General features: G+C 40.7%; 1 protein-coding gene across 3 annotated transcripts; it reads left to right on the top strand.

Annotated features, from left to right (window-relative positions):
• The first annotated feature begins 27118 nt into the window (after window positions 1-27118).
• LOC131223868 (phospholipid-transporting ATPase 1-like) lies at window positions 27119-102331 on the top strand. 3 transcript variants are annotated; one of them, XM_058219397.1, is made up of 12 exons: window positions 27119-27273; window positions 27475-27718; window positions 27828-27906; window positions 28005-30448; window positions 43516-43852; window positions 44085-44958; window positions 47757-47880; window positions 48291-48510; window positions 60295-60753; window positions 61304-61612; window positions 73707-73990; window positions 102061-102331. In XM_058219397.1, exons 4-10 carry the CDS (start codon window positions 28684-28686, stop codon window positions 61503-61505), a joined length of 3981 nt encoding a protein of 1326 aa, XP_058075380.1. In that variant the 5' UTR covers window positions 27119-27273; window positions 27475-27718; window positions 27828-27906; window positions 28005-28683; the 3' UTR covers window positions 61506-61612; window positions 73707-73990; window positions 102061-102331. The 3 variants fall into 3 exon arrangements, with proteins under 3 accessions (XP_058075380.1, XP_058075381.1, XP_058075382.1); XM_058219398.1 differs by having other exon boundaries at window positions 27200-27722; window positions 27832-27906; XM_058219399.1 differs by lacking the exon at window positions 73707-73990 and having other exon boundaries at window positions 27200-27718.
• Window positions 102332-144179: the final 41848 nt, after the last annotated feature.

Here is a 144179-nt window from a genome sequence, read left to right as displayed (position 1 = left end):
TTTTGCCTAATATTCACCAGATATCTGATTGACAACTAGCTGCGAGTCGCTGTAAACTTTGAGATGTTGGGCTCCCATGGCTGCCGCCAACCTAAGCCCGGCTAACGGCGATTCATATTCTGTGACGTTGTTAGAGGCTTGAAATCCAAATCTTAAGGCATACTGTGCACACATGTGATCTGGAGCTTTTAGGACAAAACCGGCCCCGGTGGCTTTAGAATTGGATCAACCATCGACATACGACATCCACATTGATTGGCCGGACTTGGACAAATTGCTCGGACTGGATACCAACTCGGACTGAATGCTAGGATCAAGCTAAATGCTCAGATCAAATTTCAGCTTGAACTGGTTGCTCGGATCTTGTCCTTGATCATTTTCAGGAATAAGTTCAGCAATAAAGTTGGCCACTACTTGGCTTTTGATTGTCGTACAAGGTTGACACTTGATGTCAAACTCACTGAGCTCGATCGTCCATTTGGTCAGCCTTCCTGATGCTTCAGCCTTTTGTAACACGTGGCAGAGAGGTTGATTAGTCGAGACGATGATGGTGGGAGCTTGAAAGTATGGCCGTAACCGTCGAGATGAAATGACCAATGCCAGTGCCAGTTTTTCCATATCTGGGTACCTGATTTCGGCAGAGATAAAGGCCTTGCTATCATAATACACTGGGAGTTATCTCCCTTCATGCTCTCTAATTAAGGCCAAACTAACCGCTACGGCCGAGACTTCCAAGTACAGTTGTAGATGTTCTCCTTGCTTAGGCTTGAAAAGCAACGACGGTGACCCCGGGTATTACTTGAGTTGCTGAAAATCAAGCTCACATTCTTCTGACCATTCCACTATCTGTTTCCCTTTTAATTGCTTGAAAAAGGGAAGGCACTTATTCGTAGCTCGAGACACAAAGTAGTTCAGTGCAGCAATTCTCCCTGTAAGGCGTTGGACTTCCTTAGTCGTCTTTGGTGATCTCATATTGAGTAAAGCCAGAGTTTTATCAGGATTTGCTTCGATGCCTCTTTGAATGATGAAGAATCCGAAGAATTTTCCACAACTAAATCCGAAAGCGCACTTACTTGGATTCAGTTTCATCTGGTATTCTCAAAGAATTAGGAACATTTCTTTGAGATCAAATACATGATCCACAGCTTTAATGCTTTTGACGAGCATGCAATCTATATAGACTTTCATTGATCGCCCGATCTGGAGAGCGAACATCTTGGTTACGAGCCTTTGATATGTGGCTCCGGTGTTTTTGTAAGTGCTATAGTTTATATCCCTGTAAGTTGTCAAATTTGTGGTGACAAAATCTCTGTTATGTTTTATATAACCTGCTTAAGTGAAGCTCTCTCAAGGATCAACATTCATGACTTCATGAACAAACCAAGCTCACATCAAGCAAAGCTCTCAAGTACAAGACTCAGGATCTTGAATGAAAGAACTGATCACAAGACAAGACTCTTGAATGCAAGAACTGCTCACAAGACTCAAGCTGAAAAGAAAAAGAAAGTACAAGGCAAGACTCAAGCTGAACTCAAGACTCAAGTTGAAACTCAAGCCACTTTCATGATTGAGCTACTTCAAGGTTTAGTCTACATCAAGACTTCAAGGCTCATTCTTCATGGTCTCTTGTTTCAATGTCCATACTTCATGATTGAGGTTTGTTTGACCATAGGATGACCTTAGAAGTAGGTCATTTCGGATACATAAACCGAATGTTATTTTACATGTGATTGGTCTGTTCTTCGACTAGTCTTAGGTCTGCTTCGACTAGTCCTAGACTTGCTTCGACCCGTCTAAGAAAATCCTCGACCAGTCGTAAGTTTGTTACAAATTCCGGATAAAATCTGTTAGCCTTCGACTAGTCCTGGAATCTGTTCGACCAGTCGTAGGAACAGTGTTTCTGCATCTTCGACCAGTCGTAGAATCTACGACTCGAAGTCCAGCGAAGATATTCAGGACCTACGACCAGTCGAAGGAAACCTACGACCAGTCGTAGGTGACCTACGACCAGTCGTAGAACGGTCTGCGCTTATCCCGCCTAATCTTTCAAATATCTGTTATAGCTTCGACTAGTCGAAGAGCACTCTAGACCAGTCGAAGACCTGATCTTTTCACCTATAAATAGTGCACGAATCTCAGAAGAAATCATCGATTTAATTAAAGTATTCAAGCCAATCTTCGTCGAACTTCTGAGAGATAATTTTGTGCTCCATCCAAGCTAAGTGTGCTTATTTAATATCTTCTTTCCTTAGCTTTATTTTAATTGATTTTGTTTCTTATATTCCAATCTGATTTGATAAAGAGGAATTGTTATTCCCTTTCTTTGGAATCAAAATCAATTAAGGCAAGCCCTATTTGGTTTAATTTAAAATCTATTAGAACTAGAACCATTGTAATCAAGTACTGGACATTGAACTTGGACATTCAATCATCTACTTTGATTTGGTTCTACCGGGCTGCTACAACGAAGGAGATATTCAGGTATTTTACATATTGTAAATTCCTTTCTATTATTTTGGTTTCTTTCAAGATTTGCCAGAAAAATCTTGTTATATTGGTTATCTGAGGAGAGCCAGGAAAACTCAGAAGTGGGGGTTTTTTAATTGTGTAAGCCCACATACAAAGACACAATTGTAAGGGTTTTGGGTGAACCTGGGAAAACCTATTCGTTAGTGAACGCTAATATCCCCTGTGTGAGGATATTAGGAGTGGAGTAGCTTTTTGTGTGGCTGTTGGATAACAGTTGGTGAACACACAAGCGAACCACTATAAATCCTTTGAGTTGTGGTTGATTGATTTATTCTTTTAATTGTTTTTATTCTTTTTGTGGGATGTATGTATGATGGTGAATGTTGTAATTATTTCAAGCTTTGTGAGAATGTTGTAATAGCTTAGAATTTACTTTCTGTTATTCTTTTATAAGCTTGTTTTTCAATTTCATTTGAAAGTTGTTCCAGCAAGGTTGCCCTGCCATTTTTATGGTGTATGGCTGTCCCTAGAACAATACATCTTTAATTACAAGTTATTTCATTTCAGTTTATATTTAATTCTGTATTCCTCTTCGATTTGAGACTTGATACAAAGACCTTTCTAGAAATAAGGTTGTCCTACCATAAACTCTGTTTTTGGTGTAAGGTTGTCCTTAGAATAACGTTTGTATCAACCTCTCAAGATCTGAATTTTGAGGTTGTTTTTCTTTCCTACATTGTTATTTAATTTGGCTATCATTTTCTTTATTATTCATGTTATAAGTTTTTATTTGGCATTGTCCTATTCACCCCCTCTAGGACATATAGCTTGGCCTTTTCAAGTGGTATCAAAGCCTAATAGCTCCTTTTTAATTCTTGGATTTAATTCTGAGCTAACGATTTAAGCTATTCAGATGTCAAATTTTGATAGCCTTTCATCACTAGGCCTCCACCCTTTGATGGCTCCAACTATGCTTATTGGAAAGCCGAATGAGGATCTTCCTCAAATCAATGGATGAAAATGTGTGGCAAGCCACGGTGATCGAATGGAATCCTCCTATCATGGAAGTTCTGGGGTTGATGGTTCAAAGTCTATGAAAACCACACCATATTACCAATGGACCACCCTTCAGAAAAGTGAGAGTAGTGCAAATGCTAAAGCACTAAATGCAATTACTTGCGCACTATCACCGGATGAGTTCAAAAGAATCATCTCTTGTGATACTGCAAAGCAAGCTTGGGATATATTAGAAATGACACACGAGGGTACTACAATTGTCAAAAAATCTAAAGTCCAACTCCTCACAACCAGATTTGAAGAAATTCATATGGAGGAAAATGAGATGTTTATGGACTTTTACACTAGATTGAATGACATTGTAAACTCAATGTGGGGTCTTGGCGATAAAATCCCAGAAAGTAAAGTGTGTGCAAAAATATTACGCTCACTTGAACGGTTCAATTCTAAAGTAACCGCAATCCAAGAACTTCGAGATACGGATAATAAGATGGTTGAATAACTATTTGGTTCTATAAAAACCTAAGAGTTAAACTTTAAAGCTCTTAAAGGTAAATCTATCGTACTAAAATCTTCTAAATGTAATTCAGAAGAAAATTCTGATTCAGAAGATGATATGGCTCTTTTGGCTAAAAAATTTTATAAGATTTTCAAAAGCAAGAAAAGAGTTGATTTTCAAAAATCAAATGACAAAAAGAAGTTTAGACCCAAATCTCGAAAATCTTTGAAAGATAGTCAATGTTACAACGCCAGAATATGGGCACTTAGCAAATAGATGTCCTAAAAGGGACAAACCCAAGAAGAAGGGTATGTTGGCTACATGGGATGAATCATCCGATTCTGAAGGTTCTCCTGAATCAGAAGATTATGAAACTGAGTCGGGCAATGAGGTTAAAGCTCTTATGACTCTAGCCAAATTCACATTTTCAAATAATGACTCTACAAGTGAAGAAAATCTCAATAGTGAATGTGAAAATGAAGATGATCTTCAAGATGCTTACAATGCCCTATATAAGGAAAGTTGTAAAATTGTGACAAACTTAAACTTCAAAAAGAAAAGTTTTCTAAACTCAAAAATTGTTTTGAATCGCTTGTCTTAGAAAAATCACAAATTTCAGATAATTTTGAAAAATCAAAATGCGATTTGGAATTTAAAAACTCTCAAATTATTGATTTAAAATCTGAAATTGAGAAACTTAAAACTGAAGTTTCCTCTCTTCTGAGTTTAAAGGACACATGGAAATATGCCCAAGGTGATCCAAAGTTAGAAAAATTGTTATCCGGATCAAGAAAATGTGGCGATCGATCCGGGTTGGGCTATGATAAAAATCAACCTCCTAAACAAAAGTGTACTACTCCTATGTTTGTTAAAGGAGAGTCCTCAAACTCAAAAGGGAAAAATACTTATCAAGATTTTTCTAAAAATTCAAAAACTTTTCAAAAACCTAGAAACAGCCATGTCAACTTTAATCAGAATCGAAATCCACTAGCTGAAAAGATAGTTGATTTACTCAAGGAGCTATTAAAATCTAACTCTATAGGTCATTCCTACAAGTATACACAAAAGAAGACCAACTATGTTCCTAAACCCAAAACAGTTATGAAATGGGTTCCTAAAGTCACCTGCTTGGTTGCTCACACCGCTTTCAAAGCAACAAGTCATTCAAAGTGGTACCTAGACAGTGGATGCTCCAGGCATATGACTAGTAATAAAGGTTTATTCACCGATCTAAAAGATATGACTGATGGGTCAGTCACATTTGGTGATGGAAGCAACTGCAAGATTTTAGGCCAAGGTACGGTTCAACTTTTTAATCTTCCAGTGTTTAAAAATGTTTTATATGTTGAAGGTCTAAAGCACAACTCGCTTAGTATATCACAAATATGTGATAATAACCATAATGTTCGGTTTTCTAATCAAAGCTGTGAAATACTAAATAATAAGGATTCTGTAATATTAACTGGACGTAGAACGTCTGAAAATTGCTATATTATTAGTGAATCCAGCTCATCTAATCAAACATGTTACATGGTCCATACAGACGAGACTGATTTATGGCACAAACGTCTTGGACATGTACATTATCAAAATTTATATCGATTGAGCAAACGAGAACTTGTAAGAGGTTTACCCAAACTTCAGAAATTAGATAAAATATGTGGTGCGTGCCAGATAGGCAAACAAATAAAGAACTCACACAAAAAGGTGAATTCAAATACCACATCAAGACCACTCGAACTTCTCCACATGGATCTAATAGGACCTACCAGAACAGAAAGTCGAGGTGGGAAAAAGTACATCTTGGTAATAGTTGATGACTTTACCAGATTCACTTGGGTAGTCTTCTTAAGGGATAAATCTAAAACCCTTGAAGAAGTAAGAAAAGTTCTCAAAAGGATTCAAACTGAAAAATCCTCTCAAATCAGTAAAATTCGTAGTGATCATGGATCTGAATTTGAGAATAGCAATTTTGAGAAGTTCTGTACCGACCAAGGAATATTACATGAATTCTCTGCTCCCAAAACTCCACAACAAAATGGAATTGTAGAAAGGAAGAATAGGGTGCTTCAAGAAATGACTAATGTCATGTTGAATAGCATGAAGCTCTCTAAAAATCTTTAGGCTGAAGCAGTCAACACAGCTTGCTATATTATTAACCGAGTCTACACTAAAAAAGATAATAATAAAACGGCTTACGAATTGTGGTTCAATAAAAAGCCTACTGTTAAATACTTTCGAGTTTTTGGCAGCAAGTGCTATATTTTACGTGATCGTGAAAATTTGGGAAAGTTCGATACGAAGAGTGATGAAGGTATTTTTCTAGGATACTCTTTAAATAGTCGAGCTTATAGGGTCCTGAACAAAAGGACTGGTGTGATTCAAGAATCCATTAATGTTGTCATTGATGATCATTTAAACACACCAATTTCTAATTCAGATAATGATGAAGTACTAATCATTGATAAACCCGATACTTCATCGAATCAGACTGATTCTGAGTTAAGGACTGTTAAAGATCATCCAACCACACAAATTCTTGGAAACCCTCTCACCGGTGTTCGCACCGTAGACAACTTGAGGATATATGTAATTATGTATGTTTTACATCCCAAATTGAACCATCTAACGTAAAAGAAGCTCTGGCTAATGAAAACTGGATTGTTGCGATGCAAGATGAACTCAACCAATTCGTAAGAAATGATGTTTGGTATCTCGTACCAAGACCTAAAGATAAACACATCATTGGAACAAAATGGATTTTCAAAAATAAGTCTGACGAATGTGGAAATATAATTAGAAACAAGGCTAGACTGGTGGTACAAGGTTATACTCAAATTGAAGGGATTGATTTCGATGAAACCTTTGCACCAGTAGCACGTCTTGAATCTATCAGACTATTTATATCCATTGCATGTTTTAAAAAGATAAAGATCTATCAGATGGATGTGAAAAGTGCTTTTCTAAATGGCGATTTACATGAAGAAGTCTATGTTGAATAGCCAATGGGATTTGAAGATTCTAAAAATACTGATCATGTATATCGGCTTAAAAAGGCACTTTATGGATTAAAACAAGTACCTAGGGCATGGTATGAGACACTAACAAAATGTCTTTTAAGTCATAATTTTCAAATGGGATCTGTTGAAGAAACTCTTTGTTAAGAAACATAATGATCATATCTTAATGGTACGATTTATGTTGATGATATCATTTATGGATCAACTTGAACTGACATGACTATCGAGTTTGCAGATTTGATGAAATCACGCTTTGAAATGAGCATGGTTGGGGAATTGACTTATTTCCTTGGATTGCAAGTAAAGCAACAATCAAGGAATATTCATTTCTCAATCTAAGTATGCCTTGAATCTAATCAAGAGATTTGGATTTGAGAATGGCAAGAATTTCGATACTCCTATGAGTACTACCCTGAAACTATCAAAAGACTCTAATGGTAAAAATGTTGACTCAAAACTTTATCGGAGTATGATTGGTAGTTTGTTATATCTAACTGCTAGTAGACCTGATATTTCTTTAAGTGTTGGTATTTGCGCAAGATATCAATCTGATCCAAAAGAATCTCACTTGATTGCTGTCAAGCGAATTATTAGATATGTCGCAAGTACTGTAAATCTTGGTCTCTGGTATCCTCATGAAACCAATGTTCAATTAGTTGGGTACTCGGATGCTGACTGGGCTGGTAATCTAGATGATAGAAAATCAACCAGTGGTGGTTGTTTTTTCATTGAAAATTGTCTAGTTTCCTGGTTTAGTAAGAAACAAAATTCTATATCACTTTCAACAGCTGAAGCTGAGTATATCGCAGCTGGTAATGCATGTACACAGCTTGTTTGGATGCAACGAATGCTAAGTGATTATGGAATTAAACAGGATTCTATGTTATTACATTGTGATAATTCCAGTGCGATAAATATTTCAAAAAATCCTATTCAGCATTCTCGTACTAAGCATATTGACATTAGATTTCATTATATAAGGGAATTAGTAGAAGAAAAAGTTATATCTCTAGAATATATTCCTACTGAAGATCAACGTGCTGATATTTTCACAAAACCTCTTGATAAAAGCAGGTTCAAAAATATGAAATTTGATCTTGGCATGTGCATTTTGAATTGATAATTTATGCCTTCTTGTATATTATTGTATATATTTGCTAGATTGAATTTCAATTTTTGTTTAAATTGCAAGAAAATTGAATTTTTGGGGTTTGTACGACCAGTCGTGAGTATACACGACCAGTCGTACTACGACCGGTCGTAGATACCCACGACCAGTCGTGGAGCACGGATTTCACTTCATATTGGGGAATTTTTACTTTCTTCCTCATTTCTTCTTTCTTCTCCTTGGAGCCGAACTTCGACTCGTCGAACCCATCCTTCAAGTTCTTCAAGGTTAGTGTTCCAAATCCGTTTTTCTTGCATATTTGTGTCAAGATTGCTTCCTTTTCTCTCTTGAAGCTTTCTATCTTGAAAATCATTGAGATTTGGGGTTGAGATTTTGAAAAATCTGTTTTGAGCAAACCCTCTTATCAATCCTTTGCAACTTCTTTATTTCTTTAAATCCTTGTTGCAAATGGCTTCTAGAGGAAGAAAAACTACTTCACGTGGTCCTTCTTCTTCCTCCAGATCTAACCCTTTATCTAAACGTCATCTTCTTGTTCCCAATGATGATCCATCATTTGTTAAGGACATTAGATCTCGTAAGGTTATCATTGAACATCCTGTTGATGTCAATCACATTGCTCCATTTGACATCCTTCCTATGCTTGAAGCTGTAGGTTGGACTAACTTATTGCATTGGGGTGGGCCTGCATACCGGTCCATTGCCCAATCCATGTTTTCATGTATTAGTGCATTTTCACAGGATAATTTAACTTTTCAAATTTCTACTAGAGAAGGGCCATTTGACGTTGATCGTCATTTAATTTCAGCCCTTATGGAAATTCTTGTGAATGATGAGGGTATTCCAATTCATAATTTAACTGATAAACCCTCAATGGCTGAAAAATGCATGCTCACTAGAGACTTGTGTAATATGGATGTTCAATGGACTCAAAAAGGGAATGCGCTCCCCGCAAGGTATTTGTTACCCAAATACAGAATTCTTCACAGAATCTTTGTGTCTAATCTGTATCCTCGATCGGGTAATAAATCAACTGACTTCTTTTATGGTTCGTGTTATCCATGCTATCTCAAATGGTACTCGATTTGTTTGCCTTCCTTAATCTGTCATTTCATTCTTCGATTTCGCCTCCATCCTGGTCATAGTGACATTCCATTTGCATACTTTATGATCGTATTGGCTACTCATATGTTAGTCGATATGCTGTTGATGAAGCACCAATCCATCATCCGATCTTCAACAATACAAATATTAATAAGATGAAGTTAGATCTGCTTCCTGAACAAGGTGGTGGTGTTGGTGGTGGTTTGCAAGATATATGAATTAGTGTATATACATTTTTGAGGAACTGGATTCTGACTCAGCTAATGATCCAGATTTTGTACCATCTGATGTTAATGCACGTCTGAGTGCATTAGAAGGTAGAGTTGAGAATATTAATGTTAAGTTGGAGAACATGTCTGTTGCTCATGATTTGCAATTCAAGTATATGCGCAAATATCTAAGGCGCTTGAACAAAGGCATGCACCAACTTGATCCTTCTATTCCTGCTCCATCTTCAAGTTCTAATTCTGACTAGTTTTATGAGACTTTTTGGTCTGTAATAACTTTCTTACTTAGCACTTATTTGCTTGGGTATGAGTTAGATTCTATTGATGTAATGCTGAATATATGTGATGCTATCTTGAGTATCTCTATGTCACTCTGAATATTTCTTTTGCTATACTCTCTTACTTCCTCATGTTTCCTCTCATGACTTCCTTTATTTAGTTCTCCTTTGTCATATTGTGACAAAAAGGGGGAGAATGGTTTGTTCTTAATGTGATTGTGTGAGGGGAATAGCAGTGGTTATGTTACCCAGGGGGAGTTAGGGGGAGTATATGTTTGATCTTGTTGAATGTTGAAACTGGTTGAATGTAAAATGTTGAATATTGATTTGCATGTATTAACCAGTTGATTTAGTTGATTTACTTTTGTTTGGTTATGTGTTTTGTCACTAATTTGACAAAGGGGGAGATTGTAAGTGCTATAGTTTATATCCCTGTAAGTTGTCAAATTTGTGGTGACAAAATCTCTGTTATGTTTTATATAACCTGCTTAAGTGAAGCTCTCTCAAGGATCAACATTCATGACTTCATGAACAAACCAAGCTCACATCAAGCAAAGCTCTCAAGTACAAGACTCAGGATCTTGAATGAAAGAACTGATCACAAGACAAGACTCTTGAATGCAAGAACTGCTCACAAGACTCAAGCTGAAAAGAAAAAGAAAGTACAAGGCAAGACTCAAGCTGAACTCAAGACTCAAGTTGAAACTCAAGCCACTTTCATGATTGAGCTACTTCAAGGTTTAGTCTACATCAAGACTTCAAGGCTCATTCTTCATGGTCTCTTGTTTCAATGTCCATACTTCATGATTGAGGTTTGTTTGACCATAGGATGACCTTAGAAGTAGGTCATTTCGGATACATAAACCGAATGTTATTTTACATGTGATTGGTCTGTTCTTCGACTAGTCTTAGGTCTGCTTCGACTAGTCCTAGACTTGCTTCGACCAGTCTAAGAAAATCCTCGACCGATCGTAAGTTTGTTACAAATTAGGATAAAATCATTAGCCTTCGACTAGTCACGGAATGCATTCGACTCGTAGGAAGCAGTGTTTCGCATCTTCGACGATCGTAGAATCTACGACTCGAAGTCCAGAAGATATTCAGGACCTACGACCTGTCGAAGGAAACCTACGACCAGTCGTAGGTGACCTACGACCAGTCGTAGAACGGTCTGCGCTTATCCCGCCTAATCTTTCAAATATTTATTATAGCTTCGACTAGTCGAAGAGCACTCTAGACGATCGAAGACCCGATCTTTTCACCTATAAATAGTGCACGAATCTCGAAGAAATCATCGATTTAATTAAAGTATTCAAGCCAATCTTCGTCGAACTTCGAGAGATAATTTTGTGCTCCATCCAAGCTAAGTGTGCTTATTTAATATCTTCTTTCCTTAGCTTTATTTTAATTGATTTTGTTTCTTATATTCCAATCGATTTGATAAAGAGGAATTGTTATTCCCTTTCTTTGGAATCAAAATCAATTAAGGCAAGCCCTATTTGGTTTAATTTAAAATCTATTAGAACTAGAACCATTGTAATCAAGTCTTGGACATTGAACTTGGACATTCAATCATCTACTTTGATTTGGTTCTACCGGGCTACAACGAAGGAGATATTCGTATTTTACATATTGTAAATTCCTTTCTATTATTTTGGTTTCTTTCAAGATTTGCCGTAAAAATCTTGTTATATTGGTTATCCGAGGAGAGCCAGAAAACTCGAAGTGGGGGTTTTTAATTGTGTAAGCCCACATACAAAGACACAATTGTAAGGGTTTTGGGTGAACTGGGAAAACCTATTTTTAGTGAACGCTAATATCCCTGTGTGAGGATATTAGGAGTGGAGTAGCTTTTTGTGTGGCTGTTGGATAACAGTTGGTGAACACACAAGCGAACCACTATAAATCCTTTGAGTTGTGGTTGATTGATTTATTCTTTTAATTGTTTTTATTCTTTTTGTGGGATGTATGTATGATGGTGAATGTTGTAATTATTTCAAGCTTTGTGAGAATGTTGTAATAGCTTAGAATTTACTTTCTGTTATTCCTTTATAAGCTTGTTTTTCAATTTCATTTGAAAGTTGTTCCAGCAAGGTTGCCCTGCCATTTTTATGGTGTATGGCTGTCCCTAGAACAATACATCTTTAATTACAAGTTATTTCATTTCAGTTTATATTTAATTCTGTATTCCTCTTCGATTTGAGACTTGATACAAAGACCTTTCTAGAAATAAGGTTGTCCTACCATAAACTCTGTTTTTGGTGTAAGGTTGTCCTTAGAATAACGTTTGTATCAACCTCTCAAGATCTGAATTTTGAGGTTGTTTTTCTTTCCTGCATTGTTATTTAATTTGGCTATCATTTTCTTTATTATTCCGCTGTTATAAGTTTTTATTTGGCATTGTCCTATTCACCCCCCCTCTAGGACATATAGCTTGGCCTTTTCAGTTTTTCAGTCTGAAAGGCATGACCAGAGACCTTTATCGGCTATGAAGGTCTTTTTTGGTTTGTCGTACGGGTGCATCGTGATTTAGTTATAGCCTGAATAGCCATCTATAAAGCTTAACAATTCATGCCCTGCAATACTATCGACGAGTTGATAAATTCTAGTAAGAGGGAAACTATCTTTTGGGTAGGCTTTGTAAGGCTTGTAACCTAGTCTGTACTATTCCTTAGACTTCCACGATCCTCCCTGTCTAATTCTGGTGACCCACGACCCATAGATAGTATTTGCGCGTTGCCCTGAGTTACACCCTGTCAACCCGAATCGACTTGACTTGAGACTTGTACCCTTGCGACCACGCCGTCGTCGCGGTTCCAACGCCGCGTCTCGCGCACCAATGCGATACCCTGGCCAAGAGTTATGTGTCCACATTCATCTTGAGGAAAATGCCGCGTGTTGCGAATTCTGAGAGAATCTCTACTAAACATCACATCAATCAATCAAAGTACAACCCATCACTCACCCATACCTCTCCTACCAACTAGTCAAAGCAACCCATGCTTAGCCCATTCCTCTCATCCTAAAAGTCAATGAGACCCATGCTTTCCATGTCATATCTCCATCACACCACTCCTCTCTCTCTCATTTCTCACTCCATTCCAAGCAATTCCCAAGGCGAGGATGTCCAAGCTCTTCCAAGAGAGCCAAGTGTGGCCCACTTCCTACCCCTCTCATCTCTCATCCTAGCCCTTCAATCATCATTATCTTCCATCAAAGAGAGAGCCAAGGAGTTTGGCATTCCATGGAACCAAGAAGATCCAACAGTGGGTGTTTTATAGGCTTAGATTTGGGTTTTGATGATGGGCCAAGTGGGGCCTACCGATTGAAGGTATGAATCCTATTTGAGACCCATTTTGATGTACGTATTGTAATCCTAGGAGGGCTCATAGTGGCGGAGCCCTCCATCACATGATTCTCTCTCTCTCTCTCTCTCTCTCTCTCTCTCTCTCTCTTTTGTGATAGTGTGTGGCCCACCTGTTCTAGACCACCCGATCGTGAGGCCCACCTTGCTGCCTGCCCGTTGGGACAAGCCCTGGATGAAGGAAATATATATATATATATATATATATATATATATATATATATCAGCTTGATCCAAACGTGTGGCCCAGTGGACGTGGGACCACCGTGATTCATGAGTTTTATCCACACCGCCCATTGTCTGGGACGGTGGGACCCACCCTGCACGTTTTGCATGTGTGGGGTGTGGGGCCTACCATGATGGATGTGTTGTATCCTCACTGTCCAGGGATTGGACGGTGGGAAGCAGATTGGCTGGAGTACCTCACTACAACTATATAGTTGATGTATAATGTCAACAAGTTCTGTGGACCACCATGTCGTACTTGTTTCTCCAGCCATCCATCTGTTTGGACGTGGGGCCCACCCCACATGTGTGACATGTGTGTGCAGGTGGGACCCACCTTAATGTATATGTTCTATATCCACACCGTCCATTTGGACGGGTGGTGTAGGACGCACCAGGATGTATGTGTTTCTCCAATTGTCCACCTGTTTTGAGGCGTGGGCCCACCCCACACGTGTGACACGTGTGGGCAGGTGGGACCCACCTTGATTTGTGTATTTTGTATCCACATCGTCCATCTGGATGGTGTGCTGTGTGGTGCGCACCATGATGTATGTATTTCTCCACGCTGTCCATCTTCTTTGGACATGGGACCCGCCCCACACGTGCTGCACGTGTGGGGGTGGGGCCCACCTTGATATATGTATTTGATGCCACGCCATCCATCTATTGGTTGGACGTGTGGGGCCCACCTTGAGGTATGCATTGTATCCATACCATCCAGCCATTTGCAAAGATCGTTTTATGACATTGCAACAAGAATGACGTGGGGCCACCGTTAGTGTTGTATATTCAGGCCGTCCGTCCACAAGGGACGTGTGGACCCCACCATGATGTATGGGCCTTGTCCTCACCGTCCAAATTGCTGGACGGTGGGAATCCACCCTTATGTATGTGTTTCTCTACGTTGTCCACCTATTTTGGGTTGGATGTGGGTCCCACCACATGATGTATGTGTTTTCAACCATGCTGTCCATCTAATTTCTGGAAGGGTGGGGCCCACCTAAACGTATGTATTTTGATATTCACACTGTCCATTCACGTGGGCCCACTATGCTATGCGTGTTTCATCTATGCCATCCATTATGCGGCCCACCGTGATGTATGATGTACCCCCGCCCCCAATACTATATGCATTGTACATCCTAGTTGTCCATCTAGTGTGGCCCAATAGGATGTTTGTGTGGCCCATATGTGTGGCCCATTTGATGAGGCCCGATGTGATGTATTTGTGGCCCATTTGGAATGGGCAGGGCCCACCTTAATGTGATGTATTTATGGCCCATTGTGATGAATATTTGGCTCATGTGATGAGGCCCATTATGATGTATATATGGCCCATGAGTGAGGCCCGACGTGTTGTATATGAAGCCCATGTGATGCGGCCCATTATGATGTATATGAAGCCATGCGATGTGGCTCACTTGATGTATATGAGGCTCATGTGATGCGGCCCACTTGATGCATATGAGGCCCATGTGATGCGGCCCACTTGATGTATATGAGGCCCATGTGATGCAGCCCATTGTGATATGTGAGGCCCATATGATGAGGCCTAGTGTGATGTATGTGAGGTCCATTGTGATATATATTTGGCCCAAGTGATGAGGCCCATTGTGATGCATTTGGGGGCCAGGAGATGGGGCCCATTGTGATGTATATTAGGCCCGTGTGAGCAGCCCATTGTGATGTATATTAGGCCCGTGTATTGTGGTCCACTAGATGTATATGAGGCCCATGTGATGCAACCCATTGTGATATGTGAGGCCCATATGATGAGGCCCAGTGTGATGTATATGAGGCCTATGTGGTGAGACCCATTGTGATGTATGTGAGGCTATGGGCCCCACTATATGTTTAGCCCTATGAGGGTCACTCCTTGGGAGCAATATTGGTTGAATGTCCATATTGATGGGTAATGATGATTAAATGTCCACATTGTGACATTCTCTTAGGCCTTGTTTGACTTATTCTCATCCTTCTTTAAGTGGGTTAACCCTAATTAGTAGGCCCTATAGGGAAGTGCAGTTTATTGCACAGTAGAGAGGGTAAGGAAGCCCATTTATTGTACTTAGACTCGGCTCTGCCCTAGGTGGGGGATATTGTGACGCTCCGTCACTGTTGCACACATGGGCGGGCACACATGAGCAGACACTAATGTGGGCGGGGCCTAAGGGCCTGGGCAAGCTACCAGTGATTAACAGGCTACTGTACACATAGTGAAGACGGAACTTTGTCGCACATCGGAAGCATCGTCCGATGTTGTGGTGGCTATAAGTTGGATTCATTCCTTAATTGTAGTGACACATTTTAAATCAGTGAGCTTCGGCAAAGTAGTCTATATCACTCCTTACCGTAGACAGAAGGATATGTAGTATCAGGTTTGGTGTATCCACTGTTTAAACCTATCTTGATATTTGGACTAGATCCGCCGTCCTTCTGTGGACCCCCATCATTTGTATGCATGTTGTGAGGGATGATTGATTAAAGCATATGTCATTGGGCTGAGATGTTTATAGGACTCCTTATAAGACGAAGTTACCCCCACATGATCATGCGATTCACGTAGGTTTGATGCATGGCTTAGATACGGCTGATGGTATTCATTAATTTGTCTGGATTTGCATATTGCATTGCATCCTCAGTATATGATATTTGACTTACTATATCTCTGCATTGCATAGATGATCTACATTGCTTCCTCAGTATATGATATTGGCTTATTATGTTTTTGTTTCACATAGTCTGGATAAGGCTGATGGTATTTATGGACTTACTAGCATATTTCATTATTGTTCTGATATTTCATACTTGACACTTATCTTACGCACACACTTACACCACCCTCTAAGCTTTCTATAAGCTTATACACGATAGATGCGTGCAGGTAGCGTTAAGTCGCAGTAACGATGAGCTTGGAGTGTGCAGCTGTCTTCTGGAGCTTTGATTTTTCATATATGTATTTCCCTTTCAGCACTGTATTTAATTGTTTATATTAGTGGATATGTGATGATGATGTTACCTTTGTGATTTGGGTAAACTTGTGGTTATGCTTCTTACGAGATAAATGTACGTTAGAAAATCCTCCTTGTAAGATCTCAGGATCGAAATCTGGCGTATGGGCACTTGGAGCCAAGAATAGGGTACTACGGAGGCTGTCGGCACAGGATTCGGTGATCGAGAATTCTGTGAGCCTGATTTCCGAGTTTGGGGCGTGACAAGCTTTGTTTGGGTCGGTGTAATCAACACAGACCCGCCACTTCCCATTAGACTTTTTAACTAGGACTATGTTGGCTCTCCTGTTCGGATAGTACATCTCCTCTATGAACTTAGCTTTAAGGATCTTTTCAACTTCTTCACCCGATTATGACATATCGTTGAGGACCAAGTGGTATGCGCTTCTGTCGAATTGATCAGTGATCGAGATCGATGTTGAGCCGGTGAACCATAACCTTCGAGTCAATGCGGGGCATATCTTGATGGAACCATGCGAAAACATCAGCATATTGCCGAAGGAGGGTCACAATCTCATCCCATAATGGAGGCACCAGGGATGACTCGATCTAGACTATTCGGGTAGGATCAGAGTTGTCAAGTAGAATGGGAACAAGGTCTTTCATGGGACATCCCCTCCCACTTGAATCTTCTCGGGGGTCCAGAGAGGTGATGGTCATCGTTTATGCTGAGCTCTCAACACCATCGTGTAACATTGCCGAGCTTCATGTTGGTCTTCTTTGACCGGTCTAGCATCATGCTCGGTCGAAAACTTCATCGTGAGGTGATAAGTTGAGACTACAACTTACGGGGCGTTGAGAGAAGGTAGGTCGAGAATTGAGTTGTGGACAGATGGGTAGTCCACCACTAAGAAGTCGATCATTGTAGTTATTTGGTTATACCCATCTACAGTGGTGAGTGGGAGCTGTATTGATCCTTTCGGCACGACTTTGCCTCCCGAGAATCCGAGCAATGGGGTTTTAATGGCTTGGAGTTGAGACCGTCCAACTCCCATTTTGTCGAATGCATAAGCAAAGAGGATGTCGGTTGAACTTCTGGTATCCACGAGGATTCAGAACACCTTGGGTTGGCTATGGTCATCGTAACTACAAGTGCATCGTTGTGAGGATGGTGGATTCCTCTGGCATCCTCTTCGGTAAAGGTAAGGTCACAGGACCCTATTTTTTGCTCTTTTGAGGGTCTGCTGGTAGTGAGGATCTGATGTTTCGAGCTGGAATGACTAATGCTTCCCGTGTGAGCTCTTCAAGCTCGATTCGAGTCTCCTCCCCCAGTCGGTCCTTCGAAGATAGTACGAATTTCTTCTATCGGTTCGTTGTTAATGGGATGTTCATTCTTTGAATCAGTCCGATTTTCTCTTCTACTGACGTACTCCCAGAGATACCCGTTGATGATGAATGCTTTGATTTCTTCCTTGAGGTCGAAACAATCACTTGTCGAGTGGCCATGATCTCGGTGAAAATGGTAATACTTTCACTTATGTCAACTGTCGAGACCAGACTTCATCTTGCTCGACCATTTGAGGATGCGCTTGTCTTGGATTTCCATAAGGACCTACTCGGGTGTGTTATTGAGGGGAATATACATATTGAACTTACTATCGGGCCGCTTATTTGGACATTGACTCCCTTGCGATTAGTCGTCCTTCCTCTTCTTGCTACCGTTGGTCGAACCGAGCTCTTCATTCGGTTGTCGTTCCTTAGTCGTTGTTCCTTTACTCTGGGCGACCTTTCATAGACTGGAAGCTTCCTTGGCATTAAAATACTTCTATGATCTGTTCAGAAGGTCATCCATTGACGTCGGGGGATTTTTGTCAAGCGAGAAGAGGAACTTGGCGTCTCTTAAGCCCCCCATTATTGCAGTCAGAGCAATCTCTTCAGAGTGCGCCATACTTACATCGCTTCGAGATTAAAGCGCTTAATATAGTCTTTTAGCATTTCTCCTTCCTTTTGAATGATATGGAGAAGGTGAGAGGCCAGTTTAAGTCTTTCCTTCCCTCTGATAAAGTTACTAACGAAGACTTTGCTGAGCTGAGAGAAGGAGCTAATCGGCTGTGGTTTCAACTATCTGAACCACTTTCGAGCTGCTCCTATCAGGGTTAGTGGAAATGTACGACACATGACCGCAATAGATGCGTTGTGGAGCTCCATCCAGACCCTAAAAGATTCCAAATGCTCGGATGGGTTGGTGGTTCTGAAAAATTGAGCAATTTGTGGCATGCAAAATCTATCTGGCAACTGTGCTTGCATAATGTTGGCAGTAAATGGAGGCTTGGTTTCCTCCAGTATTGCCTCCACTGGGGTCAAAACATTTGCATTGTAGGCTTGTCGTATATCGCTGATTTGGCCATGTAAGTATTTTAATTCGGCTTCCCATGGCTTGCCGCTCTCGGCCATAGCTTCAACGACCACCTCAAGAGCCTTTTCGCGCTTCTTCATATCTATGTTCATGACGAAGGTTGGAAGCGGGTAGAACTGCAGTACCAGAGATATGAGAAGGTGTCGGCCTTAATGACACAAGTTGTTGGCTCCTCTGGGAGGTAGCAGGCATATTAAAGGGCTGAGGGGGATCCTGGACCAGTTGCTCAGCTTCCTACCTAGTCTCTTGTGTGTGCCGGGGCTGTAGCTGCTCCAGCAATTGTCTCATAGAGTTCATATTGTTTCACGCTTTAACCTGTTGTTTAAGGGAATTCAACCATCCTCCTTTAGTACATGATCGTTGGGCTTGCCTCGTAGGGGCAGAGTCAGCCTACAGTTGGGAAGTGGAGTCCCGATGGCTGCCAAGTTGTTCTAGCGGTGCAAGATCGAGCGCAACGGATGAGGCCTGGGCTTTTTTTTCTTCCCTTTTGCCATTGTTGAACTTATGAAGTGGTGAAGATAACTTTCGATGTCGTTCTCACAGATGGCACCAAATTGTTGATGCAGTTTTTTGGTTGACCCTTCCTGGACCCTTGAGTACTTGTACAAAAAATAAAATAAGGAAGACCCTGGCTAGTGCAGGGGACCCTCCGATGCCAAAGTCAGGAATCTGGGCCTAGTAGAGATAGTTTTAAGGTAGAGATAGTATATGTATGTGTACCTTTTACCATTAGAGATCCCCCTATTTATAGTTGAGGAGGAGTAGCGATGTAGAGGGATCTTCCCAGTTTAATATGTGCGTGTTGTAGATAGATTAGGATTGGGGAGTCTCCCGAGATCCTCGGCAGAGATCTCGGGATCTCGAGTTTATCATGGATTAGCTTCCGTAATCTTTGCAGAAGATTTCAGGCCGCTCCCTTGAATTAGGTCGAACTGCGGGCTCCCTTAGATAAGCTTAGACTACAAACGCGGATAAGGTCGGATGAGTTCCCCCCGGCTGTCAACCTATCCTTTCAATTAGGAAGAACATCTTTACATAAGGTCTTTGTGATGTCTAATTTCTGTAGCCTTTAACTTCTTCATGAGTCCTGATAACCTCTCAAGGTCATTCCTCAGAGAATTCATTCAAGGTCGTGCTACCTCCAGGCCAACCTTGGTCGTGCCGACCTTAGTCGTTCTGACCTTGGTCATGTCGACCTATGTTGTGCCGATCTATGTTGAACTGAACTTTCTCCTTAACCAAGCGGTAGGATTCCTTATCCTCTATTGTGCATTAGGCTGTGTCAGATCTCGACTTGAGCTGCCTATCTAGGTCGATCCATTCTTCCCTATAATAGTAATTTATGCATTTTATATATTTTATTGTTTTGTTCAACTTCAAACTCGAATTTGAAATCAAATTCAAACTAAAATCAAACTCAATATATCTAACTCGAACTCGGCTCGAAAACTCGAACTCGAACTTGGCTCGTATTGGCTCGAGTTGCTAAACGAACCAAGTCGAGATGCCAATCTAGGCTCGAGGACCGAGCTAAGCCGATTTCGAGTTAAGGTATCTTGCTGGCTGAGTCGAGCTGAGCTAGGCTAAGCTCCACTCAGATCAAGTCATGTACACCTCTAGTTGTGCTTCTAGGAAACAATTTGTACGCTCATGTCCTCATCATTTAAATTCTTTAGTTCTGTGTGGCTGGCCGATAACCTCTCAACACTATCACTGGTTGTAGCTACTTGGGATTATATTATTACGTGCTTAGCCTCAAAGCGCTCGATCATGGTACAGAGCTCATACTTTTCTCTAATGTATTCCAAGAAATCCTTAAGTGATGGTAGCTTGGTTGAGAGGTTCTCATCCAAGCGAGAGAAAATTTGATATTGATCGATCATCTCAGTGAGCTTATCAATCGTCTCGATCGATATAGTCCCCGATACCACTGAATGCACAAGGGTTTGAATATCTTCCTTGAGATGTTGTAACTCAGCGGGAGTGGTAGGAGACTCGACCATAGTGACATCACTGATAAAAGCTTGTCAGAGGAAAGAAATGATGTCTTCAACTGGGAGTGAGTCTTCAGTTGTCGCGGTAAGAGTCGAGGCATCATTAGTTGGCATTGGTGTCGATGCTGGAATTGGTGTCGAGCCAGGAAGAGAGATATCGGTCATGAGGACCTCCTCCATTACCTGGTCAGAGATGACTACCTCGTGTGTTGTACTTGGTTGAAGAGGCTCTTCAGTTTTTGTAGGAAGAGAGTCCACAATCCAAGTTGCTGAATAGACGATGGAATGGGTCGAGGGGATGATCCTCTTATGGAGCTCTAAGAAGTAGCTGTTAAGGGATGCTCATATTTTTCCTCATCCTCTTGGTTGACAGCAATGGTTGGTATCTGAGGGATGTCACGCATGTATTCAGACTTTGTGATAACTTTTATAGCCTCGAGAGAAGGATGAGAAGGAGGAGCTTCGTTGATGATGGTCCATTCAGAGTCGATTGTTTGCACTTCAGCTATCCCAGGGATATCGGTCAATGGTTGAATTTGTTGTAGCGGTTGCGCTACAATGACTTGCTTTTCTATTGCCGATACTCCTTAAGTAACTACAAAAAGGTTAGAATTAGTAAAAAGATGAGGTGAAGGACTTGGAGTAGTTATATAAGTGAAAATGATATCCACCTAAATCAGAACGGGCGACAAGGGTGATGAATCATCTGTCCACAGCTTAATGATTTTTTATAACCATCACTATCGCTTGAGTAGAAGTTGGAAATGGTGGTGGATTGGGGTGATAAGGAGTAATGTATTTATCATTAACCGGAATGTCAGGATTATTCAACCTTTCCCTATCCTACTACCATTTATTCCAACATTTATTATAATGAGCTTCTTGGTGACGTTTTAGACCTTGTTCATTTTTATTTTTTTGGAATAGTTTTTAACGGAGAGCCCTGGCCAATATTTGGTTTTGAAGTATTTTTCAAATGAAGACATAGCCTCAACTAATGAAGTACCTGATTATTGTCGTCCTTTAGTTGAAATCGGCAGAGGTCGATTTGTCGTTATTAAATGAGAAGGTAGATTAGCACGTGTGAAGACTAGAGTAGGAGGTTACGGGGTTGGGCCAAGAGGAGCTCCTAAGTCAAGGATCCTCTTTGGGGTCGATGGAGATGGTCAATGCGGTGGAGATTTTGGAGGAGCAGGTCTTATCACAATAGCTTTTTGGCACTTTGGTTGAGTAGTTGCCTCGGTTAACCTATTTGGTCTTCGGCTTATTCAATTTTTGGCTAGGAGTTGTGGGTGATTGAGACACTGCTCTTTTCTTTCCTCACAGCTCCATAGAGGAGAAGAGTTGAGTTATAATAACTTGAGGAGATTTATTAACTAGCCTTTTGTAGTGACTCTCCTACCAATTAGAGAATGTGTTATCATCTGAGGTTAATTTGGGTAGATGGGAAGATTGAGAGTCAGACTGGTCGTTTAGAAAGTAGAATGAAGAGAATGATAGAGGTCATTTCGATTGATAATCGGCCAATCGAAAGGAGGTTGGTTGCAAGTTTTCTGAATGAATGGATAAGGAATGCACTGGACAAGGCTGAACTAATGGGCGAGCATGTTTGGATAGTACTGCTCGTTCTTGCCAGTATCTATTGTGTCCCCATAGGGGAGATCCTTGCAAATGAGGTAGCTTTCCCAAGTGAGGTGCATCTAAGATGGTTCCTGGCTATCTTCATCCTCTCATTGATCGGTAAACTAGACTGGACTGAACTCTCTATCATGAAAGGGGGTGAACGACCTACAACGTTTACTTTTATTAAAAGAAAATAATGAGTCCATATACATGGAAAATGTATGGATCTTCTGAGGATAATGAATGATGCGGTGACCATAAGAATAATAAATGATATCGGAATGAATGGGGGTATGTACATGGGAGGGACAAAAATACTCATAAATCCACATATGGAGAAGATATAGAGGTCTTCATCCAAGATACAGACCTTTAGTGGTAATTTCAAAAATACATCTGTACAGGTGACCGAGTACAAAGGTGCCATAGCAAGTTTTCAACCTTGCATAAGCACCTCGGCTAATTGAACATTCTTATTTATGATTTGGATATCATTCACGCAAAGTAAATGTCAGCAGATCTAGAGCAGTAGGAAGGTTGTGTGTTCTTCATAATTGACTAGTCCTTCACGTTTGCGAAACACTTATATGGAGTGTGAATAGGCCTTGTAGGCCTTATTAGCAAATTATCTTGGTTCCTTCCGAGCGAAGCTTAGGAAGATTCCCTTGCCGAAGGGAAGGAGTTAGGTCAAACCTACAATGTCAAAAATTGTTAGATTCATAGAGTTGCATCTGAAAAAGAACATGTTAGTGGATGGGTTCTAGAATGTCGATGCCACTGTTAGAAGAGCAGGGTCCGACGGATATTCGTATGTAGAGAGTTTGATGTACTCATAGATGTCAGAGCTCCTCCAAGTCGTCTCATATTGGAAAGAAACACAATTGAACCAAACGTCCCATTCTAGTAGTGGTTTTGACCAAGATCGAGGGTTTTTTAAAGTGTTGGATGGCTCCGGGATGGATTCAGATTGAATTAGTAAGGTTTTACTTGAGTAGTTGGGAAACAGATGGTCCATCATACTAACTTCATCAATATCAATCCTAGGAAAGAACACTGATCCTACACAATATAGCAGTCTCCAATTAGTGATTTGAATAGTATTTTATTAGAGAACTTAGAAAGAGTGTCTATTACAGGGACCAGGTTGTCTTGATGGAAAGATGGGCCAGAGGACGATGAGACAACCATTGTTATGGTAGGAAAGAAAATGAAAGAGTTATGATTCGGGGTAGGAATGATGAAGAAGGAAGCATGGATTTAAAAAATTGTTTGAAACGTGCTTATATCGGTCAAGGAGATAGAGCATTTATTAGGGCATCATTATTTTTTATTTTGTATGATACAAGTACATGCAGCGCAATGGGGTTAGCCCTTATTTCTTAAAAGGTGGTTAGAGCTAATGTGTAGGGCTACATCGATTAGAGATAGTTGTTATGGCATCGTCATGTATGCCGAAGGACTGTTGCATTAATGAGGGGTCACATATCGCTTTCACATTGTTCCAAAGATGAAGCGACTTGGGGTGGGTTGCATTAATGAGGGGTCAAATATCGCTTTCACATTATTCCAAATATGAAGCGACTTGGGGGGGGGGGCAATGTTCATCTCCATTGTCACCAATTCCTGCGAAAAGCTAATAAAATGAATTACGTGTGATCTTGGTGGATTTGCGGGGTGTACTTGGAGATCTTTGGGGATATACAAAGATGATTCTATGTTAATACAGCTGGAGCACATCGAACGACACCATGTCATCCATTAAGCGGTTGATCGAAGAGTGATAGTGTAGAAGCAGTTTCAGGACAGATCATAGGAGTAGAAACAAAGAAGGTTAAGACGTGTTAAACGGTTATGACAATCATCTGAACATGGGGAGTATTTGGATCTCACACCAACCCAATCAAACCCAATATATCTTTCAATTACCCGTTAATTTAATCAAGTAGCTGATAATATTAGCTGTAATTTGGATCTACGCTCATATCTTGGATTCAATTCTCCATTTAGGAAGGTGTTTTGTAGCTGCTCTTCGTGACCTATTGGAAAGTTTCTTTTCCATTTTTTTCTCTTATCTATATTGAAAAGTCCTTTTATACAAAAGGCAAAAGTGTAACCCATTATTTGAGGACGAACCGTACCCTATGAATATCACATGATCCTTTTTACATATATTTTGAGTGGCTGAACAGTGACCGATCTCAATTGATCTCGGTCATATATTAACATATTTGCGTATCTTGGTGACTAAGGTCATAGTTGTTCGGTTTGAATTGAGCTATATATTCAATTTTAGCATGCATGCACTTGTCACGTGATAGAAACTGCAAATCAAGCATTAACAATGCATACTATCGAGTTGTTATTGCGACCTGCGTTGATGTTTATATATGCCATCCAATCGTTCAAAGGGTCATTCTCACAGTGATAAAGGGAAGGCAGCCTGACCCAAAACTGATGTGGGTCTCAAGCTTAAGGGCATGTATGGTAACATTGAAAATTTTGACTTAATGTGGAATTCGGAAAGCACTCCGCATTTAATTTTGTTTGTTGACACGAAATGTGGAAAGCGCTCTATATGTTTTGGCTGAATTTTTTTTTTCCAGCAATGAAGGTCTAACTTAATGGTGAATGGAGAATGCGCTCCGTGTATTCTTTTTAAAAATTCTAAAATTTCCCTAGACTTTCTCTTTTGCGTAAAATATAACCCAACTTTGAACGTGTGGCACTTTCTTTGGGCCCACTATGATTTATGTGTTAGATCCACATTGCCCATTAACTTTTCTATATTGTCCTAGATCATGATCCTAAAAAATGAGGCACATTCAAACCTCAAGTCGACCACACCATAGAAAGCAGTGGGAATGAAATGACTACCGTTAAAACCTTCTTAGGGTCCACTATGAAGTTTATTTGGCATCTAACCTTTTCATAAGGTCACACAAACCTGGATGAAAGGAAGACACAAAAATCAGCTTGATCAGAGGCTTAGGTGGCCCTAAGAATTTTTTATGGTAGGCACCAACTCCCACTGTTTCTTGTAGTGTGGCCCACTTAAGCCTTGTATCTGACTTTTTTTTTTGTCCTTTTCCCTAAAATGATATGGAAAAATGAATGGATGGTGTGGATAAAACATACGCATCACGGTATGCCCCATAGAGCCCTTTGACAGGACCGTCCATCTCTAGCTAGAATGAGTAGGGGTAGTACGCAATCCCACTTGGATTTGGGGGGAGCAGATCGGGTGAGACCCTGATCCACCGAGGTGGTGGGACCCTTGACTATGGGCCCACTGTGATGTATATGACTACATCCACACCATCCATCCATATTGAAAGCTCATTTTAGGGCATTATCTTAAAAAAAAATAAAAATGAAGCAGCTCCAAATCCCATATGGACTATGGTACAGGAAACATTAGATTGACCAGTAAAAACTTCTTGTGGGCCACAAAAGTCTTGGATCAAGATGATATTTGTGTAGTCTCTTCATCTAGGTGTTTGTGTCCTTATAAATAGGTTGGATGAAAACTAAGCATTTTGATGGAATCAATGAAGTTTTTAATGGTGAGGATTAAATCATGACTGTTTCTTATGGTGTGGTCCGCATCAAATTTGCGTCAGCTTCATTTTTGGGATAATGCTCTAAAATGAACTTTCAAAATGGCTAGATGGTGTGGATTTAAGGTATACACATCATTGTGAGCCCCATAGTCAGGGGTCCCACCCACGGTGGTGGATCCGGGATCTCACCTAATCTGCTCCCAGAATATGGGGGTTTAGCGGATTGTGGTGTGCCACATGCCACCGACCTTGGCCCTAATTGTGGGGCACACCTTGGTGTATGTATCCTATATCCACTCTGTTCATCCGTTTTTTCAAATCATTCTGGAGCATCATACAAAAAATGAAGCAAATCCAATTATCAAGTGGGCCATACCGTAGGAAATAGTGGTGAGTGACCATTAATGGGCCAAAAAAGTTCTAGGCCACATGAGATTTGGATCATCCTCATTTTTGGGATCAATCCCTAAAATGATTTGGAAACAATGGATGGACGGCATGGATAAAACACAAACATTATGATTGGGGCCACACAATACCATCTAATAGCTAAGGGCTACTGAGGTCATTAGTATGCAATCTGGATCCACTGAGGTTGGTGGGACCCTGACTGTGAGGCCCATCATGATGTACGTGACTACATTCATGTTATCCATTCATATTGAAAGCTCATTTTTTAGCATGATCCAAAAAATGAAGTAGATCCAAATCTCATATGGGCCATAGTAAAAGAAAAAGTGGTAAATGAATATTAAAAATTTATTGCGAGCTACAAAACCTTTAGATTAAGATGATATTTGTGTGGTCTCTTTACCTTAACAACAAGTTGTAAATAAACATTTTGATTGAATTCATGAAGATTTTAATAATAGGGATTCAATCATGATTGTTTCATGAGTGCAAATGTGTCAAATTAATATATTCTAGATATTTCAAACATTAGTTAACAAAAAGGTTGCTCCAGATTTAATACTAGGTTTTCGGATTCGGACTTTAGATTCAGATTTAACAAACAGGCACTAAGCCAATCATATTTCTGGTCTTTTTCTTTTTCTTTTATTATTATTATTTTATTAATTTTTATTTTGGGTATGGCCTCAGCGAGTTTTGGATCTGGCTTTTTTTTTTTTTTTTTGGATGAAATCTTAGCTGAAGAAACTGGTGGACGGAGTAGATGTCACACTCGTGCAGTGTAACTTGTGGTTAAACGCAACCGGTTTTCATTTCTCCTATGCCACGCTGGGTCGAACTTTTAAACTCTCCTCGCGCGACTCGCCGAGGCAACTCCGACGATCTAAATGATACTCGTGTAGATGCTATAAAAAGTGGAATGCAGAAACCAAACTCACCGGCCAACGCCAAAACAAGGCAGCAAGATTCGTGCTCCTCCACTCATCGTAGCCTCTCTCTTTCTCTCTGCGATCTTCTCGCTTTTCGAGCCTCCGATCCGAACCCTAGCGCGTGCGCTTTCTCTCTCTGCTTCAGGATCCTGTAATTGCAGAAAAGCCGACCATCTTCATCAGATCTCTCTGAAGAAAACTGATAAAAGACCATCAGATCTCTGCCTCTTTTTGATTTTTTTTTTTTTTCGGTTTCAGTGCAGTAAAACACACCGCGCAATTGAGTTCCTCTCGCGATTCTCGAGAATGCACGGCTTGAAACGGCGAGGCTTCCTAGATTGGCATTCTCGGGTTTTTTTTTGAGCGTCGAATCAGCAGATCGGCTCGAATTTCTGGCTTTTGTTACGTTTTCTCGGGCGGATTGGTGAAGAAGGAGATTGAAATGGCTGGGTTTTTATGAAATTTGGCGATCTCAAGGCTTTTGAGCAACAGATCGGCAGAGGTAGGTTTTCCAGCTCCAATTTTAGAGCTTTTCTGGTCTTTCGAGCGAATCCTGTTTTCGATCCTTGAATTCGAGTAGATCAGACCTCAAAACGGTTGTATTTTCACAGAAAGCAGGGAACTTTTGTGCTTGAATTGGCAGAGTTGCAAGAAATTTAGGGCTTTTGAGCTTTGGATTGGCAGAATCAGGTTTTCTCTGCTTATATTTTTGAACTTTTTGTTTTTTTTTTTTTTTTTTTTGGTTTTATGGCATGATCGCGAGTTTGATCATTGAACTCTGTGAACAGGGCGATTTTGATGATATTAGTGCCAGGAACGATGAGTAACTGGTGATTCCCACCGATTTCTTGTGTTTCTGGTGTGATCTGGTTGCTCTTCCTCTGATTTCGGTGGGCATTGGCGGAATTTGGATTGTTTCGGTTCAAAATGGTGGGGAGGGGCTGCTTCAACTTGGATTGCTTGCTTTATAATATTAGATGTTGATTGCTGGTCCTTTGAGTGGTCAGCTGGTTGATGTGGGAAAAGGCTGAGATCCAGTAAATTTCAGGGATTCTAGTTTTGCATTGTTTCGTGGAGGCAGGTTTGGAGTGGTGTTTGCACATACCATCTTGAGATCTTCGAAGTGGTGTTTGTGCATTCATTGTTCTTGGATGAAGTAAAGCCAGACTTGCTTGTTGTTACTATCAAACAATACACTGCAAGTTCATAACTTCGATAAAATGTTCTAAAGAACGGGAAGATGATAGCAGTCCAGCTAGTGTGAATCGATGAACTGAAATGGGGTGTCTAGATGGGACGGGTTGTCCTTTCCAGCAAAATAAAGTTCAAATTCCTCCTGCTGATTTGTTTTGGCCGAGGACAGAAGGGAAAGAGATTTGCTGCTGATCACCGATTTTTGTCTGTGATCATTGGAATTTTCAGAGTTCCCTTTTCCCTTTCTCAAATGTGTTCATTGAGAGGTTCTTTATGACTTCCGGCCAGCCTTTGCTATCATCGTCTTTTCATGCTTCAGATCCTTCATCCGGGTTTCCAACACCACCTTCAAATATCAGCTCTTTTAGCTGCCTCTGCCACACTGCTTCCTCTGCCTCTTCCAATTTTGAGGATGCTCTTAGTCATTCCATAGATATAAAGGATGGTGACCCTGTCGCTATTGAAGATAAGGTTTGTAGTCAGACAATTGCAGTAGAGTCGGATTCTGCTGTGACAACAGATCAATTCCAGCCAGTCGACTCCCAGCTCTTTCAGCAGTTTCTGCTGGAATGCCCGCGGCAAGAAGTCAAAAGGGTGTTATCTTGGGGTACAATGGAGGTGCATAACAATTCCACGTCATTTGAAATTTCTGGTACTTCTTTGGGGCAGGAGAAGTTGAATAAATCCCAGCGGATACACCACAAGAGCATGCAATTTGAAGATGCATTTTCTTCTGAAGAAAATCCAAGACTAATTTATATTAATGACCCTAGGAGGACAAATGACAAATACGAGTTCACAGGGAATGAGATCCGAACCAGCAAATATACTATAATCACTTTCCTGCCAAAAAATCTGTTCATCCAATTTCATCGGGTTGCTTATTTGTATTTCTTAGCAATTGCTGCTCTGAACCAGCTACCACCTCTTGCCGTCTTTGGAAGGACTGTGTCTCTTTTCCCACTCCTCTTCGTGCTTGTTGTCACGGCCATTAAAGATGGCTATGAAGATTGGAGAAGGCACAGATCGGACCGGAAAGAGAACAATAGAGAGGCCCGAGTTCTTCAATCTGGTCGGTTTGTGATGAAGAAATGGAAAAAGATAAGAGCCGGTGAGGTCGTGAAAATATGTGTGGACGAAACGATTCCATGTGACATGGTTTTGCTGGGCACGAGTGATCCAAATGGCATCGCATATATTCAGACAATGAACTTGGACGGTGAGTCAAACCTAAAGACAAGGTACGCCAGGCAAGAAACGACTTCTACAGATTTCGAAGGGGGTACCATTTCAGGGCTTATAAGATGCGAGCAGCCAAACAGAAATATTTATGAATTTACTGCCAACATGGAATTCAATGGCCATAGAGTTCCTCTCAGCCAATCAAACATCATTTTGCGTGGTTGCCAGTTGAAGAACACGGATTGGGCTGTTGGAGTTGTTGTATATGCCGGGCAGGAAACAAAGGCGATGTTGAACAGCACGGCGTCCCCTTCTAAAAGAAGCAAATTGGAAAATTATATGAACCGGGAAACCATGTGGTTGTCGGTTTTTCTCTTTGTCATGTGTGCTGTAGTGGCACTTGGTATGGGGTTGTGGCTTGAGCGCCACAAGGATCAGCTTGATACTTTGCCTTACTATAGGAGGATCTACTTCAAAAATGGGCTAGACAATCGGAAGACATACAAATATTATGGGCTTGTAATGGAGATATTTTTCTCGTTTTTGAGTTCTATTATTGTGTTTCAGATCATGATACCAATATCTCTGTATATTACAATGGAGTTGGTCCGGCTGGGGCAGTCGTATTTCATGATCGAAGATGCGCAAATGTATGACAGTAGCTCTGACTCAAGGTTCCAGTGCAGATCATTGAATATTAACGAGGACCTCGGTCAAATACGTTATGTATTTTCTGATAAGACGGGGACGCTGACTGAAAACAAGATGGAGTTCCGGAAAGCCAGTATCAATGGAAAGAATTATGCAAGCCCCTCACACACGACTGATCATCCGTTGCAGGAGATAACAAGTGCTGGTATGTCCTCTATTTTTTTTCCCGTGCAGTTTCTCCAGGAGTCCTTTCCTGGCATGATCTTGTTAATTTGGTTGGAACACCAAATTTCAGGCTTTTAAACACATGATAGGTGAGATATGCTAAATGTTAATTCTAGTACCAGTGTGTAGTGTGTACTTGCTTCGGTACTTTTGGGTTGGGGATTTTTTTTTTCACTTGGACCATTTTATACTAAATCACAATAATTAAAGCAGACAATTAAATAATTGATCAATTGCTTGATTTGCTTAAGCAACTCATTTGCTCCCTAAAACCATTCCCCCCGGCCCCCTCTTGAAAAAAATTGCTTTACTTAATGCAATCACCGTTAGCCTTATCATGCTGGAAATGATCATTTCTGAAAACCTAACTTATTTGTGTCTGCTTACATTACATCTACATGCTCCAGACTTTGGTGTAGGTATCAGTGCTAACCACTGGTATAATATATCTAAAACTTGTATCAACAAGGATGGGGTACTTGGTGAGCACTTTTTTTTTTTGACTCAATAACCAATGTGTTGGGTGTTATTGTGTCAGTGTTTGTATCATAGCCACAACGATGATTCAGAATTTGTGCTAACAAATATGGAAAACTAATAAAACGGTTAAATACAAAAAAAATTATATACAGATTTTTCCATTTAATTGCCTGCCCTTTGGGCTATGGACTGAAAGCTGCCTGCCTTTAAAATATTTAAAGTTTACTGCCCACTATTTTCACCATCAGTCCAAAAACCTTCTGCCGTAAGTGTCGTGTAGATTTTGAACATTGTGTTTTCATATTGACAATAATATCCCTTCCCAACTAATGTAGACACCTCTCGTAATGTCCTTGCATGCAATTGACCAATCTAGGTGGGGCCACCTTCATGATGTTTGTGACCAATGTGTTCTGTATCTGTTACGATACGCCTGTAAAGGCTGATATGTATAGGTAACGGCCATGACCGTTATGCGATACGGAGGTGAAACGGGGCAGTTGGTTTTTTGGGACCGTATTAGCTATTACGGGGCATAATGACTGTTACCCCTGTAACGGTTGAAAAACGGCCACATTTAAAAAAAATAAAAATAAAAATTTATATCCGCCTCATTTTTTCACTTTTCTCATTCTAAAAACTCTCCTAGATTATTTTACAATAGATTTCGACCACTCTTGCTATAGTTTTTAATATTAAAATCATAGATCGAAATGATTTGAGTGAATAGAAGTTCTGAAGGCCTTTTAAAAAAAAAAAAATTGAAAAATTAATATTTATGCCCCTTTTTTCTATGCTTGATTGTGATTTGTAAGCATTAGAGACATATGATCATGTTCACAAATTCACTAGAAAGCCCAATACAACACCCTCACCAAAAAGTGGACTGTTACACTACCGTAGACATGTTCTAAACAAAAAATGAATACATATTTGGAATATTTACATTATTTTGGATTTTCTAGATATTTTTTCAGATTTTTTCCGGCAAAAGAAAATTCTCAACCATTACAGGGGTCGTAATGGTTGTTACACCCTTTTATCGGCCAGTACGACCAATACCTGTATCGGTAGTAGTGGTGATCGTTATGACCACCGATACAGAATACCTTGTTTGTGACAAATCCACCCCCATCCTCCAGTTTTACCAAGTCATTTTATGGCCTGGGCAAAAAATGAAGTCAGATGCAAAGCTCAAGTGGGGCCCATTGTAGGAAAAAGCGGGATGACAAATGCCTACTGTTGAAACCTTCCAAGGTCCAAAATGATGTTTATATGCCATCCAAATCGTTCGTAAGGTTTATCAAACTGTTCATATGGTCATTCCCACCTGTATGAACTTAAAACACAAAACTAGTAGCCTAATTCAGAACTTTAATGTCCCCACTAATGTCGCAATGGTGGGCTTTCAATAGCCAGTGTTTCCAGCCATGTGGCCCACCTGAGTTTTGGATATGCATAATTTTTGGGCCTATGCCCTAAAATCATTTGAAGAAACTAGTGGACGGATTGGATTTTTCTCAAACATCATGGTGGGCCACAACATCTTGGATGCATGGCTTTTGATACTAGCACAAAGATAGATAGATAGCCAGAGACCTCTCATAATGTCATTTCATGCAATTGACAAATCTAGGTGGGGCCACCTTCGTGATGTTTACGACAAATCCACCCCGTCACTAGTTTCATTAGGTCATTTTATGGCCTTGTGCCAAAATTTGAGGCAAATCCAAAGCTCAAGTGGGTCCCATGACATGAAAAAGGTGGGACGGCAAATGCCTACTGTTGAAATCTTTTGGGGTCCAACGTGATGTTTATATGCCATCAACATCGTTGATGAGGTTTACCAAACCATTCATAAGGTCATTACCACCAGTATGAACTTAAAACACAAAGAGTAACCTGATCCAAAACCTTTGTTGCCCCCACCCAATGTCTTAATGGTTAGTGATCAATACCCACTGTTTCTAGCCATATAGCCCATGTGAGTTTTGGATCTACATCATTTTTGGGCCCACACCCTAAAATCATCTGAAGAAACTGGTGCACGAACTGGATTTTTCTCAAACATCAGTGGACCATCTTGGCGTGCCCAAAAATGAAGCTGATCTGAAATGCAGGTGAACCACACTGCAGGAAACAATGTTCATTGAACGCCCACCATAAAAAAATTCCTAGGGCCCGCCGTAATGTTTACTTGCCATCTAACTTGTTGATAAGGTCACATGAGACCTGGATGAAGGGAAAAACACAAATATCAGCTCGATCCAAAACTTCTGTGGCCCCCAAGAAGTTTTCAATGATAAAAATCATAGTTGTTTCCAGTGGTGTGGTCCACCTACATTTCAGACCTGTTTCATTTTTGGGCTCATGGCCTAAAATGAGCTGGCAAAATGGATGGGCGGCGTGGATCAAACACATACATCATGGTGGGCCCCATTGAAACTTTTGCACGCTCAATGTCGCGTCACCCATTGAAATGAGGTATATGAAAATAGGAGGTCATGATGGGCAAATCTGATTTTTTTTTTTTTTCACATGTTAATAGCGCTTTTCCATCATGTGTTGTTAGTAAAAGGTAAAGTAGCATTTTTTTCATCGTATTTGCAAAATGTAGGTGGTTTACTTTAAATATTTTAAAAGCAACCGGTCTTCGGTCCATAGCCCAGAGGGCAGGCAGTTAAATGGAAAAATCCCTTGTATATAAAAATAATATTGACTATCATGCTATTTAACGTGTTTCTGTTTGGTGATTAAAGTCTGATAGTGTGATATTATGATTTTTATTTATTTATTTTTTGTGGAATCTAACTCTTAGCTGTTTGTGTATTTATCTATTTGCGAATTACAAGATCTATGTTGTATGTGGCTGCATTGGTAGAGAAATAACCCTATACTGATAAATTGACAATTGGGGCTGGGTGGTATCCTCATTCCTTTTGGAAGACTGGAACACACATTTTCATACTTTGTTTCTTTTGCTCCCAAGTTTTCTTTAGCCAATGTTAAACGCCTGTGATGTAGGCCATGACCCACCTAGGCCCGCCCAACAATGATGTAGGCCCATAGCCCACTGTAGGGCCAACATGTGCTATTTTTAGATTGTTTATTTATAGATTTGGGAGCTTAAATCAAGGATTGCAATTTACTAATTTTGGAAGTACACGGGTTGTTTTGAAGATATGATTGAAGATATAAGGGGAATGTCATTGAAGGTATGGGGCTTGATTTGAAATAAATAATGATTAATTTGAAATCAATTTTTTAGCTGGGGAGGATTTTCATTAAAGATTCATTTAGGGCCTGTTTGGATTCGTGGTAAGTATGGGAAATAAAATAGGAAATTGTTTCTTGTGAAACTCACTTTGCATTGTTTGGTGAGTCTTTTTTTTTTTTGGTGGGAAATTGTGGTAAATGGTCCTGTTTCTTGTGAAACTCACTTTGCATTGTTTGGTTAGTCTTTTTTTTTTTTTTTTTTGGTGGGAAATTGTGGAAAATACCATTTCCCACTTTCTTTGTAGGAAAATAAATGCACTTATTTTCCCATCTCCACCCCTAAGAAATGCATTTTCCCACGGTGGAAGGAAAATGGATTTTTCAATGGTTAAAGCCTAAATGCATTACTATCCGTGTTCAATCGCCTCACATGTGCCACATGTGCCAAATGAGACATTGTCCATCTTCAATCATGCCCCACACGTGCCACTATGCTACATGTGCGACTATCCATCTTATCTTATTCCCCACATGTGTAAAGAGCCCCCAATGTGCTAATGTACCACATATGTCACCATCCATCTTCTCTTGCACCACACATGTGCTATTGTACCATATGTACCACCATTCATCTTACTTGTGACCCACATGCGCAATGCACCCTACATGCACCAGTGTGCCACACATGCAATTTTCCATCTTCAATTCTCCAAATATGCCTGTGCTAATGGTGCCAATTTGCATAAGTGTTATCATCTAGCGTTATTGCCTACATGTCAAATGTGCCAATGTATGTCTTGTGCCACCGTACAACTTCAAACACCTCACATGTGCCACACGTGGCACAATTTAGCTTCAAGTGCCCACATATTTTGTGTATGCCGCATGTGCTACAATGCATCTCTAAGCATCCCACATGCGCCACATGTGCTAATCTCTATAGCATCCCACATGTGCCACATGTGCTAATCTAGCACATGTTAGTGACTACCTAAATTTTTTTCAAGAAAAGTTTTTTGTTTTGCCAAACAACAAAATTGAAAATAGATTCTAAATTCTACGAAAATCTTGTTAAAAAACAACCAAGGGAAACAATATTTAATTTCCCCCAGTTTCTTGGAAATAAGGTTTCCGAAGAAACACTCCTTTCTCATGCTTTTCAAGAATCCAAACAGGCCCTTAAGGTCTATAAAAGGGATGGTGGTGTAGGAGTTAGTCATTCTATTTATTATTATTATTATTATTTTAAAACGTGAGTTCTTTTCTTAAGCATTGTAAGTAGATGTTTTGAAATCAATGAGGTTATTTCTTCCTCTCTGCTCATATTATTGTTAGTGTAATTCTTATCCATTGCTTTGTGATTCGGTGTCAATATCTCATTGACTTGATAACCGGGTTACACCATTTTGGTATCGAAGTGTGTCGATTTTAGGGATTTTTTGACCCTACGTCATTCCCAATGGCACTGGAAGGGGTGGCATAAGAAGAGTCACAAGTCGCTCAATTGATCCATGCACCCACAATGCGGGTAGATTAACTCATGTATGCAGTAGGCAACCTTACCAAATGTAGGAGCTTTGGTATGGAGGGAATTCAGAGACCGAAGTTGGAGCATGTGGACACGTAGGGGAAGGTCCCCACCAAAGTCTTAACTAATAGCAGGCGACCTTGGCTTATGAAGACATCAATGATCGAATCCTTCGATTATTGGAACGTGGCAGACAGCTTGGAATTCAAGTAGAAATTCCAGAAACGACGAAGAGATCCTTGGAGTCAAAGGAAAAGTTAACATATGAAGTGATCGTTGCATTAATATTGGACCTACACTTGAATTCACTAATAGATCAATTGATAGATTCACAGATAGTAGTAGTCACATCAATAGACATGCCAATAGGTCTCAACCCTCAAATTGAAGAACCTTTGCGAAAGATGACAGTGGCATGAAAAATGGGGCAAATGTCGCAAGATCCATAAAGAACTTTAAAGTTACAACAAACTAGTTGGTACCCACAAAAGCGTAAGTGAAAGAGACATCATCTACAGTGGGCTCTAATAAAAGTTGTGCTAAGCCGACGCTTAGGGTTGCATCACTAGCTTCCACCAAAGAAGAAGATTCATCGTAGAGGTGGTACAAGTCCAAACGTTTATATTGGTTTCCAATTTGATGATGAGTTCTTTTAAATCCGTGGAGAATTGATCTAGGTCATGTCCCACTTGGGCAACGACCCACTTAGGCCCACCATAGGGCCAAGCCTAACAATGATGTAGGCCCACAACCCACTGTAAGGCCCAACATGTGCTATTTTTGGACTGTTTATTTATGGATTTGGAGGCTTAAAAAGTCAAGGATTTCAATTTACTAATTTCGGAAGTATGGGGGCTGATTTAAAGATGTGATCGAAGATATGAGGAGGATGTGATTGAAGATATGAGGCTGATTAAAGATGTAATTAGGATTATTTTCTATATTTGCTATTAGGCTTTTACCATCTTTAGTAGATTAGATTGATTTAAAATCAATCTCTTAGTTGGGGGGATCTTCATTAACGATTCATTGAGGGTCTATAAAAGGGGTGGTGGTGTAGGAGTCAGACATTCAAAATTTTTTACAAGTGTGAGTTCTTTTCTTAAGCAGTGTAAGAAGTAGTTTGATATCTACAAGGTTATTTCTCCCTCCGTACTCCAATATTCTTGTGAGTGTAATTCTTGTTTGCTTCTTTGCGATTCGGTGTCAATTTCTTATTGATTCGATGATTGGCTTGCACTATTTTGCTATCAGAGCAGGTCGTCTTTAGGGATTTTTTGATTCTATGCCATCTCCTAATGGCATTGGAAGGGGTGACACAGGAAAAGTTCGCGCAAGTAGCTCAATTGATCCATGCACTCACAGAGCAGGTAGATCAATTCACACATGCGGTAGGCAACCTCACTAATCGAGTGGGGGAGCTCTAGCATGGAGGCAATCCAGAGACTCTAGTTGGAGCATGTGGATACGTAGTGGAAGGTTTCCACCAAAGTCCTAACCAACAACAATCTACCTCGGATTATGAAGACACCAATGATCGAATCCTTCGATTGTTGGAATGTGACAGAGAGTCCGGAATTGAAGTAAAAATTCCGAAAATGATGAAGAGACCCATGGTTTCAAAGGAAAAGTTGGCATACGAAGTGATCGATGCAGTAGAATTCACCAATTGGTCAATTGATGGATCCACTGATAGTGGCAGTCACACACATTAATAAACATATTAATAGGTACCAACCCTTAAATTGAAGCACCTTTGCAAAAGATGACGGTTGTATAAAAATGGCGAAATGTTGTAGGATTCATTAAGAACTTTAAAATTACAACAAACAAGTTGTCACCTAAAAGCGCAAGCAAAAAAGACATCATCTACGGTGGGCTCCAACAAAGGTTGTGCCTAGCTGACGCTTGGGGTTACACTCCTAGCTTCCACCAAAGAAGAAGATATCCTGTAGAGGTATTACAAATCCAAATGTTAAAATTGGTTGCCAATTCGATGACGAGTTCTTTCAAAGCTGGGGATAATTGATGAAGTTCATAGCCTACCTAGGCCCACCATAAGGCCTAACAATGATGTAGGTCCACACCCACCGTTGGGCTTAGCATATGTTATTTTTGGACTGTTTATTTATAGATTTGGTGGCTTAAATTAGGGATTGAAATTTGCTATTTTTGGAACTATGGGGGCTGATTTGAAGATGTGATTGAAGATAGGGGACTGATTTAGAGATGTAATTAAGATTATTTTTTATATTTGCTATTACTATTATTAGGCTTTATCCATCTTAGGTAACTTAGATTGATTTGACATCAATTGAGCTGCTTGCGTGAACTCTTCCATGTCAACCCTTTCGATGCCATTAGGAGATGATGTAGAGTCGAAAAATCCCCAGCTCTGATACCAAAATGGTGCATATCTTTCCACCTGAAGTACAAGTGGTGCGGAAGACATTTTCTCACAACCATCACCCCTCATCACTTTGGCCATTAGTCTATTAGTTATGACTGCACGATTTTAGTCATCTAGAGGGCATGGGCTATAACCTTACCTTCAGAACCCAAATTCACTACTTGTTGTGATTTCCTATAGCATCTTACATGTTGTGGCTTTAGGATGATTCTGGTCTTTTTCATTGTTATTATTATTATTATTATTATTTTGAATTGTCAGAGATGTGTCCCAGATGGCTTTATCCCTTTGCATGCAGAAGGATATTAAATGGTGTGTGATCATTGATGCATGCGTGTATCAGCAGTCCAATGGTATAATCAGGAGGAAATTTTATACATGCCCTATATCTTTTGATATGTTCATCCCTTTTTCTGCTTTTGGGATAGTGATGAGGACATCGTGCACACGCGCGCCCGCACAACACCACCCCTATGCACGTACGTACGCAAAAGGAGGACCCCACCATCGATCTGGCTCGATGACGACGTCTAGAGAGGGTCTCCTGGATAGAAAAGTTTTGGTTCAAAAAAAGTGGGCCCGATAGTCAAGAAAAGCCCATCATGGGATCTCATGATCGTGGCCCACTCGTCGGATTGATTTTCTATTTTAGGTTTTGCTTATTGTTATTATTTAGAACATCGTGAACGCTTTAGATTTCTCTGTTTGGTTTTTATTTTAGTTTATTTCATCGCCAAGTAATAGGTTGCGCACATGTGCGAGTTTTTGGGGTATAGGGTTTTCCCCTATAAATAGGCACCCCTTGTAGTTCGCCTAAAAGAAGTGAAGGAGTCGAAGTCTAAGTCCAAACCGCTCCATATTTTGAATGCCAAAGACTTTGAGCGAGAGACGGAGGTGGACTCGATGATATATGCCCTTGTGGCTAGGGAGAGTGTACCAGAGACTAAAGTAGAGTTACCCACTGAGGCCATTCAGGTAGTACATGAGTTTCGTGATGTCTTTCCTGATGATTTACCGAATGAGCTTCCCCCTATGAGGGATATACAACATGCCATTGATTTAATCCCTGGGGCAACTCTACCAAACCTCCCGCATTACAGAATGAACCCAAAGGAGCATGCTGAGTTGAAGAGGTAGATTGATGAACTCCTAGAGAAGGGTTTCATTCGAGAGAGCATGAGTCCGTGTGCCGTGCCCGCCCTTCTTACACCTAAGAAGGATGACACATGGAGAATGTGTGTTGATAGTAGGGCCATCAACAAAATCACAGTCAAGTATCGGTTTCCCATACCGCGTTTTGATGACATGCTAGATATGATGGCCAATGCTACTATCTTCTCAAAAATTGACCTCAAAAGTGCGTATCACCAAATCCGTATACGCCCTGGTGATGAGTGGAAGATGGCCTTCAAGATGAAGGATGGGCTATATGAGTGGCTAGTTATGCCTTTTGGGTTAACTAATGCCCCAAGCACTTTTATGCGTGTGATGACCCAAGTGTTGAGACCCTTCATGGGGAAGTTCCTTGTCGTATACTTTGATGATATCTTGATTTTTAGCATGACTAAGGAGCAACACCTCAACCATTTGAGGCAGGTTTGTGGGATCCTTAGGGTCGAGAAGTTGTACGCTAACCTAAAAAAGTGCGCGTTCTTGTCTAGTTGTGTGATCTTCTTAGGTTTTATTGTGTCAGCTGAGAGCGTATCGGCGGATCTTGAGAAGGTCCAGGCCATCGTTAATTGGCCTGAACCCCGTAATATTCATGAGATGCGCAACTTTCATGGCTTAACCTTTTTTTATAAGCGGTTCATTCGAAGCTTTAGTTCCATTGTGGCTCCCATCACGGAATGCATAAAAAAAATGAGAGTTTCAATGGACAAAGGCCGCCTCAAAGGCCTTCAAGGAGATAAAGGTCAAGATGACCGAAGCTCTAGTCATGCGACTTCCAGATTTTTCAAAAGCTTTTGAAGTCGCATGTGACGCGTCAGGAGTGGGTATAGGAGGAGTACTTAGCCAGGCAGGGCACCCTGTCGCCTTTTTTAGTGAGAAATTGAATGAGGCGAAGCAAAGATATTCCACCTATGACAAGGAATTCTACCCGGTAGTGCAATCATTACGCCATTGGCGACATTACCTATTACCGCAAGAATTTGTTTTGTTCTCAGATCACGAGGCCTTGAGATACTTGAACTCTAAGAAGAAATTAAGCCCCGGGCACGCTAAGTGGGTTCAATTCCTTCAAGAGTACACTTTTGTGCTTAAGCACAAGGCCGGTGTAGAGAATAAGCCTGCCGACGCGTTGAGTCGTCGAGTCGCATTACTCAACTCCATGAGCGTTGAAGTTACGGGCCTTGAGTACGTCAAAGAAGAGTATTCTGAGTGTCCAGATTTTGGAGTTGTGTATACGTCTTTATTAGAAAGTCCGTCAGGAGCTAACAATGAGTATATGATTTTGGACGGATATTTGTTTAGGAGTGAGGCTTGTGCATACCACGCACCTCCCTTCGCGATTTTCTTGTCTGGGAGTTACATTCAGGGGGGGTCGCGGGTCATTTCGGTCGTGACAAGACCATTGCCCTAGTGGAGGAGAGGTTTCATTGGCCAAGCCTCAAGCGGAAAGTAGCCAAAATTATAGAGCAATGCCGTGCTTGTCAACTAGCAAAGCAGTGGAAAAAGAATACAAGATTATATACACCTTTGCCAGTCTCATTCATCCCTTGGCAGGACATCAGTATGGACTTCGTGCTTGGACTTCCCAAGATTATTCGAAAGCATGACTCCATATTTGTTTTCATGGACCGTTTCTTTAAAATGGCCCACTTCATTCCTTGTTCTAAGACCTTCGACGCATCTCATGTTGCCAAGCTGTTCTTTAGTGAGGTCGTCAAACTGCATGGGTTACCAAAAATCATAGTGTCTGACCGTGACGTGAGATTCATGAGTTACTTTTGGAAGACACTATGACACATGATGAATACTAGGCTCCAATTTTCTTCTGCCTACCACCCTCTGACCGATGGCCAGACTAAGGTGGTTAATAGGAGCCTAGGGAGTTTACTTCGATGTTTAGTGGGGGAGCATACCAGGACATAGGACGCCGTACTACCCATAGCCGAGTTTGCATACAATAGTTCTGTCAATAGGTCCACAGGTATAAGTCCTTTTGAAGTCGTTACTGGTTACAGGCCTAAGAAGCCTATTGATCTTATCCCCATGTCATTGTCTCATAGGCCATCAGAGTCTGCAGAGTCTTTTGCACATCACATATATTCATTGCATCAAGAAATCAGGCGAAAGATCACTACTAGTAATGAACATTACAAATTTTCTGCAGACCAACATAGACGTTTCAAAGAGTTCAATATTGGGGACTTTGTGATGGTCCGCATCAGGCCCGAGCGGTACCCTCCAGGAGTTGTTCGTAAGTTACACGCGCGTAGCGCTGGGCCCTTCAAAATTATAAAGCGAAACAATCTCAATGTGTATGAGGTAGATCTTTCACTTTCCATGGGAATTAGTTCCACATTCAATGTGGAGGATCTAGTTGCTTTTCAGGGACCTACCGATACTTTGTTCGGCCCTTCGCCCACCCATCCTGATTCTCCAGACTTACCCTTTGATCTATAGCCTCTTCCCGACTTTTCATCCAGCCTCTGCCTCCCATACCTAGCCTTCACACACCCAGAGAGGAAATAGAGGATATCCTGGACCATGCGATAATTTTCACGTCGGATGGCGGGTTTCAGAAATACCTAGTTAAATGGAAGTCACGTCCAGCTTCAGACAGCACGTGGCTCACTGAGGAGCTTCAGAGACTTGATCCCGATATCCTATAGCGGTTCAGGAGTTTTATTTCGCCAGTGGCGAAATCTTCGCAGCCAGGGAGAGTTAATGAGGACATCGTGCACACGCACGCCTGCACACCACCACCCCTACGCACGTACGTACGCAGAAGGACCCCACCATCGATCTGGCTTGATGACGACGTCCAGGGAGGGCTTCTTAGATAGAAAAGTTTTGGTTCAAAAAAAGTGGGCCCGATAGTCAAGAAAAGCCCATCATGGGATTTTATGATCGTGGCCCACTCGTTAGATTGATTTCATATTTTAGGTTTTGCTTATTGTTATTATTTAGAACATCGTGGACGCTTTAGATTTCTCTGTTTGGTTTTTATTTTAGTTTACTTCATTGCCGAGTAATAGGTTGCGCACATGGTGCGAGTTTTTGGGATATAGGGTTTTCCCTATAAATAGGCACCCCTTGTAGTTTTTTTGATTCATTCAAGTTTAATAAAAATTCCTGCTTTATTTTTCTGCTCTCTTCGTGAGTTGTGGAAGAATTCAAAAGTGGGTGCGAAGCCCTCCCTTCTTCGAAGGGCTAACTACCGTGGTGCGAAGCCACATCTATCTCCATCCGCCCCTATCCTCATCCATCCATCTCTCATCTTCTATCATCATTATTGCTTTGAATTTTTCAGCTTTTACAGCTATTCATCTCCCTATAGCCAGTTTTCAAAATCTGGACCTGTAGGATGACTGAAACTTCGGCGGAGCACTACACCTCGACCTTATGTCGGATCGTCATCAAACTTGGAGGGATTGGAGGTCTCCCCTAGCCGACCAAGGCCTAGGTGTCACTTTGGGGAGGCGGGCTTCCATCACACGTGCGACTAGCCCACCCGCACACGCCCTAATTTATTTGCCCTTTTTTTCACCCTAGGGTTCCTTGAATTGCAATTGGGGAATCTCTTGGATTAGGGACTGATTTTTATGCATGTGTGGTTGATTTCTATTTCCCTTTGACATCGTTTGGTTTATAATTTTTATTGGTCCAATTCTAGCTTGTGTCGGCCTGGACTTGCATAGATTCCCCTTTTTAATTGAATGATTTGGATTGTCATGTGGGATGTGGAATTTGTGTAACTGTTTCTGAATTGGTATGATCTAAGCCTGAATTCTTGCATCTCATACTTAAATTTCATGTCCTGCATTAGGTAGTACCAAAAGGTTTGGGCTTGTATCTGAATGGTAGCCAAGGTGCATTTCAACATTGAGGTGTGTGGGTTTGGACCTAGCTTACCTCTTAAAAAATGAAGAAGAGTACCAAATTGCTCTTAAAGAAAGAGTGTATGTGTTAAAAAGAGACGCTACTAGAAAGCAATGCAACGATTTCTGTTGTGTATTTAATTGATTTATTTGAGATGCATAAGCTAGAGTGCCATCACATGCACTTGCACATTGCTCTCTGTCTGTGAACATTCATTTTCTTGGGCATATGCAGATTGATCTGTATATTGGGCATTTGAAAGAGGACAATTTACACGTAGATCATGCTTATCAAGTTCCAGATAATTCTGATTCTGTGCTATCTGCATCTTGTCTCATTTATTTATTGTTTATTTATTTTTCTGCAGAACGAACTGAAAGACAGAGATGGAAACTTAAGTCAGAAATCAATGTTGATTCTGAACTTGTGGCCTTGCTGACTAAAGACTTAGCTGGAGTTGAAAGAAATGCAGCACATGAATTTTTCCTTACTTTGGCAGCTTGTAATACTGTGATTCCAATGGTCACTCAGCGTTTGTCATCTAGTTGTGTGGACAGTGGATTACATGAGGTTGAAGCCATTGATTATCAAGGCGAATCACCTGATGAACAAGCTTTAGTTGCTGCAGCTTCTGCATATGGCTACACTCTCATCGAGCGTACAACTGGGCATATTGTGGTTGATGTCAATGGTGAGAGACTAAGGTAGACTGCTCTCTTATCTTCAAATTTATGGTTACTTATTACCTACCTGCTTATTCTGCTTATGTTTATCCTGATGATTTTTTATTAGCTGAAGTTGAAACCATGTAAACTGTCACACATGGTTGTGAAATTGATTTAGCCAATGCTGTCTAGTGTCTTCTTTTTGTTTGGAGATCATTTTTTTCTCTAGAAACAGAATGCGCATTGATGTTTCTGGTCCATTTTGATACAGGTTGGAGCTACTGGGTTTGCACGAATTTGATAGTGTGCGAAAAAGAATGTCAGTGGTTATTAGATTTCCCAACAATGCGGTGAAGGTCCTGGTAAAAGGTGCTGATAGTTCCATGTTCAATATCCTTGCCGAAGTGGCTGCAAATGCTGACCCCAGAGATGCTGTATCTGTTAATATAAGACATGCCACGCAGAATCATTTGTTTGAATATTCATCACAGGGTTTGCGCACCCTTGTTGTTGCAGCGAAGGATCTTACAGATGAGGAACTTGAGGAGTGGCAGTGTAGGTATGAAGAAGCAAGCACTTCATTAACTGAGAGATCAACAAAGCTCCGCCAGACAGCAGCTCTTATTGAGTGTGATTTAAACCTCCTTGGGGCTACAGCAATTGAAGATAAATTACAAGATGGTGTGCCGGAAGCCATAGAATCCCTCCGGCAAGCGGGAATCAAGGTCTGGGTTCTTACTGGAGATAAGCAAGAGACCGCAATTTCTATTGGTCTCTCATGCAAACTCCTGACTCAGAATATGCAGCACATTATTATCAATGGTACCTCAGAGGAAGAGTGCAGAAATCTTTTGGCTGATGCTAAAGCTAAATATGGAATAAAACCAGCAAAATGCAGGAATAAAAATCTGAAACGAAAAAAGAACGTTGACAGTGAGTATGTTGAAATTCCTGATGACACAAGGACATCTAATGTGTCAGAACCTGCAAATGGATTACAAGGAGTCAGACAAGTTAGAGGTGCCAGCAATGTGTCACAACAACGTCATGCGGGGAAAGCGGCAGGCATGACAAACACTCCACTAGCACTCATAATTGACGGAAACAGTCTCGTGTACATCTTGGAGAAAGACCTAGAACCTGAGGCATGGCTCTTACTATCTTAGTACATTTATTTATAACATAAGAGTGTGTGAGCACACGCACGCAAGATGGAAGGCTGCACTACAAGAATTTGTGGTGAGGGGACCCACTATAGGTTTGTGTGTGTGATGCAGGACAATTAACCACTTGCTCTAAAAGCTCGAACTGTTAGAGTATGACGAATTAATCCCTTTATCTCATAGCCCAGGTCTCACATCTCATGGGTTAGGACCTTGGCCAAACCCCCCCTCGTGGGCCTCAAATCACATGGGTACCGCCTCACACGGGCTGCCCACCCCAAGTATGTCCCCGCATCCCACAGGCTACCTCACTCGAGCCCGGTGTGAAACGCGCATTAATCACCCACGGTGAGGAGTCTCGAACACGAGACCTCCCCCGTGGGCCCTACCCACCCCGAGTGTGCCCCTGCATCCCACAGGCGACCCCACTCGAGCCTAGTGTGAAAATGCCCCTGCATTAGTGTGTGTGTGTGTGTGTGTGTGTGTGTGTGTGTGTGTCATCATCATCACCATCATCTAAGCTTTTATCCCAACTAATTGTGGCTTTTCACATGAATCTTGTTCACGATTCCACTCTATCAAGGGCCATAACTTCAGTTAGACATTGGTCATCAAGTCTTTTCTTACTACCTCCACCCATGTCCTTTTGGGCCTTACCCTTGCCCTTTTAGAGCCTTCAACAATTCAACTTGCACCAACTCACTCCTAACTGGAGTAGTTCTAGGTCTCTATTGTACATGGCCAAACCATCTAAGTCTACTTTCCCTCATCTTATTACCAATTGGTGTTACTCATATGTTCCCTCGAATACATTCATTTCCAAATCTATCACTGTCTTGTCACTCATCCATTTCAACATCCACATTTTAGCTACACAATCTATGACCACGTCGTTCCTTCACTGCCCAACATTCTGTCCGATAAAGCATGCTTGGTCTTATAACTATCCTATAAAATTTCCCTTTTAGTCTTGAGTGTTACACAATGATTGCATAAAACTCTAAAGGCACATCTCCATTTCTTCTGCCCATCTTGAATTTTATGGTCAACATTTTTCTCAATCTTTCCACTCTCATGAATGATTGACCCAAGATATTGGAAGTGGTCAATTTGTGAAACTTCTTGGTTAGCAATCTTAACTAATTCCTCGTTTCCCCTCCTGTTTTTACTTAATTGCACTCCACAGATTTTGTTTTTTCTATGATTTTAAATCCTATAAATTCTAAAGCACCTATCCATAAATCTAGCTTTATGTTTATGCCTTCTCTCGTCTTTTCAATCAAAATTATGTCATATACCAAAAACATACACCATGGGATCTCTTCTTGCAAATGCCTTGTTAACTCGTCCATAACCAATGCAAAAAGGTAAGGGCTCAACGCCAATCCCTAGTACAAGCTCACATTAATTGGGACCCACTTGCCTCTCCACCAGTGGTCCTCACATGTTTTTAGAACTCCATACATATCCTTAATCATGTCAATATATCCCCTCGAGACTCCTTTCTCTCCCAACACCCCACTAGATTAACTCTCCAGGGACCCTTTGCTTTCTGTAACTCTCCTCTCCTCGAATTTCGCTACTCTGTCTATATTTCTCCCTATATGTATATATAGGTCTCAAGTCTAACTAGTTGGACCACAAATTATGGTCCACCCAACGGATAACTTCTAATGTATGTTAACTGAATGTGACATCCAACCTTTCCAATATGTTAGCCCCGCCATGAGGACCACCTATTGCAAATATTAGTCCCATCTACTGATTAGGTGGGCCACTCAATAGGAAACAATCTATAACCATTGAGAAATAGAAAATACAAGTATGGTCCACACCATAAGGAGCAATTGGGAGGGGATATGCAACCAATAAAAAAGTTGGACAGATTGTGGGGCACACCATGGTGTCTATATTACATTTGATCCAGTCATCAAACACATCCCAACAGGATGAAGGTACGGAAAAAGGCCATTCTAGAATCCTAGTGGCTCACAACGTGAATTTAGTGGCTTTAGGCATGATTTTACATCGTCCCCGTGTGTGCCACACCTAATTTTTGGATCAGCTCGAATTTTGGTTTCTACAGTGGGCATGAGGGGGAAAGCATGACGGATGGGGTGGATCTGACACAAACATCACGTGGGACCCATGACAACCCTGTACCAGTGCCATCTGAGGCATCCCATATATATGTATATACATATATCTTGCACCATTATAATCCGTGAAAAGTATGGAGGGAGGGATTGGGGGGACACCCACCCTTGATTTTATACAAGCTCACTGTGCTGTGTGTGGGGAATCTGGACGATTCAGCCCATTCATCTGCCTTGGATGAAGGGGCATGCAAAAAACAGGACACTTTGCGTAGCAGGTGAACCTCGTGCAAAAACAAGGGTGGGCATTCCCCTGTTTAGTGTTCCTTGTTATGTGGCCACCTAAGTGCTGGATCCGCATGTCTTTTGGGCTTTGGGCCTAAAATGAGGTGACACATCCAATTGTTTGAGTGGATGTTGTCAAAACATCACAGTGGGGCCCACCCGATTTTGCTTGCATGAGACTCTCTTTTGCTCAAGTTCGCAGGAGAGCATGTGTGTGTGCGCGTGCCATTCTAGTCCATGGAAAGGTCTTATTTGTCTTTCAGCATATCCTGGTTCCCATTGTAGTATTTTTGTGGATGCGTACATGTTGGAACAGGATCAACTTAATCTTAGAAGCTTTTACTACGGTGTATGGATGCATGTTTAAAGTAATCACCTATTATTCTTTGTTTTCTACAGCTTTTTGATTTGGCAACCTCATGTCGGGTTGTACTTTGCTGTCGGGTTGCTCCTCTGCAAAAAGCTGGGATGGTTGATCTAATCAAAAGCAGGACAAGCGACATGACATTGGCCATAGGGGATGGTGAGTTGACCATTCTTATAGTTATTCTGCCATATACTCATGAAAACAGGGTTGGTATCTTTTTAATGGAATCATTTACATTTGGGTGGTAGCATCACCATGAATTTGCTTCGAACTTTATTCATGTCATTAATAAGAAGCCCCACAGTAGATCTGACTCTGGTGTTCCACGTTGTTGGCTTTACCATGAATTTCCTGCAAAGTTTATTCTTTTCATTAATAAGATGGCCTACAGTTCTATGGAATCTGGTTTCCCAATTGAAATGCACCCAGTGATCTTTAATTTGAAGAGCTTTTCCTCTGGCCAATGAAATAATTTCCCTTCAATCTTAAAATTTATATTGGTTGTGTGAGAGTCCAAGTGTACTTTTCCGTTCAATCTTGCTTTTCACCCAAAACATTCTTGACAGGGGCCAACGATGTCTCAATGATCCAAATGGCAGATGTTGGCGTTGGGATATGTGGGCAGGAAGGACGTCAAGCAGTTATGGCGTCAGATTTTGCTATGGGACAGTTCCGGTTTCTGAAAAGATTACTCCTTGTGCATGGACACTGGAATTATCAACGCGTTGGCTATTTGGTTTTATACAATTTCTACCGAAATGCTGTCTTCGTTTTGATGCTTTTCTGGTAAGGTTTGATGTTAAGGCATCATGTTCTCAATTTGAATGATTGTACATGTCCATGTTCTTATCGCTATTATGTTTCTGTTCTAACAGCTTTTGCATTCTTATTTCTTGAACTTGGAGAACTTTCAGATATGCAGAATCAAATTCTCTCTTATATAGATGCAATTCAGTTATCAAATGATTGATAATTTAATACCCAAATCACTAGAATAGGTTAAGTGAACACACCACATAAGATTGTTTGAATAGAGAGGTATAAACAACTTAATGAACTTGAAATCACCTTGCAATTTCCAAGCACTTAAAGAAGAACTTTAGGAAACTCGGAATTATTTCATGTCTCTACCTCCAAGAACAACCCCCCTTTATACACCTTAAAGACATCTTAGAATCCTAGTAAATCTTTAACCAGGATTTTCCAACTCTAAGATTGATTCAAAATTCAATCCATCCAAAGTAGGATATTATGTTGCAATGAATGAATATAAAAAGATTTTGCCAAATGTAATGCCCTCAAAACATCATGCAGATTTAGAGATTCAACCTCCGAAACCTTAAACGAATAAGCAAAACCAACAACTAGAATCCTGCAAAAATATCAACTGTATCCCTATCATTCGGCCCCAATAACCAACAACAAATAATGGACAAAGTCAACACATGTTTTGGCTATATATTCAAGCTTGGCTTCAGGTTGGAGATAACTTGACTCAGGCGATTTTAAGCCTTCATACAAGCAGTAGAGGCCGTCGTCGTCGTCATCATCATCATCATCATCATCATCATCATCATCATCATCGTCTAAGCCTTATCCCAACTAATTGGGGTTGGCTATATGAATTCTATTCTGGCGTTCCACTCTATCAAGGGCCATGACTAGATGCAGTAGAGGTCTGCATCAAGCTTTTTGAAATCATCGCCTGTAACCCACATGCATTGAGAATGGGGCTTTTTCTTCTATTACATTGAGTATTGCTTATATCGCCTCAACTGGTGTTCGTATGCTGCGTGCACAACACTAGTTTTACTTCTTCTTCTTTTGGAGTCTGGCCTTATCTGCAATGACTTCCTTTCGTACGTCAAACACTTCGGTATAGTACTTGAATAAATCAATCACATTGAAAGTCTGTGAGATATCTAAGTCATGTGGAAACTTGATTTGATTGGTGTTGTTAACAGTGTTCGAAATATCGGTATCGCACAATGTATCGCACCCTTGGGATACAGATACATATCGGTTATCGCACGGGATATATCGTTTGTATCACATAGTTTATCGCACGTTTTGGGAAACATGGGGAAACATTAGCAAAATGGTTGAATTTTTTTATGAGACTTCAGAGATTATTTAAAAAGACCTTAATGCACACTTTTAAATCATAAAATATCAAAAAAGAAGTGCACATAATAAATTTCCTTTGTATAAGGTACTAATTTATGCGTTATATGATTAAACTAAGGTAAATATATTTAAATATGATGCATACCATTTATAAATGTATAAAGATATGTATGAAAATGAGTCACATCCAAACATCAATTGGAATTCATTTTAACATGTCATTTTAGGGCATGGGCTGAAAAATAAGGCAGATCCAAATGTGAGGTGGACCACACCACACAAAATAGTGTTCATTGAATGATCACCATTAAACTATTTTGGGGCTATAAATTTTTTGGATAAAGCTAATATTTATGTTTTCCCATCCAGGATTGTCAAACCTCATGGATAGATTGGATGGCAAATAAACATTACGATGGGCCCTAAAAGGCTTCAATGGTGGACATCATCTGTTTCCTTTTTGGGCTCATGCCTTAAAATTACTTATGAAAATGGATGGATGGTGTGGATTGGCTGGTGTACCACACGAGGTATGGGCATGTGTCGTGCGAAGATGGGACGCGAATTTCCTACTAAATCCTTTCGCAGAAGTGGGGCACACCATGATGTTTGTGAGAAATCTACTCCATCCATCAGTTTTGTGAGTTTATTTTAAGACTTGAGGCAAAAATTGAGCAGGATCCAAGACTCAAGTGGGCCGCACTAAAGAAAAAGGTGGGTAGGGAAATTCCTACCATTGAAACCTTCCTGGGTCGATAGTGATGTTTACATTCCATCCATACCGTTCATTACATCATTACTACTGGGATGAATTGAAAACCCAAATATTAGATTGATTCAAAACCTGTGGCCCCACGAATATTTCAACTGTGGACCTTCAATCCTCACGTTTTTGGCCTACTTGAGTCTTGGATCCGGCTCATTTTTGGCCCTATGTCTTAAAATGTGCTAAAAAAACGGATGGACGGAGTGGATTTCTCACAAACATCACGGTGGACCCCACCTAAGTTTCCAGCGCATGAACTTCATGCGAAGCCTAGACGAGCGCTGCAATCGCGCGTCCACCTCTGAGTTGTACAAACAGTTCAAAGGAGATCAGAGTTACATGGCCCCACCAATAATGTATTTATTTATCCACACCGTTCATCCATTTGGAGAGATCATTTTAGATTATGAACCCAAAAATGAGTGACATCCAAACCTCAATTGGACCACACCACAAATAGCAGTGAGGACAATGATTCTCACCGTTATAACATTCGTAGGGTCCACCATAACGTTTGTTTTCCATCCAATCTGTTCATGAGGTCACAAAGACCTTGATGAATAGGAAAAACAAATATCATATGATCCAAAACTTTTGCGACCCCAAAAGGGTTTCAATGGTGGACGTTCAATATCCTGCTGCTTTTTTCCACTGTGGTCCACTTGATCTTTGGATCTGTCTTATTTTTCGGATAAAGCCTTATGACGAGCTCGCCAAATGGACGAACGGTTTGGATATAATATATACCTCATGATGGGACCCACATAACTTGGTGACATCAACACAGTGGTGACATGCGATGCACCGGTCCGTCCGCCTCCTCTGAATAAGGGCTCGGGGGCCTTTTTTTTTTCGAAGTAGAGAGGGTTCTGGAACGCCGGAACCCTAAAATCTCTCCCAAATGCCGATGATTTCGAGGATTTCGCGCCCAAATCTCTCCAAATTAGAGGCTTCGACTTGAATGGCCCATCAAACACAGCTTCCGATCCGGGCGATCTTCTTTATAGGTACCGAACTCTAACGTTGAAAGTTTTTTTTTTTTCATTTTTTTGGGATAATGATGCTCTCCCAGGTGCGATATCGACGATAATATCGGCCGATATCTGAAGTTTTGGATTTTCGGTATCTTCTGGGGGTTATCGGAGGAGTTTCGTTTCGCTAGGGCTCGATACCGATAATATCGGCCGATAGTATCGATATTTCGATCACTGGTTGTTAACCAACTTCCTCTTGACTTGACATAGGTAAATCTTTTTATATATGAACTTGTTACAAGTTCCCCTTGAAAATTTTTCTTTGCCTAAATCATAACCGAGTTGCCTTTGCTATATATCTTCCCTCAACGATGTTCGTTTGTGGCTTCTCAGCACTTGGTGTGGCTCCTTCCGATATTCGTCTATTGCTTCTTTCTCTTCCTTCTCCTTCTTTCAAACTTTTCTATGCCGAGTAATTTATGCTCCTATTTATCATATTTGGGCACTTGAAGCTGCCTCATCAAGTGCAATGTGATATTAACCACATCCTTGACAAAGGATTAGGTGTTAGCTTAAGTAATGCAAGCGCATTTTCACACCGGGCTCGAGTGGGGTTGCTTGTGGGGTGCAGGGGCATACTCGGGGTGGGCGGCCATTGTGAAGCGGGTGAATCGTGTGAGGCGGTACCCATGGGGCCCGCGAGGGGGGTTCGGCTGAGGTCCTAACCCATGCGATGTGGGGCCTGGGATATGAGATAAAGGGATTAATTCGCCATGCTCTATCAGTTTGAGCTTTTAGAGTAAGTGGTTAATTATCCTGCACTTTAAGTCAAATGCACCATATCTTGGTTCCACAACCACAGTCTCCCAAGAAAAAGTAAGATGAGTGTGGGGACCATGTCACACTGCAGGCCATATTATCTGATTGAGAAGGATACTAAGCATTGGAGGTAATAGAGATGTCACCCCCTTTGTTGAACTAAAGAGTGATATGGACACAGATGCTTATGTTCTTTTTGTTTGTCTACCATTTCTTGTGAGACTGTTCTTCTCGCCGTTTTTCCATCTATACGTAAATCGTGCATATATTCCCACAAGAAGTTAAACATGGTGAGAAGATATTACGCTGCAACCACCATTAATTGATCGTCAGATGCATCTTATAGCATTGACTGCTAGGTAACCAGCATCTGCCCCTAATCTCCACACACTTTACTACTTGTAAAGGCTGTCCCACCATCATATGTATGTTCTTCATAATCTAACCTCTCAAGAAAAAGTTCTTCATACTTTATTGATGTGTCGTGCTCTTCTTTTGTCTGTGTGACCTGGTCTGTCTTCAACATGAACCCTTTCCTCAATTGAATCTACTTTTACTCTGGACTGATTAAAGGACATTCAAAAGCATGTTCCGGTTGCTTACATTTAAAGCATGCGGAAGGAGTGCAACTTTGTTCTAACTTGGGGGTTATGGTCCCTTGTCTATGGCCACTTTCCGTCTTCCCTGTGGATTGGGGTTTTGCTTCATTGTTGGATGTTTGTGTATTGTCCCTTAACCTATGGGAGTTCCTATGGTCAATTGGCCACCTTTCATGGGAAGTTAACTTACTGTTCCATCATTGTTGGTGGATTCGTTATGGCTTAAAGACCGTTCCACCATCCTAACGCATGGCCAAAGAACTTCATAGCAATCAGTTTAACTTTTAGATGGTTGGTGACTTCCTTTCCTTGAAGTTAGCCTTACTGTCTGGTCATTGTTGATGGATCAGTTTGGCATGAAGACCACTGTGCTAATGCATGACCAAAGAACTAAATGACTCTAAATTAACCTTCTAATGGATGGTGACTTCCTTGTATTGAACACCTCCACCTTGCTTTGCTGATCATTGAAGTCGTCAACATGTAAACAGATATAGAATTTTGAAGCATCTACATTTATTCTAAGATCTTTCTTATGTTTTAACAATTGACAATTTGATTATTGGTGTCTTCACCAGCTAGGGCCACTGGTTGGTAGGGAATGTGATGGGAACCTACCCCTTCCCTCATGCTCCAACCTCGGTCTTTGGATTCCTTTTGCACTGGAGATCTCTCACTTGATTAGTGAGATCACCTATGTTATGCACGAGTTGATCTACTCGCTCTCTGAGTGCTTGGTCAGTGGGTTACTTGTGTGAACTTGTTTTCTTTCACCGCCTTCAAAGCCATTAGGAGATGATATAGAGTTGAAATTTGGCAACAATCCCCAAATGATGCAATGCAGTTATAGAATGAATGAGAACTCAAATTGTTAAAATAGTCGAAGTACATAGACCACACAAGAATATTGGAATAGAAAGGGATAAATAACCTATTGGAATTGAAATCACTATGCCGGTTACAAGCAGTGTTCGAAATATCGGTATCACATTACGTATCGCGTTCTTGGGATATGGATACGTATCGGTTATCGCATGGGATATATCGGTTGTATCATGTAATGTATCATTGTTGTTGGAAACATGGGGAAACATTAGGAAATTGGTTGAATTTTTTAATGAAACTTCGGTGATTGTTAAAAAAGACATCAATACACTTATAAATCAAAACATTACAAAAAACAAGTACACATAATAGGTTTTCTTTTTATGGGGTCCTAATCTATGCGTTGTCTAACTGAATTGATGCAAATATATTCAATGTCTATTCATATAATTTATAAATGTAAGAAGAGGTGTGGAAACAGAAGCAATTCATTCAAAAACAAAAGAATAATCACTAGATTAGGTTACATACATGTTTGATTTGATGTTTGGACACAGATTGCAAACGATTTGCGAGAAATTGAGAAATTTTTATTTTTTACAATTTTTCACAACTTGGCCCATCTCCTCCAAATCTTGAATTCGAAGCTCCCAATCCATGATTTTTCATGCAAAACATGAAAAATCATGGATTTGTAACAATTTGACACTAATTTAACATGATTTACAAAAAATAAAATGATTGAAATTAAAAAATGCTCACTAGATCGAACATGTAGGATATATTGCACTACGTGTGCATTTCGCACTGGTGGGATACAAGATATATTCGTGGAATATATTGGCTGATACCATCGATATTTAAAACACCGGCTATAAGTAATCAAAGAACTTCAGAAAACAATCTTCACAAAAAAAGAATGGAAAAAAAGTAAAGAAAAAGAACTTCAGAAAACTCAAGAGTCATATAATGTCTCTACCTCCTAGAACAACCCCCTTTTATAGAGTCATAGACCATGAACAAATATCTTATAATCCTTTTAAATCTTTGATCAGGATTTTCCAACTCTTTAAGATTGATTAAGAAATTAAGCTAGTCTATACACAATAAGATACTAAACAGCAACAACTGAATCTTCAAAGATTTTGCCAAAACGTAACGGCTTAAAATAGAATGTGTATATCTAGGGAATTAACCTTTAAGATCTTCAGAGATCCAAACAATTAGCGACGACCATAATCATTAAAAAAATAGCAATGGCAAACCCAGAAGTTTAGCCCCAAAAGTCAACTGCAAATGGTCCACAAATTCAAAAGATGTTGGGACCCTTGTTGCAACTTAGACCTGTGCCAAAGATACATTGATAAATGAAATGTTTCTTTAAAACTAGAAAGTGATTATGAACTCACTGGTTTAGACTGTTAGAGTTAAAATTCAAAAAACTAGTTCTGAATACTGAATGATATGTTACTCATCAATTGGTAGTTATGAGCCTACTGGTTTAGTACCCTCAATTTATGCAAGGGGGTATTAACATGAAAGGAACCCTTTTAACACTTCAATTTCATTGAAGTTTGACGTTGTCTGATGATTTGGGTGCTTCGGATCTGTGTCATCCATTTACTTGACCTTCCTACTGATTTAGTACCCTCAATTTATGCAAGGGGGTATTAACATGAAAGTAACCCTTTTAACACTTCAATTTCATTGAGGTTTGATGTTGTCTGATGATTTGGGTGCCTCGGATCTGTGTCATCCATTTACTTGATCTTCTCTGAAACACACCCAGCAATCCTAATGTTTTTGTCTGGATGAGGACACGAAAACTGACTTGTGGGACTTCTTCCTACAAAAGGGTAAGGAAGATGATAATATGAAATTACCTTTCACAAACACACGCACACACACAAAAAGAAAAAAACAAAAGAGGGAAGGAACTGATAGTATGAAGCTGTGGGCTTCCTGCTTTTAGTCCATGTTGCAATTCAGTGAGGGAATGTAAGAGGGTTGCTTTTACTCTACACAAACACTCTCAAAGAAAATGTAACTTCTTATTTAACCTGATAGTTCTAAGTTCTAAACTCAATGAAATTTGTCTAATGGAGCATGTACTTGCATGCATCTGTTCATCTTTAGCAAAGGAAAGTCACATAGTTTATTCTATTTATGAAAGGATCTCTCTTTAAAAACTCCTTTCATCTTATTAAGCTATCAACTTACAATTGATAGATTTAGGTAAGGCTAAAACTAGTGCTAGTTCTGGTGTTGGTCACTTTCTTTTACTTGCCTTTTGGGTGGGCCATGCCCCAATAATCATGTTGATCTGACAATCCTAACCATTCTAGTGGGGGACTTTTGGGGAAGGAAAATTGGATGGTTTATTTGATGCAGGACATGAAATTTAAATATGATATGCAAGAATTCAGGCTTAGATCAGACTAATGCAGACCGATTACATAATAATTCCACATCCCACACAAAAGTTCAAACATTCAAGTAAAGGGGAATCTGCACGGGTCCAGGCCTACACAGGTTAGGACTGGATCAGTAAAATTATGGACCAAACAATACTCAAAGGGAAATAAAAATCAACCACACATGCATAGCAATCAGTCCCTAATCCAAGGAATTCTCCAATTTCGATTCAAGGAACCCTAGGGTAAGAAACAGGGCAAATCAATTAGGGATAATGTAATCTAGGGTTAGGGTTTATGAAATTAGGTATAAAAAGAGAAAAATAAGAAGAAAACCTGAACCTGGGACAGCTCCTGCGTGCGGACAGCGGGCTAGGGCCTGGCGCACGTGCGTAGTAGGTTGGCCGCACGTGTGGTGGGTGCCCGAATCCCCAAACTGATTCCTTGACCTTTGTCGGCCAAGGGGGGACTTCAAACCCTCCAAATGTTGTCGCAATCCGATATGCAGTCGGGGCGCGGTGCTCCGTCGAAGTTTCAGCCCTCCTGCAGGGCCAGATTCTGGAACTGGCTGTAGAGAGACGAACATTTGCAAAACAAGCGGATTTGAAGCGAAGATGATTGTAGAATGGATGAAATAAGATGGATGAGGCAGATCTGGATAAACGTGACTTTGCACCACGATAGTTAGTCCTTCGAAAAGGAAAGGTTTCGCATCCACTTGAATTTAGCCCTTTGAAAAGGGAGGGCTTCACACCCACTTGAAATTTTCCACAACTCAGAAACTCAGAGTGTAGAAAAACACTTAGGGATTTTTATTCAACTTCAATGAATCAAAAGAACTATAAGGGGTGCTTATTTATAAGAAAACTCTATACCCCTAAACTCGCGCCATGTGTACGACCTATTACTTGGCGATGAAGTAAACCAAAATAAAAACTAATCAAAGAAATCTAAAGCGTTCATGATATTCTAAAGTACATAAATAATCAAAACCTAAAATATAAAATCAATCCGACTAGTGGGCCCCGATCATGAGATCCCATATGGGTTTTACTTGATTATCGAGCCCACTCTAATGAACCAAAACTTCGTCTTCTAATTAGGAGGTCCTCCCTAGACGTCGTCATTGAGCCAGATTGACGGTGGGGCCCTCCCTCTCCTTCCGTACGTGTGTAGGGGCGGCGTGGGTGCGCGTGATGTCCCCATCATTATTAATAAGTGAAATGAAGTTCATTTAACCATCCACTTTCAACTAAATTTTTTTCTCAAAGGATTAGAATTGTGTAACGAGAGGAATTTTAAGTATGGCCTGTTCAAGGTGGGGCCTACATGATGATCAGTTTGGACTTTGGATTGTGTGCACATGTTTCATGTGCGAAAAGTAGGGTCATGAATGCGTTTTTTATTTTCTTTCTATTTGTTTATTACTAGTCAACCTTGTGTGTACTATGTATGCAATGTATGTGGAAGATAGATTCTGAAATTAAGTTATAAAAGATAACTAATTTAAAATAGTGTATTGTTATGAATTCATATTGATCAGATGTTATTAACTTGAAAAAAAAAAAAATTGGCCTCTCACTTCATAACTGTTGGATTGCCAAGCTACCAACGTTACAAACTGTCTTTTCGAGACCTGTTGATTTGTGGAGCCTCGGTTATGATGGTATCAAAATGGTTTGTTGTTGACATGTTGACCCTATGGGTGGACTATTTATATTGGATTTGGATTGGAACTTTTTTAATCTAGACTGCCCATTTTCGTATGGCATTGATCGAATGACAATTTCCTCTAGTAAGTGTGAATTTTGCATCTGCGCTATGATGAATGGGACGAACCCAATGAATGGTTCAGATTGATGCTTTGACCAATCTATGCATTTAAAATCATTGGGTGCATTAATTGGGTACTGTGCCTGGTGTATATGAACTCGTGTAGAGATAGTAATTGTTGGTCCCGAGCCTATTCAGACTTGTCCATTGGATAATGCTATGGTGATTTGTGTGAATCTCCCTGTAGGCAATTTATCGGTCATTGGTAGTTGTTGCTAATGGCTTTGTTTTCCAAGAAAAACCCATCCTTCCGATCTCAGCGCTGGATATTCCCCATATGCCTATTTGCAAGACAACATGTGCTCACCTTGATACCCTTCACGGCTTCTCCAGCCCAACATGGGAGGAACATGCCGAACCACCTGAGCCGAAACTGGTTAGCTTCTCATAAAAAAAATAAAAATAAAAATAAAAATAAAAATAAAATCTGGACATGAATCCTCTGCAACACCTGGTTTCTGCAGTGGGTAAAACACTTGAGCTCTGTGAGGCTGTTGTGTGGTGCTTGTGGAATCTACTTCGTCCATCAGAATCACTTGTCAATTCTAGGCCATGGGACCAAAAAATTATCCCGATCCACCACTTAGGTGGGATGCACAGGGAACGATGGGGAGGGGATGCCAACCATAGGTTTATGCTTGGAACCAACCATGGTGTGTACATTGTATCCAACCTGTTCATCAGGTCTGCCTCGCAAGGGTGTATATACAGTCCAAGAATCAGACTGATCAAAAGCTCAGGCAGGCCATACCACACGAACATAGAGAGTTATTTGTGATTTACATTGTTTCCAATGGTGTGGCCCATCTAAATTTTGGATTGGGACTTGTTTTTTGGTGTACAGTAAAAATGGGATGGAACACCTGATGGACAGAGTGGTGGTGTCAAATGCACAACCATGGTCTACAACAATGGTTACGTTATGGTTGTATCTACCATTACATATAGGAAATGGTTACCCCCATTATGGGATACGGGGGTGCATTGGTCCGTTATGAAGAATGGGCCATATTGCCCCCTATCATGTGATATGTTGGTGAATCAGTCCTCCCTTATGAAAAAAAAGGGAGCATATTGGCTTGCATCAGTTGATACACCTATATTGAGATCATTATGGGGCCTATGCGGTCATTACAACCAGATAAAGTCGTAGATTTCCCATTATGGAAGTTTTTGCTTTTAGTTTCCTTTGCGTTCTTCTTCTTTATTCATTTCAACCATGATGGAAACTTAAAACTAAATTTAGACCAGCTAGTATTAAAGTGGATCTAGGCCCATTTTGAGGATCAAAACACAAACTTTGATTGGGATTCAATGAATCGAATTGGAGTAGAACATTTTGGGAAATATTTTGGTGCAAACTCACCTTTTTTCATTTTGCATCTTTCTTTTGTTGTATTTTTATGTAATGGGCCGTAATCCACCGAATCATACGTGATTAGGCCTTATTTGGTCAACTTTCAACAGGTCAGCATCGTAACCAAAGAATGGCCCATTACACCATCAAGTACATGTCCAAAAAAGAAAAAAAAAAGAAAGAATCACCTATTTGGGATCCTCACATTTAAAAAAAAAAAATTTTTTTTTACCAATAATTTTGAGAATTTGTTTTTCAAAAAAGAAAAAACAAACATTATAGGGCCGTATCAGTTGATATGCCGGCTGAAACTGTTACATGATCCCTTGTACGCAACATGGTGGGCTCTACAGAGCTCTACAAACTCTCTTCTCAAGTCATTGTTAATACTTAATCATCTACTTTTGTTTTTTATGAGACTTGCACTTCAGATTTTCTAGGACTAGTTGAATGCCAATACCATTATTTATGTCAACTTAAATGTCAGCATTGTCATCATAACCATAGTCTTATCCCAGATAGTAGAGTTGGCTTTACGAACCCATTTTGCCAATCAAGATTTGAAACAGAAACTCTCATGATTATTGGTAGATGTTTTATAACCCAATTAACATTAGCACTTATTTAGCCAGGCTTTTGCTTGTCAACTTAAACATCCCTTGCACAAATGAATAAAAGTTGGAGTGCTTAGTTTGCGGTATTTTTTGGTGATTTGCAACTAGATTTTGTTTAGTAAGACATGGGGGCTGCCATTGTAAGGAATTCACTCACCTCAAACTTGAGATGTAACTTCATCACCTAATTATATGCTACAATGGTGTTATCCAGCTTAGCTTGATAACATGTTTATTTGCAGGTATATATTATGCACAGCATTTTCTACAACTTCTGCTTTGACGGACTGGAGCAGCGTATTCTACTCTGTCATCTACACTTCTGTTCCTACAATCGTGGTGGGTATTCTGGACAAGGACCTGAGTCACAAGACACTCCTCCAGCATCCAAAACTCTATGGTGCGGGGCATAGACAAGAGAGTTACAATATGAACCTCTTTTGGATTACAATGATTGACACTCTTTGGCAAAGTCTTGTTCTCTTCTACATACCTCTATTTACTTACAGGAACAGTCAGATTGACATCTGGAGTATGGGCAGTTTGTGGACAATTTCAGTTGTTGTGCTGGTGAATGTCCACTTGGCAATGGACATCCAGCGCTGGGTATTGATCACTCACATTGCTACATGGGGGTCAATAATCATCACCTATGCTTGCATGGTGATATTGGATTCCATACCTGCATTTCCTAATTACTGGTAAGTATGGTCATTTACATATTTTTTTGCGTCCTTGGAATTATATATGAGGATTGGTTTAATTGTCCACAAGAACTATAGTCTCACCGTTGTCAAGGACATGGCACCTTCTAGGTTTATTGCCACTTCATCACATGACACTGCTGGAAACAGCTCAATGTACATTTCTAACATTTTAGTTATTATTATTATTATTATTATCTCATTATTGGGATATATTTACTCATAAAAACTATTTATACTTTTTTGTTGTTGCTGTTTTTTTTTTCCCCACTTTTAGGATATCTTAAATATAAATGTTTAAAATATCTGTTCTAGTATTGTAATATATTTTTACTGGCGCGTTGATGATTTGCTTCTAGGAGTCACCATGTCCTACAATGGTGCAAAAATAAGGGGGCCTATACAAAACATAGAATGTCTTATTAGTTATTACTTTTCAGGTGGGATATAATACTCCCACCAATGGAAGGACAAGGTCTATAGTTCTTGGGGACTAGCAATCCTTATATGCTCATATTGCAGTATCTAAAACTTCTGTCTTTGGCAGGACAATTTACCATTTGGCCCTGTCGCCGACATATTGGCTCACCATTTTACTGATAACAATTGTAGCGCTGCTTCCTCGCTTTCTTTTTAAAGTTATGCAACAGACCTTTTGGCCATCAGATATTCAGATAGCCAGAGAAGCTGAAATATTGAGAAAACTGCCCAACCAATTGGGGTTGAAGCCTGATCAAGATTCCAGTTAACATGTATATTGCTTTCTTGTAGAGAAACCTCATTTTTCTTTATGTGGTTCGCCTTGAGTTCGTCGATCTCATCACTTCCTTAGGAGCTTGCCATTTATTAATCCATGGTAAGTGCATAGTTGCATTTCTTTTTCCTTCCTCGCCATACATATATATATATATATATATATATATATAGGGAAAAGGTACTATGCGCTCGACCTCATGAGTCCGTCCCATGAGGTCGAGCTGTGTGGGCCCCACCGTGATGCGTTTCGAACATCTACCCCACCAGTCAGATGTAACATTCCATCGTGGGCCTAGGTCTCAAAAATCAAGTCAATCTGTGACTTGTGTGGGCCACACCACATACAGAAGTGGAGAGGGGCCGTGCACCATTAAAACATTCATAATCATTTTTTGGGCCCACGGAGATGTGGTTTGCAAATCCAGCCCATCCATTATGTGTGTCCCACTTGGATGAGGGTTCAGACCAAGTTTCAGACGCATGCAAATTTCAGGTGGGCCCCACCAAGTGCTTTTATATGTTTTAACGGTGTCTTCACATGATTTTAGATGGTATGGCCCACCTGAGTTCCGTATACGGCTGATTTTTGGGATATCCCATAATTTAAAGGGGACCCATCAAATGCACGGTGTTGATGGTCGACACGCATCACGGCGGGGCCCACACAGCTCGACCTCACGGGAGCTTATCGTGAGGTCGAGCGCATAGTACCTTTTCCCATATATATATATATATATATATATATATATATATATATATATATATATATATATATATATATGAAATTAATATTGTGGCCAATGCTAGAATATATGAAGTTGCTTGTACAGGGAAACCCCTCCATATGCCAACATGTGCTAACATTGCACATGTGTGTGAAAAATGCCCATCAGGTGGGTTTCATCTCCTAGATGCCCTGGTCTGTGATTCAGGCATCACTTGTCATGTGCTGGAGAAAATATTTTGGGAAAAAAAAATTCTATATGATTATTTGTTTCTACATTGTAACCACTTGATGAGTGGACCAGACTGAATCTTAAGCCAGAGCATTTAGGAGGAGGGACCCACCTGATGAATGACTTCAATCTTGCACAAATGTGCCATGTTAGTATGTTTTTGCATGTAGAGATGGGTGCCTTAAATACAGGTGTGTTATTATTTAACTTCTATATGAAAATCTACTAACCAAGCATATCTATCAATCAAGGATGGATTTTGCATTTGATGTTAAGGCTTCATTTTCCTTGTTTGTTCTCTGTGCTCTCAATGTTATCTGTTTCTTCTTTGTTACAAAGTGGACCTGATTTTTTCGGTTCTTTTGGAGAACTCTTCTTTGCTTTGTTGATTTTAATATGAATTGGCTTTTCAGTTGTCTCGTTGATGCCGTTCTATATATAGAATCCTGAATGAATGATGAGTACCATGGGATTGGCATGGAGTTATGTATGAGACTTCATGATGCCTCCAGGCACACATCTAGATGGGTCCCAGAAGCTGGCTGATCAAAGATCAGACCATCGGATTGAAGATCCGGCTCCGATGAATCCCATCTGAGTGTCTCGATGAAAGATCCAACTGTCCAGGTTGAATATTTGGACCACCATCTATCCAAATTAAAGATCCGGGATTCATCTACAGTTCAGATTGGCTGGATGAAAGATCTCAATCAGATACATCTGGTGACAAGTCTGGTCCAAAATACCCATCCTGATTGGAATGTGAACCCACGGATCCAATCGGTGGCTTATCCCACACTCCGGTTGAACTGTAGGGTCCACAGGATCAACCAGATGGCCAGTTATACCAATCTGGATCTACATCCAGATTATATGTTCTCATTTTTGCAAGAAGGATGCCTATTTTTAGCAGTTCATGTCCTCTTCTAGAAGTTCACTGCTACTGGTTGCTGTTTTGGCAAGAAAGTCAGCAGCAACGGCAGCAGAAACCATTTATGGGAAGAGAAGCAGCAGGCTGATGACATATATAAAAGATCTACAGTAGCCGCATGGCCCTATAGGTCCATACAGTCGTAGAAATAGGCCTTGATTTTGCAATAGATCTAAAATGTTTTTAGGAATAGTTGTTGTCTTCTATTTACTTCTTATATTTAGAGATTCTTTAGTAGCTGTTTGGAGTTTTAATGCTTGCAATAGAAGATTGTAAAATCTGGATTTTCTGCCTCAAAAGTCTTTTAGATCAGTTGGTTCATCTAAAATTGGTTTTCTGCTGCAAAACTTTCTTAACTAGTTCAATTGGTTGGCTTTGTTATTCTAAAAATGATTCCCGCTCTTATTTACAAAAGGTTAACCAGATTTGATCCATGGTTCTGTTTCTGCAGTTAGTTAGAGCTGGATCTGCTTGCATTTATTTAAAAATATCCTTACCTGCATTTAAAAGTGTATCCTGCACCAAAAATCTAATTCATGTCCCTATGGCTTGGCCCGAGTTGGAAGGAATATCTGTTCTTGATGTGGGTATAGAAATAAGATGGCACTAGTGACATTGTCTATTTTGGTTGTCATTTTGTTTTTTCTTTCTATGAATCTTTTTTGCTATCCTCTTGAGACTCCTTTCTTCCCAACACCTACCAAATTATCTATTTAGCGATCCTATGGTATGCTCTCTCTAAGTCAACAAAGACCATGTGGAGATCCTTCTTCCTCAGCCTTTATTTTTCCATCAACTAAGTAGGACATAGCCTTAATGGTTGACCTTCCGGGCATAAATTCAAACTGATTTTTTGATATGTTTATGTCATGCCTAAATCTTTTGTTCAATTACCTTCTCTTAAACTTTCATGATATCACGTTTTAAATCCCGCAATAGTTAGTGCACGTATGTCTCTTTTATTCTTGTAAGTACCATGAAGTGGCAATGGGCCGGGCATCTTGGCCTTGCTTGGGCTCCTAAACTTGGCCTGAGGTCCAGGCCTTGGCTTGAAATCCAGGCCTGATGTTCATGCCTGGCTAGGTCGATGATCATTGTTTTCAGTAGCGCTCATAATGTAATGTACGATACGTGGTGTAGTGTAGCTAAAACGCTATGTAGCGTATGCAGGTAACGTAAGCTATGGGGCATGGCTTACGCTAGATGTAGCGCAGGAAGCATACACTACTTGAAATCTCTCTTTTTTTCTTAAGTGTTTCTTCGATGTTAGTTTAACACCTATTTTAGAATGGTGGTGACTCATCCCCATCACATGTGGCACTACATTAGATCAATCTGGACCCATCCAAATTGTGGTCCTTATCATGGATAGAGCACTTAGATTAATCCGGACCATCCAAATGGTGGTCCATATTATGAATTTGTGATTTTTCAAAAAATAAAAAAAAGAGGTCACACTTAGAGATGTTTGAAGGCAAAGAGAGAGAGATTTTGCAAGGAAATATGTGGTTGATGATCCAAATTTCGCAGTCAAGAACTCATAGGAACTATGCATTTTGTAAAATTTATCATATATATGTATTTTTTTATTTCATTTAAAAAGTATTAAGTATTGCCCAGCTTACACTGCATGCTATAGAGAGCCAAACGCTACGCTATGCTATATGTTATTTAAAACATTGCTAATGATGAATGGTCGGAACTACCCATTGGCCTAGTCCAATTATCAAGTGGGTCACTGTTATTGTTATACAAAAAGAACGGACGACTTAAAGATACTTGTGAGCTATTCTTACTTAAAATGCATACGTAGTTTGAACGAACTCTTGGATTTTGGGTCATTTATAAGATGGGATTCATTTGGATGGAGTAGAAAAGAGGAATAAATCTTAGAGAGATAGGTATTAGAAGAAGAAGAAGAAAAAGAAGAGAATGAGACAGGAGAAGAAAAGAGAATGTTTGGAGGAAAGCAAAAAAAGCTTCCTGCGTTCCAGCCCCCTTTGCTATTTATATAAAAGGAACTTTGAAAAATACAAATAGGCCCTTATTCTATCCCATCTTTAAAAAAGGTCCTTTCTAAACACATAGCTCAACACTCCCTCTCAAGCTGGGCATAGATATCTATCATGCCGAGCTGGCTAAGAACAAATTCTAATTTTGGCTTAATAACTCCCTTAGTTAAATGGCAACAAGCTAATTCTCAGTTTTTACAAATGGTAAACAATTGAAAGGTCTTGAGAGATAACTTGTTCACAAATGAAGTGCCTGTCAACTTCATTGTACTTGGTACAGTCATGTTGAATTGGATTGTGCTATGGTAATAGCTTCCATGTTATCACAAGGCAACTTCATAGGAGCATTTAGTTTTATTCCCAAATCACGCAACATAATTTTCAACCACAATAACTGTGCTACCCCACAAGCCATAGCCCTATATTCTGCTTTAGCGCTAGACTTAGCCACTACAGTTTGTTTCTTACTTCTCCAGGTGACCAAATTTCCTCTCGCAAAAGTACAATATCCTATAGTTGCTTGCTATCATTTACACTACAAGCCTAATTTGCATCAGTGTATGCTTTATGCGTAGATATCCATGATTTGCAAGCAAAACACCCTTCCTGGGTGATATTTTCAAATATCTCAAGATTTTTTCAACCGCCTTCGAGTGTGGAATCCGAGGAGCTTGCATAAGTTGACTCACCACATTCACCGGCACTGCATATGATATGTCTATAACATATTAACATTTTCATTTTTTCCAAACTTACCGCCTCAAACGTGCTCCAGTTGTGCTCGCAACCGCTAGCAAAACACGTGAGTCGAAGAATCCTCATAGCCAACTTCTTTAGAGCTAGATCCTTCCTATTCGGGTCCACTCCATAGGTAGCCTACTAGTTATATGAAAAACATTTTAAATAAGTTAGACTTTGTATATTATATCATAAAAAACTATTTATAAGAGAGTTGGGACATTCATTTATATTACTTAATGAGCAATTTCATTATTCAATACCTAATGACGATATCCCTGGAGAATATGCCCTCACTTATTATATAAAAGTCCAGTAGAATTGAGATCTCGTCTTGTTCTTCTCTATTTGGAACCATTCTTTCCAACACGTTAATAAAACCAACCATATGTATAGTCTATGCTTTTGCTAGATCGAGGGAAGTGAATAAACAGGCTGGGTGACTATCCCATCTTTTAACTATAATATCTATAATGGACTGTAATCACGCTTTATATAGTTCAAATGGTCCATGATTTTATTTCTCACTATCTCCATCACATTATATATGTAACCCATTGTTGGCTTCTCATCCTCGTCCATCAATCGCAACACATTGACTAAGGGCTCAGTTGCTTTTAACGCTTTTACCACTTGTGTCCAAAAATTCCGTGAAATGGTTGTTTGTTGTACCTATTTCCCTTTAACCTTCTTTGACCAAGGCCCATTTGTAAAATTGGTTGACATTACAAAGCTCTTAAGGTATGATTTTTTTTTTTTTTTTTTTTCCATTTAATATTTGCTGTGTCAAGGCTGTAGTGAAATGGGTGACTGTTGGACGTAGCAAGTTACTTCCAATGTGTTCTCTCATTCGATTAAGAAGAAGGGCATGTTTGTACATAAAGACCGTGATTCCTTTTGCCATTGCAATCACTTTTATAAATAACTTACATATATTTTCTAATATAAGATCAATACAATGGGCAGCACAAGGGGTCCAAAATAAACGGCGCCTCTTCTCCGACGACGACCGACAACTCTGTATGAGGTTGCGTTGTCTGTAACTATCTGGACAACGTATTCCTCCTCTACTTCCTCAACTAAGTAATCTGCAATATAAGAATGAGTCGATATATCCATGGACTTCAAGAATATTGTCCCAGCTAGACAATTCATCAGAAAGTTTATGATAAACCGACCAGATCTATCGGTCCATCCGTCTGCCATGAGCGAGCAACCGTATGTTTTTCACAATTCTTTATATTCGGCTATGAAGGATCGTGCATAATTAACTTGACTTTGAGGCACGTCTCCCTCATTTTATTATATGAATGAGATTTAAGCCCAGGTCCAAATTGACCTATTGCCTCAACCATAAATTTGAAACTTCTTGACTTAACTATGTCGAAAGCAATGTCAATTTGGTAAAACCACTTAGTGATATATTGAATTGTGGTTTTCCTATCTTTATGTTTATACCTGTTTTATAAAGTTGTTCGAGCCAGTCCTTTGCCCTGACTTATTTGGTCGACCACATCCTCGGGGTGTGGTGCACACCATTTATCCATGGACCCATGCCCGCAAGCTCTTTCGAGGCTGGTGGTGGTCTAAATCGGATAGGTCATCCAAATCAACTACGTCTGTATCTTCGTACGCATCTTATTCTATTTATTCCTCTTGAGACGTATGACAGTATTGCATCTCTTTCTCGATTGTTTATCCATACACTCCATGATCTCCCTTCAGATTTCTTGAGTAATTTTGTCATATGCTCTTGCATTTAACCCTGGTGTATGTGTTATGTGTTGCTTGTGCCACACAATTCCATCAAAACTAAGGTGTTCAATAATGGTAATGGTGCCTGTAACGGCCACCGTTAGGGGTGTACACGACCCGAGCTAGCTCGGTTAGCTCGCTCGACTCGACTTGAAAAGCTCGATTCGACTCTGTTTGAAGCTGAGTTCGAGCCAAGTCAAGCTGATTTTTTGAGCTCGAAAATGAGTTCGAGCCGAGTTTGAGCAGACCCTAGCTCGACTCGACTCAACTCGGATCGAATCCAGCTCGAATTGAACTCGGATTGAACCGGTTTGGTGACTTGGTTACTTTGCTATTGATGTTGCTCACCAACTGTTTGACAAAATGACTCAATGAAATGTGGTTAGTGGCAAGGAAGGTATGTACATGAAACAAATACCCTTTTTCTCTTTGTTTTTCTTGGTTTTTATGTTGCTTAGAAGGTGTTTGATAAAATACCTGTAAAAGCATTGCTTTTATTTGTAAAATAGTGGGATTTTGAAATTGTAGTTTAGGTGTTTGTGGAAATGCCTCAATGGCGAACTTGGCTCGAACTCGGCCCGAGCTGGCCCGAGCTGCTGACCGAACTGAGCCGAGCTGGCCAGTCAGGCTCGAGGACCGAGCCGAGCCGAGCCGAGTTCGAGCTGAGGTCAGCACTGTTCGAGCAGCTTCACGCGTTTAGATTTTGGAGTCACATCACGTATGATGAGTTCTCAAAAAAGTTTGGATGAATTCCGTGGGAACTGGTTCGCAACAGCTGAGCATATGGCTATTACAATATATATATATATATATATTGGAAAAACCCTATTTCGGGACCATTACAGGTCCGTTATGAGGCCACTACGGACTATTACAGACCGTTGCAGAGCTGTTACAGGCAGTTTTTCCTGTAGTGGTCATTACGACCCTGTAACGCGCAACTATAATGGCCATTACCGTTACATAATGGCCGTTACGTAACCATTTTTGTATACCTCGACCGAAAACCACATACCCACATAGTATGTGTCTTATCCGTAGCGCTACGATAGTGCCCATACTTCTAACCTGGGTCATTCAACTTCGATTTCAAAGATGAAGATTGGGAAGAAGACATGATGTAGTGTATTCATTATTCTTGTTATAACTAATTAACTAATAACTTGAAAAAACTAAAAACTAAAGACTAAAGAGATGGGAAAGAGAGAGAGTTACACACACACACTAGTAGTGGAAGAGAAGAAAGGGAGAGAGAGGGAGTTAGAGTTACACAAGTGTTAAAAGAGGAGAGAATGTGTGTGTGTGTGTGTGTGTGTGTGTGTGTGTGTGTGAGAGAGAGAGAGAGAGAGAGAGAGAGAGAGAGAGAGAGAGAGTTACACAAATACACAATTACACAATTAAACACAAAACAAAAGAAGTTCGAATATAAAATTCTTCAATCTTGTCTTGAATCTTGTAGTCGACTAGTTGTAGACTTGTAGTCTTGTAGAATGTAGCTTCTTCCCTTCTTTGAACTCTTGCTTAATTCTTGAAAGTTGAATATTATCTTATAGCTTGATAGTTGTAAAAGTAAAAAATGTCTCCTCTTGACTCTTGAATGTAGAGAAAGAGATAAAAACTGTCTCTTAAGTCCCTGACTCTTGAATTTATAGAATGTAGAGAATGAGAATGAATGAATGTAGAATGTAGAAAATGAGAATGAATGAATGTAGATTATAGAAATGAGAATCTAGATAGAAATGCGAATGAATGAATGAATAGATTATTAGAGAATCTAGAGATTAAAGAATGTAAAATGTAGAGAAAGAGAGTATGTATGAATGAATGTTATGTAAGTTTGTAACTAACTATCTAGTATCTAGATTCTGGAGAATGAATTTAATCTAATAAAGAATGTAGAAAATGAAATGAGAGAAATGTGTCTAGAAATTTAAAACTAAAAACTACAGAGAGATGTAGTCTTGTAGAAAATGAAATGAGAGAGAGAGAATTTAATGTAAGTGTAACTATGTGATGTAAGAAACTTGGAATTCAATGTATTTTTGCTTCTTCTATCTTGAAATCCTTGATTCTTGATTAAAACTTGAAAAAAGTTGGAGCTTGGGCCTTGGAACTTGAGAGTTGAAAGATGGAGAATGTAAGAGAGAATGAGAGATTTTAAACTATGAGAGTAGATGGAGAGTTTGAGTGAATGTAACTTGCAAATAGAGGGGATTTGAATGCCTTTTTATAGGCAAAAAGTTCAGATTCGCAAAAAATAAAATAAAAATAAATAAATTAAATTAAATACCCAACAGTTAGATTTCTGATTGTTGGGCCAATATGCGATCGCATATTGTCGCACGTGTGGCATGTGTGATTGCATATTCCACTATCGTGTATGCAATTTTCCCTCCAATGTGCGCATATGCAATCGCATATGCGGTTGCACATTACAACACTAGTGTCACCCCATGTTAGGTCTAGGGCCCAAAAAATCATCCCCATCCGTGATGTAGGTGGACCACATGATTGGAAACAATGTACACATAATGCTCACCCTTAAAACTATTTTCTTGGTGCGGCCCATGTGAATCACTGAGCCCCATTTCTTCATTTTACTATGGCATCTAATGGTTAGAGTAGATTTTACATAATCATCATAGTGAGCCCTGGAAAAATTGACGGTTGACGTGTCTTTACCAACTGTTTAATTTGGCGTGGCCCACCTAAATCACAGGTCAGCTTGATTTTTTAGCCTTGTGCCTAAAGTGAGATTACAACCACATACCGCATCAGAGGGCCCTGGAAAAATGAACGGTTGGCATCCTTGATTTGAGCTTTATATATATATATATATATATATATATATATATATATATATATTAAAAAATCTTTTTTTATGGGACACCTTGATATGTATGTGAGATGTGTAATCCTACATTAGGTCCAATGCCAAAAATCTGGCTGACTTGTGATTCAGGTGGGCCCAGTGTTCGAAGTATCGGTATCACTACAAGTTTCGCTGGCCGGGGATACGGAAACAATATCGATATCGCTGATAACCGAAAATGCGAAAGAACATGGGAAAATGGTAGAATTTTTAGTGAAACTTTAGGAGATGCTAAAATACGCATATTTGTATATTTAGAAATAAAACATTTGCAAAAAGAATGTATACACAATAAGTTTCTATTTAATGAGGGCTTAAAAGCATGTGTCGTCGTCAGAAACAATCTAACCATCCCATCGATCCCATCTAACCATCCATGCATCCATCCAACCTTCCATCCAAACATCCATCGATATTGCAGAATATCAACAACTCACGCTATTTTGTCAAGAAATCATCAACAATTGAAAAGGAAACAAAAGATTGTGGTCTTGATATCGAGCATTTTGTGATAACGATAATAGAAATATTATCAATATTAGCAACGACAAATTGAAAACTGCATACAACAATGTGCTAAAAAAAATTGAAATAATATATATATATATATATTTTTTCATAAACAAACTTTATGTGATATATGGACATTGGTGATATTATTGAAATATCGTTGATACACTTGTGAGACAAGCATCACCTAGAATTTACATAGTCGAAAATATTGGCAATACATTGGCAATATCAGTACATTAGTAATACAAGCGATGCCTAGAATTTACACAATTGGAAATATTGACGATATCGATATGTTGGCAACGATACATTTTTTATGCCTGGAATTTTTAATACTACCGGTGCTATCGGTATCACTACCAATGTTATCGATATCGTCAAGTTAGAAATAATGATAATATCGGAGATAATTCAAACAATGGGTGGGCCACAACAACGGAAAGGGTAAAGAGATGTCCACCCTTGATTTTTACGTGACCCACCATGATGATTATATAAAATCCACTCCAACCATTAGATGCCACAATGAAATTTAGAAATGGGGCAAAAACATCAGGCCTATTTGTGATTTACATGGGCCGCACCAAGGAAAATAGTTTGAAGGGTGAGCATTGCTTGTACACTGTTTCCAATTGTGTGGTTCACCTAAATCACGGATGGGGCTGATTTTTGGGCCATGGAACATGGGGTGAATCACTTGGTGAACGGGTCGGATTTCATATGAACATCACGGTGGGGCCCACCTGAGCCGCTGGGATCCCTATTCTTTAGTTAAAGGCATGCACAAATTGTACATGTGTACAATGCACACGATGTATGCACAACACTTTAACATACATTTAGAAATTGTATGTGTGTCCTATATTAACTCGAATTAAACTAATTAAATTGTGGAACCACTGTTACTAAGTCATGGTCCCAAAATCAGATTTGATTGAACGATCCTGACCTTTTATTCGTGGACACTTGTTCATTGAAACAAGATCATTGGATATTTTTCATTCTTGACTGTCCAAGGAATGTTGACCAATCTCATTATCAGATGAGGAAATACACCTAATTTATGGGTTACGAGACATAATATGGACAATTTAATTTCAATTGCTTGTACGTCATGTGTACAATTTTTAAAAATAATCAATTGATTGTATTTTCATACATGTCTTTTATGATTTATAAATTTATATTAGTTGATTTTGAATATAGTTGCATTACTCTTAGAGAGTGCATAGTTTAGGACCCTATACAAATGAAACTTATTATGAGCACTTATTTTTTGTAATCTTTTGATTTCTAAGTGTGTAATGGTGTCTTTTTTAACATTATCTGAAGTTTCATTGAAAAATTCAACCAATTTCCAATGTTTCCCAAAAACAGTGAAACATTATGTGATACATCCAATTTCCCATGCGATAACCGATATGTTTTTGTATCCCAAGGGTGCAATAAATCCATCGATACCGATACTGAAAGCATTGTATGGAATATCTTCCTATCAGAGTCTTATCAATATATCCCTTGAAGTAGGGCCCACATCATAGCCAGCTAGGATGCTATGCAAGTGTACCACATTAGCACATGTAGAGGCCTGTATGGTTATTGGGCTATATGAATGCAAGTAGGACTAGCTATCCTCTAAAACTATAATTTATAGTTGTAGAGTCTGTACTCTGTGGTCTGTTGCATTGATTGTCTGCAATTAACTCTTGCTGTTTTGAAGTGGAACTATATGATCCTCAACCCGAGGATATGCTGGATCCTTACTCTTGCTCGGGTGGTAGACTCTTAGGAGTTTCAACACCCGGTCAAGGGTTCGAGTATCCATGGGTGGTGAAATCCCACTAGGGCGTGAGTGTGTGGTGGTGCGTGTGCATGTGTTAAAAAAAAAAAAAAATACCCCGAGGATATGCTTTGCTATCAGGTTTTCAGCTTGTATAAGTTGGTCCCTTTCATCCAATGATCCAGACCACTGGTTAGTTATCCCCTCCATGGACAACCCATGCCTCAAACATCACCAATATTGGATAATCCTAGCCACCAATTGAATGTGGACCGTTGCTATACCCCTCATCATGTCCCTCTATTTTAGGCCACAAATTCGAAGGTCTGGATTGTTTGATCAAAGGGATGTTTTGGGGCCTCATCAATCCAAGGTGGGGCATGATAGATCCAGTGGTCCCGGTTGCTGAACCACAGGCCTCATTTGTACAAACTAAAAACTTGAGCATGCTATGCTCAGGGTCATTTGATGCTCAGGGTCTATTTATTGGAATTTGGGCATGCACGTATCCATTCTTATGTTTACATGTATTCTAGAAATGAAAATTGCATTTGTGCATTATTATGTTGCATGCACAAGCCAAAATCTTCACCTTGGTTGAATAATTTTTGTGATTCTTTCCCACTTTATTCATCAGAGCAAGCCTCAATGAAAAATGCATAAAACCAAGGCACCGGTCTCTGCAGAAGCGACACCGGGGAAAAAGAAAGGACAGTGATGGAGAGACGAGAAGGCAGCAATTGAAGAGTGGATTGATGAATACTGAACACAAGGAGATCATTTGTAAGCTGGAGCACGATATCTGTAACAAAGTACAATGCTGGCGGCATAGAAAGTATTGGGTGGCTAGGTTTGTGCAGATAAGAGATTGGCCAAAAGTTTAAATCCAGACGAGAGATGAATGAAAGAGAAGAGAAAAAGGTTATATAGGGTGTGAAAAATACCAGATGTTCCCCCTGCATTGAGGAAAAAATATATATATTTGAAGGCGGGGTCAGTTGCAGGTTGGCTTCTTTACTAAAATTCGAGGGTAGAACAGTCAACTCCATGGCTGTTAGAGGAATCATATGATCGTGTGGGGCCCATGGTATGGTGACCTGGACTGTTGATCCAGCGGGCAAGGAATCTCCTGGGTTGGAGTTTGGTTTTGCATTCAAGTGCCGACTTTTCCTCTGTGTGTGTGTGTGTGTGTGTGTGTGTGTGTGTGTTATCAGATAGCAGGAACTTGGGGGACTTCCTGGGCATCGGGTATTCACGGTTTGGTTCATCCAACCATGGCCCATGCACTGCAGAATCCTGTCATGGAACATTTTGGGCAGTTTGAAGTATTTTGAGTGATGAGGTGTTGTGCGTGATACCCCAAGAAATGTACTCCTGGGTTACAACCTTTTCGAGGAAATGGTGGGTCGAACCTGCGTTTGGGATGAGAAATAAACAGGCAAAATGCCCTCCATTCACTGGTACTCACCTGGAACAATTATGCCCCCATCACTTTTGGTTGGTTTCTCGTTGAGCAATCTATGGTCTTCTCGGGTTTTCAGTTTTCACAGGTGGGACCTATCATCACTGGCGATTAGACCCAGCTTGATGGTTCATCAATGGTCGCATTTAACTAAGAAGTCGGATCTGATGGGCAGGATCCTACAGTATGGTGGATTTCTGGTGTATGGACCCTCCCTGCCAGGGCTCATCACACCAATTGATTGAATCCCAGATTCATGGGGTCTTACTCATACAAACTGAAAGCCCTATCTACCTCGGGAAGCTCTTGTACCTCAATTGATTCATGAAAAATAGGTTGCAGAGGGATAGAAGCCTGAGAAGTAAAGAGTTTATTTCCATTTGTACAATGGATTTGTCATTAATACTAAGAAAAAGAAAGAAAGTACCTAAGCGGAACTCTCCGTTGCTCTTATTTATTTATTCATTTATTTATTTTTACGGTCCAGAATATTTGGAGCCTAGCTGGTAGGCCAACTTTAGACCAGCACACTCACACCAGAGCCTGCGTGCCTGATGAAAGATCTATATCTAGCAATAGGAGTCCTTTAAGTCTAGATCAGGCATTATTTCAAGTATGCAAAAAGCATACTGATAGGTGACCATAAGACTTTTTAAGTAGCAATCTATTTTCTGGTAGCGAATAGGATTATCACGTACATATGATTAAAGTGATTCTTTAGAACCCTGAGCACAGGTCACTCTCCGTCAGTCCCAGCAAACCTTCTCTATCATGTTTGCATGGCCGCCATCTAAAGAAGTACGTGCCTACCCTATGGGAATCCGTGTAAAGGCAAGATGAAGTGGCCCAAGAACAGGTAAATGAAGATTATATAAGAAAAAGATTGTTCAAAAAAGAAACTTCATTTCTTTTAAATTGGCCTTACAGTAGTCCATTACAAAATTCTCTTCTTAACGGAGAGATGTCCAAAAAACTTTTTTAAAAAAAAGAAAGAAAGAAAGAAAGAAAGAAAGATGAGATACCGAAGTCATCTCTGGCCGATTGTCCTTTAAGAAAAGGGGATCCTTAAAATTTTTAAAATGGTGGCCAAGCCTCTGAACTTTGATTGCTACTTGTAGAGAGTGTTGTCCTTTCAAGTTTTTGCCATCCCATGAATAGCAACAGAAGCAGTAGACACCATTGGTGAAGGTTGGAAAGAAGGCGGGAAAGAGAAAGAAGTAATGAAGGAAGCGCATGAAGAATCAAGCTGAGAGATTCGATTTATAGAATGCCATGACCGTCCAAGTCATCATCGAGCAATAAATAGCAGACAATTTTCTATGCCAGCGGCTGCACACAACGATTGGGCGCAAACCCTGTGCTGCTACATGTCGCCTGCCAATAGGGCTGTTCACGAGTCGAGCTAGCTCAAAAAATTCACTCGACTCGGCTCGAGTCAGCTCGGATTGACTCGGCTTGAATGGCGGATTTGGACTGAGTCAAGCTAATTATTTGAAGCTCGAGCTGAGTTCGAACAGGGGCATTTCAACTCGATTCGAACTCGAACTCGACTCGACTCGAAGCTCGAACTTGAGTTTGACTCGTCTCGATTAATAAATATATTAAAGTTGTGAGGAATGCAGAGAAAATGGAAGTGGGATCTCTTTGCTTTCGCCCTAGCAGTGAAGAGTTTGATGTGGGTGTTGACGATCTCTTGAATCCAAAATGGTATATTGTATGGAGCACTCACATGAATAGACATATCCATCTTGAATATGTTGTGCGCTACAAGTCCTCAGATCATCTGTAAGGTAATGGAAACTGCGCTTTGTCTGAGTAGCAATAATACAAGTGGGTCCCACTTTTCTATGGTCCCAGGTCTGTTCAAAATCCTATCCATTGGAAAGTATGGCCTTAATGATGGGTAATTCAGAACATACAATTGAAGATGCTTTTGACCTATGGTTCTTCTATCATAAGGCCCACATAGATGGATTTTCTAGACTGCTGAAAGATGGACTACACCTTGTTTCGGTTGCCGGGCCAAACCAAAAATGAATTTCGCTTGGTGGAGCATCATGTAAAATGCCTCTTAAATTTTTTATTTTTTCTATTTTTTAGCTTCTCTTCTAAATCAATGGAGGAGGATTAAGAACAGAATCCATTACTCTCTCACCCAACAAGCTTGAGCTCGACTCAAGGTAAACTCGACTCTATTCGAACCACTAGCTCGACTCGAACTCGACTCGACAGCTTTGACAAACAAGCCAAGCTTCAATGTTAAGCTCGAGGCCGAGCTCGAGTTCAACATGGACAGGCCGAGCCGAGCTTGGCCCACCTCGACTCGACTCAGCTCGATGCCCACCCCTACCTGTAAGAAGCTGAGACATCACAATATCTTCTCACATTCTTCGAATGTAAAGTGATGGGGGGCTTGGCACACATGTACGAATGACAGGAGAAAATCATACTCGCACCAAACAAAAGGGAACATCACTCATAGGGCACTTGATTAATGCGGTCCTTTGCATATGCAGGAAGCTTTTATAACACCTGGGCCCTCTGATACTCAGGTATCGGATATCCTTGGGCATTATTTGGAAGATTTTTCAAATGACTGTAAAACTACAGGCGTCCGCGTGTGCGTGTGCACGTGTTCAAAGCCCAAAGACTTCAAGTTCTTAAGTGAAGCCCTAAACTTGAGAACCCATGATGCAATTGGATCTCGTACATTGACAAATCAAATCAGACCCTAGCCTTTACGATCCTCGAATTCCCAGTTCATCAAACTCGGACGTCCAATTAGGAAGAGTTTACCCTAGAAGCACATCAAAATTTCAAACCAGGGATTGATCAATGCGATACATTCGATCGACCTCCTGCATCTAGACAGTCGAATCTTCGCTCGATCTCACTAAGACTAGAATTCGTAAGCCTGGAATCGTTGATGAACCACCTCGCCCAATCCTTTGGACCCTAAAATAGTGATCTAGGTTGATAAAGGATGATTTGGGTCTTATTAGCTCAGTTGACCTGACTACCCAAAAGCAGGATAAATTTGACATCTATCGGTCCAACCAACTGATTGTTGGTCCAACCAATTGCATCGTCGATCCGACCGATAGTTCGCATTAAGTAGCAAATTTGGAGGAAATTTGTCTAGCGGTATAAATACCCCCTAACCCTTCTTTCCTTCATTTCCATTGCAACCTTAGATATTTTAAGGAAATGAGAGAGATTGAAGGTGAGTGGGAGATCAAAGCCGAATCTCACAACTCCAGATCGCATCAACTCTCCCTAATCACCTCTGGCTGGTAGTCTCTCGTCGTAGCTTGAATTTTGGAGCCCTTCTCGCCGTGTAGCTCTGCTCGGCTTCGAGTAGAAGTTGTGTGTAAGGCATAACATCGTTAGAGCCTTGGATACGTGTCAAATTCTACCTCCCTAGCCAATCATTGAATTCTAATGTTTTTAAACCTTTTTCGAATCCCCGATTTAAACCCTAATTGGGGGAAATCGACATAGAGGCCCTGAATTGAAGTTGTATCTTGGGTTTTGACCGATTTTTAGCCCTAGGAGCCATTACCGACGAATCGAGCCTGAATCGAAAGTGGTGGAGCCGAGAAATCCTAACTCTAAGGTGATGATATGCCCTTCAAACTTTCCTTCGCTATTTTAATTCTAGTGATTGTCTCAACCATTGAATGATCATGCCTAATTATCTTGAATTATATGATAATCCTTGTAATCTATCTCACATGTATTGAATTAGGGATAATTTGTTAAGATTCATAAGTTGTTTAGAATCCTGTATATACTCATGTAATATGCTTAGTATCTTGTATAGGTTGATTGAAACACACGCACTCTGTAACATGCTCAAATTTTCTTGAACCAGTCATTTGCCTTGTATGATTTATATAAACATGTAATTATAATATTCTTAGTGTAGTCTACAAGTGTTGCTTGTCAAATGTTAGATTTCATGGGATGTGATTTGTATGATTGGAACACATACTTGATATTATACCTTGAACTATTGGCCACCTTGAAATGGATTAAATGTGTTTGCGTTGTAGGCTTACTGCCTTGTGAATTATCGTGCCCTTGATAGTTGCCTTGTTGCCTTTGTTTGGGTGGAATCCCATTTGTACCTTGTTAGCTTATCTTGCTGGCTTTGGTTGGGAGAAATCCGTTGTGGATATATATATATATATATATATATATATATATATATATATATATATATATATAGAGAGAGAGAGAGAGAGAGAGAGAGAGAGAGAGAGAGAGAGAGAGAGAGAGAGAGAGAAATGCTCACCTGCGCTGTCACGCCCCAAACTCGAAAATCGGGCTCACAAAATTTTTGATCGCCGAATCCGGCACCGACAGCCTCCGTAGAACCCCATTCTCGGCTCCCAGCGCCCATTCGCCAGGTTCCGATCCTGGGATGCTACGAGGAGGATTTTCAACATCAGTTTGATTCATAATAAGCATAACCAAAGGCATAACTCACAAACAACAACCAAAAACTCCATCACATTTTCACTATGATCAAAACTTTACAAGTACAATGAGTATAAAGGGAAATACAATGAAGATGAACAAAACTCCAAAATGATCTGCCACGCGCCCAAGCCTCAGCGCTGCTGCGTCCAACGTCACCTGCACGCAACGGTCGTGCATAAGCTTATAGAAAGCTTAAAGGGTGGTGAAAGTGTATGCTCAAGGTGGTAATGCAGCTATACAGTATCAGAGTAATGCGGAACATGCTGATGAATGCCAAGAATACCATTAGCCGTATCAAGGCCATGCGGTGCAAAGGATGATGTCGGCCATACCAAGGCCATGCAATGCGAAATGCAACTCAAGCATATAAATCCTCATCAAGTCCACATATCGATACAGCTCAAAATCTGGAATATCACCGGGGTCTAGTACACTCCAAGCCAGATTGCCGCCCCATCGCGCGCAATAAGGTGAGTGAAAAAGACCTCACTATCCGCCTGCCAATATCGAGCTCGGCTCGTCAATAGCGGACCCATTCCTCGAGCTGGTCAGACTCAGTCTAGCATTGCCCCCTACTCTCGGGCAGGTAAGGCCACACCTGAAAAGGCCAAGCTATATGTCCTAGAGGGGGGGTGAATAGGACAATGCCAAATAAAAACTTATAACAGCGGAATAATAAAGAAAATGATAGCCAAATTAAATAATAATTCAGGAAAGAAAAACAACTTCAAAATTCAGATCTTGAGAGGTTGATACAAACGTTATTCTAAGGACAACCTTACACCAAAAACAGAGTTTATGGTAGGACAACCTTATTTCTAGAAAGGTCTTTGTATCAAGTCTCAAATCGAAGAGGAATACAAAAACAAATATGAACTGAATTGAAATAACTTGTAATTAAAGATGTATTGTTCTAGGGACAGCCATACACCATAAAAATGGCAGGGCAACCCTGCTGGAACAACTTTCAAATGAAATTGAAAAACAAGCTTATAAAGGAATAGCAGAAAGTAAATTCTAAGCTATTACAACATTCTCACAAAGCTTGAAATAATTACAACATTCACCACCATACATACATCCCACAAAAAGAATAAAAAAAATTAAAAGAATAAAATAAACAACCACAACACAAAGGATTTATAGTGGTTCGCTTGTGTGTTCACCAACTGTTATCCAACAGCCACACAAAAAGCTACTCCACTCCTAATATCCTCACACAGGGGATATTAGCGTTCACTAAAGATAGGTTTTCCCAGGTTCACCCAAAACCCTTACAATTGTGTCTTTGTATGTGGGCTTACACAATTAAAAAAACCCCCACTTCTGAGTTTTCCTGGCTTTCCTCAGATAACCAATATAACAAGATTTTTCTGACAAATCTTGAAAGAAACCAAAATAATAGAAAGGAATTTACAATATGTAAAATACCTGAATATCTTCTTCGTTGTAGCAGCCCGGTAGAACCAAATCAAAGTAGATGATTGAATGTCCAAGTTCAATGTCCAGTACTCGATTACAATGGTTCTAATTCTAATAGATTTTAAATTAAACCAAATAGGGCTTGCCTTAATTGATTTTGATTCCAAAGAAAGGGAATAACAATTCCTCTTTTCAAATCAGATTGGAATAGCAGAAACAAAATCAATTAAAATAAAGCTAAGGAAAGAAGATATTAAATAAGCACACTTAGCTTAAATGGAGCACAAAATTATCTCTCAGAAGTTCGACGAAGATTGGCGTGAATACTTTAATTAAATCGATGATTTCTTCTGAGATTCGTGCACTATTTATAGGTGAAAAGATCAGGTCTTCGACTGGTCTAGAGTGCTCTACGACTAGTCGAAGCACTAACAGATATTTGAAAGATTAGGCGGGATAAGCGCAGACCGTTCTACGACTGGTCGTAGCCCTCCTACGACTGGTCGTAGGTTTCCTTCGACTGGTCGTAGGTCCTGCAAAAGTTCGCTGGACTTCGAGTCGTAGATTCTACGACTGGTTGAAGATGCAGAAACACTGTTCCTACGACTGGTCGAACAGATTCCAGGACTAGTCGAAGGCTAACAGATTTTATCCGGAATTTGTAATAAACTTACGACTGGTCGAGGATTTTCTTAGACTGGTCGAAGCAAGTCTAGGACTAGTCGAAGCAGACCTAAGACTGGTCGAAGAACAGACCAATCACATGTAAAATAACATTCGACTTATGTATCCGAAATAACCTACTTCTAAGGTCATCCTATGGTCAAACAAACCTCAATCATGAAGTATGGACATTGAAACAAGAGACCATGAAGAATGAGCCTTGAAGTCTTGATGAAGATTAAACCTTGAAGTAGCTCAATCTTGAAAGTAGCTTGAGTTTCAGCTTGAGTCTTGAGTTCAGCTTGAGTCTTGCCTTGTACTTTCTTGAGTTTCAGCTTGAGTCTTGAGTTCAGCTTGAGTCTTGCCTTGTACTTTCTTTTCGGCTTGAGTCTTGTTTTGTGAGCAGCTCTTGCATTCAAGATCTTGTCTTGTGATCAGTTCTTTCATTCAAGATCCTGAGTCTTGTACTTGAGAGCTTTGCTTGATGTGAGCTTAGCTTGTTCATGTATGTTGATCCTTGAGAGAGCTTCACTTAAGCAGGTTATATATAACATAACAGTGATTTTGGCACCACAAATTTGACAACAAACAGGGATATAAACTATAGCACTTACAATCTCCCCCTTTGTCAAATTAGTGACAAAAACACATAACCAAACAAAAGTAAAACAACTGGTTAATACATGCAAATCAATAATCAACATTTAACATTCAACCAGTTTCAACATTCAACAAGATCAAACATATCAACATTCAACAAGATCAAACATATATTCTCCTTGACACCCCACTCCCCCTGAGTAACATAACCAATGCTACTCCTCTCACAATCACGTTAACAACAAACCATTCTCCCCCTTTTTGTCACAATATGACAAAGGAGAACTAAATAAAGGAATGAGAGTAAACATGAGGAGGAAATAGAGTACAGCAAAAGAGACATAGAGATACTCAAGATAGCATCACAGATATCCAGCATAAATATTACATTAAGAACAAATATCCAGCATAGAATCCAACTCAAACTCAATCAAACAAGAGCAAAGTAATAAAGTTATTACATACCAAAAGTCTCATAGAAACTAGTCAGAATTAGAACTTGAAGATGGAGCAGGAATAGAAGGATCAAGTTGGTGCATGCCTTTGTTCAAGCGCCTAAGATATTTGCGCATATACTTGAATTGCAAATCATGAGCAACAGACATGTTCTCCAACTTAACATTAATATTCTCAACTCTACCTTCTAATGCACTCAGACGTGCATTAACATCAGATGGTACAAAATCTGGATCATTAGCTGAGTCAGAATCCAGTTCCTCAAAAATATCATCCATATTAATATCAACACCAGCTTCTTCAGGACCACCACCACCACCACCTTGTTCAGGAAGCAGATCCAACTTCATCTTATTAATATTTGTATTGTTGAAGATCAGATGATGGATAGGTGCTTCATCAACAGGCATATCGACTAACATATGAGTAGCCAATACAGTCATAAAGTATGCAAATGGAATGTCAATATGACCAGGATGGAGTCGAAACTGAATAATGAAATGACAGATTAAGGAAGGCAAACAAATCTGAGTACCATTTGAGATAGCATAGATATCATTTGAAGTGAAACCCGTGCTCCACGATTGGTCGTGGGTATCTACGACCGGTCGTAGTACGACTGGTCGTGTATACTCACGACTGGTCGTACAAACCCAAAAATTCAATATCTTGCAATTTACACAAAAATTGAAATTTAATCTAGCAAATATATACAATAATATACAAGAAGGCATAAATTATCAATTTAAAATGCACATGCCAAGATCAAATTTCATCTTTTTGAACCTGCTTTTATCAAGAGGTTTTGTGAAAATATTAGCACGTTGATCTTCAGTAGGAATATATTCTAGAGATATAACTTTTTCTTCTACTAATTCCCTTATATAATGAAATCTAATGTCAATATGCTTAGTACGAGAATGCTGAATAGGATTTTTTGAAATATTTATCGCACTGGAATTATCACAATGTAATAACATAGAATCCTGTTTAATTCCATAATCACTTAGCATTCGTTGCATCCAAACAAGTCGTGTACACGCATTACCAGCATATTCAGCTTCAATTGTTGAAAGTGATATAGAATTTTGTTTCTTACTAAACCAGAAACTAGACAATTTCCAATAAAAAACAACCACCACGGTTGATTTTCTATCATCTAGATTACCACCCCAGTCAGCACAAGTACCCAACTAATTGAACATTGGTTTCATGAGGATACCGGAGACCGATTTACAGTATTTGCGACATATCTAATAATTCGCTGGACAGGAATCAAGTGAGATTCTTTTGGATCGATTGATATCTTGCGCAAATACCAACACTTAGAGAAATATCAGGTCTACTAGCAGTTAGATATAACAAACTACCAATCATACTCCGATAAAGTTTTGAATCAACATTTTTACCATTAGAGTCTTTTGATAGTTTCAGGGTAGTACTCATAGGAGTATCGAAATTCTTGCCATTTTCAAATCCAAATCTCTTAATTAGATTCAAGGCATACTTAGATTGAGAAATGAATATTCCTTTAGATTGTTGCTTTACTTGCAATCCAAGGAAATAAGTCAATTCCCCAACCATGCTCATTTCAAACTGTGATTTCATCAAATCTGCAAACTCAGTAGTCAAGTCAGTACAAGTTGATCCATAAATGATATTATCAACATAAATCTGTACCATTAAGATATGATCATTTTGTTTTTTAACAAACAGAGTTTTATCAACAGATCCCATTTGAAAATTATGAGTTAAAAGAAATTTCGTTAGTTTCTCATACCATGCCCTAGGTGCTTGTTTTAATCCATAAAGTGCCTTTTTAAGCCTATACACATAATCAGTATTTTTGGAATCTTCAAATCCCATTGGCTTTTCAACATAGACTTCTTCATGTAAATCGCCATTTAGAAAAGCACTTTTTACATCCATCTGATAGATCTTTATCTTTTTAAAACATGCTGGATATAAATAGTCTGATAGATTCAAGACGTGCTATCGGTGCAAAGGTTTCATCGAAATCAATCCCTTCAATTTGAGTATAACCTTGTACCACCAGTCTAGCCTTGTTTCTAATTATATTTCCACATTCGTCAGACTTATTTTTGAAAATCCATTTTGTTCCAATGATGTGTTTATCTTTAGGTCTTGGTACGAGATACCAAACATCATTTCTTATGAATTGGTTGAGTTCATCTTGCATCGCAACAATCCGGTTATCAGTAAGCGCTTCTTTTACGTTAGATGGTTCACTTTGGGATGTAAAACATACATAATTACATATATCCTCAAGTTGTCTACGGTGCGAACACCGGTGAGAGGGTTTCCAAGAATTTGTGTGGTTGGATGATCTTTAAGAGTCCTCAACTCAGAATCAGTCTGATTCGATGAAGTATCAGTTTATCAATGATTAGTACTTCATCATTATCTGAATTAGAAGTTAGTGTGTTTAAATGATCATCAATGACAACATTAATGGATTCTTGAATCACACCAGTCCTTTTGTTCAGGACCCTATAAGCTCGACTGTTTAAAGAGTATCCTAAAAAAATACCTTCCTCACTCTTCGTATCGAACTTTCCCAAATTTTCACGATCACGTAAAATATAGCACTTGCTGCCAAAAACTCGAAAGTATTTAACAGTAGGCTTTTTATTGAACCACAATTCGTAAGCCGTCTTATTATTATCTTTTTTGTGTAGACTAGGTTGATCATATAGCAAGCTGTGTTGCTTCAACCCAAAGATTTTTAGAGAGCTTCATGCTATTCAACATGACATTAGCCATTTCTTGAAGCACCCTATTCTTCCTTTCTACAATTCCATTTTGTTGTGGAGTTTTGGGAGCAGAGAATTCATGTAATATTCCTTGGTCGGTACAGAACTTCTCAAAATTGCTATTCTCAAATTCAGATCCATGATCACTACGAATTTTACTGATTTGAGAGGATTTTTCAGTTTGAATCCTTTTGAGAACTTTTCTTACTTCTTCAAGGGTTTCAGATTTATCCCTTAAGAAGACTACCCAAGTGAATCTGGTAAAGTCATCAACTATTACCAAGATGTACTTTTTCCCACCTCGACTTTCTGTTCTGGTAGGTCCTATCAGATCCATGTGGAGAAGTTCGAGTGGTCTTGATGTGGTATTTGAATTCACCTTTTTGTGTGAGTTCTTTGTTTGTTTGCCTATCTGGCATTCACCACATATTTTATCTAATTTCTGAAGTTTGGGTAAACCTCTTACAAGTTCTCGTTTGCTCAATCGATATAGATTTCGATAATGTACATGTCCAAGACGTTTGTGCCATAAATCAGTCTCGTCGACCATGTAACATGTTTGATTAGATGAGCTGGATTCGCTAATAATATAGCAATTTTCAGACGTTCTACGTCCAGTTAATATTACAGAACCCTTATTATTTAGTATTTCACAGCTTTGATTAGAAAACCGAACATTATGGTTATTATCACATATTTGTGATATACTAAGCAAGTTGTGCTTTAGGCCTTCAACATATAAAACATTTTTAAACACTGGAAGATTAAAAAGTTGAACCGTACCTTGGCCTAAAATCTTGCGATTGCTTCCATCACCAAATGTGTGAACCATCATCATATCTTTCAGATCGGTGAATAAGGCTTTGTCACTGTCATATGCCTGGAGCATCCACTGTCTAGGTACCACTTTGAATGACTTGTTGCTTTGAAAGCAGTGTGAGCAACCAAGCAAGTGACTTTAGGAACCCATTTCATAACTGTTTTGGGTTTAGGAACATAGTTGGTCTTCTTTTGTGTATACTTGTAGGAATGACCTATAGAGTTAGATTTTAATAGCTCCTTGAGTAAATCAACTATCTTTTCAGCTAGTGGATTTCGATTCTGATTAAAGTTGACATGGCTGCTTCTAGGTTTTTGAAAAGTTTTTGAATTTCTAGAAAAATCTTGATAAGTACTTTTCCCTTTTGAGTTTGAGGACTCTCCTTTAACAAACATAGGAGGAGTATACTTTTGTTTAGGAGGTTGATTTTTATCATAGCCCAACCCGGATCGATCGCCACATTTTCTTGATCCGGATAACAATTTTTCTAACTTTGGATCACCTTGGGCATATTTCCATGTGTCCTTTAAACTCAGAAGAGAGGAAACTTCAGTTTTAAGTTTCTCAATTTCAGATTTTAAAACAACAATTTGAGAGTTTTTAAATTCCAAATCGTATTTTGATTTTTCAAAATTATCTAAAATTTGTGATTTTTCTAAGACAAGCGATTCAAAACAATTTTTGAGTTTAGAAAACTTTTCTTTTTGAAGTTTAAGTTTGACAGCAATTTTACAACTTTCCTTATATAGGGCATTGTAAGCATCTTGAAGATCATCTTCATTTTCACATTTACTATTCAGATTTTCTTCACTTGTAGAGTCATTATCTGAAAATGTGAATTTGGCTAGAGTCATAAGAGCTTTGACCTCATTGCCCGACTCGGTTTCAGAATCTTCTGATTCAGAAGAACCTTCAGAATTAGATGATTCATCTCATGTAGCCAACATACCCTTCTTCTTGGGTTTGTCCCTTTTAGGACATCTATTTGCTAAGTGCCCATATTCTAGACAGTTGTAACATTGACTATCTTTCAAAGATTTTCGAGATTTGGGTCTAAACTTCTTTTTGTCATTTGATTTTTGAAAATCAACCCTTTTCTTGCTTTTGAAAATCTTATAAAATTTTTTAGCCAAAAGAGCCATATCATCTTCTGAATCAGAATTTTCTTCTGAATTACATTTAGAAGATTTTAGCGTGATAGATTTACCTTTAGGAGCTTTAAAGTTTAACTCGTAGGTTTGTAGAGAACCAACTAGTTCTTTAACCTTCATATTATCCGTATCACGAAGTTCCTGGATTGCGGTTACTTTAGAATTGAACCGTTCAGGAAGTGAGCGTAATATTTTTGCACATACTTTACTTTCTGGGATTTTATCGCCAAGACCCCACATTGAGTTTACAATGTCATTCAATCTAGTGTAAAAGTCCATAAATATCTCATTTTCCTCCATATGAATTTCTTCAAATCTGGTTGTGAGGAGTTGGACTTTAGATTTTTTGACAATTGTAGTACCCTCGTGTGTCATTTCTAATATATCCCAAGCTTGCTTTGCAGTATCACAAGAGATGATTCTTTTGAACTCATCCGGTGATAGTGCGCAAGTAATTGCATTTAGTGCTTTAGCATTTGCACTACTCTCACTTTTCTGAAGGGTGGTCCATTGGTAATATGGTGTGGTTTTCATAGACTTTGAACCATCAACCCCAGTAACTTCCATGATAGGAGGATTCTATTCAGTCACTGTGGCTTGCCACACATTTTCAACCGTTGATTTGAGGAAGATCCTCATTCTGGCTTTCCAATAAGCATAGTTGGAGCCATCAAAGGGTGGAGGCCTAGTGACTGAAAGGCCATCAAAATTTGGCATCTGAATAGCTTAAATCGTTAGCTCAGGAATTAAATCCAAGAATTAAAAAGGAGCTATTAGGCTCTGATACCACTTGAAAAGGCCAAGCTATATGTCCTAGAGGGGGGGTGAATAGGACAATGCCAAATAAAAACTTATAACAGCGGAATAATAAAGAAAATGATAGCCAAATTAAATAATAATGCAGGAAAGAAAAACAACCTCAAAATTCAGATCTTGAGAGGTTGATACAAACGTTATTCTAAGGACAACCTTACACCAAAAACAGAGTTTATGGTAGGACAACCTTATTTCTAGAAAGGTCTTTGTATCAAGTCTCAAATCGAAGAGGAATACAAAAACAAATATGAACTGAATTGAAATAACTTGTAATTAAAGATGTATTGTTCTAGGGACAGCCATACACCATAAAAATGGCAGGGCAACCTTGCTGGAACAACTTTCAAATGAAATTGAAAAACAAGCTTATAAAGGAATAGCAGAAAGTAAATTCTAAGCTATTACAACATTCTCACAAAGCTTGAAATAATTACAACATTCACCACCATACATACATCCCACAAAAAGAATAAAAAAAAATTAAAAGAATAAAATAAACAACCACAACACAAAGGATTTATAGTGGTTCGCTTGTGTGTTCACCAACTGTTATCCAACAGCCACACAAAAAGCTACTCCACTCCTAATATCCTCACACAGGGGATATTAGCGTTCACTAAAGATAGGTTTTCCCAGGTTCACCCAAAACCCTTACAATTGTGTCTTTGTATGTGGGCTTACACAATTAGAAACAGCCCCACTTATGAGTTTTCCTGGCTCTCCTCAGATAACCAATATAACAAGATTTTTCTGGCAAATCTTGAAAGAAACCAAAATAATAGAAAGGAATTTACAATATGTAAAATACCTGAATATCTTCTTCGTTGTAGCAGCCCGGTAGAACCAAATCAAAGTAGATGATTGAATGTCCAAGTTCAATGTCCAGTACTCGATTACAATGGTTCTAATTCTAATAGATTTTAAATTAAACCAAATAGGGCTTGCCTTAATTGATTTTGATTCCAAAGAAAGGGAATAACAATTCCTCTTTTCAAATCAGATTGGAATAGCAGAAACAAAATCAATTAAAATAAAGCTAAGGAAAGAAGATATTAAATAAGCACACTTAGCTTAGATGGAGTACAAAATTATCTCTTCAGAAGTTCGACGAAGATTGGCTTGAATACTATAATTAAATCGATGATTTCTTTTGAGATTCGTGCTCTATTTATAGGTGAGAAGATCAGGTCTTCGACTGGTCTAGAGTGCTCTACGACTAGTCGAAGCATTAACAGATATTTGAAAGATTAGGCGGGATAAGCGCAGACCGTTCTACGACTGGTCGTAGCCCTCCTACGACTGGTCGTAGGTTTCCTTCGACTGGTCGTAGGTCCTGAATATCTTCGCTGGACTTCGAGTCGTAGATTCTACGACTGGTCGAAGATCAGTCGACACTGTTCCTACGACTGGTCGAACAGATTCCAGGACTAGTCGAAGGCTAACAGATTTTATCCGGAATTTGTAACAAACTTACGACTGGTCGAGGATTTTCTTAGACTGGTCGAAGCAAGTCTAGGACTAGTCGAAGCAGACCTAAGACTGGTCGAAGAACAGACCAATCACATGTAAAATAATATTCGACTTATGTATCCGAAATGACCTACTTCTAAGGTCATCCTATGGTCAAACAAACCTCAATCATGAAGTATGGACATTGAAACAAGAGACCATGAAGAATGAGCCTTGAAGTCTTGATGAAGATCAAACCTTGAAGTAGCTCAATCTTGAAAGTAGCTTGAGTTTCAGCTTGAGTCTTGAGTTCAGCTTGAGTCTTGCCTTGTACTTTCTTGAGTTTCAGCTTGAGTCTTGAGTTCAGCTTGAGTCTTGCCTTGTACTTTCTTTTCGGCTTGAGTCTTGTTTTGTGAGCAGCTCTTGCATTCAAGATCTTGTCTTGTGATCAGTTCTTTCATTCAAGATCCTGAGTCTTGTACTTGAGAGCTTTGCTTGATGTGAGCTTAGCTTGTTCATGTATGTTGATCCTTGAGAGAGCTTCACTTAAGCAGGTTATATATAACATAACAGTGATTTTGGCACCACAAATTTGACAACAAACAGGGATATAAACTATAGCACTTACAACACCCCCTTCCAACTGACCACGATACAGTGGAAAGCGCAACCGTCTGGTAATCGGCACTCGGCGCTCATGCACCCACTCGGTCTAGAAGTTGGAGCAACCTCTTGGTACCATAAGGGTTTAGGGACTTTCACCCAGGGATATCTATCGCACCCCATGTAGAACAGTATTTTCGATATCTAATCCTGCCAACCACGATACATCTGTGGAGGCTACGGCCCTAATGTCGCTAGGGCGTACAGTAACCATATCACACAATGCGAATGCATGAATCACACTATCCAGTCATACAACAACCCTGCGTGTATCGTGCGCTCATGTAGGGCAACACCCCCTGTACGGGAGCCCCTAAACAATCTGCCCAAAGGCATATGCTATGATCAGTCATTTCTCATATCAAGCATACGTATGATGCATATGATCATGAATCATGGAACTAAACATGTTATATGGGGTGGATGATGTTCATAACGAAGATGGGCCTAGACGGCCTACCCATAACACGTACGAGCCTATAATGAGCCCTAGGGTGACTCATAATGCGGAATTTAACCAACATTATACTTGCAATATGGACGTCAAACCACCATTGCTCCCAAGGCATAGCCCGACGTAAACATCATTACATAACCCATGTTGTGATTGTACATTGCAATGGACCTTAGGTACATCCCATTGGGCCTTAAATACATCAAATGACCATATCATATGGGCCTTATATTCATCAAGTAGGCCACATCAATGGGCCGCACCAATGGGCCTTATGTGCATTGCAATGGACCATGACCCGTGGGCCTTAGAATGCATCAAATGGGCCTAATCTCATGGGCCTTATGTGTATCAAATGGGCCACACCAATGGGGCCTCAAATGTACATCAAATGGGCCTCAACCCATAGGCCCCAATACATCTTAATGGGCCTTAAACCATGGGCCCCTAATACCTCAAATGGGCCTTACATATATATCAAAGTGGGCCTCAACCATGGGCCACAAGTAAACTGAGATGGGCCTTACATATATATCAAGGTGGGCCTCAACCACGGGCCATAAGTAAACTGAGATGGGCCTCCCACCGCCAGTAAATTGTATATAATATTATACATAATATATATACAATACATACAATATTATATATAATATAATATTTCATGTATATATATACACACACACACACACACATGCACACACCCACACACGCGCGCACATGATCACACATGCACACCCACCGTCCTGGACGGTGGGGATAAAACACAAACATCACAGTGTGCTCCACCGTCTCCTGGACGGTGGCAATAAAACACATCTCACTGTGGGCTCCACGTGGGGCCCACCATAACATTTATTTTCCATTCAGACCGTTGATAAGGTTGCACGGACTTAGGTGAAGGGTAAAAACAAATTTCATGTTGATCCTAAACTTCTGTGGGCCCAAAAGGGGTTTCAATGGTAGAGGTTCAATCCCACTGTTTCCTACGGTGTGGGCCACCTGATCCTTAGATCAGGATGATTTTTAGAGTGGGCCCAAGTCAGGGGGTGGCCCACCCGATGGACGGGTCAGATGACAGATAAACATCAAGGTGGGGCCCACGGCTACAGCCGTGGGTGGTTGTATGTCCGCCCGTCCGCCCGGACGCTGTGCGCAGGCAGCGCCTGCTGCTCTCTGACACAGCAGCAGCAGCTGCTGTGATGCATTTTTTTTTTATTTCTGTATTTTCTTGGTTTTCACAGGTGGGGTCCACATCTAGACAATCCACTCCATCCAATGGCCCTCTATGGCTCTAGACAAGCAAAACAAGGCCAATATTGGGCATATTTCATCGTATAGACAATCAGGGAAGATTTCAATGGTGAAAACCACCATTTAGTATGGTATGGCCCGCTAGGACCTCGGGTTGACACCATTTTTCGGTTCAACGCCTAAAAGGAGGTTGGGAACGGAATGGACGGCGTGGATTGAAGACATACATCGAGGTGGGGCCAAAATAAGTGGGCCTCCTCCATTGGCTTGGAACCAAGCTGACATTTGTGTTTTTCCAACAAAACGTCCAGCGTCCCTGGACGCTGGACTGTCTGGCCGTGCAAGGTGGGCCTGCTCATGTGGGCCACCATTGATGGATGGTGTGGGTATAATACACACAAAGTGGGCCACACTTGTAGATGGTTTGGATGGAATACATACCTTGTGGTGGGGTTCATTCAAGTGGGCCACACAACCTCAATATCATCACACATAAAAGAAAGAAATAGAGAGGGAGAGAGAGAGAGATAGAGAGTGGGACCCGCGTGATGGAGGGACCCCGGCATTATGGGCCCTCCCTTGCATTAAATCATACATCAAGTGGGCCCCATTACACATAGGCCCATTAAATCAAAATCCAACGGTGGAGATTCCTTCTCCACTAAATTAAACGGTCTAGATGACCCTAAATATGCAAGAAAAATAAACATCATGATGGGGTTCATAGAGAATGGCCCCATCATGGAATGATCATGATGATCCAAGTGGGCCATCGGCCACATCTTAGGGTCTAAAGTGAGATCCAAACCATTGATCGGTTGGCCTCACTTGGCCCATCTTAAAAACATTAAAAACTACCCTATCAAAGCACCCACCACTTGATCTTCTTGCTCCCTTGGCTTCCTTAGCTCATTGTGCTTCTCTTTGATGGAGGAAGATGAGAAATGGATGGCTAGGATGGGAGATCTAGGGATGGAAAGGTGGGCCACACTTGTAGCTTAGAAGAGTTGGAGAGCTCATACGTATGGAATTTTTTTCTTGCATTTGGAGAGTTTGAAAATGAGAGAGAGACTTGTAAAGGGAGAGAGAGAGGGAGTGATGGGTGATGGAGTGATGGATGTGGTGGTGATGGGTGTAAGAGGCTTTTTTGACTTTTGTGGCAAAAGTTGTAAGAAAAGCATGGGTTTGTAAGAAACTTTTTGACTTTGGGGCTTGCTTGGGAAAAGGTGAAAGGTGATGTGTACTTAACATGATGGGATCGATGGGTTGATTGATTGATGTGACACCTTATAGAGATTCACTTAGAATTCACACGCGCGGCGTTTTCCTCGCACCGAACGCTGGCCCACATCTCCCGACCAGGGTATCGCCTCGACGCGCGAGTCGCGGCATTGGGACCGCGGTGACGACGCGGTCGCTAAGGTACAAGTCCTGGGTTGAGTTGACTCGGGTTGACGGTATGAGAATCAGGGTCGCGCGCAAATACCGGTTAAGGGTCGAAGGTTGCCGGAATTCGACCGGAAAGACTGCGGAAGCCTATGGAATGGTACGGTCTAGGATACGGGGCTTACATGTGCCCCAGTTCTTATGAGAACTCATGCGAACTTTTTGAGAACTCATCTCCTATGATATGAGTGTAAGGTCTAAACCATTCATGTGATGCAACACACCATGAACTTTTAGGGCCTAACTTTTACCTATTGGGCAGCACGCCAACAACGCTGTGAACCGAGATCCAATCTCTAGTCTCACCCACAAGCGATAAACAAAAAGAAATATAGACTAGAAACATAATCAAAGAATTCTAAATAAATCACAAGACAAGATATATTTGGAAAAACCCCAACAAGGGTAAAAAACCATGGATTTAAACTTCCACTATGAAGAAAAATGAAGATTACAAGGCAATATACTAACCTCTCCCTTAGAAGTACATAGAAAACCATTTGCCTATACCTTAGAATTATTTCTCATACCCTAGAAAAGCCTTAGGGACACCTATTTATAGTTTAAGAAACTTTCCTTTCGCACCTTTGCAAAAATTGACTGAAAAATCCGCAGTCCGCATCAAATTCGGAAATGAATCTGCGTAACCTCGACTGGTCGAGTAGGCTGCTCGACCGGTCGAGCGGACCCTTGACCGGTCGAGCATGGGCCACGACTGGTCGAGCACCTCAGAACTCAAAACCTGATGCTCGCTGGACTTTGAGTCGAGCTAGTCCTCGACTGGTCGAGTGGGCCACTCGATCGGTCGAGCGGCCCCCAGATGTGGCTCCACATCTCAAAAATCTCCCACTTGGAGACACATCGCCATAAACTATCATCTTCTACATCCGGAGTGCATCACCTCCCCATCCTCAAGTCTGAAGACTAATCAAAGCTGAATAGAGCTTCAACTTCTCCTGTGTGACCGCCTTGGTAAGCATATCTGCAGGATTCTCACTTAGAATCTTCTCTAGAGTAATCGATCCATCTTCCAGTAATGAATGTATTAAGTGATATCTGATGTCAATATGCTTGGTCCTTGAATGAAGGGCTAAATTCTTAGCCATGTGTGTTGCACTCTGACTGTCACTGTACAACTTGCAATCTTCTTGCTTCTTACCTAACTCTTCCATGAAACTTTGCATCCACACCATCTCCTTGCACGCTTCTATAGCCGCAATATATTCTGATTCTGTTGTAATGATAGATACCATCTTCTATAACTGAGAGATCCAACTGACTGCAACACCACCAAGAGAAAAAAATAACCTGTAGTGCTTCTTCTGCTGTCGATATCTCCTGCCAAATCTAAATCCACGTAACCTTGTAGCTTGATTTTCAATCCTCCATAATACAACCCTACATCCATATTACCTACCAGGTATCTAAAGATCCACTTCACAGCTTCCCAATGTTCCTTCCCGGGGTTGTTCATGAACCTGCTAATAACTTCCACTGCTTTAGCAATGTCTGGCCTCGTGCTCACCATAGCATACATGAGACTCCCAATAGTTGATGCATATGGGACTTTAGCCATGTAGTCCCATTCCTCCTGCGTCTTTGCCCCTTGCTCCTTAGATAGCTTGAAGTGGTTGGCTAATGGTGTGCTAACCGGCTTAACACCTCCCATATTGAATCGATCAAGTACCTTAGCTATGTACTTTGCCTGTGACAAAAACAGTTTCTTGTTTTTCTTATCACGCTTTATCCTCATGCCTAGTATTTATTTTGCAGCTCCTAAATCCTTTATGACAAATTTTCTAGACAGTTGTCTTTTGAGATCTGAGATGTCCTTCATGCTTGAACTGGCCATAAGCATATCATCAACGTATAGAAGAAGGATGATATACAACGTATCAAACTTCTTTAAATAGCAACAATGGTCTGCATGACAGAAAGGCTGTCTTAACATCTAGCTGCTCTAGATGTAATTCCTTTGTAGCCATTATACTCAAGACTATGCGAATCGTGGACATTTTCACTACTGGTGAAAATATTTCAGTGAAATCGATACCTACCTTTTGTTGAAACCCTTTCACAACCTATCTGGCCTTGTACCATTTCGAACCATCATGCTCCTCCTTCAGTCTGTAAACTCACTTGTTATGAAGAACTTTCTTACCCTTGGGTAGAATGACTAGCTCCCATGTACGATAAGACTCAAGAGAGTTCATCTCATCATCTATGGCCTGCTCCCATTTAACCCGTGTATCTGATTGTAATGCCTCTTCAAAACACTCTGGTTCACCATTATCTGTCAGCAGTAGATAATGTAAAGAGGGTAAGTATCGGATCGTGGGTCTCTTCTCCCGAGTAGACCTCACAACCGGTGTTTATGGCTCTACCTCATAATGCTCCTGTGCATGATCATCCTGTGGCGCTGTAACACCCGTGCTCGGTAACTCTTTCAACTCTACGAATTCTTTTTCCTCAGCCTTATTTTCGTACACACTGTCCTTATGCATCACTTTTTCATTGAAGATAATGTCCTTGCTTCTGATGATTTTTTTATTTTCTGCATCCCAAAAACTGTAGCCAAAATCATGCTGTCTGTAGCCTATAAATATGCACCTCCTGAACTTTGCATCCAGCTTGTTTCTGTGCTCTGCATCAATGTGAACATATGAAGTACAACTGAACAGTCTGAGATGTGCAAGGTTCACTTCTTTTTCAGTCCAAATTTCTTCTGGTAGTCCACCATCCAATGGTGCTGAGGGACTTCTATTGATGAGATATGCAGCAGTATTCACAGCATCTGCCTAAAACATCTTAGGCAACCTTGCATGTAACCTCATGCTCTTAGCGCACTCAAGGATGGTCCTGTTAATGCGCTAAGCCACACTATTTTGCTGTGGTGTCCCTAGAATCATTTTTTGATGTTTGATTCCATTTGCTGCACAATACTCCTTAAATTTCTTATCACAGTACTCTCTCCCATTATCAGATCTGAGATATTTTACTGTTTTACCTGTTTCATTTTCTACCATTACTTTCCAATTCTTAAATACATCAAATACATCAGATTTATGTTTAAAGAAATAGACCCACAATTTTCTACTAGCATCATCAATAAAGGAAAGAAAATAAAGTGAGCCACCAAGAGATAATACCTGTGCCAGTCCCCACACATCAGTGTGTACAAGCTCTAACAGATGTGTCATTGGAGCTCGTCCTGTCTTCTTGAAACTTACCCTCTTCTGCTTGCCATACACACAGTCCTCGCAGAATTCTAAGTCAATAGACTTCAACCTTGGTAGCTTCCCTTTTGACAATAGCACTTTCATCCCTTTCTCACTCATATGTTCTACTTGGGAATCTGAAGCTGAGGTCAGAAAGACCTACCCTCTGATCCTTGAGGATTATATGAAGGTATGAATTTCGAGGATGAAATTTTCTTTAAGGGGGGTAGATTGTAACGACCTTGGAAATTTTTATGTTAATTTTTCCTTAAGTAGCTATTTTTGGGGTAATTAGCACTATACTCGATTGCTTGTGAAATTCGCATCAATCACTTTAAATTGTATCTGCATGGCTCTAAACTTGTAGATTAGTTAGCGCTACGTTACTCTGAAATCTGGGATCCATCGCTAAATCCAGTTGTTCTGGAGATTTTTTAGAAGATTTGGATCGGACTTGGACCGCGCATCGAAAGTCCGATAGCGATGATCTTAGGCTGTTGCGGTCACCGAGTTGGGCTTGACCATCACCTCGAAAATCAAGTCCATGTGATGTTCTGGGTCGATTTGTTTGAGCTCGGAGTGAAGAGTGTGAGAACGGTTGGATATTTAATAAGTTTTTATGAAATCTGAGTCGTGTCGCTTGCGCGACGATTTTAAGCTATCTGACCGTTGGATTCTAACCCAATTTCACCCTCTGATCAGGAAAGGTGGCCCAGGCATATCCTAGTGCTTGTGGACCTGATCGAGATTCCGTGACCGTTGAATTGAGTGTGGTCCGCCACGGCTGATCTGAAGAGCCGGTCGGTATGAAAACTCAGATTGACCTAGATCCATGGTCAAGGAGCTTAAGTCCGACCTTTCGTGGTTATAGGCCCACTAGAAGTGCTTCGTTGGATCAAGAGAGCATGCTTTGGTTATAACCTAAGTATACCTTGTCCCTAGGGTTATTTTCATCAATTTGAGGCCTATTTATAGTCCTTAAACCCTAGCTCTCTTTTCCATACGAATTTTCTCTAACCCTAGCTTGGAAAGAGAGTGGAAAAGAGAGAAAGTGAGAGAGATAAGTTGGTGAATCATCTTGGATTCTTCCTTGTTCTTCTTCATCTTTGAACCTTCACTTTGAATCATTATTCTGATGGTTCTGAGTTCATTTTGGGGTAAGTTAATCTAACCCTAACCTGTGTTAGAGCTTAGATTAGTCTTGGTGTTGTTGTATCTCATTTCTATCCTTATTTTAGGGTATTCTGTCGCCGTTGACGAAGACAACTCATCTAAATCAGTTCAGTGTTTCTTTCCTTGCTTAAGGTGCGGACTTTAAGTGTATAGGTTATGGTTTTCAAGGCTTTCAATCCCAGTTAATGATTTATTCTTGTTATGGATGAGATTTCGCATGCCAAATGTTGTGTTTACGTTGCTTTCCTGTTATGCATGTGTTATATTGAGATTTGTGTATTCTATGTGTATGTATAAAGTATCGTATACGTATAAAATATGCACTTGTGTTTGCCATGATTATTTGTCATGTATGTATGCTAGATGTATGTATGATAACTCCTTGGTAAAAGGAATTGTCAAAATGCTTGTTTCCAACATACGTCATGTATGTTGTTCCATGTATGCTAAGTGTTTGTAGAAATGCATGAATGATCTAAAGTGTAACTTATTACACTAACTGTGGGCGTTCACTCCTATTGATGTGCATGATTTCCTTTGTGCTAGTTACATTCCATGTTATTTAAATTCAAGCATTACTTATGCTTACATTTATGTTAAGTTGATTTTTTTCAGATGCGTATGTACCATGATTTAAGTTGTTGTTCCATTACTGTTTTACATTCAATATGAATATCTGTTGTAGTGTAAGGTGTTTGGGACTATGCCTTAGTCCAGAAAATTGGTAATTGACCCTATGTTCATGGCTGAGATTGCTTTCACCACGTAGGACGTATTAGATGAACCCGAGTCGTATTAGAGTTGTCGGCAGTGGTTTGGCCACGCGGAGTGTTTGCACACTCTATGTCGTTCAATTCAACGTGCGCTCGTGCTAGTCGAGTTCGTCAAGTAACTCGATTGTCCGATGTATGTTCACCATGTATGGACGCTACTGCTTGAATCTAGGGTACCGAACTTACCAGTGAAATCCTAATAACCACGGTACCTTGATCCGCTAAGACTCATGGGCCAGACATGGTGGTATGGGACACCGTGGTTGAGCTGTCGGCCTACGTTGGGGTGACGAGCCTCCCCGTAGTGACCAGTGAGCAACTAAACTCGTGAGCCGATTATGGTGGTATGGGACACTATATTCGTGCTGTCGGCCTACATTGATTGGTGACGAGCCCTTTGTAGTGACCTCGAGCATACCTGGATACCGCAATGAGGTGACGAGCCAAACTGTGGTAGTAAAGGCGTGAAAGGCGTGCATTGATTGGTGACGAGCCCTTTGCTACGACCTCAAATATATGATCGTATGAGATGTCTAGGATTGACGACCCTAGTATGGATCACTGTTTGGATGGTGATATGAGGAAGGTATCTTAGCTTCCCAATCCTGCTGTGTGAAATGGACTAATAACAACTTGGTAATCATATCCATGCACCGCATTTGCATGTGTTTTATAGATGTGGCGCACTTTGAGGCGATGTCATGCGTAACGTAAGATGAAGACGCTGAGGGTGTACGCATGAGGGCACGCATCATATTGCATACATCCTTGCATTAACAAGAGTACTTAGGATTTATTTGATTGTTCTACTTTATCATTACTGTTTAATTGAACTGATAACATGTTAACCAGTGCCTTATTATTCCACTGAGTTGATCACTCACTCTCACGTTTCTGGGGCAGTGTTAAACACCCACCAGACTCTGTCTTAGGTTCTGATGTTGCAGATGTTGATGCGACGTCTGAGGCAGAGCGGGAGATGGATGATGATGAGGCTGGCTTCTCCTATATGCAGTTTTCAGACGGGTTCTAGCGAGCCTCGGTCTGATGAGCGGGATTATGGGATTATTTTTGGAAACTTAAATGATGTAACTTGATACTTATAATTTTGTTACATAACACTTTCATACGACCTGGCTTGTATATGTACTTCAGGGATTTACACTTGTACACTTATTTTTCTATAAGTCTTCCGCTTGCTTTATTCACTTATCCCTGAATCGTATCTGTGTTTTGGCTTAATCTATTTCATGTTTTATGCACTAATACAGTCAACATATATCCATCATTAAATATGTTGCATAAGTGATGTTTTGGAACTCGGGAGCTGAGTTATGCTCGACCCCCGAATTTCAGGGCGTTACATATGTCCCAACCTCTGATGTCATAACTGCCCATTCACTCTAGTTGATGTGACTGCGAGTGAACTATATAATCCTGAAGTCACATATAAGGTACCTTCCTTCTTGCCTCGAGATATCATTAAGGCATCTTTTGTGATCTTTCAGGAATCACTGGTGAATTTCGTCACATAATCGGTATTGGCCAACTGCCTTACTGAGATCAAGTTTCGTTTCAAACTCGGTACATGTCTGACATCCTTCAATTTCAAAGCCGTTCCGTCTTTCTGATTTATATGAACGTCTCCCTTTCCAACAATACTTCACGGCTCATCATCACCCAGGTAGACTCTCCCGAAGTCACCTGATACATAGTTACACAAAACTTTCTTACGTGAAGTGGCATGAAATGAAGCACCCGAGTCTATAACCCACGACTCATTTCTCGCATCAAGAGACAAGATCAATGCCTCTGTGTCACTCTCCTTAGATAAATTCACTGAATCCTTCCCGCCTTGAGAGCTTCCTTCTTGTTTCTTGAGCACCCTGCAATCATGTTTTATGTGCTCCTTCTTGCCGCAACGTCAACACTCGTCTTTGTCTTTCGGTCCCTTAGACTTCTTCCTCGACTTAGAACGTCCGTGTTTATTACCTCATTTGTTCAATGATCTTCCTCTTCCTTTTACGTTTAGAGCATTCTCTAAATTCCCTGAAACTCCTGATGCCTTTCTTCTAGATTCTTCACTGAGAATTAGACCGGCCACATCATCAAATTTCAGCTTTGTCGACCCTGAAGAATTGCTCACAGCAATCACTAAACCATCCCAACTGTCTGGCAATCTGGATAAGATCAATAACACCCTGACCTCGTCCTAAAAAATAATGCCAACGGATTCCAACTAGCTCGTGACTGTATTGAACTCGTTTAGATGTTCAGCCATGCTCCCATCATCTGACATCTTCATGTTGAATAGTTGTTTCATAAGATGAACCTTGTTGGACGCTGAGGGTTTTTCGTACATAGTGGCTAGGGCTTCCATTAATTCTTTTGTGGTTTTCACCTTAGATATATTGAAGACGACGCTCTTAAACAAAGAGAGTCAGATCGTTCCTAAAGCCTTTCGATCCAATAAAAACCATTCATCATCTGTCATCTTTTCTGGTTTCTTCTCTTTTCCTCTTAGAGGAATATATAGGTCCTTTTGATACAGATAATCCTCCATTTGCATCTTCCAGAAGATAAAGTTTGAACCATCAAACTTCTCAATTTTAGTCTTCCCTTCTTCCGTCATCACTCCCAATAAAACTAAACCAATAGCTCTGATACTAGTTGTTGGGTAGTACACCAACAACGCAGTGAACCGAGATCCAATCTCCAGTCTCACCCACAAACGATAAATAAGAAGAAATATAGACTAAAAACAGAATCAAAGTATTCCAAACAAACCACAAGACAAGATATACGTGGAAAAACCCCAACAAGGGTAAAAAACCATGGATGCAAACTTCCACTATGAAGAAAAATAAAGATTACAAGGCAATATACTAATATCTCCCTTGGAAGTACATAGAAAACCCTTTGCCTACACCTTAGAATTATTTTCCATACCTTAGAAAAGCCCTAGGGACACTTATTTATAGTTTAGGCAACTTCCCTTTCGCACCTCTATAAAAATCGACTAAAAAATCCACAGTTCGCATCAAATCCGAAAACAAATCTACGTAACCTTGACTGGTCGAGCAGGCTACTCGACCAGTCGAGCATGGGCCATAACCGGTCGAGCACCTCGGAACCCAAAACCTGATGCTCGCTGGACTTTGAGTCGAGCCAGTCCTCGACTGGTCGAGTGGGCCACTTGACCGGTCGAGCAGGGCACTCGACTGGTCGAGCGGCCCCCAGATGTGGCTCCACATCTCAACATTACCCTGATTCAAAACTTTGGTGGGCCATGGAAAAACAAAACAATTTCCATTGCTTGTTAGATGAAGGTTGGCTACTAGTTGTAAAAGTTTTTTTAAATGGTTGTTTATGAATTGGATTAATAAATGTTGGATTAATCATGCATTCATGACATGTGGACGTTATCGGGTGGCTAATCTAGATGTTGTGGATGTGATGTATTTTGTGTATTTATGCGGACTCCTAGACCACTATTCAGATGACCCATTAACTGTGGGCCTTTCAACTATTTGAAAGACCTAGTTCCTTTTTAACTGTGAGCTGGGCCAATTGTTTGACAGTCCCGGTCTCTTGTAATTGGGGGCTAAGTCGACTGTTTGAAAGACTCAGTCTCTTGCAATTGTGAGCTAGGTCGACTGTTTGAAAGACTTGTTGAATGGGTTGATTGTTTGAAAGATCCATTCACTTGCATTTGGTCTAGATGGATATGCATCCCCAGTGCGATAAATATTTTCATGCATTCACGCATTAAAATAAGAAGCATTCTAAATCAAGATTATTGTATGTTTTTCTCGAAACTATACACGATTAATAACTAATTGTGTAATATTGATAGGACTTATCACTGAGTTGGTCACTCATTATCTGTTTGTGCAATTGCACCCAACCGTACAGGTAGCGAAGGGTTGATTGTGACAAGGTTTAGCGAAGGATGTCTTGATAGGAGTTTTGGGGAGATAGTTGTCATAGAGCTTTGCCGTGGTAGCCAAGCTTCTGTACCTGCCAGTAGATTTTATTTTTTTTAATTGCGCTTTGTGTTTTGTATTCATACATTAGGTTATTGTGGATATTTCGGTCCCAGCTGTGGGACTCATTTTAGATGATATACTTTTATATTTTCTTTGAATGTTGGCTTTATTGTCATGCTTATAGTTATCTTCGCTCATCTTTGATTCTACTCTTAACTGCACGTTACTATGATTTATTTTCATTTAGGATGAATGTTAATTGGACAATGTACACATGTGAGAGATTTTCCTCACATGCGGCATTCTAAGCGACACTTGGGTTTAGACAATTAGAGCATCGTACTTGAGCGGTGAAAATTAGGGCGTTGTCAGTGCTGGTGCTAATGCACTTGACCATTTTAGTGTTAACACCTTAGGACACGGGATTTGAGTCTTTGTACTCGGGTGCTAGGTTTCGGGGCGTTACAGCTTCTAAAGTCCTGTCGATGCTGGATTCTTCGTAATCTAGCTTGCGCATGGCATGACCGTCTCATAGAAAATTAGATCAACACCAAAAAGAAAATTTTCCAAGGAATGATCTGAAATTGCCACTTTATCATTACAAGCGAAGCTTGAAAGTATGTCTAATGTCCTAGAGGAGGGTGAATAGGACTTTTCAAAATTATTTAAACTAAGAACATGTACTTACTTCTAATTTCACAATTAAAGAGTTCTAAATGCTAAGAAGTAATAATCATTATCTAATCAGTGAAATGCATCATTTATGCATTTTGACAAACATGTTTGGTGCACAAATATGTTTGGTGTAGAAATTAAACAGAGTGTAGAGTTCATCAAAACATCACAAATATGGAATTAAAACACTCTCTACAATGCATATGATGTATGGTGGTTCGGCTATGTGCCTACTCCACTCACGGCTGACCCACTCTATCATAGAGTGTGTCGGATTTCACTATTCAACTGGTTTTAAACGAGGTTCACCATAAACCTTCACAACCTACACAAGGTTACCATTTTCCATCCGTCGATGGCCTTCACAATGTCTTATCAAGTCCTACACAAGAACTTGAGAAGTCCTACACAAAGATAACAACACGTACTCTCCCGTCGAAAGGCTATGCAAGGACTTGTCGACTTTGAGAATACAAACACTGAAACCCAATCTTATACAAGGAAAGGTTTTTAAACACAAATGGACTCTTGTACTTACAAGAAGTGAGCCCCATTAAGCACTTGGTGAAGATCTTCTTAGAAGATGAAGGATCTTCAGTTCCCTTGTACCACAACCAAGTGATGATACTCCGTTGTTGATGCCGAGGTTGATGGGTCAAGGGTTTGGGTGAATCTTAAATAGGTAATGATGGGTCTTTCAGAACTAGCAAAGATCCCCATTGCTAAGCATTCAATGCTTCATAGCATACAAATTTGCCACTAAAAGAGATTGCTAGAGCATAACTGAATGCTGGAGTTCATTGTTCAATTGAAGCTTTGAATATGCCAATGATTGCCTCTAAGACAATGATTGAAAGATGAACTCCATAAGAAAAGAGGGCTTGAGAAGATTGGTATTTACTCTTTGCATTAATTGTCTCAAAGCTCTCTCAATAACTCACCAAATTACCAAGAAATAACCCACATTGATGTATATAACAAATTCCCAAAGTTAAAAAAGGGTAGAAAATAGTTAGGTTTGATGTCATCGAAGGGTCTTCGATGCCATCAAATGACCTTCGATGTCATCAAACGACCTTCAATGACATCGTGAAAATCAACAATATTTTGAATTTGGTTGCTAGACTGTTTCTGTTCTTTTGTTGATGCCATCGAGTGACTTTCAATGTCATCAAAGGGGTTCTTTAATGCCATCGTAAACTTTTGAATATATGACCTGAGGTTGTTGGACAATTTGGGTCATATTTCAATGCCATTGAAATGATCTTCGTTGTCATCAAAGAGGTCCTTCGATGTCATTAAAGGATAGTTCTATGCCATCACAAAAATTCAAATTTATGTGATTTGTTGCTAGACAGTTTGAGCACTTCTTCGATGCCATCGATAAAATCCAGATTTTTCTTGTTTGCTTACTGGAAAAATTGTACTATTTTTTGATGCCATCAACGCTGTGTTTGATGCCACCGAAGAGGTCTTTGATGTCATCAGTAAAATACAGAGAAATCTTTAATTTCTTGCTGGACAATTGGAGGACTTTTTCGATGTCATCGAATATAGGTTTGATGTCATTGAAGCTTTAGTTCGATGCCATCGAACAGGCTTCGGTGCCATTGAATATGTCTATTTTCAGAATTTAACTTTTAACTTAGACATCAAATTTCATAACTCTTTAGCTTACTTAAATATAGTTTTTCTTTGATGTTTTTGGTCAAGTATGGGATATGTTAGAAGGGTTTTGGAATAGGGTTTGGCAAGGTCATAAGACTTTCTTACCTTGTCTTGAATTTGAAGCCTCCAACCCTTTTAGTGTTCAATCTTGGGTCTTCTCTAGGGCTCACTTAACTCTAAGACTCTTACTTTACGCTAACTGACAAACTGGGGCACTTTCAATCCCCTCATTTGTCAATTATGTGACAAAAACCTTATACAACTCAATGCACAATTTACATGTCTTTGAAAATAAAATTATATTGCTTTACAACCAAAGAAAGACATGAAAAACTTGACTTCCTTGATGCTCTCCCTAACTTCCTGCAATACCACTGTTTCCAAAAATACAATATGAAACATATGGTGGGAGCATGTTTCTCCCCCTTTTATCAGTGATTGGCAAAGGTTGTTAGTTAAAGCATAAGAGATCATTGAAAGTTGATAGATATGACCATAATAGTATATTCAGAGGGAAGGAACAATAATCACAATCATCACATATGGGGAAAGCATGATAATATATCCAAAAGCATGACAATATACCATCATTTACAAACACAAATAGCCAAGGATGGCTAATACATAATATCCAAAATAAACCAATAAAGCAATAACTACAATAACCAAAACATCCATAAGTATAATGTTAACAAAAACAACTGGACCTATACATGTAAACATAAATATAATTATATATGTCCACCACCTGTACTCCCATCTCGGATCATCCAAAAAGATACCCATGCCCGAGATGGTCAGACGACTCTAAGCATGCCCTGAACTAATGTAACACCCTGAAATTCGGGAGTCGAGCATAACTCAGTTCTCGAGTTTCAAAACATCACTTATGCAACATATGTAATGATGGATGTATGTTGTCTGTATGAGTGCATAAAATATGGAGTAGATTAAGCTAAACTGCAAACATAATCCAGGGATAAGTGAAAGACGCAAGCAGAAGACTTAAAGAAATATATGTGTATATGTGTAAGTCCCTGTGATATGTATGCTCTGCCAGGTCATAATACAAGTGTTTGCTTTCAAAATATAAGTATCACAATGAAATCATCTATTACAAAAGAAAACCCAGAATCTCCGTAGATCAGGACACGACTCACATGAACCCGCTTGAGAACTGCATAAAAGAAAATGCGTCCTTGTCATCCTCATACTCCTGCTCTGCCTCAGGGGTCGCATCATCATCTGCATCTAAGACAGAGTCTGGTTGGTGTTGAAATACCGTCCCAGAATGTGGGAGTGAGTGATCAACTCAATGGAACTATACAGTAAAATTTAACATGTTAACAAATCAATCAAGCAGTAATGATAAGGCAATACAATCAAACACATCCTAATTACTCTTGTTAATGCAAGGATGTATGTAGAAATGATGCATGCTCTCGCCTGCACTCCCTCAGCGTCTTCATCTTACGGTACGCATGACAACCTCCCGCAGTGCCCATGACACCAAAACACATGCAATGTGGAGCATGAACATGATTACCAAGTTGTTATTGGTCCTTTTCATACAGCAGGATTGGGAAGCTAAGGTACCTTCCTCATATCAATTTCCAAACGGTGATCCATTCTAAGGTCGTCAGTCCTAGACAATCCTATACCATCATGTGGTTCTAGGTCGCTGTAAAGGGCTCGTCACCAATCAATGCATGCCTATCATACCTTAGTTACTAACCTAAGGCTCGTCGCCTCAATGCAGTATCAAGGTATGCTCGAGGTCACTACAAAGGGCTCGTCACCAATCAATGTAGGCCGACAGCACGAATATAGTGTCCCATACCACCATAATTGGCTCACGAGTCTGGTGTGCTCACTGGTCACTACAGGGAGGCTCGTCACCCCAGCATAGGCTGACAGCTCGACCACGGTGTCCCATACCACCATGCCCGGCTCATGAGTCTTAGTGGATCGAGGTACAATGGTTAACGGGATTGCATTGGTAAGTTTGGTACCCTAGATTCAAACAATAGCGTCCATACATGGTGCACATCCACCGGGACAATCGGGTTACCTGACGAGCTCGACTAGCACGAGCGCACGTTGAGTCGAACAACATAGAGTGCGCAAACACTCCGTGTGGCCAAACCACTGCCATTAACTCTAATACGACTCGGGTTCGTCAAACACGTCCTACGTGGCGAAAACAACCTCGGCCATGAATTCAAGGACTATTACTGATTTCTTGGACTATTTCATAGTTCCAAACACATTCAAGTATAACAAATATTCATACCCGCAATTCAAACGGTAATGGATCAACAATTCTAATCATACAGTATATGAGCATTTGATGAATATCAACTTAACATAGATTTACACATAAGTAGTGTTTGAAGTTAAACAACAAAGAATGTAAATTACATATAGGAAATCATACACATCGATAAGATAGTTGAGAATCTCTTCTCAATGCCCGTAAATAGGATAATATATTACACATTAGATCATTCAGACATTTCTACAAACACTTAGACTACATATTCCAACATACATGACGTATGTTGGTGATAACACACATTTAGACAATTCCTTTCGCCAAGGAGTTGATACACACACAACTAGCACGAATACATGACAAGTAATCATGGCAAACACATGTTCGTATTTCATACGTATACGATACTTTCTACATATACAAGGAATACACAAATCTCAATATAGCTCATATATATCAGGAACGCAATATAAACGTCACATTTGGCATGTGAAATTACACCCACAACAATAATAAACTATTAACCGACATTGAAAGCCTTGAAAACCATAACCTATACGAATATAGTCCGCACCTTAAACCAGAAAGTGCGCAACAGATCTGATTCAGACGATAAGTCTTCATCAACGGCGACTAGATAACCTAAGACATGAATAAAAGAGCTACATCAACACTTAGACTATTCTAAGCTCCAAAACAGGTTAGGGTTTGATTGACTTACCCAAGAATGAACTTAGAATCGCCGGAAGAACGATTCAGAAGTGATGGTTTAGGTACGCAGAATAACAGGGAAGAATCTCAAGATGATTTACCAACTTCTCTCTCACTTTCTCTCTCTTTTCCTCTCTCTCTCTTAGCTAGGGTTTAGGAAATTCGTATAGAATTTGAGAGTGAGGGTTTAAGGTCTTTATATAGGCCTAAAGTTGATGAAAATAGCCCCAGGGCCAAGGTATACTTAGGTTATAACCAAATCGGGTCTATTTCGGTCCAACGGAGCACTTCTGGTGGTCCCTTTTCCACGTGCGGTCGGACTTAAGCTCACTGACCATAGATCTAGGTCAGGCTGAGTTTTTGTACCGATCGGATTTACAGATCGCTCATGGCGGACCAATCTCAATTCAACGGTCACGGAAACTCGATCAGGTCCACCGACACTATGACATGCCTGGGCCATCTTCCCTGATCCGAGGGTAAATTTGAGTCAGAATCCAACGGTTAGATTCTTAAAATCGTCGCGCAAGCGACATGACTCAGATTTCATAAATCCATATTTAATTTCTCACCTTTCTCACACTCTTTACTCCGGACTCAAGCAAATCGACTCAGGACATCATCTGGACTTGATTTCTGAGGTGATGGTCAAGCCCAACAAGGTGATCATAATTGTCTAAGATCATTGCTATCGGACTTTCAATGCGCGGTCCAGGTCTGATACAAGGTTTCCAAGTACTCCTGAGAGCAACTGGATTTAGCGTTGAATCCTAGAGTTCAGGGTAACATAGCGCTAACGATTCTATAGGTTTTGAGTCTTGCAAATCAAATTTAAAGTGATTGGTGCTAATTTCACAAGCAATCGAGATTAGCGCTAGTTAACCCATATTAACTTCTAAAGAATTTGAGGTAATACTCGTGTCTTAGCACGAAATTTTTCGGGTCATTACAACTAATCTCTAGATATCCGAGCCAGTCTTCGGTGGAATTGCATCGTCGCGTCAGCATGTGATAAGTGCAACTAACTCTTGAATAGTGCATTGGAGGGACTCCATTAGCTGCTCCATCCGAGTCAGTTGCTCCTCCCGTCGCGACTGCTCCGTAGTGATGTGTGTGAGGCGGTCCTATTGCCTTATGTATCATCGAGCCATGGCAGAGTTGGGTGTGGGCTGTACTGAAGGCTCATCCTACTGAGTTCCTGCCTCACTCATCTGCCTAACCTTTGTAGTCGTTGTATCTGCGGCATCAACTGTCAGTGGAAGAGGCTTGAGCTACATTTTCTTAATGTTTTGCTGTAATGCCCCGAACATTTCAATACCTGAGAATTGAAAGTCATCGAGCGTTTCCTAGAAATTAACTTATATGTACTTGTCTACGATGCCAATACAACTATCATAGCCTTACATCGTCGTCCTGACACAAATCTAATCGTTGGGAATTACATCCATTCAATAAATCCAACCATCTGACCGTTGATTTCAAGGCAAGACCATCCATCACGTGATTTGATGTAAATACTTTCCCATGAATGACACGACGAATAACACCCTATCTGTAATGATTTAGATATATATTTTTTTATAAGAATTTCTTAGAAACATGCCTAGAACCATGTGGAGCCATTAGATTTCCCAAAACTCACAAATCAGTAGTAATTATGAAAATGCCATTGACCCGGACCCTTGAATTCTAGATCACATGGTTCCTACTATCTGTTTAATACGAAAATTTATACCATGCCTACGTATCATAAATTAACTATACATGTCAAAGTTCAGCCCTTAGATCATTGTAAAGGTGACTTAATCGACAAATCAGCCCCTTAACTATTGATTTTGGTGTCCATTGAGTGAAGAAACCACGTGGGTAGTCGTAGTTTGATATTTTCCTTCATATGAACGACTTGAATTTCCCATTGTATGGACCAATTATCAGATATGAAGACCCTACTTTGGTAGGTTTTTCCTTAAGCGCAAGTTATCCCTTCAAGGTTTATCAATCTTCTTATAAATCTAGATCTTCAGATCTAGCCACTTTTCTGCCATCGATCCAAACTCAAACTTAGACCATACCTTGACCTCACATGACTATGAACTCATACAAAATTTGGACCCCGATTTATGATCCTACATTGTTGAATGTTGAAGCCAGTTCCTTCCTTTTGACGCAAAATGTGGTATTTCATATTTAGGCATTTTCTACCATTGATCAATTACCAAAATTTGCCCAATCATTTGTCTATCCTAACTACAAAAATCTCCAAAAATTGGGCCTTGATCATTAAGTGTTGACCATTAATTAAAATCAAGTCTATTTTGGCGCTTAATGGAAGCACTTTCTAGATAAGCCTCCGATCAATTCTATCTTTTGGCCCGTGGCGTAACATGACCCGGCCAAGCTAATGAAGATGTGGATTACCCAAGAAATCACCATAACGGACCCCACATTATACCTACACACAACCCATGTCTGCACCCAGAGGCGTAGTTGAATAAAACCTCTCTTCCCTAAATTTCTAATCTCAGAAGAAATTCAAAAGTAAACACCTTCAACCACTTCGGATTGTGTGGTCCACTTGATTTATGGATCTTCCTCATTTTTAACCCCATGTCCTAACCTGACACGGAGAAACAGATGGATGAAGTGGCTCTCCACATGGACCATCACAAGTGGACCCCACTTAGTCGTATACATGATACGTCCAAATAAAAGAAAATAGAATATGTTACTTAAATAGCTTCTTACTCTAACTCTACCTCACACGTTGTTACAACATGTGGCCCACCAAAAGCTTTGGATCAGATTTACCTTGGAACCCTAAGGTCCCACGTACATCAACAAATCAAGAGGATGGAACAGATTAATAAAAAATACTCTAAAAAAAACACCGAACAGGAGAATGCACGTACATAAATCATGCACGGCTGCGAAGTACCATAGCATTTAGCTGATAAAACCTTGCTTGACCTGGCCATCCTCGACGACGGGGACTCCTCCTTTACACTTTCCCGCCTGTAGCACTCCAAACGTAAGATCCACGAGCGAATCTAGTGCGGGCCACCAACACCAGAGATGGGAGATCTGGACCGATCATCAGTCACCACTCCAAGATCCGATCAACATGGGCCATACACATGGAGAGATCAGGACCCCAAAATCGCTAGCGATCCAACAAACCGTTCAGTCGAACTCGACCAAGATAGGAAATCTGGGAATTCCCTGCATATCGGCCGTCCATCCTCCAAAGAAAAGATTCTGGATCCAGTCCAGATAAGGAAAGAAGGTGGAGGGAGAACGACACCTCGCCGTTCGGCCGGTCTTCACGCCACACCACACCATGCGGAGGAACCTCCTTTCGCAATAGGGCCAACGATTTCACACCGACCATCAATCTGATGGGCCAGGAAACGTCAGATGGCAATCTTAAACCATCCGAAAGCCTTGCTTTGGGAGAAAATGGGCCGGACTAAGATCTACCATGGGAGCACGGCCCATCTTCCTCAAATGATCACTGAACGACGAGGATTTGTTCTGGCCCCAAAACATGGATCAAAACCGTGCAACTTTGGTTCATTCAAGCAGGAGACCTTCTCCAACACGTTAGGGAAACAGATCAGCAGATCTAGGCCATGAATCCAAACCCACCGCAGGCCAAACAACGAGACTTCCAAACAGACCTGGGCAAGTAATTTCGCAGAAGAGTCTAGAAGACTCAAACCCCTATAAAAAGGGCCTCTGTCCGGCGATTGGAAGAAGCACAACGAGAAGAGAAATAGGGAGAAAGAAAGAGAACGAGTGAGAGAGAGAGAGAGATCCAGCCAACGGCTAGCCTCCCCTCTTGCTAGACGTACCAAGAAAAGAAAAGAAACAGAGAAAGAAGAAGGAAAGAAAAGGGAGAAAGAAAGGAAAGGAAAGAAAAAGAAAAGAAAGGAAAAAGAAAGAAGACGAAGAGCTTTGACTCGCCGAGTCAACTCGGTTGAGTTAATCCGAGTTTGGAAAGTTAGAGTGTCGATTCAGTTATCCTACCCAAGTCCGGTCCATCTCCTTGACATTCAGATCTTAGCAATTCAAAGGAAGGAAGAAAAAGAGAGAGAGAGAGAGAGAGAGAGAGAGAGAGAGAGAGAGAGAGAGAGAGAGAGAAGGCATTGTATTGTGACTCACTGAGTCACAGTCGAGTTCGGATAAAGGTAAGATTTCCATCTTTTAATTAGAAGGGTTACAACTATTAAATCTAATTCTAACATTAACATAAACTGACCCCTAGATAAATCCTAATTATTCAAACCATGTGATTTAGGATATAGTCTGATATACAGGTGTATACATGGACATCTAGCCGGGATTGAGGATGATTCGATTTAAAGGTGAGGGTTTTATCCTTTAAGCTTACAGTAATTTAAGTTGATGTGTTATTATTTTTCCTTTTTCGTACCTTTCGTCTTAATTGAGTTGATGCATTTTATCTTGCCTTTTACGTCCTTTTTATCCATTCTTAGATTTTAAATTGTTATCATCAATTACTGGCCCTTTTGGGATTATGACATGATGTCAATTATAAATGATTTTTATGAATTTATGTGGGGTCATGGATACAAGCCTTGCCCTTACCCTATCAAATTTATTGCCACTCGTCTCTATATTTGAGTTGGCCTTGCCACTCGTCTCTATAATTGAGTTGGATCTGCCACTCGTCTCTTTAGTTTAGTTGGCTTTGCCACTCTCCATATTATTGAGTTGACCATTGTCACTCTTCTCTTGTTATGTTGGCCATTGATACTTTTGTTGAGTTGACTATTGTCACTCTTCTCTTGATTATGTTGGCTTTATGCCGTCTATCTTTAAGGCTTGGGCATGTGTCTTGATATTCAAGAACCTCCATAATTCAGTTTACATTCTTTATAAGTGCAAGTGATGTGTTAAGAGGTATCATAACTAGTTATTCAAATATCTTATCGTGGACGTAATGCGTTACACGTAGTGGCCCTCTTGGTCGGCACGTAATTTTGTGGGTTGGTTGGCGTAGTGCACAATCGATGTATGTAAATCGTTATACGTGTTACGTCAACTTTTCAGGATTGGATGTCGTAAATAGTCACTCCATGAATACATCGTGTTATTTAAATCCCCGAACCGCGTGTTGTGTTGCCTTGAGATGTTCGCATAAATCCACGTTAGCGTTGGTCATGCCGGCAAATATCCGTAGTTATGGGATGCAGGTCAAGCCAGTTATCATGAAACTGTCTTCCATATTGTGACGATCACTACGTATGATGAGCCGCACACACTATGCTAGGCATGCATCTCATGTAGGTTTGCGCATACTGATACCTCATGTGTTAGTGGAGTACGAGGTATATTAGTACCTTTACATTTACTTTTATGAATCTCTTGAATTATTGTTAATCTTAAAGGATAACCATTACTATGAGAAGGGCATTGACTCTCTTCCAACCGTATAGATTTTGCAGGTGACGTATAGATTGAAGACTTAGAGGACTGCTTCCCTATAGAAGATTATACTAAAAGAATAAGAAGATAGTTTTATGAATTAGTTTTATACTTCCACTGTGAACTTTGATGTTGTAATAAACCTCCCATTATGAGGGCATTTGATTATTCTTTTATTCTAATGAGATAATCAATATAGTTGATTTTATTCTTGTAAATGTTATCTTCATAAATGTATCTGGATGTGATCCAAATGAAAAAAAGGGTGCGATTCTCCAAAGCATCCAATTTATACATCATTAACACCCGGTTTCCTCGGGCACGAGTACGAACTCTGACCGTGAAAATTCGGGTGTTACATTTCCTATGTAATCCTTGGCACCAGAACTGGATCATCAGAGGTGGGTAGAAACCCGCATTCCCATGCTAATAGATAGACAAGTTGGCCAAATGGCAAATACATAAGGTGACTACCTCTAACCAGTAGAGAAATCTAATAAAGGATGATGGAGAGAAGATAGAGATATGCCGGAAGCAACTCTATAAACGATGTCAACTATGAAGGGAGTGAGATCCACTCTATTGGTGCCACGAGGATAGACATTCGTCAAAAAATAGAATGGAGGACTCTATACTAATCATACATAAGAGAGGAATGGAGTGCATTACCTTGAACCCAAGGTTCATCTCTCTCATTACAAAGAAACTTAGTCATTTGGGACCGAACTTTGAGAGAAGTTGTGTCATGATTTGGCAGCCCTTTAGAAGATAGGGATACACCAAGCAGGTTCGCAATGTGACCCAGATTAATTTTTATAATGGTTTTCTCTACTTCAACTTTGATGGATGGGGGATCGATTTCAAAGTTCCTACAGTGAGACAAGAATTCATGGACATGATTGACTCGGGTCATTCCTCTGAATTTTAAGATGCTTGCCCACCCCACGGCACCGAGAATTGAATCAATGTCGTAGGGTTGAACACAAGCAAGGTCCACATGTCGTTCTTGAATCACCTTGCTCCTTTATATTTATCGAGCATTTTCTTGTCAGGGCATGCTGAAGTGGGTTGTGGTTGCTCAATTGATTGTGTTTGGGATGGCGAAGGCAATGGAGTTTACTGCCTTGCCTTATCTGCTCGTTGTGGGGCAAGCTTCTTGACTCTTCGGGATCTAGAAGACTCCCCCTCAGCCGAAGCTTTCCCTTTGTCTTTGGGCATGTTAGATCAGTGAAGAATCAAGGAAAAAATGATACTATAGATGGAAAGTAAGCTAAAACAGATGGATTTGACAGAATATGAAACAAATATGATAAAAAAAAAACACCAATCTGTTTTACCACAAGAGATGAGTGTGATCTAGGATGCCAAGAAGAGGTTTCTTCACTAAATCAGTGATTTGGAGGATAAAGGGGTGCTTGGGAGAGGAAGAGGCAGCATGGGAGTAAAGGAAATAAAAAATGAAATGAAATAGCTCTGCGTGCACCCATTTATATCGATGTCATCGATCATTCGATGACATCAAACATCCTTCGATGGCATTGAAGTTCGAACTTCGATGTCATTGATTGTTCTTCGATGTTGTCAAAGGCACTACTTCGATGGCATCGAGGGTCCCATTAAAGCTTGGATAGACAACTAAATGAATCAGTTTTTGCATGCTTCGATTTTAACTATGAGATGTACACAAATATTGATCTTTAATACTAAACTTTATACACTCAATTAAGGACATAAAAATAAAAAAGAATTATAAAAAAATAAAATAAAGAAATTTGTACACAAAAAATGTTAAATGAGGCTACGATCCGTCGAATATGACATTAATTTCTTACAAGCCAATGGTTACCTATATCGCTCATACCCTAATGGACTTTTGGAGATATCCAAATCTATTTGCGTCCAGTTTTTTTTTTTTTTAATATATCGGAAGTTGTTTTTCGGTGGGCACATAGCCCAACGTTATGACATATTCTTTAACAAGTTCATGTATGAAATGATGCTGGATGTCTATGTGCTTAGTCCTTGAATGTTGTACTGGATTCTTGGAAATATTTATGGCACTGGTATTATCACAAAATAATGTTGTTGTATTGTTGAGGTATAAAAATGAAGATTCAAGAATAAATCAGAAGAAAGACTGAAAAGAAGAAAGTCAAGAACAAGTTGAAGAAAAGGAAAATATTTGTGTTGCGCGTACCCGCACAACACATATTGGTTGCGTGGGTCTGCGCAATAGCTGTTTGATCAGAGTGGTTCGGATGGCTAAGATATTTTGAAAAGCGAGGTCCATAGCATGGAGATTGAGGGTTCGCATGTGTGGAGGCCTACAAATACTCCACTCCTCCTCTCATTTGGACAACAATGAAGATGATGAAGAAGATTAGAGCTCTAGAGAAGACGAAGACCTTAAAGGTATTCTGAAGAGAAGAGAAGAGAAGGAAGAGAAGAGAAGAGAAGGGAGAATGGTCCTTTCATCACGCTGTCCCGTGCAACAACATTGTGTTGCGCGTGGACTGATATCAGAGAGCCAAAATGCTATCAAAATTGTTGCAGTGGACCAGTATTTCTTCAATTCAAGGTCATGATTACGAGCTAAAGAAGAAGATAACAAGATGATCATATCTATACAACATTTCTCTCAATGAGATGAATAAATCACAAGCCAAAATGCTGCCGATTTCGATATTCGAATCTGTTCTGTACTGTACCTTTATATTCTATCTTAGAATAAAGGGAAATAGAAGTATGTAAATGAATTCAGAATAAATAAACTTGATGATTATTCTATATACTCTTTCTTTGTTATAATTGAATAAGATAATCTCCAAATCAAATACTTTTCGTTTCTGGTCAAAACAAAATGGCAACTCTATTAGGTATCTTTATCTTATTTGATATTAACTTAGAAAAAGTTCAGAGAATTTCATCATAGTTTGGCGTTATATCGATGCTAAAATGGCCACTCTCAACGAGAACATCCTCCCCTTCATCCCTAAGATAGAATATTTTACTATTCAAATATTAATTGATATTTCATATTGTCAATTACAGAATACAAGACATAATTCCAAACTGTAATCAATGGCAACCATTGCAAATGAAACAAATTTTTACTTCATGACGACTGGGTTCGTAATAGAATATGCTACGAATCAATCCTTGAATCATGAAGGTCAATCAACGGCAAGTGAAAATGATAAGTCTCAAATCATGGCCAGAGTTATAATAATGACTGGATTGTCGTGTTATCCTGAAGAACAAGAGCCCGATACACCGCAACCGTTAGGATGAGCACGTCTCTACAGAAAGTCAAATGACCAATAATGAGGAACACAACCTAAAAGAAACCTGAACTTACTCCTCTAGCATTATACCCAGGTAAATCAGTTCCTTCATTCACATCACAGGACTTCCCAGCTTTGCTTGTGGCTAACACTCGATGGACAAGAAAGGAAAAAAGGCAAGTCACCTATGAGAAGCACATTAGTCCCCGCATTACTTCAAAATTCACCTCCACGGGTTGCATCACGATCATCTGAATTTCACAGAAGCACAAAAGAATCAAATGGAACTCCTTTCTCATTAAGCCATATCATGTCAAGACATACGTTCCTACTCTACTCCAACAACTGCTTTTTAAGAAGCGAAGAAGCCACCGTGTATATTGTAACGCACGTATTTTTTTAAATAAAATTTAAAATTTAAAATTTGAAGTTTTAAACTTTAAGTGGGAAAGAGATCCACCGATCTCGTCATCCTTCCTCTTATCTCTCGTTATACAACAATTCCTCGTATCTCGTAGTTTCCCAACCAACCTTCCTTCTTAAAAAAGGAATGTAAGAGAGAGCAAGAGTTTTATCAAAACTGAAAGAACAATGAAAAACTCGTAGAAAAAGAATACGGAAGGGAAAGTGGGAAGAAAGAATTTCTTTAGAATTCACTTATTCAGGTTGTAATTTATATCAATTTTCTTTATTTTATTTATGCAATATGTAAGTTGGCATGATCTACACATTGGATGGATTGGATCAATCAAACATCCATTGTGTAGGTTTTAATTAATTCATGTAAAAAGGCATGCGTATGACTTGCTAAAGTATATAACGTGAGATTTTAAGGTATGTGCATGGCTTTAAAGCTAATGTGTAGAATGTGATTTTTTTTCAACGATGGACAGCGATCAGTATGACCCGTACTATTCACGGGTGTTATAAGAATTTATTATATAATATTTTTTAAGAATCAGATCGATTCGACACCTTAATGACTGTACTGATCATATATCTATCAATTTTCTTCCTTTATTTAACAAAATTAAAAAAATGAGGAAGAATAATTCTCTGCGCAAGATACAATTTGGCACAGAGAATTATATGACATATTTTGAAATGTGTAATTAAATCATCACCATTCATTAGTTCCTTAAGATTAAAATAAATTAAAATCTTAAATTCTAGACAGATCAGACCATTGGATGGACAATATTGATCTGAATAAATAATAAATCATACGTTTTATTCATTATGTGTAATCATAAGATTTAAAAGAAATTCTTATTTTTGTGATTTTAGGAAGTCCTAATTCAATTCAAACCGTTGGTTCACGGAATCATCTCCACCACATCAAGGTGAGTAATCCCGATGTGTTTTTCATCCATCATGTTAAAATAGCTGGATTATTTGATATGTTGTATTATTATCCTGATTTAATTGCTTGATTTAATTGACATGATTTAATTGCCATGATTTAATTGTCATGTACTCTTAGTTGATTTAAAGGACTGTGATTTTTGTATTAATAATGTTATGATTTTATTAATGTGTTAGACTATTTTGATTTAAATATGATAATCGAAATAACCTATGCAATATATGATTCATGATTACATGGTGCATCTATCAATTACATGCACAACACGTGCTAGATTTCTAGGGGACCTCCCTGGATGGTATATCTTGGTAGAATCATTACTAGAAGCTCACTATACTAGTGGAAGCCTACTTAAGGAGTAGATTCAGGCCTTGCCTATGCCTACCAAATGGTAGAAGCCTGCCAAAGGGCAGATGAGGGTTGACGGGTTTCCAACTTAAGCAAGTGGATGGATTCCCACTTGATGCATTAATGCATTGCATTTGCATTTTTTTTAAAATTTATATTGTGTATGATTATTAACATTGAACCATGTCGGGAATTCTCACTAGGCCTGACCAGCTTATCCTTTTTATTGATGGAAAAACCATACAGATGTGAATGAGGGTGAGTCAGTGGCTCAAGAACAGGAATACGTGGCCGAGCCAGAGGAGGATTTAAGGAATACGTGACCCTACTTGATAGAGGAAGAAGTTACTGCTTTAGAGTAGCCATGATTTTTTTACTTTAATTATGTTTGATTTTTCTTAGATTGTTAATTTTTTTTTTCAAGTTGTTGGACATGTTTATTTCATTTCATAAGATCCCTAATGGGAGGTTCCTTAACTATGTTTATGATTGATTATTGCAATAAATTGTCGTTTCTTATTTATGAGATATTACTGAGTATGGATGAAACTTAGATCTACGGTAGAGATAGTAGGTAAATGAATAATTGTATAATGGAATGAAATTAGTACAGTTTGTATATGAGTTATGATTCAAAACTCGGGTCTGAGGGTGTACACTCTGTGCTCGAATTTCAGGGCGTGACAGAATGGTATCAGAGATTAGTCTTTTCAAAACCTAGAGCGACCTATAGGTCATGTATTCTACTAAATTTCATAAATTGTAGACCTCTAAAAATTAGAAATATTTCATCGAAATTTTCCTATCTATTAATGATGTATAAAATGAGGTACATAGAAATTTAAAACTAAGTTCCTATTCATTTTTAAATGTAGAAATAAGAACTTTAGATTCCCTGCACTCTTATTTGAATATAATTTAAATTAATATGGGTTAGTGTAGACAAAAATTAATTAATTTTTTAATCCATAAAATAATGTTTGACAACAATAGGCAACAGAAATTACCCAACTTGTAAAATTCGTAACTATAAAAGTACTACTCCGATTGAGGCAATTCAAAAGCCTGATCGAAGATAGACGAGTCTAAATTAATATAAAAAAAAAAATTTTTAAATCTTAGAATCACTATACGGATTCAGTGAGTTAGTACAGGTTGGTCAGAATTCATCAAATTCTGGACAGGTCTGACTACAGGAATTTTAAAAATGCTAAGATTTCACAGAGGCACATTAAACTTATAATAATATTTTTAAAATTTTTTTGAATCTAATTTAAAATTTTAAAGTACAAGAAAAGGGGGTAGAAACAATAGTTATCAAACCAAAAATCAATCTGCTCATACTAGTTTTCTATCGATTTAATTAATGGAGTTTTGCATTTTAATAATTACCTTTGGTTAAATTAATATTTTTATTTAAAGTAATTTATTTAAAAAATATATTAAAGTAAAATAAAATAAAATAAAGGTCATTATCTCTACTAAATTTAAAATTCTTTTTTTATAGGATCATAAGCCCATACTTAGCGAATTTTTTTTTTTACTTTAAAAAAAGAGGGAAAATTTAATCTTAAACTTACTAAGACTTATTTTTAGACTTATAAGAATGTTTTCCCTAAATTTCAAGGTCTGAGATAAGTATTTTTAATTTTTGACAATTTGTTTAAATTGTTGATTGAAAATCTAGACCATTTTAGTGTCCCTGATCAAACATAATAAAATTGTTACTCAAAAATATTTAATTTTTTTTTTGACAGTCATGTACATATTTTTGGATATTTTTATAAAGTTTTATGACAATATGAGCTATAAATAAATTATGAAAATTCTAATAATAGGCCATAAATGATAAAAATGACTACCAGACAGCATAAATTTTCTCCCTTAGTAGTGATGAGAACCCACGTAGATGTAATAAATTTGACCTGAAATTTTTTGTAAAAATCCATCCGATAGTCAGTGTGACCTATGTTCCAAATTTCAGATCATTCCAATTTCCAGTTTGGAAGTTAAAAGTCTTGAAATGATGATGTGTCTATCAAATCTGAATTTGAAAATTTCCTTTAGTCACGTCGAGAGATGTAACACTTTGATTTTTAATTATCGTGACGTATAAAACTCAACCTATGATCTTAGATTGATATGACACACATACACATATAAAATTAAAAATTATTCTCCTGCTAAATTAAAATTTCTTCTCATAGGATTAATTGAAGACCCATAGTATCTAAGATTTATTGCCCTCCACGAGTGCACCTCTCCCTAAGCTCCTATAGCAAATCCAACTATTCATGAAGAATCAGGGATGACTCCTGATGTGAGACCAGTATCCTAGTCCATACCATTCCATAGGCTTCCGCGGTTCTCCCGGTCGAATTCCGGCAACCCTTGACCCATATCCGACGTTTGCGCGCGATCCTAAGCCGAGTCCTGCATACTAATGTCGGCTCGATTCGAAACTTGTATCTTAGCGACTGCGCTATCGCCGCGATTCTAACACCATGACTTATGCACCAAACCGATACCCAGGTCAGAAGATGTGGGCTTGCGTTCATTCCGAAGAAATGCCGCGCATTGTGAATTTTGAGGGAATCTCTACAACATGTCCCATCAATCAATCAATCAAGTACACTCCATACCTTAAGTACAAGTCAAGTACATGCAACCCATCTCTCACTTTTCCATAAGTCAACCCTCTCTCTCCCCTTACCACTCCTCTTTTTATAAAAAATCAAACAACACCTTACTTCCTATCCCTTTTACTTACACCCACCACTCCATCCATCCCTTTTATTATTCTTTTCCCTCATTTCTCAAAGATCTCCCAAGCAACCCAAAATTTCTACACGTCCCAAGCCTTCCCAACTCTCCCAAGATCAACAAGTGTGGCCCACCATCTCATCTCTCATCCCCACCATCAAGACTCCATCATCCACCGTTAAACATTGAGCATAGGTGCATACAAGCCTAAGGGAGCAAGGAGAAGGCCTGGAGGTGGGTGATCCATCGTTAAATTCTTATTTTAGGGCTCACTTTTTGGTGGGACCCATTTTGATGAATGTAACGTATCCATGGAGGGCCCATAGTGGCGGGGTCCCTCCCCTCCATCACCGTCTCTCTTGTCTCTCTCTCCCACTCTCTCTCTCTCTCTCTCTCTCTCTCTCTCTCTCTTTCCATTGTGATGGTGTGGATCCCACCAATATGTGTTATATCTACCCCGTCCATCAACATTAGATGGTGTGGCCCACCCTATTGTAGGTGATGGTCCACACCATCCACTGTTGAAATGGATCCAATGCCCTTCTTGTTATATATTATATTTTATATAATAAATATATGATATATATAATATAAAATATATTATATATATAATATAAGATATATATTATATATGTATATAAGTGCAGGTGGGCCACGTCCATGTGGAACCCACTATGATGCATGTGTTTACGGCATGAGGGGGGTTAACATGAAGTGCGTGTACTGCCATGGGTGTGAGCTAACGTGAGTGGGTGGCTGACGGTGAAGTGTAGACCCCTCATGCAGGCCCCACCTTGATGAATGTTTATAATCCAAGCCGTCCATCCTATTTTCCAGATCATTTTAGGCGTTGAGCCAAAATTTGGGACCAATCCGATTCTCGGGCGGGCCATACCATAGGAAATGACAGTAATACTGCTAAAACCCACCTTGAATCTTCTATTTGCCAAGAACACATTACATATTGGTCTCATTTGGTTAATCGGGGGCCGTAGAATCCAATGGCTGGGTAGGATTTTTCAGATGCGGGCCCTACTTATGAAAAACCACGGATTTTTTTATTTTTTAAAAAACAACATCAAACAAGGCAGCAGTGCCTGCTACTGCCGCTGACACAAGGACGCCACAACGTCCTTGGACGTTGGTGGGCGGGGACCACGGGTCCCAATTGTGGGCCCCACCATGATGTGTATGGAACATCCACTCCGTGCATTGGGTGGCCCCCATGGGCAGTGGCCCCCTCCCAAAAATTGGCCGCTACAGGGACTCAGGTGGCCCACGTTATAGGAAATAGAGGTGATTGACGCCTACCATTGAACCCTTTTGGGTTGCAGCAGTTTCGGATCAAATATGAAATTTATTTTTCCTATTCATTCAAGTCCACATGACGTTGTCAACAGTTTGGATGGCAAAATAAACATTACGGTGGGCCACAAGTCCACGTGACCTTATCATCAGTTTGGGTGGAAAATAAACATTACGGTGGGCCCCAGGTCTGAGTGACCTTAACAACAGGTTGGGTGAAAATAAATGTTATGGTGGGTCAGGGTCTAAGTGACCTCATCAACTGGTTGGATGCAAATAAACATTACAGTGGGTCCCATGTCTGTGTGACCCTGTCAACAGATTGGGTGGAAAATAAACATTATGGTGGGCCCCACGTGGGACCCACTGATGTATGTGTGCCACACCTTCCATCAGTGTGGCCCCCATCATGAGGTATGTGCTTTACCTATGCTGTCCATCCATATGGGACCCACCATGATGCATGAGTTTCATCCAAACAGTCTAACTATTTTTTTTTTAAAAATAATAATAATTTTAAGGCTTGAGACAAAAATAAGACAGATTTATTTATCAAGTGGACCACATTGTACGGTGAGGATTGAACGGCTACCATTGACATCCTTTGGGACCTTATGATTAGATTGGATGGAAAATAAATGTTATGGCGGGCCTTGGGAATCTTAATAGTGAAAATTATTATCACCACTTATATTTGAGTGTGGCCCATTTGATATACGTGTGGCCCATGTGGTGTGGCCCACTTGCCATGTGAGGGTCCATTGTGACGTATTCAAGGTCCACTGGTGCGGCCCACTTGATGAATATAAGGCCCATGTGATTAGGCCCATCTTGATGTAGTTGTGGCCCATCTGTTGGGGCCCATCTTGATATATACAAGACCCGTGTACATGAGGCCCATTTGATGTATTGGGGGCCCATGGGTCGAGGCCCAATGGGATGTACATGAGGCCCATTATAACGTGATTCCACCATGGTTTATGTGTTGACCTTTATAGCGGGCTATGCCTTGGGAGCAATGATGGTTTGACGTCCACATTATAAGGATAATGTTGGTTAAATGTTCACATTGTCACTCTCCCTAAGGCCCATTGATAGGCCCATACTTGTAGTGTGTAGGCCATTTAGGCCCATCTTCGTTATGAACAGAGCCCATCACCATATAACATGTTTAGTATAGATCCATGATTCATGATCATACACATCATATGTACACCTGATATGAGGAGTGACTAATCATAGCATATGCCTACGGGCGGATTATTTATGGGCTGCCTGATAGGCGCAGTTGCCCTACATGAGCGTGTGGTACGCGCATGATTGTTGCATGTCTGGTAGGGTGATTCATGCACTGGCATTTGTGTGATTGTGATTATTGTATGCCCTAGCAACATCAGGGCCATAGCCTCCACAGAGACATCGTGGGTGGTTGGATTGGATACTAGAAATTCTGTTTCTAGCATCGGGGCGCCATAGATGTCCCTGGGTGAAAATCCCTAAACCCGATGGTACCAGAGGATGACTCCAACGTTGAGTCCGAGTGGATACATGAGCGTGCGAGGGTCGTATACCAGTAGGCCGCGTCTCCCACTGTGTCGTGGTAGGTTGGAAAGGGGTGTGACCTTACTCGCCCGAGTGAGGGGGTAATTTCTAGGTTAAGTTTGACTATCTTGAGGAATGGGTCTGCTATCGACGAGCCGAGCTCGATATTAGCAGGCGGATAGTAAGGTCTCTTCCACTCTCCCAGTTGTGCGTTCGGATAGGGACGGCAAGCTGACGTAGAGTGTACTAGACCCCGGTGATTATCCAGAATGAGAACTGTATTGATATTTGATATTATGGACGAGGATTGGCATGCTTGAGTTGCATCTCGCATTACATGGTCTTGATATGATCGATAACATTCATATCTTGCACCACATAGCCTTAATACGGCTGATTGCATTCATGTACTCATCAGCATGATTCCATATTAATCTAACCTTCCATTCTGAGCACGCTCATTTTGCACACACACTTACACCACCTTCTAAGCTTTCTATAAGTTATGCACGATTGATGCGTGCAGGTGACGCCAGGACTCAGCCATAACATAGGAGCAGTAGGAGCATTCAGTCGAGCTTTTGGAGTTTCTGTTATTTGCATTATCTTGTATTTTCCCTTCAGACGCATTGTACTTAAAAGTTTTTGATCATAGTGGATTTTGTGATGGTGTTCTTGTGGTTATTGTTCGTGGGTTATGCTTATACTAAATCAAAATCATATTGAAAATCCTCCTTGTAGGATCTCAGGATCGGAACCTGGTGTATAGATGCCGGGAGCTGAGAATGGGGTACTACGGATGCTGTCGGCGCTGGATTCGGCAATCGGGAATTTTGTGAGCCCGGTTTTAGAGTTCGGGGCGTGATAGAAGTTGATATCAGAGCATAACTTAGGAATAACCAGGAACAACATCACATGTTGCTATGAGTTTAGGACGATTAGGTTCTGAGTGCGTAACCTTCGATTGAGTTCCCTATCGTGCGATTCTCATGGTTGATAGGCGTCCTTATTCTTCTTATAGGACATGCCGCGTAGGAGAGTGACCCGATCGACTCCCGCTCCACCACCTGAGGCTCTAGCATTACCACATGCGCCTCTCGTTCCACCTCCAGAGATCCCTGCTCCCCTGCCTGAGGATTACGTTCCTCCACCTGATGCCAGTGCGGATCCGACCGTGCCTATGAGTGCCTCTCAGTTATAGCAGATATTGCAAGCCGTGACGGTTGTGCTTCTCAGACAGGGAAGGCACCTTGTTGTTTCACTAGCCCAGGCCGAGTAGGAGTGCGCAAGCGCCCTTCTTCGAGAGTTTAGACAGCTTGATCCTCCACGTTTCAAGGGTGAGCCAGATCCGACTGCAGCCGAGAGATGGCGCTTCGATATGGAGAAGATTTTTGATACTATGGCGTGTACGTCCGAGTAGCGAGTCCGGTTGGCAGTGTTCCTTCTTTAGGGTGAGGCCGAGCACTAGTGGACCTTTGTTACCCATCTTGCAGGGCCCGACTTCATCTGGAAATGGGATGATTTTATAAACTGATTCGAGGAGCGGTACTTTCCTGACCATATTCGTTATCAGAGAGCGTTAGAGTTTGAGACTCTGGTGCAGGGGGACATGTCCGTGGCACAGTACGTGGCTCATTTTATGGTGATATCGAGGTTTGCGCCATATCCAGTCGATGACGAGGGGCAGAAGGCCCACCGTTTCGAGAACGGCTTACGTTACGGTCTTCGAGGCCGTGTTATTGGGCATGAGCTCCTGACTTTTCAGGCGGTAGTGCGGAGGGCTCAGATTTATGAGACTGAGTGGGCCGGCGGGCAAAGCGATCGAGATCAGAGGAAAGGTCAGAAGAGGCAGGCCCCCTCCAGTAACTCCCAGCAGCATCGATGGCCACAGAGGTACAGGAGCCACCCACCTGCTAGAGCACCAGTAGCACCTCCAGCGCCACCCTAACAGCTATTTATAGGGACTTGTTTTAGATGTGGTGGGATAGGACACCGTAGGTGGGAGTATCCCTGACCTCATCTACAGCCGCCAAGAGCACCACAGCAACCTTTACAGCAGCAGCCGAGAGCACCGCAACAGCCCCCACAGTAGCAGCGACCCTATCAGCAGCGACCGTAGCCACCTTAGCTGCTGAGACCCTAGCAGTAGCCGTACAGGACACCGCAGAGGCAGCAACAGCACCAGGGACCTCAGAGGGGATAAACACCTCCCCAGCCAGATCAGGCTAGATTCTATGTGGCTCGGCAGGACTCATAGACTTCCGGAGGAGTCGTTGAGGGTATACTTCCAGTCTCTACATGCATCGCCTGAGCACTATTTGATTCCAGTGCTTCGCACTCATTCATGTCTGAGGATTTTTATCGATCGACTGGATTACAGACAGAGTCTGCTAGTGAGGGATTGACCATATCGATGCCCTTGGGGAATACTACAGTATTAGGCCGTTTCTGTTCATCTTGCCCTGTTCTGGTCGGTGATATCTTTTTGGTCGCTGACTTATTTGTGCTGCCGATGACAGATTTCGATGTTATCTTGGGCATTGATTGGCTTGCCGAGTACCATGCCATCTTGGACTGTTCCATGAGGACAGTTACGTTCTACATACCAGGCTTGCCGCAGTTTCAGTTTGTTGCTGAGCCTCGAGGAGAGCCATTGTCTTGCTTGATGTCCTGTGCCGTTGAGGAGCCTATTGCCTTATGTATCGATTAGTTGCCGGTGGTCTGTGATTTTCTCGATGTGTTCCAGGAGATTTCGGGATTACCACCGCGTCGTCATATTGAGTTCCAGATCGATCTCGTGCCTGGTACCGCGCCTATCTCGAAGGCCCCGTGCCATATGGCACCGATGGAGTTGCGTGAGCTGCAGAGACAGTTGGACGAGTTGTGTGAGTTGGGATTTATTCGTTTGAGTAGTTTACCTTGGGGAGCGTCGGTACTCTTCATTAGGAAGAAGGATGGCTCGTTGAGGCTCTACGTGGACTACCACGAGCTCAACCGGGTCATGATTAAGAATAAGTACCCGCTCCCAAGGATAGATGACTTATTTGATCAGCTGCATGGTGCACAGTTCTTTTCAAAGATTGACCTATGTTCCGGTTATCATCAAATTCAAGTTCGAGAGGAGGACATCCCGAAGACGGCTTTCAGGATACGTTATGGTCATTTTGAGTTTCAGGTCATGTCCTTCGGACTGACCAATGCACCCGCGGTCTTCATGCAGTTGATGAACGGGGTCTTCCATCCATATCTCGATCAATTTGTTGTGGTCTTCATCGATGACATTCTGATATATTTGAGGACCCGTGAGGACCATATGCAGCATCTGGAGATCGCTTTGCAGACTCTCCATGCCCACCAGCTGTATGCGAAGCTGGAGAAGTGCAAGTTCTGGCAGGAGGAGGTGAGATTCCTCGGTCACGTGGTGAAAAGGGAGGGTGTCGCAGTAGACCCCTCGAAGGTTGAGGCAGTACGTCAGTGGGATCAGCCCACAATTGCGTCCGAGATCCGTAGTTTTCTTGGTTTAGCAGGATACTATCGGCGTTTCATTGAGGGCTTCTCCCGTATTGCAGTCCCATTGAATAGGTTGACTCGAAAGGGCGCAGATTTTGTTTAGACTGACGCATGTGAGCAGGCATTCATGGAGCTGAAGGACCGTCTGACGTCCACTCCTGTCCTCACTCTTCTCTTTTGGAGTAATGGATTTGTTGTATTTACCGATGCCTCACGTATTGGTTTAAGTGTTGTCTTGATGCAGCACGGTAGGCCTGTAGCCTTCTCGTCTCGTTAGCTCAAGGTCCATGAGCTGAACTACCCTACGCACGATTTGGAGCTGGCAGAAGTCGTCTTCGCACTGAAGGTGTGGAGCCACTACCTCTATGGGGTCAGGTTTGAGCTCTTCTCCAACCACAAGAGCATGAAGTATCTATTCTCTCAGTCCGAGCTGAACATGAGGCAGAGACACTAGATGGAGCTCCTAAAAGACTATGATGTTGACCTCCAGTACCACCCAGGTAAGGCGAATGTGGTGGCAGATGCCCTTAGCCCTCAGCCACGAGGCCTGGTGACACATATGATGATTCAGGAGTGAAGGATGCTCGAGGATATAACAGAGTACGACTTCAATTTTAGTCTGTAGTCTTCTATCGTTCAGTTATCGAGCCTGTCGATTCAACCCTCTCTTGTCGCAAGGGTGATCGAGGCTTAGCAGGCAGACGAGTCGTTACAGGATTACCGAGCAGAGGCAGCATTTAAGAGTCAGACAGATTGGCAGATTGGTGTTGATGGTATACTTCACTTCAGAGGCTGATTATGTGTCCCAGATATTCCTGAGCTACGTAGAGATCTTATGACTGAGGCACATCGATTGCGATTTTCTATCCACCCTGGCTTGACGAAGATGTATCGTGATATGAGGAGACAATATTTTTGGACGGGGATGAAGAGTCAGATTGTCAGTTTTGTGGTCGAGTGTGACACATGCCAGCGTGTCAAGGCCGATCATCAGACCCCCTGGTTTATTGCAGTCATTGAACGTCCCGATGTGGAAGTGGGAGCACGTGTCGACATATTTTATTATGGGCTTGCCGATGACTCAGTGCGGTCATGACGCCATCTGGGTTGTCGTTGATCGTCTAACAAAGTCGGCACATTTTCTTACAATTCGTGCGACTTGGCCTCTGGACCGGCTTGCAAGGTTATTCATCGAGGAGATTGTGAGACTGCACGGCGTTCCAATCTCGATCGTTTCTGACCGAGATCCGAGGTTCACGTCTCAGTTTTGGAGGAGCTTTCAGAGAGCGATGGACACTGATTTATAGCACAGTACAGCGTATCATCCGCAGACCGATGGCCAGACGGAGAGGGTCAACTAGATCTTTGAGGATATACTTCAGGCCTGCGTGATTGACTTCGGGGGTAGCTGGGATGAGCATCTGCGATTGACTGAGTTCACTCGCATACAACAACATCTATCAGGCAACCATTGGCATGACTCCTTTTGAGGCACTGTATGGCAGACTGTGCAGAGCTCCGAGTTATTGGACCGAGGTCAGAGAGCGGCGTCTCCTAGGTCCCGAGCTTGTGCAGTAGACGTCAGAGGTTATCAATATCATCGGTAAAGGATGCGCACAACTCAGAGCCGGTAGAAGAGTTTTGCTGATTGCCGGCGTCGTCCCTTGGAGTTTGATGTAGGGGACCATATGTATCTCAAGGTCTCGCCCATGAAGGGCGTAGTTTGATTTGGAGCGAAGGGAAAGCTTGCCCCGAGATTTATCGGACCTTTCAAGATCATTAAGCGCATTAGCGCTGTGGCCTATCGGCTTGCCTTACCATCTCAGTTGTCTAGCGTCCACAACGTCTTCCATATCTCTATGTTGAGGAAGTGTGGGTCAGACGTAGTTCCTGTTATCGATTGACAGCCGTTGGAGGTTCGTGAGGACGCTTCCTACATTGAGCAGCCAGTTCGTATCCTTAATTGAAAGGAGCAGGTCCTCCGGAACAAGGTCATACCCTTGGTGAAGGTTCAGTGGGGTCATCATTCTGTTGATGAGGCGTCTTGGGAGTGTGAGGCCGAGATTCAAGAGCATTATCCCCATCTCTTTGATGATTAATTATATATTGTATCTTGTATGCTGTCTCCGATTTTATATGACGATGCCTTGTTCCCTCTTCTATTATGAGTTATGTCTAGTTGCGATGATTGTGCAAATTTCAAGGACAAAATTTTTATTTTGAGGGGAGAGTTGTAAGACCCGTATCTTAGTCTGTACCGTTCCGTAGGCTTTCACAGTTCTCCCGGTCAAATTTTGGCAACCCTCGACCCGTATCCGACGTTTGTGCGTGATCCTAAGCTGAGTCCTGCATACTAATGTCGGCTCGATTTGAAGTTTTTATCTTAGCAACCGCGTTGTCACCGCATTTCTAACGCCATGACTTGCGCACCGAACTGATACCCAGGTCAGAAGATGTGGGCCTGCGTTCATTCTGAAGAAACGCCGCCCGTTGTGAATTTCGAGGGAATCTCTACAACATGTCCCATCAATCAATCAATCAAGTACACTCCATACTTCAAGTACAAGTCAAGTACATGCAACCCATCTCTCACTTTTCCATAAGTCAACCCTCTCTCTCCCCTCACCACTCCTCTTTTTACAAAAAATCAAACAACACCTTACTTCCCATCCCTTTTCCTTACACCCACCACTCCATCCATCCCTTTTATTATTCTTTTCCCTCATTTCTCAAAGATCTCCCAAGCAACCCAAAATTTCTACACGTCCCAAGCCTTCCCAACTCTCCCAAGATCAACGAGTGTGGCCCTCCCTCTCATCTCTCATCCCCACCAACAAGACTCCATCATCCACCGTTAAACATTGAGCATAGGTGCATACAAGCCTAAGTGAGCAAGGAGAAGGCCTAGAGGTAGGTGATCCACCGTTAAATTCTTATTTTAGGGCTCACTTCTTGGTGGGACCCATTTTGATGTATGTAATGTATCCATGGAGGGCCTATAGTGGCGGGGTCCCTCCCCTCCATCACCGCCTCTCTTGTCTCTCTCTCCCACTCTCTCTCTCTCTCTCTCTCTCTCTCTCTCTCTCTTTCCATTGTGATGGTGTGGATCCCACCAATATGTGTTATATCTACCCCGTCCATCAACATCAGTCGGTGTGGCCCACCTTATTATAGGTGATGGTCCACACCATCCACTGTTGAAATGGATCCAATGCCCTTCTTGTTATATATTATATTTTATATAATATATATATATATATATGATATATATAATATAAAATATATTATATGTATATATAATATAAGATATATATTATATATGTATATAAGTGCACGTGGGCCACATCCATGTGGAAGCCACCATGATGCCTGTGTTTATGCCGTCCAACGTCCCTGGACGCTGGACATGAGGGGGCCTAACATGGAGTGCGTGTACTACCATGGGTGTGAGCTAACGTGAGTGGGTGGCTGATGGTGAAGTGTAGACCCCTCATGCAGGCCCCACCTTAATGAATGTTTATAATCCAAGTCGTCCATCCTATTTCCCAGATCATTTTAGGCGTTGAGCCAAAATTTGGGACCAATCCGATTCTCGGGTGGGCCATACCTTGAATCTTCTATTCACTAAGAACATGTTACATATTGGTCTCATTTGGTCGATTAGGGGCTGTAGAATCCAATGGCCAGGTTGGATTTTTCAGATGTGGGCCTTATCTATGAAAAACCATAGATTGTTCAAAAAAAAAAACCAACATCAAACAAGGCAGCAGCGCATACTGCTACCGCTGACACAAGGACGCCATAATGCCCTTGGATGCCAGCGGGCGGGGACCACGGGTCCCAATTGTGGGCCCCACCATGATGTGTGAGGAACATCCACTCCATGCATTGGGTGGGCCCCTTTGGCGGTGGCCCCCCTCCTAAAAATCAGCCGCTACAAGGACTCTGGTGGCCCACGTTACAGGAAACAGAGGTGATTGACGCCTACCATTGAATCCTTTTGGGTTGCAGCAGTTTCAGATCAAATATGAAATTTATTTTTCCTATTCATTCAGGTCCACGTGACCTTGTCAATAGTTTGGATGACAAAATAAACATTACGGTGGGCCCTAGGTTTGAGTGACCTTAACAACAGGTTGGGTGCAAATAAACATTATGGTGGGTCAGGGTCTAAGTGACCTCATCAACTTATTGGGTGCAAATAAACATTACAGTGGGCCCCATGTCTCTGTGACCCTGTCAACAGATTGGGTGGAAAATAAACATTATGGTGGGCCCCACGTGGGACCCACTAATGTATGTCTGCCACACCTTCCATCAGTGTGGCCCCCATCATGAGGTATGTGCTTTACCTATGCTGTCCATCCATATGGGACCCACCATGATGCATGATATATACAAGACCCATGTACATGAGGCCCATTTGATGTATTGGAGGCCCATGGGTCGAGGCCTAATGGGATGTACATGAGGCCCATTATAACATGATTCCACCATGGTTTATGTATTGACCTTTATAGCGGGCTATGCCTTGAGAGCAATGATGGTTTGACGTCCACATTGTAAGGATAATGTTGGTTAAATGTCTGCATTATCACTCTCCCTAAGGCCCATTGATAGGCCCATACTTGTAATGTGTAGGCCGTCTAGGCCCATCTTCGTTATGAACAGAGCCCATCATCATATAACATGTTTAGTATAGATCCATGATTCATGATCATACGCATCATATGTATGCCTGATATGAGGAGTGACTGATCATAACATATGCCTACGGGCGGATTGTTTATGGGCTCCTTGATAGGTGGAGTTGCCCTACATGAGCGCGTGGTACGCGCATGGTTGTTGCATGTCTGGTAGGGTGATTCATGCACCGGCATTTGTGTGATTGTGATTATTGTATGCCCTAGCGACATCAGGACCATAGCCTCCACAGAGACATCGTGGGTGGTTGGATTGGATACCAGAAATTCTGTTTCTAGCATCGGGGCACCATAGATGTCCTTGGATGAAAATTCCTAAACCCAATGGTACCAGAGGATGACTCTAACATTGAGACCGAGTGGATAAATGAGCGTACTAGGGTCGTATACTAGTAGGTTGCATCTCCCACTGTGTCGTGGTCGGTTGGAAAGGGGTGTGACCTTACCTGCTTGAGTGAGGGGGTAATTTCTATGTTGAGTTTGACCAGCTTGAGGAATGGGTCCACTATCGACGAGTCGAGCCCGATATTGGCAGGCGGATAGTGAGGTCTCTTCCACTCTCCCAATTGTGCATTCAGATAGGAACGACAAGCTGGCGTAGAGTGTACTAGACCCTGGTGATTATCCAGAATGAGAACTGTACTGATATTTGATATTGTGGATGAGGATTGGCATGCTTGAGTTGCATCTCGCATTACATGGTCTTGATATGGCCGATAACATTCATATCTTGCACCGCATAGCCTTGGTGCGGCTGATTGCATTCATGTACTCATCAGCATGATTCTATATTACTTTGACCTTGCATTCTGAGCACGCTCATATTGCACAGACACTTACACCACCCTCTAAGCTTTCTATAAGCTTATGCACGATCGATGTGTGTAGGTGACGCTAGGATGCAGCCGTAGCATAGGAGCAGTAGGAGTGTGCAGTTGAGCTTTTGGAGTTTCCGTTATTTGCATTATCTTGTATTTTCCCTTCAGACGCATGGTACTTAAAAGTTTTTGATCATAGTGGATTTGTGATGGTGTTCTTGTGGTTATTGTTCGTGGGTTATGCTTATGGTTATGCTTATATTGAATCAAAATCATATTGAAAATCCTCCTTATAGGATCCCAGGATCGGAACCTGGTGTATAGATGCCGGGAGCCGAGAATGGGGTACTAAGGAGGCTGTCGACGCTGGATTTGACAATCGGGAATTTTGTGAGCCCGGTTTCTGAGTTCGGGGCATGACACCTGAAGAGCAAGATAAGAATATGATAAATGAGGATGAAGTGGGCGATGTAGGGCAAGTTCCTCTACCACCTCCTTATACAGTTAATACGGGTGGTGCAGGATCGAGCACTCGTTTGCCGTTATCTCCAAATATGATGCTTGCTAACTTCAATGGACTTAACATTCAGCCTTGGGATGCAGCCTTTGGGTTGATGACTCGGATGGCGGCCACGATGAAACAACAATAATAACAATTTGCGGCTCAGTAGGATATGTTAATGAATTTGAACTAGGAACCTCAGAATCATTGGAATTCTTCACCACATGGAACAAAACCTCCTCAAGAAGTAGATATGCTCGAAATATTTACCAAGCTATGTCCGTCAGTTTTCAAAGGAGCTTTTGATCCATCAGTTGCGGAAGATTGGCTTAAACAAGTCGAGAAGACTTTAGAAGCTATGGATTGCCCTGATAACTAAAAGGTTCGACTTGCGACATTCATCATGTAGGGCGAAGCAGATGTATGGTGGAAAGTAGCCAAGAGGATGGTACCAACTGGACATTTGTGGACTTGGAAAGAATTTCAAGATAAATTCCATGAAAAATATTTTCCTAAGGCTTATTGAAACTAGAAGATGGTGGATTTTGCAAACCTACAGCAAGGAGCGATGACTGTGGTTCAATACGAGGCCAAATTCACTGAGTTGTCAGGATATATCACAAGACTAGATGAAGATTATAAAATAACAAGATTTGAAGAAGGACTTCGTCAGAATATCCGAACAAGATTTTGTTGTGCGAATATTCAGAAGTACTTTGAAATTGTAGATAAAGCCCTTTAAGCCGAGAGGGATTGTGAACGTTTTTTGAAGTCGAAGGTAAGAAGCCAAAGTAGAACCATGCCAAACCAACAACAACCTTTGGAGAAGAGACAATGGACGCATGTTCAAACAACACAATCAGGAAATCAAGAGCAACATTTTCCTGAAAAATGTTCGTGTTGTGGAAAATATGGACATAAAGCTCAGGTGTGCAGGATCAGGCTCAAAGACATGGGAGTGATGCCGCTTCAACAAATACCTCCTAGATTGTAACTTCCAGCCCCTACTCAATAGTCGGGTCAAGCGTCAGGTGCATTACCTTCTAAGCCTCCACAGAATCAACATAATAAACCTCAACCTCCTATGTCTTAAAATAAGGGAAATAAACAAACCAAAATGCAGCCATCAAGAGCTTGGGTTTTATAACATCTCGGAAAAATGTGTACAAAGACCCGAGTACCACCTCAAGCAGAAATCAGTAAGGAAAAAATCCTTTAGAAATTAGACAAAATTAATTAAGTACTAAACCGAATAAATCGGAGAATTAGCTCGAACCACTTTCTATATGAACTGCAAGACCTAAAACTATTAGAATCACTAACTTAACATTTTCTAAAAACCTAGGATCAGTCTCAAAACCCAGTTGCTCTCGGGAGTGCATTGGAACTCCATATCGGACCTAGATCTCACGTCGAAAGTCCGATGACTGTGAAACTATAAGGTTATGATTGCCTTACTGGGCTTAACAATCATCGCAAGAATCGAGTCTAAATAGTATCCAGAAATGCACAATTTGAGCCTGGAACGAAGTGTGTGAGAAACGCAAATATCTTTAGAAAATGAACTCAAACTTAAGTGAATTGGGCCGTTCACTTGTAGACCAAATTTAAGGTTTCTGATCATCAGATTTTGACCCAACTACACCCTTGGATCAGGAAAATTTTCCTGCACCCATTGGTATACTTGTGGCCCTGATTGAGAGACGATGACCATTGAACTGAAATAGGTCCTCCACGGTTGATCCACTAATCCGATTGGACCAAAACCTTCACCTGACTTAGATCAATGGTCGGGGAACTATCTCCAGACCGTATGCGAGCAATGGACCTCCAGATGAGCTCCGTTGGGCCGAAACAGCCACCTTTCGGCTATAACCTAAGTATACCATGGCCCTGGGGCCATTTGGACCAGTTCTGGGCCTATATAAGGACCTTAACCCACCCCTCTCGAGCTCCGTTGGGCCAAAACAGCCGCTTTTTGGCTATAACCTAAGTATACCATGGCCCTAGGGCCATTTGGACCAGTTCTGGGCCTATATAAGGACCTGAACCCACCCCTCTCATTCCATACGAATTTTCCTAACCCTAGGAGAGAGAAGAGAGAAAAGAGGAGAAAAGAGAGAGGAGAAGAGAGAGTTCAGGAGATCGTTACTGGGATTCATTCCCACCGCTCCTCATGTTGAATCACCACCCCACCGTCGCTACACCGTCAATTCTAGCTTCGATTTGGGTAAGAAATTCTAACCCTAATCTCGTTTTGGGAATCTAAATAGGGGAATTGGTGAAATAGCTAACCTATTTCATGAATTAGGTAGCCGTTGTGCCGTAGACAAAGACGTGCTGTACGAACCGAGTTCATAACGAGCGTACCGATGAAACACAGATTATAAATGCTTAAGTTATGGTTTTCAAGGCTTTCATTATCAGCTAATGATTTATGTCTGACTTGATTGCTACCATATGATCTTAGTTACGATGGATTCGATAACTTATACATGTGTATGAACTAAGTGAATATATAATGCATTTCATGTGTTTGTTGAAATGTTTGAATGAAATTACTATCGTGAATTGTACTTTCCATGACTACTAATCTAGAATACATATTCATTGTATGTATGACAACTCCTTTGTGAAAGGATTTGCTATAATATATGCGATAACTAAGTTAGGGCATATATGTATTAATGTGTAGGCTAAGTGTTTGATAAAATGTCTGAATGAGTAATTGTTTATTAGATTGTAATCACTAAGGGTGTTGAGATAGGATTCTTGACTACCTTATTTATGTGTATAAAATTCTTTCATGTAACCTTAATTTCACATATGTGATTTATGTATAAAAATATCCTATGTATAGTAACATGCTTTATGTGTTTGACAAATGCTCAAATGATTATTGTATTGGAATTATTTGCTAAATGATATTATGATTATCACATGTGACTGTCTATTGCGTTGAATATGATTGGGACTGCTACATAGTCCATGCAATCAGTAATGGATCCCGGTTGAGTGGGCGAACTAGATTCGCCACATTGGAAACGTTCGATGAATTTGAGTTGTACGAAGATTGTCGATAGTGGTTAGGCCACGTGGAGTGCTTATGCGCTCCATGTCGATTAATTCAGCGTGCGCTCGTACTAATCGAACTTGTCAAATAACCCAATTAGCTTATCGTATGTTTACGATGTATGGACGCTCCTGCTTGAATCTAAGGTATCACTTACCAATGTAAAGCCCGTTTAACCTTGGTACCACGATCCGCTAAGACTCATGAGCTGAGCATGGTGGTATGGGATACCGTGGCGGAGTTGTCGGCCTACGCTAGAGTGATGAGCCTCCCCGTAGTGACCGGTGATCAACCTAAACTAGTGAGCCGAATACGGTAGTATGGGACACTGTATTTGAGCTGTTGGCCTACTCTAAGGTGACGAGCCTTCCTGTAGTGGCCTCGAGTATAAAATAGGCATACGCTAAGGAGACGAGCCTTCCGTAGCGACCTGAACTTGCTTATCCACTGCTTTTCAAATTGGGGGTGATGTTACCCTATAACTTGCCTATCGTATGTGATTAACTAGGATTGATGACCCTACATGGATCATTGTTTTAGTAAATGATAAAAAGGGAGGTACCTTTGCTTCTCGAATCTGCTGTATGAATAAGCCTAATCAAGAACTCGGCTAACACGTGCATACACCGCATTACATGTGGTTTGGCGATGAAGGCACAGTGGGAGGGCATGCATCATTATAGCATATCATTCCTGCATTAACATGAGTACTTGAGACATGATTGTTGTACTGCTTTATCATTACTACTTGACTAAATTGATAACATGTTAACCTTTGCCTTATAGTACTACTGACTTGATCACTCACTCTCACTCTGGGATGGTGTTTTAAAACACCAACCGGACTCTATTTTAGATGCAGATGATGACGAGGCTTGCAAAGTGGAGCCTGACTTCTACGACGATGAGGAGTTCTCCCATATGCAGCTATCAGGCGGGTCTATGTAGACCATGTACTGATCAGTGGGATATCAGGGATATGAATTAGTTGGATATTACTCTTTGTTATTTTCTATATATTGGAACAAACATATATATATTTAGCCTGGTGACATGATCATACTCTGGGGGTTTATAACCACTTATATACTTTATATATCTATCACAGTCTTCCTCTTGCCTAATTTAATCATCTCTAGAGTATGATATGCTGATTTAGTTTAATCCCATCCATGTTTATTGCACTAACACAGACAACATTTAACCATCATTATCTATGTTGCATAAGTGATGCGACGGATCTCGGGAATTGAGCCTTTGCTCGACCACCGATTTTCAGGGTGTTACAAGTTGGTATCAAAGCATGATTTGGATTAAACTGGACTTGGGTTATAGTAACATGACACACACTAACGTACTTTGACTTAGGAGGGGGCGACAAAATGTAGAAATAATTGTAGGATTCCAAGTTTCACCGATGGGCAAAACTGGCCGTTGAAATATGACCCGTATACAACTGTGATCATGTGAGATGATCCCAGCTCCTTTCTAAACCATCAATCGATGGGTTTAGACAATAATTTGGCGCATTTCACACTCAAATGACCCGGAATGCGTGAATATGCGCGAGATGGAACCCGAAACCACCTCAAAAAGACTCGGGGGCCCAAATGACACAAAACGGTGGGACCCAGGGGGTCCCTCGTACATTTCTGGCACCCTGGGAGGGGGATGCCATCGCCCCCAGGGCAATGCCATCGCCCTAGGTCCAGGGGACCGCGATGAGGCCTCGTGGGGTCGGAGGCCTGCCGACCCTTTGCACGTGTGTGGGCTCACAAAAATCGTGTGGGACCCTCTCTATGTTCCCTTTTCTATGTTACAACCTTGATAGGCTTAGTAGTAGGGTAGAGTTGTTGGTATGTTTTAGTGTTTAAAGCTTTGTTAGATTAGCTCACATGCATCTTCTGTCATGATCCATGTAAGACTACATCTCATCTATTGTGATAATTTTGGTTAAATGAAATGCATGAAGCTCCTTTTGTTATGAAATGTGTAGAAGGCTTGAGAAATTGAGTATTGATATGCTAAGTCTTAGACATGTTGCACCTTATGCTGTATATAGGGAATGCCACCTAAGGCCACTCGGAGTACGACACGTCTTACGCTTGGCGAATCAAGTGACAGGGCACCTCCCCTAAGTGATAGCCACACGGACTCCAGTTTGGGCCTGAATCACGAGACTATGCCAGATTCTCTACCGGCCACTGGCCCCACAAATGGGCCAACACGTAGGGCACCACCAGTTTCGGAATGGAACTGTGCGTCTACCTCGATGCCACACATGCCTCAGGCGGTTTCTCCTCCTGATAGGTTGGAGCAGATGATGCTCCTTATATAGCAGCAGCAACAGATTTAGACTACCATTGCGGGGGCCCTTGCTTAGAACATGAACGTGGCCCTGCCTGTACCACTTGTGCACCCTGCTGGAAACATGAATGCTAGTGGATTATTTGAGCGATCCAGCGCTTCCAACCTCCCACTTTTGCGGGTACTCATAGACCCAAGGAGGTCGAGTACTGGTTTGACAGCATCTCTAAGATGCTGAAGCCGCTGCACTGCACTGAGGTAGAGCAGGTTGAGTTGGTTACGTCCATGTTCGAGAAGGAGGTTAGTCTATGGTGGGACAACATCCTATGGACAGTGACTGCTAGGCATGTATGGACGTGGGAAGCTTTTGAGACCCTCTTCCATGAGAAGTACTTTCCCCTCACTTACCGCAATGAAAAAGAGGGAGAGTTTCTTCACCTCTAACAGGGAGGGATGACCATAGCAGAGTATGAGAACCGCTTTACGGAGTTGGCCAGATACGCTCCTTTGATACTAGCAGACGAGCTGATGCGAATGCGGTGAGTTTCTCAGGGTTTGCGACCTGAAATACGTATGAAGATGTGTTGCGCTAGCATTCCCAACTATGCTGAGCTAGTGAGTATGTCCTTGCGAGTTGAGTAGGATAAAGATAAATTTTCTCGTACGCGTGTGCCCATAAGCCCAAGGCCTCGACCAGATTTGCCGAACAAACCATTCCTCGGCAAGAGGCCACGTGTAGATTCACCTCCCAGGCTTATGACTCCATCGACATAGCTTAGACGATCAGATGTGTGGTGCACCTACTGCAAGTGGTTGGGCCATACTGACACTTACTGCTTTACTAGGATGAGGGACAACAACTTTGACCCTCCTTAGAAGATCAACTGTCAGATGCCGCAACCTATCTTAGCTCTACCTCTATGATCAGTGCCACCTGCACAGCCATCTTACCGGCCACCTACACCTCAATTTAGGCTACCTCAGCGACCTACGACACTGCAACCGAACCATTCTCAGTAGGCGTGAGTGCATGCGCTTGCAGCTGAAACGTCTGAGTCAGCAGCTACAGTACCTTTAGCCTTTGAGGTCGTTGCGCACATCCAAGGTACACTCGTATTTCTGTTGGTGGCCACTAGGTCCACTATTTTGATGATATCATGTTCTATGGTCAATCACTTAGGGCTGAATACGACCCCTATGGTTGGGGTGAGGGTTATTGCAGGAGTAGGAACTTTTACAAATGCCACTAAGTTGTGTGAGGGTTTCTTGATAGATTTAAGGAGCAGGACGATACTCATTGACCTGATTGTCACCATGATATACCATTACGACGTCATCCTCGACATGGATTGACTCATTGACATGAAGGCAGAGATCAATTGTGAAACCAAATTGGTGACGGCTCATGGGCCAGAGGGCACAACCTTCACCTTCCTAGTTCAGGTCAGTTGCCCTTTCCGCGTCCTTTGTTATACTTCCCTATTGGAAGATCACCGACACCTGGGAACATGCCAGTAGTTCAGGATTTCACAGATGTGTTTAGAAAGATACTTGGATTACCTCCATAGCGCGAGATCAATTTTACCATCGACCTAGTGCCAGGTGCGACACCTATATCTCTACCGATGTATCGCATTCCTTCATGTGAGATGGAGGAACTGAGGAGATAGATCGATGATCTGTTGGATGTAGGCTTCATATGACCGAGTGTATCTCCTTGAGGAGCACCCATGTTGTTTGTAAAGAAGAAGGGCGGATCGCTGCGATTGTGTATTGATTATCGCAGGTTGAACTAAGTGACAGTGAAGAACAAGTATCCTTTGCCCAGGATAGATGATCTGTTCAATCAGTTAAAAGGGGCATAATACTTCACTAAGATCGACTTACAGTCAAGGTATCACCAGTTGCACGTCAGGGATGAGGACGTGGAGAAAACAACATTCATAACTAGCTTTGGGCACTATGAGTTCCTGGTGATGTCGTTTGGACTCACAAATGCACCGGCCGTGTTCATGGACCTTATGAACCGGGTGTTTCGACCGTATCTATACCAATTCATCATCATATTTATAGATGACATCCTGATATACTCCAAGAGTCAGAAAGATCACGAGGAGCACCTACGAGTAGTCTTTGATACTCTCAGGAATAACCAGTTGTTCACCTAGTATAAGAAATGCGACTTTTGGAAAGAAGAAGTCAAGTTCCTGGGACACGTGATGTCCAAGGAAGGAATAGCTATGGACCTTGCTAAGGTGACCGCAGCTCAGGACTGGGAGCAGCCCAGTTCGATTACTAAGGTGAGGAGCTTCCTGGGACTTACTGGCTACTACCGTTGATTTATTAAGGACTTTTCCAAGATAGCCAGACCGTTGTCTCAGCTCACTCGGAAGGATCTTAAGTTTGTCTGGAATGAGAAGGCAGAAGCAGCCTTTCGGGAACTGAAGGACAAGTTGACGTCCTCACTCGTGCTAGTATTGCCAGAGCAAGGGGTCAGATATACCATATACACTGACGCCTCTCGTGTGAGTTTGGGTTGTGTTCTTATGCAGAAGGACAAAGTGATTGCTTATGCCTCGTGACTGTTAAGGAAACATGAGGAGAACTATCCTATGCATGACCTAGAGTTGGTGGCCTTCATCTTTGCATTAAAGCTCTGGAGACATTACCTCTATGGAGAGGAGTTCGAGCTTTTTTTTACCACAAGAGCCTCAGGTACATATTCACACAGAGGGACTTGAATATGAGGCAACACTGATGGATGGAAACCTTGAAAGACTTCAAGTTTGAGGTCCCTATCATCCTAGCGAGGCCAACCTTGTGGCAGACGTATTGAGCCATAAGAAGATGATAACATTTGCAGCTCTGTTGATGATAGAGGAATGTAATATGTTAGAATTTTTGCGAGACTTCGAGTAGAAGCTTACAGTAGAGGAGCCGTTCGAGAGCGTCGCACATGTTCGAGTGCAACCACTTATCGATGACTGAATCATTGTGGGTCAGAGGGAAGATGAAGGGTTGGTAGAGTTGCGAAAATGAGCTAGTGATGATGAAGACTCTGAATGGAGAGTTGGTTCGGATGGGGGTTTACATTATTGTGGCCGCCTATGCGTCCCAAATCTTCATGACTTGAGAAGGGAAGTTCTCAAAGTTGCTCACAATTCGAAGATGGTGATGCATCCTGGTAGTACAAAGATGTATCGGGATATGAAACGTTCCTACTAGTGGGACAACATGAAGGCCCACATAGCAGACTTTGTGTCCCATTGTCTCACGTGCCAGCAGGTCAAGGCCGAGCATCGTAGACCTCCTGGTTTACTTCAGCTCATGCCTATAGCTAAATGGAAATGGGATTTCATCTCTATGGATTTCATTTCGAGCTTATCGAAGACAAGGAAGGGACATGACTCTATTTGGGTGATTGTGGACCGATTAACGAAATCGGCTCATTTCCTCCCGATTAGAGTTTTAAACTCAGCAAACGATTTGGCTAGGCTGTACATCAAGGAGATCATACGGCTACATAGAGTGCCTATGGAGATCGTCTCAGATTGAGACACGCGATTCACATCTGTCTTCTGGACTCGTATCCAAGAAACAATGGGTGTGAAACTGAAGTTCAGTACTGCGTTCCACCCATAGACTGATGGGCGGACAGAACTGGTAAATCAGGTATTCGAAGACACGTTGCGGGCATGTGTGCTTGATTTCAAAGACAGTTGGGATGATTATCTTCCTTATGCAGAGTTTGCTTATAACAACAACTTTTAAGGGAGCATTGGCATGACTCCTTATGAAGCTTTGTATGGGCGTCCATGTTGAGCACCGCATTGTTGGGCAGAAGTTGGTGAGAAGAGTCTGATTAGCCCAGAGTTAGTGCAGGCGACCTTAGAGAAGATCGACATTATCAGGCGTCAACTTCTTGCAGCACAGAGCAGACAGAAGAGTTACACCGATACCAGATGGAGACAGCTAGAGTTTGAAGTTGGGGACCATGTGTTTCTTAAGGTTTCCCCTATGAAGGGAGTCCTCCGATTTAGCAAGAAGGGGAAACTCACGCCACGCTTTATTGGGTCGTTCCAGATTCTAGACCGAGTGGGGGTGGTAGTGTACCGCCTTGCTTTGGCCACACCACTCGCAGGCGTGCACAATGTATTTCATGTATCGATGCTGAAGAAATACGTTCCTGATCCTTCTTATATTATCAAGTGGGAGCAGGTATAGTTAAGTAAAGGTGCTAGTTATGTGCTGCGACCGACGTGTATCCTAGATAGGAAGGAACATGTATTGCACAGTAAAGTTATCCCGCTTGTGAAGGTACTGTGGATGCACCACACTGAGGAAGAGGCTACTTGGGAAACAGAAGCCGAGGTCCGCAAGAACTACCCTCAGATTCTTGAGGAGTACGAAAAGGTACTAATTTCAAGGATGAAATTTTTCTTTAAGGGGGATAGATTGCAACGTCTCAAAAAAATCTGTACAAAGACCCGAGTACCACCTCAGGCAGAAATCACTAAGGATCAAATCCTTTAGAAATTAGATAAAATTAATTAAGTACTAAATAGAATAAATAAGAGAATTAGCTCGAACCACTTTTTATACGAACTGTAAGACCTAAAACTATTAAAATCACTAACTTAACATTTCCTAAAAACTTAGGATCAGTCTCAAAACCCAGTTGCTCTCGGGAGTGCATTGAAACTTAGAATATCTTTAGAAAATGAACTCAAACTTAAGTAAATTGGGCCGTTCGCTTGCAGGCCAAATTTAAGGTTTCAGACTGTCATATTTTGACCCAACTACACCCTTGGATCATAAAAATTTTCCTACACCCATTGATATACTTGTGGCCCTGATTGAGAGATGATGACCGTTGAACTGAAACAGGTCCTCCACAGTTGATCCACTAATCCGATCAGACCGAAACCTTAACCTGACTTAGATTCGTGGTCAGGGAACTATCTCTAGACTATATGCGAGCAATGGACCTCCAGATGAACTCCGTTGGGCTAAAACAGTCACCTTTTGGCTATAACCTAAGTATACCATAGCCCTGGGGCCATTTAGACCAGTTCTGGGCCTATATAAGGACCTTAACCCACCGCTCTCTCATTCCATACGAATTTTCCTAACCCTAGGAGAGAGAAGAGAGAAAAGAGGAGAAAAGAGTGAGGAGGAGAGAGAGTTCAGGATATTGTTATTGGGATTCATTCCCACTGCTCCTCTTGTTGAATCACCACCCCACCGTCACTACACCGTCAATTCTAGCTTCGATTTGGGTAAGAAATTCTAACCCTAATCTCATTTTAGGAATCCAAATAGAGGAATTGGTGAAATAGCTAACCTATTTCATGAATTAGGTAGCCATTGTGCCGTAGACAAAGGCGTGCTCTACGAACTGAGTTCGTAACGAGTGTATCGACGAAAGGTGCGGACTATAAATGTTTAGGTTATGGTTTTTAAGGCTTTCAATGTTAGCTAATGATTTATGTCTGACTTGATTGCTACCATATGATCTTAGTTATGATGGATTCGATAACTTATACATGTGTATGAACTAAGTGAATATATAATGCATTTTATGTGTTTGTTGAAATGTTTGAATGAAATTACTATCATGATTTATACTTGCCATGACTAGTAATCTAGAATACATGTTCGTTGTATGTATGGCAACTCCTTTGCGAATGAATTTGCTATAATATATGTCATGCCCCAAATTCCGAAACCGGGCTCAAAAAATTCCC

Source organism: Magnolia sinica, chromosome 13 (genome assembly GCF_029962835.1).
Source record: "Magnolia sinica isolate HGM2019 chromosome 13, MsV1, whole genome shotgun sequence".
Taxonomy (NCBI): domain Eukaryota; kingdom Viridiplantae; phylum Streptophyta; class Magnoliopsida; order Magnoliales; family Magnoliaceae; genus Magnolia; species Magnolia sinica.
The sequence above is the reverse complement of the archived record's forward strand: the minus strand, read 5'-3'. Positions and strand labels throughout refer to the sequence as shown.

Excerpts from the sequence above, each read along its gene's own strand:
- LOC131223868 (XM_058219397.1), top strand. The coding sequence starts at position 28,684 with ATGACTTCCGGCCAGCCTTTGCTATCATCGTCTTTTCATGCTTCAGAT. Across the intron at positions 47,881-48,290 it reads GACATTGGCCATAGGGGATG|GGGCCAACGATGTCTCAATG; the intron begins GTGAGTTGACCA and ends CATTCTTGACAG. Across the intron at positions 48,511-60,294 it reads TTCGTTTTGATGCTTTTCTG|GTATATATTATGCACAGCAT; the intron begins GTAAGGTTTGAT and ends GTTTATTTGCAG.